This window comes from Anguilla anguilla, chromosome 14 (assembly GCF_013347855.1).
Source record: "Anguilla anguilla isolate fAngAng1 chromosome 14, fAngAng1.pri, whole genome shotgun sequence".
Lineage (NCBI taxonomy): Eukaryota > Metazoa > Chordata > Actinopteri > Anguilliformes > Anguillidae > Anguilla > Anguilla anguilla.
Window position 1 is genome coordinate 26,470,946 of NC_049214.1, and position 142,677 is coordinate 26,613,622.

General features: G+C 43.4%; 8 protein-coding genes across 11 annotated transcripts in view; 3 read left to right on the top strand and 5 right to left on the bottom strand.

The window, feature by feature from the left end:
- The window catches only part of LOC118213110 (heterogeneous nuclear ribonucleoprotein K-like), a 12,300-nt gene extending 7,806 nt beyond the window's left edge, over positions 1–4,494 (bottom strand). Inside the window, exons 1-4 of the mRNA XM_035391803.1 lie at positions 4,338–4,494; positions 2,530–2,641; positions 1,357–1,454; positions 717–773 (exon numbers count right to left, since the gene is read on the bottom strand). Of these exons, the coding sequence (XP_035247694.1) occupies positions 717–773; positions 1,357–1,454; positions 2,530–2,590 (216 nt within the window). The 5' untranslated portion in view covers positions 2,591–2,641; positions 4,338–4,494. The remainder of the gene's footprint in view (positions 1–716; positions 774–1,356; positions 1,455–2,529; positions 2,642–4,337) is intronic.
- A 3,236-nt stretch (positions 4,495–7,730) lies between these two features.
- Positions 7,731–36,402, top strand: LOC118212214 (BDNF/NT-3 growth factors receptor-like). The gene is made up of 17 exons (XM_035389899.1): positions 7,731–8,672; positions 12,138–12,212; positions 12,362–12,433; positions 12,852–12,920; positions 13,965–14,113; positions 15,432–15,568; positions 20,605–20,737; positions 21,769–22,062; positions 22,176–22,187; positions 25,091–25,137; positions 26,063–26,162; positions 27,360–27,548; positions 28,830–28,960; positions 31,262–31,434; positions 34,813–35,050; positions 35,340–35,498; positions 36,107–36,402. The coding sequence occupies exons 1-17, from the start codon at positions 8,482–8,484 to the stop codon at positions 36,290–36,292; spliced, it is 2,355 nt and encodes a 784-aa protein (XP_035245790.1). The 5' UTR covers positions 7,731–8,481; the 3' UTR covers positions 36,293–36,402.
- Positions 36,403–46,869: 10,467 nt separating this feature from the next.
- On the bottom strand, positions 46,870–61,053 carry kcmf1 (potassium channel modulatory factor 1). Of its 2 annotated transcripts, XM_035392112.1 has the most exons (7): positions 60,860–61,053; positions 55,809–55,976; positions 54,256–54,395; positions 52,682–52,783; positions 51,476–51,653; positions 49,067–49,346; positions 46,870–47,717 (listed from the first exon to the last, which is right to left on the bottom strand). In XM_035392112.1, exons 1-7 carry the CDS (start codon positions 60,873–60,875, stop codon positions 47,456–47,458), a joined length of 1,146 nt encoding a protein of 381 aa, XP_035248003.1. In that variant the 5' UTR covers positions 60,876–61,053; the 3' UTR covers positions 46,870–47,455. The 2 variants fall into 2 exon arrangements, with proteins under 2 accessions (XP_035248003.1, XP_035248005.1); XM_035392114.1 differs by lacking the exons at positions 55,809–55,976; positions 60,860–61,053 and adding an exon at positions 55,360–55,413.
- A 1,871-nt stretch (positions 61,054–62,924) lies between these two features.
- Positions 62,925–69,515, top strand: skp2 (S-phase kinase-associated protein 2, E3 ubiquitin protein ligase). The gene is made up of 10 exons (XM_035389938.1): positions 62,925–63,129; positions 64,177–64,421; positions 65,089–65,200; positions 65,736–65,879; positions 65,968–66,102; positions 66,266–66,364; positions 66,739–66,866; positions 66,962–67,013; positions 67,428–67,535; positions 67,982–69,515. Exons 2-10 carry the CDS (start codon positions 64,223–64,225, stop codon positions 68,181–68,183), a joined length of 1,179 nt encoding a protein of 392 aa, XP_035245829.1. The 5' UTR covers positions 62,925–63,129; positions 64,177–64,222; the 3' UTR covers positions 68,184–69,515.
- Positions 69,516–70,534: 1,019 nt separating this feature from the next.
- On the bottom strand, positions 70,535–79,177 carry nadk2 (NAD kinase 2, mitochondrial). Of its 3 annotated transcripts, none has more exons than XM_035392095.1 (13): positions 79,108–79,177; positions 78,015–78,213; positions 76,554–76,642; positions 76,350–76,438; positions 75,913–75,994; positions 75,319–75,402; positions 74,656–74,792; positions 73,920–74,013; positions 73,730–73,825; positions 73,525–73,580; positions 73,349–73,402; positions 72,567–72,690; positions 70,535–71,859 (listed from the first exon to the last, which is right to left on the bottom strand). In XM_035392095.1, exons 2-13 carry the CDS (start codon positions 78,156–78,158, stop codon positions 71,721–71,723), a joined length of 1,188 nt encoding a protein of 395 aa, XP_035247986.1. In that variant the 5' UTR covers positions 78,159–78,213; positions 79,108–79,177; the 3' UTR covers positions 70,535–71,720. The 3 variants fall into 3 exon arrangements, with proteins under 3 accessions (XP_035247986.1, XP_035247985.1, XP_035247984.1); XM_035392094.1 differs by having other exon boundaries at positions 79,092–79,140; XM_035392093.1 differs by having other exon boundaries at positions 78,015–79,155.
- A 4,374-nt stretch (positions 79,178–83,551) lies between these two features.
- snx24 (sorting nexin 24) lies at positions 83,552–92,469 on the bottom strand. The gene is made up of 7 exons (XM_035390525.1): positions 90,253–92,469; positions 89,259–89,342; positions 88,957–89,061; positions 88,456–88,550; positions 88,278–88,307; positions 87,295–87,359; positions 83,552–86,734 (listed from the first exon to the last, which is right to left on the bottom strand). The coding sequence occupies exons 1-7, from the start codon at positions 90,319–90,321 to the stop codon at positions 86,664–86,666; spliced, it is 519 nt and encodes a 172-aa protein (XP_035246416.1). The 5' UTR covers positions 90,322–92,469; the 3' UTR covers positions 83,552–86,663.
- Positions 92,470–92,926: 457 nt separating this feature from the next.
- sigmar1 (sigma non-opioid intracellular receptor 1) lies at positions 92,927–96,421 on the bottom strand. Its single transcript, XM_035390524.1, has 4 exons — positions 95,990–96,421; positions 94,245–94,445; positions 93,681–93,773; positions 92,927–93,320 (listed from the first exon to the last, which is right to left on the bottom strand). The coding sequence occupies exons 1-4, from the start codon at positions 96,132–96,134 to the stop codon at positions 93,091–93,093; spliced, it is 669 nt and encodes a 222-aa protein (XP_035246415.1). The 5' UTR covers positions 96,135–96,421; the 3' UTR covers positions 92,927–93,090.
- Positions 96,422–96,470: 49 nt separating this feature from the next.
- On the top strand, positions 96,471–114,818 carry galt (galactose-1-phosphate uridylyltransferase). Its single transcript, XM_035390523.1, has 11 exons — positions 96,471–96,663; positions 98,906–99,075; positions 100,269–100,344; positions 101,234–101,282; positions 101,907–102,036; positions 103,837–103,893; positions 104,350–104,472; positions 105,721–105,853; positions 106,585–106,668; positions 109,579–109,733; positions 112,150–114,818. Exons 1-11 carry the CDS (start codon positions 96,615–96,617, stop codon positions 112,252–112,254), a joined length of 1,131 nt encoding a protein of 376 aa, XP_035246414.1. The 5' UTR covers positions 96,471–96,614; the 3' UTR covers positions 112,255–114,818.
- Positions 114,819–142,677: the final 27,859 nt, after the last annotated feature.

Here is a 142,677-nt window from a genome sequence, read left to right on the forward strand (position 1 = left end):
GGGGGGGGTGGGGAGGAGGGGGGAAGAGGAATACATTTTAATACACGCTGCACTCCTCCCTGAATTCGCTGTGTGAGTACGACAGGCTGACACGACTTTGGGTAGTCGTAGATACGACTGACGTAGTGGGCGGCAGTGTAGTATAATGGGTAAGGAACTGGTCTTGTGACCTAAAGGTTGCAGGTTTGATTCCCCGGTAGGACACTTGAGCAAGGTACTTAACCTGCATTGCTTCAGTATATACCCAGCTGTATAACTGGATACAAAGTAAATGCTGTGTAAAAGTTGTGTGAGTTGCTCTGGATAAGAGCGTCTGCTAAATGCCTGTAGTGTAATGTTGTGGTTAAGGGAAGTGGGGGAGCTTAAGCTAACCATGCCCCACGTCTGTGAAGACAGATACAGCTCTCGGGAAATCGGGGGGAAAAAAAACACTGGACTACCGATTGTCCGCAGCTACAGAACTGTGATTGACAACTGAGAATACATAAGCATGCAAAACATTTGCACTCTCATACAGGAATGTGTGTTTGCCTATGTCATTGATCGCTGCCTGGACAATACGTTTGTTTTTCTCCTTTTTTAAACATTTAAATCTGGAAAGGGTTTATCTGAAGGGAGTAAATTGCAGTTACTCTCATTTAATTTTATTTTTTAATGTAGTGACCTTTCCGGTACCCCCCCCCAGGGCGCTCGCCCCCCCCAGCCAGAGTACTCACGTCGGTGCGGAGAGCTTTGATGTTTTTCCCCCCCTTTCCAATCACGGCTCCTGCGTTCTGCGGAGAGAAAGGGGAGCCGCAAGTTTACCGCCCGTTCGGCGCCGGAGCCGCAAACCGCGCGCGCGTCGCGATCCAGCGCTCGCACAGTTCCGGAGCGCGACTTCCGCTCCGACGTTCCGGCGAGCGCTCCGGCGCGCTTTCAGGAGAGCGGAGCGTCGGCTGCACAATTACAGTCGGCGGACGGGCTTCCGGTGTGTGTGTGTGTGTGTGTGTGTGTGTGTGTGTGTGTGTGTGTGTGCGTGTGTGCGTGTGTGTGTGCGTGTGCTCGAGCCTGCGTGTGCACTGCCAGTCGGAGAGAGGGAGTGAATGTACATGTGCGCGAATCGGTGTGTACGCATCTGTGTGTGTGTGTGTGTGTGCGCGTGTTCATGCACACAAGCAAGCACCTGCATGTGTGAGTGTGCGTACACAAGTTTGTGCGAGCATGCGTGACTGCGCGCGTGCAAGTGCGAACAAACGTGTGTGAGTGTGCGAGCGTGTTTGTGAGTGCGCACGTGCGAGTGTGCGTGTGAACGTGTGTGCGTGCGAGCGTGCACGTGCAGGAGAGCATAAGTGTGTGCGAGCGTGCGAGATGTCTCACTTTGCTCTGCAGTAGGATCCTGAGCTCCACCATCTCGTCTGTGTTGCGGGACCTCTTAAAGGCCTGCTCCTCCTCTGTGTCCTCAGCTGGACGTTTCCCTGCAAGGAGAACCTCCAGTGTTACCGTTCGCCTGAAACCTGTAGCTCTGCAGCTCATCTGAAACCAAGCCACCTCTTCAAATGGGACAGCCCTTGTGATCTAATCAGTCAGCCTATAGGATGGCTGGACAAGCCCGAGAGATAATAGGACCAGGTAAATCTTGATTGGATTCCATGAACCAATCAGACGTAGTACACGGTGTGGGGTACGGAAGTAAATATATAAGCAGAGCATGCAACAGAATCCACTTGCAGAAACTGTTATGCGAATTGCAAAGCCCAGTGCTCGGCAAGGGAATATTACTGCTAATTGCATCCATCCAAAATGAAGGAAAATTGTGAGCCAGTTTTAAAAATCAATCCTCCTGTTCTTGTGTACATGAGGGAGAAGACCCATTAGGACTGTGGCAACGAGTAACAAAAATGTAACAAATATCCCAAAAAACGAGGCCCTCTACAAACCCAACAGCCATTTTAGTGCAGGCAGCCCAATCTCTCATCATGCATAATCTAACATGTTAAGATTTACATCATACCATCTTAAACTGTAACACTTGGAACACAATGCTCAGCGTTTCAAATTACGATCAAAAACATTCTCTCCGGTCCTCTCAAGATGATTCCCCTGAAAACGCAGTTTATAAGGCTTGAATTCTGTACCCACTGCCCACTGAAAATATGCAAACTACCGCACTGGATATAATTGGTATGCTTTGTATCCTGCAGCACTCCCAAAGTGTGCTTATGTTATTGCCATAGTGACCGAAAACCCTCTTGTTCTGCCTCCATTCCCATTCAAGCATCAGACAAAAGCAGCAGCAACAACCGAGTCCAAGAGCCGGAGCAAAGACAATGTGCACCCTTCCGTTCTTCAGTTTAGGACGGAGGTAGTGCACAAGGTCATATACCTGACCGCAAATAAAGAAGGAACAAAGGCAGCTCGTATAAAAATACTAAGTCTAGCGAGAGAGCGAGTCGGTGCTATAAACCATATTCTAGTAGCTGAATGTTACCAACCGGCAAAAAATAAAGCCCCGGTTAGGTGTGGAACTGTGACATGTAGAGAGCGCGTTACCGTTGGTATCAGTGTTGCTGAAAGTAGTCTCCTCTTCCTGTTGTTCGAGTTCAGTCTCCATCGTCCTGTAAGAGCAGTGAAATGAAGCTGGCCACTTCTCTCCGTCAAACGCCTGGGGGGGAACGACCATAAGGTTTTTAAAGAAATGTTTTAGCTTCAACATTTAACGAGTATGACACCACAGCATAGGCAAAATGTAGCCTTTTCAAATGAGGGTCATGTTGTAGGACGGATGTTCATATGCGCGTTAAATGTACCAAGCTAGTTAGCTAACCCTTGTTATAACTGCGGCATTAAATGATATTTAACAACTAAATGCAACATTATTAACTTTAACTCAATTAAATTCTGCACTAGTAATGTTAGTATTGCAAGTAATATAGCTGGTCTGCCAGGTTATCACCTCCCAATTAATAAAAGGTTCGACGGGTATTAGTACAGAAAATGCTATGAGGTATCCTAATCTTTTTAACGTTATGTTATAGTTAGCTATCTTAGCCATAATTCTACTTTATTTTCATGATTAATATTGAAATATGTTGAAAAGTAAGTGAGCACTGATCTATTTGGTTCACACTAGCACAAACACAGGAACTACAGTTGGATTTAATTTAACGTTAAAGTATAATTACAAGTAGTTAGACTATTAAAAAGCCCTTGTTCATAGTAATCCCATTCCCACATAGCTAACGCGAGCTCTAACACTTGGACAGGTGTGCTCTGAATAAAACTGCAGTGGTGAAAGACGGGGAGGACAGTTGCCGACGATATTGCAGGTTGCTCGCATGTTTAGCGGCCAGCCCGTCGAGTTGTGTGACAAGTTACGGGGGGTTAATGTACGAACATGGAACCCGAAATACAGATCAACAAGCATGGACGTTGGCCTCACTTGTTATTGTTGCAGTAACATTAGCTAGCGGGATACTAATCACCCATGGCAGGTACGCAACTACGTAGATAGCTAACTATATGTTAGACGGCTATTTAGTCGGACACTTAACTGTATAATCCCAGACTGAAATCGTGGTTACATTTCACAAAAATACAACGGTGCTCTACCAAAATAACTGGGATGCACTAACGTGCACTTTTAAAATGGGCAGTCATTTTCTGGTCGTTAGGAATTAGAAAGACATTACACAGACAATGATTGCACATGAATGAGCTGCTAGCTGCTTAGCCAGCTAGCTCTTAGGCCTAACTGACGCCCCAAAACTGTGCGCATTTATCGATACCTGTCTGGCTAGTCGGTCTCGGAATTGCATACCAAATCTACTAATTTGCCAACTCGTTAGCTAACGTTACCGATATAGATATCCGATCTGGCATAATTTTGAGACATTCCCCAAAATTAGGGTTAACGAAGGTCTTGTAAGACCCACTTAACCAGAAGGCCAATCGTTAGCTAGCAGGAACAGCAAACTAGCGTTAGCTTCATTTTGAGTGAGACTAGCGTTAAATTGACGAATATTAAATAACCACAGACACAGTCATTTAGCTGGGGTGCACTGAATTTTATACCTGAAGCGATTGCTGTTGCTAGGAACATCGATTAGATATAATATTAATTAACATAGGCTACAGCCGAGACGAAAACCCATCACAACCACCATGAGCCATTGATTTGGCTAACGTTTGCTAGCTACGAAGCCTCAGACGGGACCATGTTAAATCAACGTTTAAGCAGCGCGCGAGTAACTTTAATCCATGCTGTTTACTCCCTACTGCAACACGTAAATTATACATATTCAATCTCATGTCGAATATGCCAATTTAGGTAGCTTGCTTATGTTCTTGTTCTTACAGACCTGCTTCGAGACTCCGTTCACCCTTTGCAGATTCCGTCTTCGACAAATAGTACAATCAACCTTGATGCCGTTCAACTTTCGTCCTGGTACGTGGTGTCCCCAACAGCCGACCCAGGATCATTTCATTCAGTACTCTACCCCTAGACTAGACGTTTTGCGTAAACCCTGGATACACTGATCCAGGATCAGCGTTTGTGAAACTTGGCTGAGTTAACGTTAGCACAGCCTAGCTTTGTGATTGGTGCAAACTGGACCCATGAGTACAATTATAGGGTACAAGTCCTGCCAATCAAAGTAATTCACCGTAGCGCTTCCGTAAGCGCTCTGTATTTTACGGGCATAGAAATATGCACACTAGATAAAATGCAGTCATTGCATTACGTGAAATGCTGTCGCCATCTTGTGGGAGTATAAACCAGATTTTTTTCACATGTATTCAATAATATAGTCGTATTATGAAAAACACTGATTTAAAACGCTCTATTCAAGAGACTAAGTCTAGCCATTTACTGAATGTATTTTTAGTACCATTACCGGAAAGGAATTGTAGACAATCGTCATACAGCCTTATTTTTGAACGTCAATACATATGATATGGTGCCTTTCACTGGAATATGACGAACTGCCATTATATTTCTATTTAAAAAAAACTTTTCCCATTCTATTATTTTATTTTTACATTAGGATTCGTTTTTGCTATTACAGAAAGAGCTGGCGAGCTTAAGGTCTGTTTCTTAAAAATTAGATAGTATTGTCTGCTGAAGTATTTCCATTAGCCTACCATTGAACTCAACTCCTTTAAAGAGAATCTGTTTCACTCAGTTTAGTTCTGTAGATCTTTATTGTCTCCAAAGAGCAATTTGCCTGCAGCATTAAAAATCTGCGTACATGTGACAACCATACAGAACATGTTTTAATGTAGAGTCAGTATGCATTACAGAACAGGGATGATCTTAACAGTTAGGTTATGTAAAGGAGTAAAATTAGTCCTTGTCCAAATAGTAACATTTAGGTAATAAGTACAACATGAGCTAGCATTCAAAAGGGGGGAATGAGGCAGGCAACTGTTCATTGAGTTTAACAGAACTATTATTCCCATTATGCAAAATCTCAACCAGATCAATCAAGAAACTGGCAAAATTGAAAAACATCTAGATGTCGATAATTAATTTATGACTCACTGTTTTAAAGGACTTATGGAAATATATAAAACAAAATCAGTAGATTATCATCAAGTAACAACCAGAAATCAAATAAGTTATTTGATAGTAATGATATTTTTTATATTATTTCAAATACAGTATGATGACCATTCCTGAAATTATATTATGACCCATGAACAATTATGCCCAATCCATTTTTCCAAACATTTAGCAAATGTAGCTGCAAGTACCTTATAATCATTGTTAAGGAGCGTCATTGGATGATGTTGTTCCTCAGTAACATGTCTTTCTGTGGTTGGGGAAGCAGTATTATAAGACCTTGCTTTAGTGAAGAGGTACATTTCTCCTTATGGAGAAATTGCGCTCCTGTGAAATTTTGGTGAGGGTGCACAGAAACTAAAAGTAGTTTGTTCTCTCTCTTTTTAACTGTACCTATCGGACACAGAATAGCCCACCATTAGTTGACCTGAGAACTAAATTTTTGCATTTGTACGTTCAGAAGCAGATGTGCTGTGGGACACTATTCTGTAAGTAACTCGCTTTTCAGACACAGACTCTCCAAGGACAACAAAACATTTCTGTCAAAAATGATTTAAATAATCAGATAGTCTGCATTTGTTTTTCATTATGTGCATCTTTAAAAATTCTGCTGTTTTTCTCTCCCTTCTCAAGCCACACCCCTCTAAAAAGCTCTGTTGTCACTTTCCATGTAAACTGTATCCAATTTATGCTGCAGCCATTGGATAGACAAGAAACAAAATCTGTCTTATTTTTTTATACATTTATTCTATTAAATATTAATAATTTTTCTTTCTGGACTCATTCCTATGCATAATTGCAGATTCTATTCATTTTCAATGAAGGAAAATCTTACAATACATATCATATTCATTATAATCCACAGCTGGTTTCCAGTTTTCTTCAATTAGGGATTAGATATTTGTTGCCACACATTCCTTTAACAATTCTATATTTTTAAATAACACACATTTCTCTGTTCATCAAATCAATGTTGACATTCAGTTGAAGCAAAATCACTTTTTGATGAGTTGGTAAACTGTAAACTTTTGATATCAACCATAAATAAACTAGACTGAAGGGAGCTAAACCATAGGATTTTTATACTCCCCATGCATACAAAACACTCATTCAGTTACCAAAACTTATTTATTTCTTTCCCAGATCATATGCTCTTGACAGATACTGACCAAGACAAGGGACATAAGCAAGGAATAAGATATTTGATGTCACCTTAGTGATAGAAAACATAGTCAAACTCCAATAATTAGAGAGGACAGGTAGCCATCAACAGCAATGCCAAGAGTGATTACTGGTTGCTAATTGCTGATAATATGAAAAAGGAAACATATAGGCGCCGTATCTAAAAAAAAGAAAACGGTTTTGTATTGGTGTCAATGCAATGTGAACTTCCAAGTTAATGCTGGTGGCATTTCAGTTTGACTGTGAGCTTTTGGTCTTTTGGTAGTTCTATAAACGAGGTATAAGTCTTCATTGTTATGGTGTTAACGCTTTTATTTTCATGGACACCAGAAGCGTCACACTCTGTTAGGTACAGTATGTTACATATCAGTGATTTCCATTTCAAATATTGTTAAAAGTAGCATCTTGAAATATTTTATAAGCATTTTGGACTGGTATATTTACTCCTTAGCACTATGCCACCCAGTTATGACCTGAAAAGTGTCAGACATACCTAAATGTTTTCTGTCTCTTTCTGGTGAACTGTTTTTTTTTAAATTAAACTAGTCAGTATGATTGTTTCATATTATGCTGTCTGATGGATTTGGGAATATTACAACGCTATAGTAGGCTACGACGATTGAGATTGACAGGGAGAGACCGCATCCCTCCAAAACAAAGTGCCTTTAAAATTAGTCTAGTTTTTTTATGTTTTGTTTAAACTAAATGTGGTTCAGTGAAAATAACAAAGCTTTACAGCCCTAAATGCTCTTTAATGTAACTGTTATAAACTTCCATCTTTGATTAATAATTTGTGTTACTTCTTAAAAAAGAGATTAAAATGGAAATGCTTACAAGTGGATGTGTTGATTCAAAAACAAACTGCAATTGTTTACATGTAAAATATAGTTGATAACAGTCTTTTATCTTGAACGACATTTAAAGAAAATGTACCGACATAGTTTGTTTTGTTTGTGATTTTTTTTATTCAGCTCCTCTCGTGCGTCAACCGCACGTCACACTCCGGTAATGGGGCAGAGAAGGCCGTAGTCATTGAATGCGTATACAGATCACTTCTGGCATCTAGACAGTCAGGTTATTGGTATATTAGGATATATAGATGAAACACAAAAAATAAATTCTACAGAGTAATGTGCACGGCCTATTTTTAGTCACAGGGTATTATTGCATTTGGTGTCTTCAGTCAATACGTAGCCTACTCCGTCGGTTCATCCTCATATTCCCGTTCGTCTTTTTAATCAGCTGTGGTGAATCAGATAAGCATTGTCCTTCTAAAAATATCTAATTAGTTGCATCGTTGAGTGGATAAGTACATGGAATTAATCTTTATTCGAGAACATCTCAAGATATTATCGTATAATTGAGATTAACCTGATGTTTGATAAAGATGCGTGCTGTTTTGATCACTAGGCGCTTGGTGGTACCCTGCCTCCTCGCACACGCGCTCAGCTCTGACTACAGCAGCACGCGCTCACAGACCCCTCCGTCTCAGTTTTCTCCTGCAGTTGGGCAGTAGCGTGTCCCTGCATTTCGTCTGCGACATTAACAGGACAGAATCCTTGGCACGCCGCTCATTGTCTCGCTATGTAATTTTATTCCGACTGTCTTGATTTCATCATTCCAGCACATCTTCCCACACCAAACGGCTCATCACATTTCCGTTCGGTTGCCCTCCCGACCGAAGCGCCAGCAGGATTTGCTAAGGAAAAGGAAAAAAAAATACAATTTTCGGTTTAACGCAAACTGGAAATCGAGGAATTATGTCCTCCAGGCACAGGCGGGGGATTGCCCGTTGGGGTTTCTGTTGGTTTCTTTGGGGGTTTTGGAGGATCGGCGCCGCGTGTCCAACATCTTGCACTTGCAGCGTCTCCAGGATCTCGTGCACTGATCGGGTCGCAGGGCTTTCGGCTTTCCCTGTCCTGCAGTCCGATTTCGAAAACATCGAAGAGATGTGAGTAGCCTATGATCTAACTGTGTTTTTTTAAAAGAACGATCCCCAAATACATCCGTACCATGCATAAACAAAATGAAATAAATAAAAAATAAAATATTCTGTGATAAACCTATGGATTGTACAAGTCGTCGTCCGTTTGACAGCATTCTTAACAGATAAAATGGAATTTCAAGACAATTCAAATATATCCGCCAGTCTAATTATACATTATTGCTGTGAACAATACGACATATAGCAATAATTAGCTTGCTTAGCAAAATAATAGTTCGACATCGTAAATATTGAATAAGATGAGCAATGTAATGGAATAAGATGATCTTGGTGTAAAAGCAGAGGAGTAGCTCTGTTGTAAGCACTGTCTGATAGGGAATTACTCAGTGATCAGTCATTGAGTGGTAAGAGACCAAAGGCTCGATTTTTACAGCTCTGTTTAAAAAGCATTTGGCATGAACCCTGACAGAGGCACCCTCCTGAGGAAAGTGGGCAGATATCAGCTTTTAACAATTTCAAGACGTCTGAGAAATTCGTATGTAATTCTGTGCATAGGGGGCTGCATTTCGTTTTCTTCCATCAACAGGCCACGTACAGTATAACGCACACCTTTTTTAGAACTAGTATGCCATTTTGCAGACCATTGTAGGTGTTCTGCACCATAGAATGAATCTGGAACGTGCAGAGAGATGTAAAAATGGTTAAGCAGAACTGATAAACGGTGTGTGTGTGTGTGTGCGTGCGTGCGTGTGTGCGTGCATTCATATTTGTGTTTGGGAGCTGTGTGTGTGTGTGCATGTGTATGCGTGTTCATGTTTGTGTGTGGGAGTAGTGTGTGTCAGCTGTGTGTGTGTGTGTGTGTGTGTGGGTGAGAGGTTATGGCTTACCTGGAAGATGCAGGGTACAATAGAAATATTTGATGATTTGAAAAAAAAACCCATATTCCCTGTTCCAGTAACATAAATCAAATGCAGATTAGACTGAAATTAGAGGACTAACAAGAGTAAAATTATTCTATACAGGCTTCACTAAGGACAAAGGGGTGTTAGAGAAGTAACCGCTGCTACATTTATGTTGTAAATAAACTGTAGTGTTAATTAATATTAGGTATGTTACATGTAATGGAAGATTTTTTTTCTTGAATTTACAACGTGTCCCCCCTATATTTCTGTCTTCAATTGGACCCTGACGTGAACACCGAACAATATCTAATTGGCACTTATGCAAGTATGTCATTCAGTTTCCAAGACAACCGATTCTGGGCACCAGCTCAGGCATAGGGTAAGCTTCAATGAATGCTGTTTATTTTCCACGGGAAAGGTTGAATTATTTTGCGCAAATCCCTTCCTTTTCTCTAAAAACCAACCGCTCTCGCACTGTTACGTACACACTGGCCATCCTGTTCCCCAAACTGACATCCTGTTCCCCAAACTGAACTACAGTCAAAAGAGCATCTGACATGAAAGATTCTGCTGCCAGTTAAATTGTCTTTGATTTAGCAAGGTTAGCTTCTCGCTGAGTGGCTTTAGCCCTCTGTTGTGTATGTTTAGGGGCAGGTTGAGACTATGTGCATGAGGAATGGTATATAGTGGTTGCTGGTTTGACTGGTACCTCAAAGCTAAGTCTTCAGTGAAAAAATGACCCTAACCTAACAGACAGATCTGTTTGTTGGGTGGTGATGTGAACACGTCTGTGGGGGTGTTCTTGTGCTCTTATAAAGCTGTTGTTTAGCATGATGAAGCCTCAGGTTAAGGAGAAAAGTGTACAGACCATTACTGGACAGAAGAAGATGTTTTAAGTGGGCTGGACGTGGGGGGGGGGGGGGGGCAGGGATTTATTTGGAATTTCACTGTGAGAACGACTCAGAGTCAGAGTGGGAGTGGGGGAGGAGCAGGTGTGGGGCAGTGAGTGGAAGTTTGGGGGGGAGGGGGGTGCGAATGGTTGGCTGGTGCCCCAAAAAGTTGAGGAGAATGGGGGTGCGGCATATGTTTCACTGCCATGTTTTGTGTGGGGGACAGGTATCGATTAAAAAAAGCAGGATTTTTAACATAAATGTCTTTCAACAGGGTTTTAAACCAATTTCAGACATTTAATACAACAAAATGTATGACATTGCACATCAGGGTTTAAGGTCGATGGCCATTCCAGTGATTTCTGACGCTCTGTTGCCAACACACAACTGTCAAACTCTGAAGTTAAATCAACAAGGATGTACAAAAGTCAAAGTGACGACTGACCCTGAGGTCAAGTCAGAGCATTTTGAGTCTACATTTGCGGCTCCCTGTGTTGTAAATGGACTGCATTTATATAGCGCTTTTATCCAAAGCGCTTTAAAATTGATGCCTCTCATTCACCCATTCATTCATTCATTCACACACACACACACACACACACACACACACACACACACACCAACGGTGAAAGGCTGCCATGCAAGGTACCAGTCAGCTGGTTGGGAGCAATTAGGGGTTGGGTGTCTTGCTCAGGGACACTTCCGCTTCCGCCAAATAAAATCCACACCTTCTCAGTGGCGTATTCTGTCAAGGCTGGAGGCCTTCTGCCTGGAGAACAAGCCACGGAATCCTAGCAAGGCTGGAGGCCTTCTGCCTGGAGAACAAGCCACGGAATCCTAGCAAGGCTGGAGGCCTTCTGCCTGGAGAACAAGCCACGGAATCCTAGCAAGGCTGGAGGCCTTCTGCCTGGAGAACAAGCCACGGAATCCTAGCGAGCCGAACACGATAAGACGCACAGGTTGCAAACAACGCTAGCTTCCTGAGCGAGTTTTTCCAAATGAAACAGAATATTCTGTTCAGCAATAGACTGTCCATTCCATACGCTGTCTCCCTTTCATTCTTTCTAAAAGCGCAAAGAGCGCATTCCACGTTTTCTGTCAAAGACTAAGAGATTGCGTTCGGTTGCTTCCGGTTGCTTCGCTGAATTCCAAAACGAAAGGGGTGTGTTGCTCTGAGCCGGTCACGGAGGCAAATGATCTGAAGGTGAACCCAGCAGCGAAGCCAAACTGGTGAATGTGTTCGGAGTTCACCCGGCCATGTTTCACTGTGCTCCTAATGGTCCCTACTGGAGCCCGTTACTGTAGAGGAAAAAGCACCGGTCTGCAATTACGTTGTTAGATTTGGAAAATCATTTGGTTTTTTTTGTCTAGCGAGCTAAAGGCTACTTTGCACAGGACTCATAAGCAGTTATATTCAGCTGTATGTGAGCTGTTATCATATGCAGTTACATTCTGAATTTGGGAAGAGGATGCATCCCATTTAAGGAAAGACCTATTGTGTCCAAATTGTTCCATCATTTCCAAATATTCATTCAGAGAGCTGTGAGAATATTGAGTTTACGTCGCCAGCTGTACACTTTTTAAACGATAACTGTCAATGGCCTTTTCTGAATGAGCATGACACGTAATATAAGCAGACCTGTTTTTGAAATTAAAACGTCTTTTTTCATTTTTGACAGATATATTGCGAATCAAGACAGATTCTATACCATCACCGACAACGAACTGAAGTTCTACTCGAATCTCAGGAACCTGTAAGTACTGCACAAGTTGATTAAGATTTTGCACAAATGTGATAACAGAGGGCATTCGCAGGTGAGGTTGCCGGGTGTTTAACATGGCAATGATAATGTCATAGTGTGAAATGTGTTTCATCTAAATATGGCTTTCTGTCCACTCACAGAACTGTCACAGACACTCAGCTGGCATCTATAGCTCCGAATGCCTTTGTCAATAATCCCAAACTCCACTATCTGTAAGTTATTATTATTATTATTATTATTATTATTATTATTAGTGTCGTTCATAGTAGCACTAGCAGTTGTCATAGTAGTTGCAGTAGCGTAATCCAGTTGGTTTCGTTTCTTGTGTCAACATAATCTATGCGGCATGAACATAATAATTTCAGAATGAATATGAAAAAATGTACAAGTATTACAATACTATGAAATATGGCCATGCAAGATATCATTTTATCCGTACAAGCTTAAGCCAAAGAGGCCCAGGTCTGTAGTTTTGCTGTTAGATTTGGGAGTTTTTAAAGAACAGGGTTAGTGGAACTCAGTTATTTTTACCTGCAGAACATCTAAAATTGAAAATTGTGTGATTAAAACTGATTTTGCCTTCGTCTTAAGAACTGTAGCATGTCATTAAAATGATTTTTTTATCTGCAGAAATCTAAAAGACAACCAATTGCCAGCCCTGTCTTGGAGAACCTTTCACAATTTAAATTTATCACATTTGTAAGTTCTGATTCCTTTTCTAGCATGTATGTTAGCATGCATTCATCCGCATATGTGCGTCTCGATACGTGTGTGAATATGTATGCAGATATGCTGTGTATTGTACTGTATTCTTCTGTACCTATGTTCGGGCTTGGGGATGTGCACATGTGTTTGTGTGTACGTACAATGTACAATTTGCTCTTATTCCAGAGCGACTTCCAAAGTAGCACAGGTCATGTACACGCACAGTGTTTGTGTTTGTATGTGCATGTACGTGCATGTGTGGATGCATGTGTACGCCGAGTCTACAAAACATTATGGACACCTGCGCTTTCCATGAGATACACCGACCTTGTGGATCTAGGTGAAAGAGATGAATTTGACTGGTTAATTCCTCTTCCGTGAGAGTAGATGAAGGGGAGGAGATGGCTGTTTTAACAGCTGGCTTACTGTTGGCTGGATCCTTTGGGTGGTGGACCGTTCTCGGTGCGCACTGTGGAACTGTTGAAAGTAAAAGGCCCACCTGCACTGTATCTGTGCACGCTCAAACTGGTGCCTCTGACACCTATGACTGTACCCCATTCAGAGGCACTTCAGTCTTACGGCTTGTCCTCACGCCCTCTGATTGGCACACACGCACAGTCTGTGTCTGCAGCCTCCAGGCTTAGAAATCCTTCTTCAGCCTGTGTGCTTCCCGTCGTCATTTGGGCTGCGTGGTGGCACAGCTACTAGCATTGTTGGAGGTTCCGGGTTCGAGTCCCCGGCTGAGTCTCTGAAAGGATCTGGTTCTCTGCGTGGAGTTTGTGTGTCCCCCCCCCCCACCCCCGTGTTCCCGTGGGTTTTCCTCCGCGTACTCCGGTTTCCTCCCGCAGTCCAAAGGAGAGTGAGACTACTAAACCGAAGTGGATTTGCGAAATCAAGGAGGGACCATAGCTTTGAGCTGGATTCACCTGGCAGCGCTCTCAGTGTATATGCATGCGAGTGTGTGTGTGTGTATGTATGTGTGCATGTACGTGCATGTTTGTATGTGTTCGAGTGCTCACGCTCTGCGTCCGTGTTCAGGATCCTGACGGGGAACCTTTTGCGGTGTTCATGTGAGAACATGTGGATCAGGCAGTGGCAGGGGCCAGAGTCTGACAACCAGGACCTGCGCTGCGTGGAGGAGGAGGGCGGGACCAAGCTCCTCTCCCAATCGACCCCTCCTGACTGCGGTAAGGTCCAGCCCCTTTTTATCCGCAACCGGCGCTCGGTGGCCAAAGTTTTTACTGGAAGCGGAACACTTCTGAAAGCACGCTTCCGCTGAGAATGAGCTCTTCCCATTGGCTTAGAGTGCAGACTTGACTCTCTCGCTCGCTCCAGCTGAAGGATTTGAGAATCTGATTCCTCCACAAGCCCTGGCAAGTCGTTCCATGCACTAATGCTCCTTCCCTCCTCCTCATTCTCAGTTTGAAGGGAATCCCCTAAGTGGCACAGATACACCACGGCTGCCTCCAGTAGGGTGGTTCCCTTCTAATTTCAGCTAATGGAGATAGGATCCACAGTCTCACAAGTCCCCAGTTGCATTCCTTTGATGGAGCCAAAAAAAAAAAAAAAAATGTAGGTGGTCATGTGAGTAGATGACACCTATATAAATAGAAAATGGGTGACAGAGCGGCAAGGCCATCTTCATTTATTCGAATGCGCGTAGCGTTTGGCAGGTTTAGTCCTCTGTTGAGATTACCCACAATGCACGATTGCCACTTCCTTTCATGGCAGAACAGTAAAGATCATGCAAATATCAAATAAATGCATTATAAAAAACGCTAATTAATGTAATTACTGTCAGTGTTTGTCAACTAGAAATATATGAATGCTATACATATGATTTTTTTTGGGGGAATGTCATATGTTTATTTCTTGTTTTGTAACTTAAAAAGCTTATTTTGAACATTGCATATTGATTAGAACATGTAAGCACAGGTGAAGCAATTTTGATAGCTAACATTTGGATAGGTAGCTAATTAAAATGTAATGCCTTTAGAGAAGTTCTCTTGAAAGCTTTAAAGTACATCAAATCCTGATGGGCATTAGCTCATGCTGTAATATTAGCAAACTAGTTAATCTTTTCATGCTTTGATTTTCATTGCTGACATTATATAACTTTCTGACCTATCCGGCTGGCTAGCTAACAAGCATTGTCTCAAAATGACGTTTCCTTCAAATTGTTTTCGGTGTGATTAGTTAATTCATTGAATTAATAATTATGAGACCAAAGGAGGCTGTGATTTCACATATTTTACAGTATTTGTGAAAAATGCTAGAACTCATAGTTTGACAGCTCTGCATTTCTTTGTCCAATGAAGAGACAGAGAAACGGGTCGAGTGAGCACACGCCTAATTCAGCCATCTTGTGCTTTGTGCTGTACAGTAGATCCTGCCCGAGTCAGGGGGCTGCCACACAGTGTACTGTCAGCAGAGGCAGAGAGGGAAACTGGTTCTCAGCTGCCTTCATTCGGGCTCTGTTTTTTTAATTTTTTTTTTTACTCACAGTTCCTCCAACAGTGACGATCAGCCCCTCTAACATCACACAGATGGCAGGAAGTGATGTCACAGTGACATGCAGGGCCAGCGGGGCTCCCGTCCCCAAGCTCATGTGGAACACCAGCATTTTGGTCACTGCCTCTGAGGTGAGCTCTGCCTAACCGAATCCTATCAAAGCCTTTCACTCAAACCCAAACCCTAGCCAAGGGTGTGAGTCCATCGCAAATCCTAATCAATATCCCTTATCTCTTATATTACCTCACTCCATTTTGCGCTGAGGAGACGCCCGTAACCGACCAAAAGTAAATCCGAAATTTGATATATTATCTATTTATACAGCTGCCCTGCTGGAGAATCCCATTATGGCAGCATTATGGTTCCACTTATCCAAGGCTCTACATCCCTTAAGAACGCTCGTGCAAAAAAAAAACAACAGCTGTCAGATCTGTTAAAGCAAGTCCTTCGGCTTTGGCGCGATCAGTATTTCCATCCGATGGATATTGTCGCTACTGCATACCGCTGCTGAGCTTTCTCACATTACCGCACTGACGTGGCAGTGTCCCGAGCGATTTCCTTTCACCGCGCGTATTTCCTCTTTAGGGTCCTTTTTGATGTTTGAGCTCCTCTTCGCCACCTTTCAGAAACCTGCTTTTATTTGAGTTCACATTTTTGCTGCGTTATTTTTACATACCATCACATTGTTGAATAATTGTAAGCTTTATATTTGGTAGCAAAATCAAAAAATCTGACTGTTTACAGGCAGAAGAAATGGACCTTAACTATAAACCTTGGGTCTGTTTCTTTTTTTTTCTTTTACTTGTAACAATGCTAATTTGCATTTAGCACACATAAATAAATAAAATAAATAAATAAATAAATAAAATGTATTTTTTTACAATAAATATTCTCTTTTGAAACACACTGTTAGTTGTCTGGAAAACACAGAACATGTTTGGATGCAGGGTTTGAGTTATGTGGGAGCCAGTGGGAGCTGAGCTCCCATAAGGAGGGGTCTGAGCTCCCATGAAAGCAGTAAAATCATACATCTTTGGGGGTCGCTAATACATTACCAACAACCGTTATTTTAATCACAAATAATGCATTTTTCAACGTAGTGAGTGTTATTTACGTTAACGAGACAAATAGGCTAAAAGAAACATGTTTTCCAAAAGAACTAAACGCACCATATTCTCTCATGAATGACAGTATGGCTGCACCTCACCACCAAGTCACCATGGTGCGCAGTAGAATATTGTTCCTGTTGAGAGCGCGCAAGCCGCAAACGTTCGAACCCATTTGGAAGGACAAGCCGCTACATGTATCAGCCAACATTATCATTATAATATATATATATAATAGAAAGTAGTAGTATAGACTAACTACCATGCCACTGGTAGCTCCCAGCATGCCCCGTGCACGGGACACTTTATCGGGTTCGTGCGGGACTGTGGCCCTGCAAATGTTATAAATAGCGTGATTATTGTCTTGCACAAACGTGTCTGTGTTGTATGATTTGTGTCTTGTTGTCTTTGGTTGTTTGTGTGGTGTGCCACCGTGGGCGAGACGAAAGAGGAGTTTGAGGGGCTTCTCCCCCGTTCGCCATTGTGAATCAAAGTGAGCGAATGTCTGATTTCCGTATTGAATGTTTCTCATTAAAGCTCGATTGAGTTTGAACTACCTTACGTGTCAGCTTTCATCATGGATCCTCGCCACGTTACACCTAACGAGACCCCCACAAAGATCAGATTATAACTCGAACCTTGTTTGGATGGAACAAATTATTACACACTAAAATGAATGTATGCAGTCGTGTACTGAGTGAACTCTTTTATACATAGAAGCATTGCTTCTGTTGTTACAAAGCTCACCTAAGTTTGTTCAGAATAGTCAAGAAATTCCTCATCGCCATCATAAATCCACCTGCGTTTGGTTGCAGTGGTGGTCAGCTTTTGCGTTTGACATTGTTCTGATGATATTCGGCTGTTGGACCATGACGTGGTTCTGCTGGCGGCCAGACACTTCCCAGTAACTTCTTTGCATTTTGGAAGCGAGGGCACCAAACTGCAATATTAAAATTCTTATAGTGTCTTATTGGGCGATTCACATTTTACATGTTAAAAAAAATAGCATGCCATTTGAAACTATGCCATGTGTGCATCGCTTTTGTATTTGACCACAGTCCATGTCGTTTAAAGACTGGCAATGAATACGTCAATATTGTTTGGATTTTCAAAAATGCGTTCTCTCCTGATGGTTGTTGTGTGGTATAGCACAGGAAGTCAAATAATGGGTCGGTAATCAGATATGACAACATAATCAGTCTTGATAATTAGTTTGTGTTTATATTGTCAGTTAGTACTGTAACAACATCAACAACAACAACAACAACAACAATAATAATAATAATAATAATAACAATAACAATAATAACAATAATAATAATTTGTGTGGGTGTGACTATGAAGGCATTCCGATGCATTTGTGTACATTAATGTAAATCAGCAACTATTAAAACCACACCCTGGATATGGAGAACCTTTTCAAAAAGGCAGTCTTTGGAGCCACAGAGCCAGCGATCCCATAGTGCAATTGCTCCACTGTGTTTGTAAACAAACATCATGTAAGAGAAAAAGAGTTAAATCATGTAAAGAAACTGAAGAACAAAACATAAATATGAGTAACTGACCTCATAACTGAAAGGTTGCAGGTTTGATTCCTAGGTAGAACACTGCTGTACCCTTGAGCAAGGTACTTAACCCGCATTGCTTCAGTATACTGATCTAGCTGTATAAATGGGTACACTACATTTCCAAAAGTATGTGGATACCTGAACATCACAGTGATGTGTACTTGTTGAACATCTCATTCCAAACCCATGGGCATTAATATGGAGTTGGACTCCCTTTTCTGCTGTGACAGCCTTCGGGGAAGGCTTTCCACTGAATTTTGGAACATGGCTGCGGGGATTCACTTCCATTCAGCCCCAAGAGGATTAGTGAGGTTGGGCACTGATGTTGGGCCTACAGCCTGGCTCACAGTCAGCATTCCAATTCATCTCAAAGGTGTTTGATTGGGTAGAGGTCAGGGCTCTGTGCAGGCATTACATTACATGACATTACATTTATTTGGCAGACGCTTTTATCCAAAGCGACATACAAAAAGTACGTTGGCAGGCCAGCCAAGTTCTTCCTCATCAGACTCCCATCTCTTTATGGACCTTTCTTTGTGCTCGGGGACAGTGTCATGCAGGAAAGGACCTTCCCCAAACTGTTGCCACAATATTGGAAGTGCACAATTCTCTAGAATGTCATTGTATGCTGTAGCAATAGGATTTCCGTTCACAGGAAGTAAGGGGCCCAGCCCAAACCATGAAAAACAGCCCAAGACAATTATTCCTCATCCACCAAACTTCACAGTTGGCACTTTTCATTCGAGCAGGTAACGTTCTCCTGGCATTCGCCAAACCCAGATTTGTCCGTCAGACTGCCAGATAGTGAAGCATGATTCATCACTCCAGAGAACCCGTTTCCACTGCTCCAGAGTCCAATGGCGGTGTGCTTTACAGATTTGTCCGACAGACTGCCAGACAGTGAAGCGTGATTCATCACTCCAGAGAACGCATTTCCGCTGCTCCAGAGTCCAATGGTGGTGTGCTTTACACCACTCCAGCCAAGGCTTGACATTGTACATGGTGATCTTTGGCTTGTGTACAGCTGCTCGGCCATGGAAACCCATTTCAAAGCTCTTGATGAACAGTTCTTGTGCTGACGTTGTTTCCAGTGGTAGTTTGGAACTCTGTAGTGAGTGTTGCAACCGAGGACAGATGATTTTTACATGCTACATGCTTCAGCACTCGGTGGTCCCTGTTCTGTGAGCTAGTGTAGCCTACCGCTTTGCGACTGAGCTGTTGTTGCTCCTATTCTCCTAGTTTTCACTTCACAATAACAGCACTTGTAGGCTGGGGCAACTCTAGCAGGGCAGAAATATGACAAAATAACTAGTTGGAAAGGTGGCATGGTATGACAGTGCCACGTTGAAAGTCACTTCAGTACAACCCATGCATGGCTGTATGCTTGATTTTATGCACCTGTTAGCAGTGGGTGTGGCCAAAATAGCCTAAACCACAAATAAGAAGGGGTGTCCACATACTTTTGGAAATGTAGTGTAAAAAAATGCTAAATCCCCTCTGGATAAGAGCAGCTGTTAAATGCCTGTAATGTAAATATGCCTGTTGAGATATTTAACTATTTTCCTCTTGGTTGGTGGGAAAATCTAATAAAACCCAATATGAGGGATGCGCACGTAACTACCTCCATCTTAGAGAGCAGTCGGAGACCTTCCATTTCCGCTGTCCACGGGGCAGGCGTTGGGGGGCGCGGAAAGCTAAAACACTGTAACAGGAGTAGCATGGCGCTAAGCAGATGGGGTTTTTTTGCACCACGGAGTGTTTTCTTCCCGGCTGCGCTGTCAGCATGTGAGCTGGTGCAGAGGTCATGTGTGTTACCGAGTCTGCCCCGGCGTGGTCCCGCGTCCAATAGCACCCGCCCGGGTTTGTTCCTTAAACAGCCGCTCGGCAGTAACCCGCCATCGCACTGTGTCCTCTGCTTCAGCGCAAACCCGCCATCGTACTACTGTCCAGACCTGGGCCAAATACGTATTTGTTCTGGATTCAGATACTTTTCTACGCTTTACTGGTCTGGTGTATTTGGAACCAATGAAATACGCTCAAAAAAGTGCAAACCCCGCCTTCTGGTCATATTGGCAGGCCCAATTACACCAGGCAAGATCAACAGAACACAGAAAGGTTTTTGAATCGAAAACAAATACGTATTTGACCCAGGTCTGGTACTGGATCTCTCCTGATGTCATACGGGAGCAGTGACATCACGCAAGATTAATGGCATACAGGAAAGAGGTCCTATTGGTCCTATATGTCCCAGGGATTAATTCATCATTCAAAGATATATTGGCCTTTCTTTTGTTTGTTGCAAATATGGGAATTCCCTGCAATTTAGTGATAGAATAGGTTCAGATAAGTACTGTTGAGTTTTTTTAAGACCACAATAATCTAAGAAAAAAAGTAAATAAAATTCTCTTTAAAAACCATGGACATTATTTGCAGATATGAAAGAAGGCTAAAGAGTGTAATAATAATATTTTATGTATTGATATCCTTCATCAGGAAGACATATCCGACTTGCAGTCCAGGCTCATCCTGTCCAACCTGTCTTACCTTGACAATGGGCACGAGCTCACCTGCAGTGCGGAGAACATAGCGGGTCTGAACGAGGCTTCTGTGGTCCTCAACATCCAGTGTGAGTGCACATATCCACACAACCATGCACATAGTGCATTCACATAATCCTGCACATATTACGTCCACACAACCATGCACATAGTGCATACACTTAATCCTGCACATATTATATCCACACAACCTTGCACATAATACATACATGTAATCCTGCACATATTATATCCACACAACCTTGCACATAATACATACATGTAATCCTGCACATATTATATCCACACAAGCATGCACATAGTACATACACGTAACCCTGCACATATTATATCCACACAACTATGCACATAGTACATGCACATAATCCTGCACATATTATATCCACACAACCATGCACATAGTACATACACATAATCCTGCACATATTATATCCACACAACCGTGCACATAGTACATACACATAATCCTGCACATATTATATCCACACAACCTTGCACATAATACATACATGTAATCTTGCACATATTATATCCACACAACCATGCACATAGTATGTACCCCTACACATATTATATTTGTACAAATATGCACATATTGCACACGTGTAACCCTACACATATTACACACGTAACCTGACACACATTACATACATGTAAACCTACACATATTACACACATGTAACCCTACAAATATTACATACATATACCCCAGCACGTATTACATCCGTGTAACCCCACACATATTACACACATGTAACCTGACACACATTACATACATGTAACCCCACACATATCACACGCATGTAAACCTGCACATATTACATACATATATGCCAACACACATTACATCCGTGTAACCCCACACATATAACACACATGTAACCTGACACACATTACAAACATGAAATCCTACACATATTACACACATAACCTGACACACATTACAAACATGAAATCCTACACATAATACACACATGTAACCCTACACATATTACATACATGTACGCCAGCACACAGTACATCCGTGTAACCCCACGCATATTACATACATGAAGAGAAATGAACACAGGTAACAGAGCTTGTTGCCCTTGTTCCCCAGTCGCTGCCATTATCCTGCAGCTGATGGACCCCACCTCGGACCATCACTGGTGCATCCCGTTCAGTGTGGCGGGGAACCCCAAACCGCAGCTGCAGTGGCTGCACGACGGAGAGCCCGTCCCCGACCACGACTACATCTGGACCCAGATACACGACTCCACCAACCACGAGTACCACGGGTGCCTCCACATGCAGACCCCCACGCACCTCAACAACGGCCAGTACACCCTGCTGGCCCGGAACGCCTACGGGGAGGACCAGAAGACTGTGTCAGCCGTCTTCATGGACCCCATCGGTCAGTAGGCCGTCAGAGCGTCGGTGTGCATGCTCTCGGTTCTCCGTGCGTCTTGTAAAAGGGGGTGCGCTATCACGCTAAATAACGTCTCTGTTTTTCTCTCTCTATTTCAGTGGACGAATTTGGTGAGTGTCTGAAACCCTTCGTTGCTCCGTGATTCGTCTGTTTCTCCAGCATACCGTAAAGTAATTCCGTTCTGCAGTTTCAACGGTAATCGAAATGCGCACCTGTGCTTTTTCAGAAATTAGCGCTTGTATCAGAACCATATGCGTGATAGCCAGCTCGCTAGCTAACATTTCATTGAGAATGTGTTTCCTGGTTTCATCATGTATCAGGTGTAACTAGCTCCCTTCTTTACAAACTATTAGCTGAATTTAACAATTTGAAAAAAATAAAATGTTAATTGTGGAATGCGTAAAAGTTGAAGCACCCTTCCAGTTGATCCATTAATATATATATTTTTTTCTTCCAAAAAAGGTTCTTGCAGCTTCACGTTAGCACGGTCAAGACAATTGCAGGGCTTAATATATACTCTGACCCTTCTATCCTCTAAGGGTGTTGTGCTCACTCTCAACAACCATTGTCCCCTCTAAGCAGGTGACTGAGGACTTGAAAATAAAGATGATTTACTCTTACAAAGCAGGGATCGGCTATAAGAAGATATCTAAATGCTTCCAGCTTGGAAATTCCACGGATAGAGACACCATTAAGAAATGAGTTAAACGTTAAAGTTTAAAGGAACTGTTAGAGTCAAGGCAAGATCTTTAAGACCGAGAAATATCTCTGATATTACTGCTCTTGGCTGGTCAGATATGCGAAGCATGACCCACATATCAGTGCAAAGGCCCTGAAGAAAATGTTGCTTACTCAGAAAGGATCTAGATGAATCAGTTGCCAGAAGGAAACCTTTCCTGCAGTCTCATCACAAAAGTAAATGTCTGAAGTATGCAACACAACACTTAGATAAGCCAGAGCCTTTACTGTGAGCTAGTGAATACAAAACGTGAACTCTTTGTTCACAGTCGCCAAAGATACATTTGGAAAAAAAAACATCAGAAGCTTTTTTTTTTTTGAAGAAAAGAACACCTTGCCAATCGTTAAGCACGGGGCTGGACCTGTTTTGCTTTGGGGTTATGTGGCACAGGAAACATGTCCCAGAGTCAGTGAAGAGATTGAAGCTGAAAAGAGTTTGGATAGTACAACAAGACATGAACATCATCAGTCAACTATGAGCTATATAAATGAACAAAAGTTTAATTGTTAAATAAGCAAAATTTTAATTGGAATGGCCTTTTGCGATCCCCAGACTTGAATATTATTGAGAATCTGTCTGTAGATCTGAAATATGCAGCGCATGCTCAAAGACCTAAGATTGTTTCTAAACTGGAAGTGTTCTGCAAGAAAGAGTGGGGAAAAAAGCAAGAATTGCTGGCTAGCTAGAAGACATGACTGGAAGCTGTGATTTCTGCCAAAGGAGAAGTGGCTAAGTACTGACTGACAGGGAGTCTCAACTTTTGCACATGCCACATTTACTGCCTTATTTTTTTCAATATGTTAGATTTGGCAAATAAATAATTAAAAAGAATAATAATTGTGCTTTAAAATTTACAGATATATGTCATGCTTTTAAGTTATATACAGTATGATCCAAAGAATAGCACCTCATCTTTGAAACACAGTTGAGGTATGGTGTTATGGCTTGGGCATGTATGGCTGCCACTGGAACTGGCTCACTTCTCTTTATTGATGATGTGACTGCTGACAGCAACAGCAGGATGAATTCTGAAGTGTACAGAAGCATCTTATCTGCTGAGATCCAATCAATTGCCTCAAAATTCTTCGGATGACACCTCACCTTGCAGCAGGAAAATGACCTCAAACACGCTGCTAAAGCAACCAAGGAGTTTTACCGGGCCAGAAAATGGGATGTTCTTGACTGGCCGGTCAGTCAGTCAGCCAGTCACCCAACCTGAATCAGATTGAACATGCGTTTCATTTGCTGAAGACCAGACTGAAGGCAAAAATCCCCCGAAAACAAACAGCAAATGAGGATGGCTCTAGTACAAGCCTGACAATGCATTACGGGGAAAGTTACCCTGCGTCTGTTGATGTCTGTGGGTCACAGACTTCAGGCAGTCATCCAATGCAAAGGTTTTGCTAACAAGTCCTAAATATGATGACTTCATTTAAGACTAGATTGTTTAAGACTGTCTTACTTTTGGTCTGCTAAAATGGGGGACTGTGTAATAAAGGGCTGTAGTTCCTACACGGATCATCCGAGATGGATGTAAATGATAACCTCATTCCTATTCATTGTTTCATTTTAAATCTAATGGACTGGAGTACATAGCCAAAATAACAAAAATTGTGTCACTGTCTAGGTTCGTATGGACTGCACTGTATATATACCATATATATCTATGTCTCAATCAATTTATTCAGATTTTTCTACCCCATGATGGCCTGCTTTGCTGGCATTGACACTTTTTCGGCCCTTATGTTGAGAGACAACAGCAATAGACTCCAAGTGCAAATTGGGCACGTTGAACCTCTCATTAGCTTTCTTGTTCATCATGAACTAATGCTGCAGCAACGCACAGCTGTCCAAGAACCAGCTGAGCAGCCGGTTGTCCAGTTACTTTTGGTCCCCCAAAATGGGGGGACTGTGTATGAAAAAGGGCTGCAATTCCTACGTGGTTCACCCAGTATGGATGTAAATAAATACCTGGAAAATAAAGCTGTCTGTACTTTAACATGAAATCCAGTGTGCATTATATATCGTGCATTTTCCTATTAATAATAAATGCCATCTTTCCTTACATGATCAATGTATACTCCATCTCTGTTGCTGCTTAACAAACCCGACAGAGAAAACTGTGTGACACCCGATAGATTAATGCGAGCTTTTAAAGTGACTCAGTACTCAGCTGGTAATAATTAGTAATGTGATTGCCAGACACACAGAGAGAAACTTATGATTTTTCTCTGGTTGAAGTTTATTTCTTTGTTTTCTCTTTTTCTTCTTTAGGGACAGTAACACCACCACCACCGTCAGAACATGAAGACAGTGTAGCTGTGAGTGCCAAATAAAAAATATAACTCATTCATGCAGTTTGCAGCTCGTTTGGATATTTAGTGCGTGATTAATTGTTGATTCATATGTACGGTCTGTAAAAGGATTAATACTCAAAGTGGGCCCTGATTTGACAGTCAGGACACGATTGTGAATCACTGGTATTAATTCAGGATGTTGGTGAATTAAGGCTTGCCCTACCCAATTTCTGTAAATTTGTGACAGGAGTTTGTAGCCCACGCAGAAAAAAGTCAAGTGTTCATTGAACTCTAACCGAGTGCATACTGTGTGAGTCCAGTGGGGACCATGCATGCTCTGTAACGGTTGATTTAGCATTGTACTGTGCACCTTCAAAACTGTTTCAAAAGAGGTTGGTTTTAGAAGAACAAATGAACTGTGGGAATGGTTGGGTTTTTGCTTCATCAAAGCTACTGTAAGCACATGGGCTGGTTTTCTCTCTTTAGCAATCTGGTCATAGACTTTTGAACATTTGATACACTCGTCCAGGAAGCATGGAGTCTAGATCTGCACAATTATGGAATGTAAAACGAGAAAATCATGGAAAATGACAAGAAGACATCCTGTCAATTAGGGCTCCATTAAAGTACACTGTAGTTAAAGTTTTAAATATTTAACATAACAAAAATGCCCATAAGAGGAACCTCTGAGTTCTAGCATACATACTCATGCCACTTTCGCCAGTGCCAAGCTCTCATGCCAAAAGTCAAGCATTAAAAGTGAATGACTCACACTCTCTGATTCAAACAAATTATGACGCTAATGTATCTAATACTGTTAGACAAACGGCCACGTCTTAGCAGTATCAAAGGACAAAATTTAGCAATGCCGCTAAAGTTCTCGGCAAAAGGGAGCCAAGTTTGTGGCGGATTCACACGGTGTTTGTTTCTCTGATTATTTTGTTTATAGGCGTATGTGGTCGTCGGGATAGCTGCTGTGGCCTTCACGGGATTCGTGCTGATGTTGATCATTCTCAAATTTGAGAAGATTTCCAAGTTCTGTCTGAAAGGTAAGACCGTCATTCCTTTGTCAGAACCATTATTCATTTACTGTAGCATGTACATGCATTTTTGTACAGTACTTGAAGTCCATTTCAGGTCTTTCTTTAGTGCTTGTTACTCCTGAAAAGCTCAACTGTGAAAAAGAATATGTTGATTATTGCATTTTATTGGATATTACTGTGGAGGATTGCACTTTAGGAGTGGGATAATGCTATATAATGCCACGGCTTTCACATCAACGTTTGGCTTATCCACATGGGGAGCAAACTTGTGTAATTCGAGGTTGGACCTTTCACACCCTGCGCTCAAATCCATTTACTATATCTAATCCACTGTGCCCTCTAATTCAATTTTGTAATATTTAATACTTGGAGCACTATATCCTCAATCTCCGTATCGCACCTACTATTGCACTTACTGCCGTGTTGTTGGTTAATGTAATGTAATCACTCCTGCTGCTATCGGTTGTTCACTGAGAAGTTAGTATAGCCTCTACTCTTAGCCAAACCTCGTTTTCAAAAGTGCTTGCTAAATGCTAAAATGTAATGTAAATGAACTGTTTGAAACAGTCTCCCAATTGTATTTAACTGTCCTTTGTGTGTAAAATAGGGAGATGTGTGTGGGGAGATGCGCCTGTGTTTCTGTGTGTTGGTGTCTGTGTGTATGAAGCTGGGTTTTGTGTTGTTGGATGTTATACAGTATCACAGTTGCGGCTCAGCGTGTGTGTGTTTCTGCGTGTTTCTGTGTGTCGGTGTCTGTGTGTATGAGGCTGGGTTTTGTGTAGTAGGATGTTATATCAGAGATGTATCTCAGCATGTGTGTGTGTGTGTGTGTGTGTGTGTTTCTGTGTGTCGGGGTCTGTGCATTATATCAGGGGCGCAGTTACCCACCTTTCTCTGCTGAGGAGGGAAATTGTATCCTTAATGCTTCCAGCAGCACATTATGGAGAGGATCGCATTTCAACCCGCCTCTGACCTCAACTGTCTTCATTCACATAAAACCACAGTTGATATTCACCGCAGAGGAAGACTGTAAAACAAAAAGAAGTATTGTAGCGTGCGTGTGTGTGTGTGTGTGTGTGTGCATGTGGTGTGCCTGTGGCCGTGTGTGCACGGTCAGGTGTATGGGTATGTGTGTGGGCAGTGTGGGTCTGCTTGCCTGTCGGTGTTTTCCGTGCGTTCAACACCCTAGTACTTTTGTTTTAGGGTGCTCCTCTGGCATGAGCAATGATGACGACTCCGCTAGTCCCCTTCATCATGTTTCCAACGGCAACAACACCCCGTCGTCCTCGGAGATGGGTGCCGACGCCGTCATGATCGGAATGACGAAGATCCCGGTGATCGAGAACCCTCAGTACTTCCGCAGCACTGGTGCCCTGCTAAAATCACAGACATGTGAGTGAGTGACCAAGCCCCCCCATCAGGGGCCCCACCTTACATCACAAACCCCTACAGCCCCCCATCAGGGGCCCCACCTTACAGCACAAACCCCTACAGCCCCCCATCAGGGGCCCCACCTTACATCACAAACCCCCTACAGCCCCCCATCAGGGGCCCCACCTTACAGCACAAACCCCTACAGCCCCCCATCAGGGGCCCCACCTTACAGCACAAACCCCTACAGCCCCCCATCAGGGGCCCCACCTTACATCACAAACCCCTACAGCCCCCCATCAGGGGCCCCACCTTACAGCACAAACCCCTACAGCCCCCCATCAGGGGCCCCACCTTACATCACAAACCCCCTACAGCCCCCCATCAGGGGCCCCACCTTACAGCACAAACCCCTACAGCCCCCCATCAGGGGCCCCACCTTACTGCACAAACCCCCTACAGCTCCCCATCAGGGGCCCCACCTTACTGCACAAACCCCCTAGAGCCCCCCATCAGGGGCCCCACCTTACTGCACAAACCCCCTACAGCCCCCCTATCAGGGGCCTCACCTTACAGCTCAAACCCCTACAGCCCCCCATCAGGGGCCCCACCTTACTGCACAAACCCCCTACAGCCCCCGATCAGGGGCCCCACCTTACAGCACAAACCCCTACAGCTCCCCATCAGGGGCCCCACCTTACAGCTCAAACCCCTACAGCCCCCCACCAGGGGCTACAGTCTATCAGTGAAAACACTGAGCTACACACTAAGCTACACACTGAGTTATGCACTGAATTAAACTCAGCTACACACTGTGTTACACACTGAATTAAACACAGCTACACACTGAGCTACACAGTGAGTCAAACACAGCTACACACTGTGTTACACACTGAATTAAACACAGCTACACACTGAGCTACAGACTGAGTCAAACACCGCCACACACTGAGCTACACACTGAATTAAACACAGCTACACACTGAGCTACACAGTGAGTCAAACACGGCTACACACTACGCTACTCACTGAGTTAAACACAGCTGCACACTGAGCTACACACTGTGTTACACACTGAATTAAAACAGCTACACACTGAGCTACACAGTGAGTCAAACACAGCTACACACTACGCTACTCACTGAGTTAAACACAGCTGCACACTGAGCTACACACTGTGTTACACACTGAATTAAACCCAGCTACACACTACACTACTCACTGAGCTGATCTCAACCATGCAGTGAACTACGCACTGAGACATGTCCCGAACCCCCCCCCCCCCCCCCTTCCCCCCCGCAGTCGTCCAGCACATCAAGAGGCACAACATCGTGCTGAAGCGCGAGCTGGGGGAGGGGGCCTTCGGGAAGGTCTTCCTGGCCGAGTGCTACAACCTGACCCCCGAACAGGAGAAGATCCTGGTGGCCGTCAAGGTACCGCCCCACTCCACCGCTCGCCCGCCCGCCCGCTCGCCCCGCTCCACCGCTCGCCCGCCCACCCGCTCGCTCGCTCCACCGCTCGCCCGCCCGCCCGCTCGCCCCGCTCCACCGCCCGCCCCGCTCCACCGCTCGCTCGCTCTGTGATGTCACACACCAGATGAGAGATTTTCTGTTCCGCGGTACGCGTAGCACAGCTGAGGATGATTTTGGCCTGACAGCGGGTGATTTTGGTGGGAGAGAGCCACGCTCTGACTCACAGGAGAAGAGGGATCCGTCGCCATGGAAACCTCTGAAACGCACGTCCTGAAGCAGGGCTGCCATTCTTTTAAGTCTCGTTCCCTCTTGTTTTATTTTTTACGCGTGGCAAATATTTTGAGCTTTGATGATTTGATGATTTACTCCAGACTTGCATATTGATATTAATGCTCGCCATTTTATATTGAAACTCCACGGTTTGCAACTGCGAGGGAATCCTGAGCTTTTTAACACCAGCAGCACTGGTTTACATTGTTTACAATGTTCACTTATTTCTGCACTTTCAATTTTGAAGTTTGACCGTGGCATTTTGGCCACTGGTTTGTGAAGTTATGTGGTGTTAATAGAGTTAATACAATTGATGTGTTAACTAAGAACAGTCACCCTATTGAGAAATGTAGCGTAGTTAAATGCAAATGGTTATGATTATGGTTAAATGCAAATTCATACATGTTTCCCACAGAGTTTCAACCATGGTTTGAATTCCACTCGTTCTGGGGGTGGGAGAGATTGTGATCTCTGTTATTGCTTTGGGGGTGGGGGTAGGGGTGGGGCTCAGGGGGGGTTGGGGGTTTCAGGTCCCTTCGGGAGGGAGCTCCGGTCTCTTCTAGGGAATCGGGGGGGGGGGGGGGGGGGGGGGGAGGGGTCCTCTTGCTCATGATAACTGAATGAAATCTGTCTGACTGCAGCAAAGGAGACCTCTGATATTTGGATTAGTTAAATGATCACTGCATGTGTGATGAAGTAATTCATACATCACAGGGGGCTGCTTCTTTCAATATTTGCCAAAAAATCATGGGAACCTAACTTGGCAGGCGAAAGGAAAACAGAAACAAAGGGGAAAAGCTCATGGCCACAGTATAACCTGTGCCAGCTAGCTAGATAATATTGATACCCCTGATATGTTTTCCTAGCTAGCGGGCTGGCTAACTAGCCAGTTAGCTAGTATCTTGTATTTTATGCACGTATGAAAAACTTTAATATTGTTCAGTTAGCTTAATGCTAACTCCTTTCACAGCAAGCTCTCTGAGACTGTAAATATGAAAGGACCTCTCATCATTTAATACTACAACCCTGGGACTAGAAAGTGCATAAATAGTGAGCTGGCATAGAGAACTGTGATAAATTTTGCTGGCTAGCTATTTGCATCATATATTCAATTCAACAACACTCGGGATGAACTGCAGTATTCAATTGGTGTGTAAAATGAATTCATAAGGCATTTAACGCAATTTTAGTTAAATTATGACTAAGGCTTCCTGTCTAGATACTTACAGTACATTCCCTCTTAACAATTAATGTGCTAATGTACTGAGTGAGTCAGCTGTTAAAATATGGTATGACCCTTCGTTGTGGTGTTCAGAGTTGTAGTACAGTTTTATTTCAGACAGGGCTGGGGAAACACATTTGAATATCTACTATTAGTTTATGGAAAGTTTTAGAAACCCCCCCCCCCAAACCTTTGTTTTCAGTTGGTCCAGTGGATAGCACTGCCGCCTCACAGCAAGAAGTTTCAAGAATCCCGGGCGGGGTTTTTCTGTGTGGATTTGCATGTTCTTTCTATGTCCACGCAGTCCAAAGTTTGCAGTAGGTGGCAGCTGGCTGATTTTTGTTCCTGGCCTATCCATAGACATGCAGGTTAGGCTAATGTGTGAGAGTGAATGGTGAGTGAATGGTGTGTGTGCCCTGCGATAGATTGGCGGCCTATCCAGGGTGTATTCCTGCTTCTCACCCAATGCATGCTGGGATAGGCTCCAGGCCCCCCTGCGACCCTGACCAGGAACAAGCAGGTTTGATAATGATCCCGCAGTCATGGCAGAGTGTACGTCACGCTGCAGAACAGTGCAAATATCACACATTAAATATAGGGGTGTATACGATGTCCGGCCCACAATCATAACTGTATATTTTGCCGTGAAAGTTTGCACTAGGTGGCAGTTGCCTGATTTCTGTGCCTAGAGAATAAATCGGTGTGTTTCCATAAACAGTGTTTCTGTGAGCTCATGTCTGTCTGTCTGTCTCTCTGTCTGCTCCCCCCAGACACTCAAGGAGGCCAGTGAGAATGGACGGACGGACTTCCAGAGAGAGGCGGAGCTCCTGACTAACCTGCAGCACGAGCACATCGTCACCTTCTATGGTGTGTGTGTGGAGGCCGACCCGCTCATCATGGTGTTCGAGTACATGAAGCACGGAGACCTCAACAAGTTCCTCAGGTGTGTGTGTGTCTGTTTGTTTGTGTGTGTGAGTGTGTGTGTATGAAGGTATGTGCACATGCGCTTGTGTCCATATGCAGGTGTGTCTGTGTTTGTGTATGTATGCGCACGTATGCTTGTATACATATGAGTGTGTGTGTGTGTGTGCATGTGTTTGTATGTGAGTATGCCCATGCATATGTGTGTGTGCTGGAGACAATGTCAGAATGGTGAACTCTGTTGTTTATTTTTTGTAATATTGTAATATATGTATTATTCATGATCAATTTATGTAAATTAGGGATTTCACTCATTTGTCTTCTAGTTGTCTTTTTCAATTTGTCTTTTCAAAGCAGTTCATGTCTCATGAAAATATGATTATGGTTTGGAAACATAAATGTTTTTGCCGGCAAAGCCACTTGAATATTATTTCAGTATTACAATGTTTGTCTGTGTGTGCTGTGCATGCATGTGTGTGTTTGTGTGTGTTTGTTTGTGTGTATGTAATCATAATGCAAGGTTTAGGCCTAGCCTAGGTCCTTTGCATTTTTTCTTTTACAAACAAACTGTGATTATCTTGTTGTAGCATTGTTACCGTTGCCGTGCCACTGAGTGATCATTTAGTGTCGTTTAGTAGCGAGGTCCGAGTAGCGTGTAGCCTGACGGAAGGTCGTTTATCACTCACCCATGTGACCATGATTATCTTTCTGGCAAGCAATAACAAGAGATGAATGATTTATTGATGTTCATGGAAGGAGTATGGAATTGTTCGACGGGAGCAGAAAACTTTATGCACACTTACCTGTGTATTCCAGTGTAAACCAGCGATACCTTGTCACAAATTGTAGCCCAGAATGTTTGTGAGTGCACACATTCTCGTAAAAAATGTATTTGGTTACCTACAGATAATTTTTTTTCATTTTGGGCAGATGGGAGATAGATTTGTTGCACTAACTGTAGATGCTTTAAGTCAGGCTCCTCTAAGATGCTTCAACACAGTCCGGCTCCACTGAGATGCTTTGACACAGTCCGGGTCCACTGAGATGCTTTGACACAGACCGGCTCCACTGAGATGCTTTAACACAGTCCGGCTCCACTGAAATGCTTTGACACAGTCCGGCTCCTCTAAGATGCTTTAACACAGTCCGGCTCCACTGAGATGCTTTAACACAGTCCAGCTCCACTGAGATGCTTTGACACAGTCCGAGTCCACTGAGATGCTTTGACACAGTCCGGCTCCTCTGAGATGCTTTGACACAGTCAGGCTCCGCACCTCCTGTGCTTTCCAAGGGCATATTCTAGGATTTTTCTAAGTAGACTTTATAGCCAGAAATCAATAAAAAAAATGTTAAGCCTTCAATGAGTGCATAAAGAGGATGACTCGGCTCAGGAATAGCAATAAGCACATGATTTGCAAATAACACAATCTTATAATGCTTTCTCGAAATGGCTGCCCCTCGGATATTTTCATTTTGTCTAATATAAATTGCTAGCGGTTTCTAAGGCTACCGCAAACAGCGATGAACTCAAAGGACGTCCTTGGGTTGTTTCACATGGCAGGCAGAACGGTGGTGAGCGGAGGCCATGGCTTTGTATTGAGGCTTGGGGCATCTTACAAAGAAGTCTAATCTGAAGTTTAATAGACTTCGGTCCAAATCCAAACCTGTTCCTCACATCAGATACATCGGCCCACTCTACCTTGTTGAAGGCCTTCTCAGAGTGTGTAGACACAAGAAGGCCAGGACTTTGTTGATTCTTGAGACAATCAATCAATCAAATGTTATTTATGTACCGTATTTCACAGCAATTGTCACAATACGGTTCGCAGACAAGCCTGGCCTAAACCCCCACGGGAGCAAGCCTAGCAACAGTGGCAAGGATAAACTCCCTGTGGCAGATGGGGATATTACACAATGTGTAATATTGAATAAATAACAGAACTATGATAGCAATTATGTCTTTTAATAAAGCCTGTTTGGGCCCCATCAATTATTGCTGTCCTAATGCCTTCAAGTCTTTGTGGCAGTATTTCAGACAGCAATTTACAGTCTACATTAGGAAGACTAATCAGCCTGAAGGAGGAACATTGCTGCAGGTCTTTTCCATTTTTGTGAATTAATGCCATGCTTCCCGAGTACATTGACTGGCAGTTTAGATTGCTCAAATGATTTATTCAGAACTCGTAAGAAGGGATTGGCAATCTTGTCTATCACCACCTCATAAAACGCAACAGGAAATCCATCTGGTTCCGCTGACTTCCCTATTTGCTAAAGAAAGTTTTCCGTCTCAATTTCAAGCCTTGAGATGAGGTGACTCCAGCACTCTTTTTGATTCATGGTAATATTTGGCATGGTTAGCCCTTTAAAAATCAATCCTTATAGACTTTCTCTTCATCTTCTTCTGATTTATAAAGTTCTTCATAAATCCTTCAGATCAGTTATTAATCTTTATTTTCTTTTATTTGCCATGCATTACAAACTTTAGTAACAGATATGAAAGTTCTCCCTCACCCAGTGCACACTGGGTTAGGCTTCAGCACCCCTGACCCTGCCCAGGATAAACGGGTATAGATAATTGATGGATGGATGCAAGTTCTCCTGGAGACATTTTTTGCTAATCGTGCGAGTAGGTGATTAGGTCTATTACCATGCCTGAAAGGTCTCTGGTGGGAAAAGAGTACGTCTTTCTCCGCCTTCTCGTTGATCAGGTCTCGTAAGAGCGATCTCTGCTTTATGCTCGCCCCAAAATGGCTTCAGACTTGGCGGTATAGAATTCTCCCTCTAATCTTTCTATCTGACACTTCATTCTTTTCTTTTTATTTGTACGATGCCTCTCACACACTCCTTGTAGGTATCCATTATAAGCGTAGAGTTGGATTTATCAGTGTGGTTATGTTCTGAGGCATTGCTAGAACCTGAAAAAAATACTGAGGTCAACAGACTCGATGGGGGGTGGGGTGGGAGGTTAGGCCTGGGTTGGCTCTTTTTTCCCCTTCAATCTGTTCATTTTTGAGGATGCGTTGTAGGGTGTAAATGCTGTACATGTGCCTAGGTTAGGTTTAAGTTTGAGACAATACTGAAGACTGTTCATTGCTCTCCTAAAGGGATTGCAACTGATGTTTTCACTCAAGAGTGAAATTAAATACAGCCCTTTGGAAATGGACATGGAACGAAAGTAGAGGACGTGGCCTGGGCGTCCTCAGCGGCCGTAACGCCCCTGGTTATGTTGCGTGTGTGTGTGTGTGTGCAGGGCCCACGGCCCGGACGCCGTGCTGTTGTGTGTGTGTGTGTGTGTGTATGTATATAATGTGTGTGTGTGTGTGTGTGCAGGGCCCCCGGCCCGGATGCCGTGCTGATGTGTGTGTGTGTGTGTGTATATAATGTGTGTGTGTGTACACAGGGCCCACGGTCCAGACGCCGTGCTGATGGACGGGCTGCACTGCATGCAGGTGGAGCTGACGCAGCCGCAGATGCTGCACATCGCGCAGCAGATCGCAGCCGGGATGGTCTACCTGGCCTCCCAGCACTTTGTGCACCGCGACCTGGCCACACGCAACTGCCTGGTGGGGGAGAACCTGCTGGTGAAGATCGGAGACTTCGGCATGTCCCGGGACGTCTACAGCACCGACTACTACAGGGTGAGTGTGTGTGTGTGTGAGTATGTGTGTGTGTTAGCATGTTTTGTGTGTGCGTGTGTGTGTGAGTGTGTGTGTATGTGTGTGTGTGTGTGTTAGCATGTTTTGTGTGTGCGGTTGTGCGTGTGTGTGCGAGTGTGTGTGTATGTGTGTGTGGATGTGTGTATGTGTGCCTGTGTGTGTGTGTGTGTGAGTCTGTGTGTGTGAGTATGTGTGCATGCATGTGTGTGTATGTGTGGGTGTGCGCGTCTGTGTATGTGTGTGTAAGTAAAGTGTCTCTGTGATCCTGCAGGTGGGCGGGCACACGATGCTGCCGATTCGCTGGATGCCTCCAGAGAGCATCATGTACAGGAAGTTCACCACAGAGAGTGACGTGTGGAGTCTGGGGGTCGTCCTGTGGGAGATCTTCACCTACGGCAAGCAGCCCTGGTATCAGCTCTCCAACAATGAGGTCAGAATCAGCTCGAACCGTAACCTTTAACCTTTAACCCTTAACCTTCAACCATAGCCCTCTCATTCTTACACAAATGAGAGACCTTGCGCATAGAACATGGCTGAGCTGTACTTTGTGATGTTGTGAGGGAACATTTATTTTTGGAATAGAATAAACTGTGTCGCTGTCCTTGCTCGACATGGCTGTGTCTATTGTAAGAACACTCTTAATGCCTGTCTGCTATGCAACACTTGGTTGCACATCTGCGTCAGGGTCTTTGAGATTTATGTTGCATTTTTGCCTAATGTAGTTAAAGCTAGCTAGCACCACATATCAATGGCAGATACAGCTAGTTATTTAACTCGCCTAAATGAATTATTTTTATTGCATCTTATCGGAAACAACTCATTGATAGATTTTTTTGATTGATTGATTCATTGAAAACAAGTATTTATTTCTAGCCGATAAGGCATCCTTTCGTTGTTTTTCTATTTAAACAATGCAGAATTTCAGATGGTTCGGATGGTCCTGGAATGGTCCAGTTTGTTACTGTGTAACCTGGACCATGCTTCAATAACGGGTCACGTGACTGAATATTAACCCTCGACCCCGCCTTCCTCCCTCAGGTGATTGAGTGCATCACGCAGGGGCGTGTCCTGCAGCGGGCCCGCCTCTGTCCGAAGGAGGTGTACGACCTGATGCTGGGCTGCTGGCAGAGGGAGCCGCACATGCGCCTGAACATCAAAGAGATCCACTCGCTCCTGCAGAACCTGGCCCGCGCTTCACCCGTGTACCTGGACATACTGGGCTAACTGTGTGTGTGTGTACGTGTGTGTGTGTGTGCGTGTGTGTGTACGTGTGTGTGTGAGCGTGTGTGTGTGTGTGTGTGTGTGTGTGTGTGCGTGTGTGTGTACGTGTGAGTGTGTGTGTGTGTGTGTGTGAGTGTGTGTGCGTGTGTATGTGTATGTGTGTGAGCGTGTGTGTGAGTGTGTGTGTGAGTGTGTGTGTGCGCGTGTGCGTGTGAGTGTGTGTGTGTGTGTGTGTGTGTGTGAGTGTGTGTGCGTGTGTATGTGTATGTGTGTGAGCGTGTGTGTGAGTGTGTGTGTGTGTGTGTGTGAGTGTGTGTGTGTGTGTGTGTGTGTGTACGTGTATGTGTGTGAGCGTGTGAGTGTGTGTGTGTGAGTGTGTGTGTGTGTGTGTGTGTGTGTGTGCGTGCTTGCAAGCGTGTTTTTGTGCATGCATGTGCGTGTGAGTGTGCGTGTACCTCTGCGTGGGGGGGTGAAAGACTGTCTGCAAGACTGTGGGAGATGATGTGTGTTCGTGGGTTGGAGTAAGAATTTAAAAATTTGTGTGAGATGGTGTGCATGTTAGAGTGAGAGAATTTAAGTTTGTGAACACACACAGTTGAGTGTGTGTGGCTGAAAATAGTTGATTTTGATTGCATCAGTGTGTGTTTGAGTCTGTGGTGTGAGTGTGAATGTAGCAGTGAGAGCGATTTGAAGTGTGAGTGAGAGTGAGGGGGGGGGACCCTCTCCCTGGCGAGAGGAAACGTGGATCTCCACGAACATTAATGAGAAATTCACACATTTTCAGCTGATGAAAACGCCCCTCTGCACAGCAGAGGCCAGCGCAGCTGCAAGCTGAAAGCGGAGTTTTGCCTACGGACCAGCTGTAAACTGCCCCAGCGCCGCTCGCTGCACAGGGTGAGAATTCGACGGCGCGGAGGACGCGGCTCGTAAAATGGAAGCCGCCGGCGACTCAATGAGCTGGAGGCGGGGGCGGGGTTTTCGACCTGGAGGGCTTGTTCCGTCCCGCTCCGGAGACGCGGACTGCGCTAACGTGCGGCTCTCTGACCGCTTAGCGCTAGCGCGCTGGGGTCGGCCGCCGCCGCGCGCGACGTTCGCCACGGTAACGGCCCCTCTGCGCTCGTCGCCGCGGAGAATGCAGAGACTCTCAGGGCCGTCACAGTGGCGAACGGCGAGGCTCTGCGCCGTTGCCATGGTTAGCGGGCTCCGGCTAATCGGCGAGATGAGTAGAGGCTCGGGCTTATCGCTGTGAGGAATACAGATTCTTTTCTCCTGAGTCACTGCTGTGGTGAATAGAGCCGGTCACTCTCTCTCGCTCACGACTGACTGGCCAATGTTGTGTTTGCACTTATTTCATTTTTTTTTTTTTTTTTGAGATTATGGGCTCATAAAATTCTGAGGGGCATTAATGACTTAAATACATAGGTTTCACATTCATGTAATGCAAATGTTTCTAAAATATATATATGATATATATAAACTAAAATATTTACCTGCAAATCGAACCTGAATGTGGATAAACGCTCCTTTACGAAGCGGTCCCGCTAACAGTAAAAACACAAATAGCCTCTGCATAGCAAGCGCAGTCTCGGCCTGAGTTTCTAAATCAACTTTCGAAGCATAACCTGCTTACCATTGACCTAAGGTTCATTAGCATCAATGCGGTGTTCCTTTCCCCTCTTCGCGACAGGGCGAATTAAAGAGCCGCGACCGTGGAAGGCCGTTCAGACGGAGCGTTCAGCTGAACGCCGCGGACCGAAACGCGTTCAGCGCGTGGAAAGAACGTGGGTCGCAGAAAAACGCAGGCTGCCTTTTTACCGGTCCCTGTTGTACCATTGTAATTTTTTTAAAAAGCAACACACACAGTAATTAGATGGCTAAAACCTTTATGCGTATTGTCGTAGGACAAATTAGGCCGATAACTTGCAACAAAATCGACTGGAAAATGTTTGGTAGAATACACCAATTAAAATAAAGACAACTAATGTTTGGTTTGCTTCATATAAGGGGTCGGAATCCTTGCCCTGTACTGTTCAGATGTGGGTCTGTGTGTGAGCATATCGAGACGGCGCGGCCCCATGCTGACGTTATGAAAATGATTTCCAGGGTCGGCGTTTGACGCGATTGCTCGTCAGAAGTGCAGCGTGACTGCTTTGCGGGAGGACGTATCGACATTTTGTGTTTTTTTTTTTTTCCGTATTGATATTCGATATGGACCTCTGCTTCTTCTGGTGTGCCGTTCCTTTTTGAAGAACTTTTGAGTCGAGAAGACGCCCCAACGTATTCTACGGCGCAAGAAAAATGGTGTTGCCGCCACCGAGGAGTGCCGATCGCCGTTGATTTGTGGGAAAAGGCGGGCTGTCCTTTATATTTCTCTTCACTCGTTGATTTGGTCTCGCAGGACTGATGAAGTAACATGCGTCGCCGTGACAATTTCCTGTAATGGAATGTTCTTATCGCATAATAGCTTATATGTCGTAGTTATGCCATTGTAAATGTATCATGTCACAGTCGTAGCGCTGTATATACATATATTATGGAAGAGTTATGTATCTATGTGTGTTGCTGCTCTCTGAAGGCACAAATCAGGAGATTCGTCTATACGTGCTCTCTGAATGTAAAACTGCGGTTTGAGGCCGAGGACAGCGACGCTGCCTTCGAATGTGACCTGGATGAGGACTTTGAGGTGCTCTAAAGGGACACTGACCAGAATGTATGATGGACCGCACGGTGAACCGGATCCTGGAACTCTGTTGTGAAATTACCTTGTAACGTGAGTCTGTAAATATGTGGTCAGGTTGCGAAAGTGCATTGTGTACATCTCTGAGAATCCAAAACTGAAGAGTACGTCCAATACCATTTACAGAGCGGTGCAATGTGGTACAATATTATAAAGCTATCAGAGTATGTACTGTGGTACTATTCTGTAAAGATTTGGAAGTGTACACTATGGTACAATTCCCTAAATATTTGGAAGTGTACACTGTGGTACAATTCTCTAAAGATTTTGAAGTGTACACTGTGGTACAATTCCCTAAAGATTTAGAAGTGTACACTATGGTACAATTCCCTAAAGATTTAGAAGTGTACACTATGGTACTATTCTCTAAAGATTTAGAAGTGTACACTATGGTAATATTCTCTAAAGATTTTGAAGTGTACACTATGGTAGTAATCTTGAAGGATTTAGAAGTGTACGTTATTGTTCTATTCCAGTGGTTCTCAAACTCGGTCCTGGGGGACCACTGTGTATGCTGGTTTTCATTCCAACCTCAACAGCAACTCTTATCCACATAGGGCCAGTGTGGGTGCACACACCTGGTTGTACTAATCAACCACTAGAGACTTGATTAGTAGAATCAGGTGTGTGTACCCCCTTTCTGGATAAGACTGGGGACCCCAGCTCTAAAACATGAAAAGCACCTAATTAAGAAAAATGAACAGCTTGTTAAAATTCTGGGATTGCATTTGAGGTTGGACTGAAAACCAGCATACACAGTGTTCCCCCCAAGACCAAGTTTGAGAACCACCATTCTATTCTCTAAATATACTGTATGACATGGTAATATGCTGTAAATATAGAGGTGTCTAGGCTACAATGACATACTCTTCTCTAAATATGAGTGCACACTGTGGTAATGTTTTCTAAATGCTATAAGGGTGTATGGTACGGCGTTACTCACTACTGATAACATACACTTCAGTACTTTCCCTACAAAACGATTGTGCACACCATCGGGCACCAGAAGGTAAAGCCTTAAGGTCTCAATTGTGTACCTATTCTGAATGGTCAGTCATGTGGTCTGTTCTGTAATATACATTTTTACTGTCCTTGGCAATGTCAAGTATGCGGTAGTAGCTAACAGTTCTATGGTTTGCAGCTAATGAATACACACACATATGTGTTTGTGTGTGTGTGTGTGTGTTCTGTGAGAAAAGTTCATTGTAAAATAACCGATGAATTGTATTTTCAGTCATCTCTTCATGTGTGATTTTAAGAGGGACATTTTGTCTTCTTTGATTCGGAAGCTGACAATACAGGACATCAAGGTTGGATGACCCGTGCTTCTATTTGTGTGTGTGTGCGTGTGCGTGTGTGTGTGTGTGTGTGTTTGCGTGTGTGTGTGCATGTGTGTGTGTGCATGCGTGCATGTGTGTGTTTGCATATGTGTGTGTGCGTGTGTGTGTGTGCGTGCGTGCGTGTGTGTGTGTGTGCCTGCGTGTGTGCCCGTGTGTGCGTATGTGTGTGCGTGCGTGTGTGCCTGTGTGTGCGTATGTGTGTGTGTGTGCGCGTGTGCCTGTGTGTGTGCGTGCGTGTGTGCCCATGTGTGCATATGTGTGTGCGTGCGTGTGTGCGCATGTGTGTGTATGTGCGTATGTGTGTGTGTATGTGCAAGTGAATCTGCAGAACTGAGAGGCAGAACATTATGCAGTATGCTCCGTTTGGGAAGTGGAAGTGCTGGAGATAATGAGCTCAGATTCCCTTCAGGAGGAGGATCCAGCTCTTAGCTGCTGAATGTGTCAGTCACCATGTCCCTTTCAGAAATTAAGTGCAAATGTGTTCTTCATTCAAGAGAGAAATGCTTTCTCGTGCAATTAATTTCCCAGCTGTGTATTTCAGCTGTGCATCTGCGTGTGCGCCTGTGCACGTGTATGTGTGTGTGTGTGTGTGTGTGCCTGTGCACGTGTATGTATGTGTGTTTGTGAGAATCCCATAGCAAAAATAACTATTTCCAATATACAAATGTGTATTTCTTAAAATAAACTGTATTTATATTTCGTTCAAAAATTTAGGAAGAAAATGTATTGCACAAATATATCTTTTAATATATATATAAACAAACATTGTAATATAACAAACCTATAATGCAGTATAATTACCTTACATTTTATATGCATTAACATATATTTTCCAGACACTTATTTCAAAGAATTTAAATCCGTCTTATGTTCTCTTAATATAAAATGTATTTATGTTATCAGATCTTTCAAATATATATGCCCTCTAGTGTTTATGAGCCTTACAAGAATGCATTTATTTTTTGGTACAGGATGTGTGCATGCGTGTGTGTGTGTGTGTGTGTGTGTGTGTGTGCGTGTGTGTGTGTATGACTGATAGCTGACCTAATTAACATCATGTAGACAGCTTGTGTAAATTAATTTGTCTTGCTCTCTTATAATTGAGTTCAATAAAATTGTTACATTGTTTTATGATAGCTACATTACGACTGCACATGCTAGTTAACACAGTCTGTTCTTAAAATATTTAGCAGTGTGGTACTTTAGTAACAATGCTTTTTGCACACAGGTGTGTGTGCGTGCATATATTCATGCATGTGTCCATCCATGCATGATGCTGTATGCGTATGTTAGTGTGAGTGAGTGCTTGTGTATGTTGCTTGTGTGTGTGTGGTCAAAGTGGCAGTGTGGAGCAGTGGTCAGTGTCGCAGCTTGGAGCAGGTACTAATGATTCACAATGTAAACAAAAGCACACACCATGAGATATTTTTGGCATCATTTATAATTATGATATCCATATATTTCTGTGGGACAATAAAATAAAACGTTGAACGAAGTTTAATTTGAGATCAGTCTGTATTAGCACAAGTGCCAAGACTGCAAGATGCTTGGTTTCTAACTGCTGTGGATCCGGTGCCACTAGTGTCGGCCTTGGCTCCGACATTAGCTGTCATGACAACACGTGATTGACAGGCAGAAACACTGACTGCAAACATTGTGACTCATACACTGCAGCGCAGACCGAAGGCTGTGGAGAGTGAAGTGGTGTGAAAGGATCCAGGCCGTTCGAGTCGAGAGATCGAGATACAAGCGAGGAATGGGCGTAGAAGAGACGGACGGGTGAGAGACGAGCGCAGGAGAGATAAACGGAGGGATGTTTGTCACTTTCGGCTGGAATGAGAATGAGCCACCCGAAGCGTATATTAGCGAGGCTCGGGCATTTCAGAGGGGGACAGTCTGTGTTTCGTAGGTTACACAGGAGCCCTTGCGTCCCGCAGCACTTGGCAACAGTGTAATATTATACGAATGCAGCAGTCTTATGACACACCAGTAACAGTATCAGAGCGTCGTAGTGTAGCGGGCAGGTCAATGCGGGGGGGGGATTCTGAAGGTCAGGTGGGTGTAGCTCTGACAATATGAATCATCCCTGAAATACAACCCACTGATTTGATGTAGGTGGTATGAAGTTCTCGCATAAATCCCCGCTGTTTTGGAGAATGTGAAACTACAGATAACCATCCGGTTTATGGGTTTTTTTTTGCATTTGCAGCGCCTTTGAATTAACTCACCGTCGCCCTCTGCTGGCTCTCGGCTTTCATCGCGGCTTAGAGGACAAAAACAGCACGGCTGACGTCTGTGCTGCATGCTTTCCATCTTGCCTTGCTGTAGCCTGCATTGTGAATACCTGAGGGATTTCTGAGGGTTAGGGCAGGCGTGCCTGTCAGAATCCTGTACAAGAATTCATTCAACTGAAGTCACTGCAATGTTGAAAATAACTGCACGTATCCAGATAAAAACCTCATCGTTCAGTCCTGAATTCAGTGGAGGCCTGTGAACATTACTCAATCCAAGCTTCAGCCAACTGCAATGGCGCCACCCCACACTCCCACAGGCCGCCCTCTTTCACCTCTTTGCAATATTCATCGAACCCTTGGCACTGGCAAAATAAATAAATAAAATATCCAAAGTAATGCTGCTCAGATATGGAATATTCTGGCCCTTGATCGTCCACAAAGACTCTCAGGCATAGACTTAGTTACCTACCCAAGCTCTCTGAATTTCCTATATAAACGCAGAAGCGCTCAGCTTATTGTTGCAAAGACTAGAAAGAAGGGGCAGCATTCCCATCTCTTCTGTGGGATGCATTGCAGGACAAAGCTTACCTCCCCAAATCAGCGGTCAGCTGGACATCCCATATCGAAGCTATGCGGTTCGCCAAGCTGGATAATGCGCTGAACAGACTCTATTGGCAAAATAAACCAGTCTGCATTAAACTTGGCGCTCTCCGTAAAACACAACAAAGTAGGTCTCTCCGCAGCGATTCTTCCTCTTTATTTATATCTTCCATAAACTACTCTTGTCTGTTGAAATGGGTCAATCAAGATCAATTAAATTAGTCGTGGACTGAGGCAAAACAACTGGCTTCCACAGCATTGCTCTTGAAAGACCTCCATTTTATGAGGAAATCTATCAAGCAGCCTAACTGCTTTAAAAGACCCCTGCGTTTCCTCAACGCTAGACGCTTCGCAGCGTCTAAAACATAAAACCTAAAGCAGAGTCTTATACCCTCTTTTTCAGCATCAATCCAGATATCACAAATAAGCCTTTAGCCTTTCTTGGTAATCTAAAGGTTTTAACACGCGTGTACATCCCATTCACATTAGACAAAATTTAAAAAAGACTCAAGTGTATTCCGCTCCAAGCAGTCTTAATATATTCAGTATATTCTATTGTGCCATGTAATTAAACCCAACATATCTACCACTCCAGATTAACAGGAAATGAAAAGTATCCTCAAGAATATACTGTTCTCTCACTTTAATAGACACAGCAGTACTGTACATCCCATAAAAGAAGTAGTCTTCTAATATTTCTAATACTTCAAGCACTCGAAACTGCCCTGAACTCCAAATGTAAATCAGCTTAAATTTCTTCCCTTTTTTGTCCACTGCAAAACTACTTAAGATCGTATTCAGACTAAGGTACTAAACAACCAGGTTCCTTGTTTTTTTTTTATATACAAAATTTTGAACATACCAACAATCTGCAGACAACCACATTCATGCCTTCAGGAAACAAATCCCTGTAAAATATTTCTGGATTCAAATCATATCCTGGCACCTTCTTCAGAGCAACTTGTTTAACCTGTGTACCAACCCATACATCAGCAAATTACTCTCCTTCTCCTATCCGTAGGAGTCAGAGCAGCGAAGCTGTGGGAACCCTATTGTTTTTGTTCACATTATTATTCCACCCTAAAAGTGTTTGCACAGCAATAACTGTACATTGTAGAGCAACCAAATTTGGCAGATAGGTTCCCATTCCCACCCGTTACTCAGGAAAGAAAACTTACCCAGATTGGCCTGATGGCCTTTCTATTTCCATCTCAGACAGCTAAAATGTCAAATTTGTTACCTATCACCAGAGTGATCTTGGCATGGACACGCTGTTTATTAAGTGTTGTAGTATTGGCTGGGTGTGCTTGGACCATATCCATTGCTGCTATATTTATTATTATTATTATTATTATTATTATTATTATTACAGAATAATGTCCTTTTTCATTTCTCTTCAATTCAATGTGGTTCATCGACTTGCTTTGTTTAATACTGAATCTATATTGTTAAATCTGAATCCATGTTAAAAAGAGAAGTTCATTTTGAATAATCTGTTTCATTGCTTCACTCTCTGGAGGCCCTGGAATATGGAATTATCAGATGCTGATAATAAGCAGTTTCTCTGAGGTTTAGCATCCTGGCCCATCCTGGAGCCGTTCTGGAACCATCTCTGCGATGCTTCAGGCACTCTCAACAAAGCTCGATGTAGAAATGCATGTCTGTGGTGTTCCTATTCATGTTGTTAAATATAAAGGAAATGTGCTTAAATATAGTAGGAACTCAACGTTAACAGTAAAGGAAAATGACTCAGCCATTCCACTGGTATGTAATACGATGGGAATTAGACAAAGGGATACGTTTTAGCACTACTGCTAAAACATATCATTGGTGAAAGTTGATGTAACGTGGGTGAGAACAGTGAAATCATATTTACATAAGAGTCCAGAGATCGTTATGGAAAGCAGATCAATCTTTTGTAAAGCAGACATGAGGAGGAAAAAAAAGCTTATGAGTGTTCTTTCGGGAAATCCTAATTGTTGTTAATTTAATTACTGGTTAATAAACAGCTCCAGAATAAAAGATGGCTGTTTAAAAAACAAGGCGATCATAATCACTGAGGTTCCTGAGTTGGAGGTTCTATAGTATAGGTGAAACATGATGTAGATTACATAAACATAATGTAGAATATAATTAAACATATATGGATATGCACTTTTGATAGAGGTAACTGTAATAGTCTTCAGGCTGGGGGAATATGTTCTCACATATACGGCAAAAAGCCAAGACTGCTGTTCCGATGCATCTGTGAGGAACAGCTACAGGGGACAGTGCTGTAGGGAGGAGACAGACGGACGTGTCCGCAGGGACAGACACACGGACGTGGCGCACACAGCCCGAGACAGCAGGACAGGGAGGGGGAACCTGTTTCGTTAAAGTTGTGCAGTTTTTATTGTTATATTCTAAATTTACAATTTAAAAAAAAAGAAAGTCATCCTCGTCCTATTAGCATCAAGAAAGCTAGCGCACCAACTGAATGTACATCTCATTGTATTTTACACAAAGGGGTATATAGGCATGGACTCGATCACAAAGCTTGAAAATACTTGAGACCAAAAACAGAATAAATAGAAGGTGCCTCTTTAGCATGAACAAATGAGATCATGCCTGTCAACAACGGAGCTCAGACTCCGCCTCCGACGTAGTAAGGGGTGTGGTTTTACGCAACAGAGGTGACAGGGGAGATGCCAGTGTGGAGAAGGGAGGGTACTGATGCAGGAGGGCCGATGGGTCTGAGAGAGGCGGGGCCCTGATGATGACACAGGACAGCTTGGAAAGGGGTGGAGCCTGATGAAACTGGAGCTTACAGAGGGGTGGGGCTTGTTGATGACATGAGAGATATGACAGCAAGAAGAGAGGTGGGGCTCATTGATGACACAGGAGATATAACAGCATAGAGAGAGGTGGGGCTTGTTGATGATAGGATATATGACAGCTTGGAGAGGGGTGGGGCTTGTTGATGACAGGATATATGACAGCTTGGAGAGGGGTGGGGCTTGTTGATGACAGGATATATGAAAGCTTGGAGAGGGGTGGGGCTTGTTGATGACAGGATATATGACAGCTTGAAGAGGGGTGAGGCTTGAGGATAGGTTGGGAAGGCACGTGGCCTAACATGGGCAAACTCACTGTGGCAGAACTTGACAGAATTGACTGACAGGTTGGAGTAGAGTGAAGTGTAATACAGGAAATATAACAGCATAGAAAGGGGTGGAGCCTGAAAATTGCAGGTTGGAAAGGGGTGGGATCTGACAGGAGGAATGGCAGGTCCGATGCCATCGCTTTAGGTGTCACACGGATAACAATGTACGTTACGTAATGCACTTGATAAAGCTAAACTCATAACGGTGAAATTTGACAGCGAGAACTTTACTGTGTCAACAGCAAGTTTTCCTCTGAGAGACTGTGGGCTGTGTACAGAGATTTCTTGTTGCGAGTTTTTGTTCATGTGACCATCCCACACTGCAAACATGGCAGCAGGTATAAGGCAAGGAGACAGGCGGTCACATGATTATGTGCAGACGGTGATGTCACACACTGTGATGTCACATCGGGGAGGAACACTTTGCCACTATTTTTTTTAAAGCTACTGCAAGTTCCGATAAAGATTAAACTGAGATTTAAAAAAAAAGACCTAAAGTGTCCCGTTTCAAATTAAAAGTTCATAAAAATTGTTAAAGCTTTATTTTTTTTTTTTACGTTTTAATGACAGAGTCATTAAAACTCATGCACACTGGGGGAAAAACCTCATGCAGTAGTTAAGGTAAACCATCCAAGCACTTTTTATTCGTTAATATTGATAAATACAGACAGCAGCTTCACTGGAGACGGAGAGTTTCCTCTTCTGAACGTGGAGTTTTTAAATCAGGAGCAACATCTGCAGCTGCATCTGCCACGGCTACCTAAGTTTACCCGCTAAAGTAGAAATTAATTATGTGGAATTGATTATCAATTTATATATATTTATTTATATATATGTATATATATATATATATTTTATTTGACGCACTCTCTCTCTCTCACTCTGGCTCTTTTATGAATGTACACAATGTATTTAAGGGTGACGGACCTGAAATTACAATCACCAACGAAGAAAAGAAAAAAGAAATTTGGGGGGAAAAAAAACAAAACAAAAGAAAAACGGAACGAAAAAAAAACAAAAAGAAAAAAAAACGAAACAAACCCAAACATAACTGTTGTCCACTCTCATTGGCAGTTACAGCACAGAGGACATTGTCTGCGAGGTGTGATGTCATCAAAGGGGAGGGGAAGGCGGGCCCTGCCCTCGATTGCTCTCTTTCAGGTTCAGGTTCTCTAGGGCCACGTCCAGGGGCATGATGTCTACGCAGCCCATGGCCCCGAAGTCGGCGAAGTCCCGGCGCTCGTCCTCGTCGGAGGAGGAGCTCTCCTCGCGCATGAGCGTGGACAGCAGCAGCTCCTGCACGAACAGGCTGCGGTCGGCCCGCTCGCTCTCCAGCGCCTGCCGCTCCGCCTCCGACATCTTGGGCTCGTTCAGCCTGCGGGGGGGAGGGGGGGGAGGGGGCGCGATGGATGTTCATTATTTACTCTTCAGATCGTATGAATTTAGTGACCGTTAAAATTATCATTAACTTTTCATTGATCGATAATCATCATGTACAATGAACTACTTGTTCAATGGACACCGAGAGTTTAAGCCGTCCTGAAGTTTTCTTTTTTCGTTTAGCTGGGTTCCTCCTGAAATTTTGTCACATTGGGGAATGTTTTTCTTCCCACTGGAGAGTTTACCTAAACTTTACCTAAGTACAGGTGAGTGGGCTTGGTAAGTACAGATGAGTAGGGGGCGGTAGGTACAGATGAGTAGGGTGCGGTAAGTACAGGTGAGTAGGGTGCGGTAAATACAGGTAAATGGGCTCGGTAAGTACGGGTGAGTGGGTGTGTGGTAAGTACAGGGGTGTGGGTGCTGTAAGTACAGGTGAATGGGCTCGGTAAGTACAGTTTATTGGGCTCAGTAAGTCCAGTTGAGTGGGCTTGGTAAGTACAGGGAAGTGGGCTTGGTAAGTAGGCTCGGTAAGTCCAGTTGATTGAGCTTGGTAAGTCCAGTTGATTGGACTCGGTAAGTACAGGTGAGTGGGCTCGGTAAATACAGGTGAGTGGGCTTGGTAAGTACAAATGAGTGGGCTTGGTAAGTAGGCTCAGTAAGTCTAGTTGAGTGGACTCGGTAAGTACAAGTAAGTAGGCTCAGTAAGTCCAGTTGAGTGGGCTCGGTAAGTACAGGTGAGTACAGGTGAGTGGGCTTGGTAAGTAGGCTTAGTAAGTCCAGTTGATTGGGCTTGGTAAGTACAGGTGAGTGGGCTTGGTAAGTCCAGTTGAGTGGGCTCGGTAAGTACAGGGGAGTGGGCTCGGTAAATCCAGTTAATTGGCCTCGGTAAGTACAGGTGAGTGGGCTTGGTAAGTAGGCTCAGTAAGTCTAGTTGAGTGGGCTTGGTAAGTACAGGTAAGTAGGCTTAGTAAGTCCAGTTGAGTGGGCTCGGTAAGTACAGGTGAGTACAGGTGAGTGGGCTTGGTAAGTAGGCTTAGTAAGTCCAGTTGATTGGGCTTGGTAAGTACAGGTGAGTGGGCTTGGTAAGTCCAGTTGAGTGGGCTCGGTAAGTACAGGGGTGGGCTCGGTAAATCCAGTTAATTGGGGTCGGTAAGTACAGGTGAGTGGGCTTGGTAAGTAGGCTCAGTAAGTCTAGTTGAGTGGGCTTGGTAAGTACAGGTAAGTAGGCTTAGTAAGTCCAGTTGATTGGGCTTGGTAAGTCCAGTTGAGTGGGCTCGGTAAGTAGGCTCAGTAAGTCCAGCTGAGTGACTTTGCCGAGGACAGGCAGCAGCAGCTGAGACTCACCTTGTGAGGAGGAACTGGGAGTTGTGAGAGGAGGGCGGGTTGCTGCTGTCAGAGGGGGCGGGGTTTGTGTTGCTGCTGGTCTGCGTGATGGTGGTGCTGATGTTGCCGGGGTTACTGCGGCGCGTGGCGTTGCGCGCCGTCTCCAGCTGCTGCCGCGCCGCCTGCGCCTGCTGACGCTCCAGCTGCAGCTGCATCTGCAACTGCTGCAGCTGCGACGCAGACGGCCCGGAGGAGTTGAGCTGCGCAGAGCGCCGCACGCCCGACAGCTGCGATAACAGCTCTGCAGAGAGAGAGAGAGGGAGAGGGAGAGAGGGAGAGAGAGGGGGGAGAGGGAGAGAGAGAGAGGGAGGGGGGAGAGACAGAGAGAGAGAGAGGGAGAGAGAAAGGGGGGGAGAGAGAGAGAGAGAGAGAGAGGGGGGAGAGGGAGAGAGACAGAGAGAGAGAGAGGGAGAGAGGGAGAGAGGGAGAGAGAAAGGGGGGGGAGAGAGAGAGAGAGAGCACTGAATCCACACAGGCAAGCCTACGCTTATAAACAGGTAAAAAATGAACAGATGTACATGAAAAGGTAAAGGACGTACTGGAGAATATGGACGGGTAAAAAACACACAGGTGCACACGGAGAACATAAACGCAAAAACAAACCTAGTACCTCACAATTTTGTCACAAGGCTCTCCAGTAGAGTATTTTTAAAGCGTATACCACTGCAGTAACAACATAACCTGTCAATATGGGCTGACTGAAACCAAATAAAATGGAAATAAAAGGGTCACCTCACGGTGTCCACCAGCCTGCAGGCTTTCACTAAAGCACAGATACAGCTCTACAGGATTAAAAGCACGGACATGTCAAATGAACACAGAGGGTCACACACAAAATGGAAGCTGAGGAAACGAAAAGAACACGGTGATCTGTGGAAGGCGTCTATGGTGGCAAACACCTCGGTGAGGAAAACAAGAGGCGGGGAAAGAGCCAGAGGACAATGTATCAGTTAAGCCGCGTTTCCACCGCAGGAACTATACCCCGGAACTAGGAACCTTTTGAGGAACTCAGTGCGTTTCCACCGCAGGAACTAGGGTCTAAATTTAGTTCTGGGGGCTTTGTTTTACCCCCCAAAACGTTCCTGCTCGGGGGGTAGTACTTTCCGAAAGTACAGGAACCTTTTGGGTGGAGCTTGCAGCGCTGAACATTTCTGATTGGTCGAGTACTCGTAGCGTTTGTGTTGTATTTATTTTCCGCCATTACCCGCCATGTTTGAAAATATGCAGCGGCAAACCAATTTATTTTCATAATAACTTCAAATCAAACTTGTATGTTATGCGGCGCAGTAGCCTACTTTTGGTTATAGCCTATCAACGTCTTGGAATTATAACGTGTGCTCTTCTGTTCTTTTCTTGCTTTAGTATTCGTTTTATAAAATGCTAAGCATTCGTGCTGGGACAGCATATTTACGTAGGCTACCAAAACATTCAAACGGATTAATTCGGTTGCTGAATATTTTCTTCCGGATTTTCTTTGTTAGCCCGTTGTAATTGACTCAAAACGTTTGATACAGTTATGTGAGGTATGCGGTAGTTCTGCATAATTAACATTGGTGATACAGTACAAGCAAACTGGAAATCACCTTCCGCACTTTTTATCCGGGTAAAATATCAGGTTAATTCTAGTAATCTTCCCTTTAGCTTTTTCAGACTGCCGTAATTTTACTCAATTTTACTGCCATTTTTCAATTCCACGAAAAGACCAGGAAGACTATGGACTAATTTATGGTGCATGGTTCGCATCTGGAGGGCACACTTCGCTGCTCGGCTAGCAGTAACTTCGAAGGAAAGCAAACGGTGGCTGTACCACTACTAATTTACATTTTCACGCAAGAAATCATACAGAAGAACAGAAGAAATCATATGACAGATGGACCGACGACAACGTCAGTGGGCTAATTTGCCTAATCTTCGCGGTACTTTAGACCCCGGTGGAAACGCAGACAACCATTGGCTGAAGGAACCTTTTAGTTCCTGGTAAAGTAGTTCCTGGGACTGAAAGTTCCGGGTAATTTTGGTGGAAACGCGGCTTTAGTGTTGAAGTCTCCTGGATCAGGTTGGGTTAGGTTAGGGTTACAGTCCTGTAGTTCAGGTTGGGTTAGGTTAGGGTTACAGTCCTGTGGATCAGGTTGGGTTAGGTTAGGGTTACAGTCCTGTAGTTCAGGTTGGGTTAGCGTTACAGTTCTCTGGATCAGGTTGCAGTAGGTCAGGGTTACAGTCCTGTTGATCAGGTTGGGTTAGGTTAGGGTTATAGCCCTTTGAATCAGATTGGGTTAGGTTAGGGTTATAGTCCTCTGGATCATGTTGGGTTAAGTTAGGGTTCTAGTGTGAAAACAGTCCCCCACAGTAGGCCTCCCCATGGAGACTAACCTGCGATGGGATCCATGGCTTCCCTATTGCTTGGAGAATATGAGGAGCTCTGGGAGGAGGAGAGCCCCCCGGTGGAGCTGCTAGTAAAGTGCATGTTGGACCGGCGCGCGCGGGGGCCCCCCAGGCCGCGGCCGGGGTGAAACATCCTGCGCACGTGCCGAACACCACTCGACTCATCCTGAGAAGCCAGGTTAAGGAACAGCACGTACACACAGCATAGAGTATAGCACATATACACACAGCACACAGTATAGCACATATACATAGCACAGAGTACAGCACATATACACAGCATAGAGTACAGCACGTATACATAGCACAGAGTATGACACGTATACACAGCATAGAGTATAGCACGTATACATAGCATAGAGTATAGCACATATACACAGCATAGAGTATAGCACGTATACACAGCGTAGAGTATAGCACATATACATAGCACAGAGTATAGCACATATACACAGCATAGAGTACAGCACGTATACATAGCACAGAGTATGACACGTATACACAGCATAGAGCAGTGGTTCTCAACTCGGGCCAGAAAGGGCCGGTGTGGGTGCAGGCTTTTGTTCCAACCAAGCAGTTGCACACCTGATTCTACTAATAAACCTTTGGAGTCTTTACTAAGGACCTTGATTAGTAGAATCAGGTGTGCAACTGCTTGGTTGGAACAAAAGCCTGCACCCACACCGGCCCTTTCTGGCCCAAGTTGAGAACCACTGGCATACAGTATAGCACGTATACACAGCACAGAGTATAGCACATACACACAGCACACGGTCACTGTGTAATACTAGCAATCCTGAGGATCAATATAAGGCCAGAAAACTGCCAAATGCTCCATGAAGACTTGGACCCTGTATCACGAAGCAGGATTACCAAATTAGCGGGATAACTGCGCAGAGTAAAACTTTGAATCCTCTCAAATCTGGAACATGGACAGAAGTAAAAAGTGCTGGTTTTACTCAGCCCAGTTGTCCAGCTAACTCTCCTGCCTCGTGAAATCCACCCCCCCCGGAGCAAGGTGGATCGTTTCAGATAACAGCACTTCAGCTGGTGTGCCCAAAGCCTCTGCTCAAGAGAAATCATAACCTACCTTGCGCTTCTGTGCTTTTAATTTGAACATTTTTACCAAATGCGACCTCTGACCTGCCGGGAGAGAGGGTCAGAGGGCAGCAGGAGGAAGGGTAAAAAGGATATTAAATCTCGAGGCGCTCGGTGCTCGAGCGTGAGATGCGCTGCGAAGTCATCGGTCACGTGATTGGGGTCGCCGCCGGGCAGCGCCGCGCATATAGGGCAGATCTGGAGAAACACAGGAGCACACTCTCATCTCTGCCCCGACCAGCGAGCGAGAAAAACTCAAACCGCTGCGCTACGGGCAACAAAACGCACCCGCGCGACACTCAGCTCCACACTCCGTACACATTTAAACCCAGTGCTGAGATTAAAATCAGACTGAGATATCACACGCCACCACCCCAGGAAACTTCAGACGGAGGATCTCGAAGCTCCGCCCCAGGACGCAGCAACGATGTCGGAGCCAGACAAACTGACCCGCTGCACTGACTGCGCAAGGTTACAAACAGGCGTAGCAGTATGCTACGTACATCAGTAAAAACGTGGATAAATGATGCTTCCATAGAGCAGGACCAAAGAAACTGAATCCTCCAGGCTTCTTACTCGGAATGGATGCAATGGCTTAATCGCGGCTACTTGTTTTCCTGTCAACCGCTGAACGAGTGGAAGGGAGATGCGAAAGGAATATTAAAGGAACATTAGATTATCCATATCCTGATAATTCCTCCTTACATTATGATCAATCAGCCTAGCCCGATTGCGCAACGTCAGGCTAATGAATGAAATTAAGCATCGTTAACGGAGAGCCGGAGTTTTTAAGTAACCACGGCATCGGCTGCCTCCATCAAGCGATCGGCCGCAGCGAATGAGCTTGCTTTGTAAAACGTTCAGTGGCGCGGGTCGCTGGAACATCGTTTTCAACTGGAAAGTTGTAGCGAAATTCTAGGGGTGGAGGCTTGGGAGAACTCAAGACATTTAATACCCACAAAGCAAACTTGCAAGGCGTTTGCCTTGAGCCGTTATCGGAGCGTTTGCGGCACGGCGCGCTTGAAGAGTTTACGTTTCCAGCCGCGGCGTGATCTCAGAGAGCGCAGGCCAAACGCGCAGCCCAAAGCCTTCTGGGTAGCGAGCGCGGCTGAACCGGGGCTAAGACCGTATCTCGCGCATCGGGCCGTAGCCGGTTTGGAAGAAGAGGGAACACGGGGCCCATTGCTGGCCCCAAAAACAACAAAAAAAAAAAAACGGGCCCCTAGATGACTTGCGGGACACTTGAGAGTGGACGATTGGTCATCTGGATGCCTGGAGCTAATATTACTTTCCCCTGAACTCTTAGCCGCGATGCTTCAAAGCAGAGTTGATTGTCCAGGATTAGCTTGAAATCTGATCGTATGAGATTATTAGTCAGTTCTGTAGGGAGAATTAGTAAGTGGGGGGTCCTGACGGCTAAACCCACTGATCAGTATTTTGATGGGACAGCGGAACCTGAATTTTCACATGTACAGCTGTCTAAATTCACAGAAAAGAAATTCAGTTTGCAACCTAAATATATCAGCCTACATATAACCTATAACCAATATACATCACTTACATCTGGACTACCACACAATGAACTGGGCTGCTAGACTCAGACGCTTGGTAGGCCAGAGGCCTCAGACGGCTTAACAAACTGGCCCCTGATTGGCCCGGGAGGTACTCACCACCTCCGTGGAGGTCTCGGCGTGCTCCGAGGTGACGTGTTCCTGTAGAGACGTTTCCGTGTAGCCCATCTTCCCGCAGTACGGACACGTGAAGGACTGCGGCTGCTCGACTGAGAATGCCTCGCCGCCGTAGTACAGGTCTGGGGGGGGGGGGGGGGGGGGGAGGGAGAGAGAGCGGAGCACCACTTCACTCCCCGGGCAAGGGTTTTAAACACACACTGAAATACAGACACTTCCGCCCACGACGGAAAAACCAGGTACTTTCTCAGCCATTTCAGTGTTTCGCTTGCCTAAATCTCTGGCAAGACGTCGTAAAGTCACCGTCTATTAGATATTGGTGAAACAATAACAATCCCATGCAATCAACCTGGTAATTTCCTATTGTTACGACACAATATTTACATGATCAATCCCTAGTAAAATGAACCTAGTTGCTAGACGATTACAATTAGGCCTATTACTTTGAACCGAAATGGTAGTTCCACTACTTGCATGGTCTGTGGAGTCTATATCACTGCAACAAATTCATTTTTGTAAATAACAGATAAGAGGTTACAGTGCAATTAACCTGTAGTTACTTTTTCGTAACACATACCCGGTATTTTCTCACTGTTACCAAACATTTACATGGTAAATACCTAGTAGTTAGGAGACCATTAACTAGTGTTATCACATCCGCTTTTATTTTGACTGAAAAACAAAGGAACAAAGAAACAAAAAAAAGAAAAACAGTTAAACCGCGCTGAGGCACCAGCAACTCAACCCTTTAGCCTTTCTAGTCTCCTAGCAACGCACCATGGTGCAGCCCCTCCCATCTGCTTTCTCCTCCAATTTCCACCCTACCGTACACCGGCAGGTGCACAAAACAGCCCAGCTCCTGAGTTAACCCAGTGCTGGCGGTCTGAATATTAGGATCACAAATGGGACTTAAACATTCTAATGCATTTACGTCACTACTACAAATGATTCTTAACCTTGTACACAGTCAATCAGCCCCGATAAACAGCCTTCAAATAATGCTAACCTTGAATGGGAAATCCAGTAGAAGCACTTAAAATATGCAGGTGGGAGCGACATCAACCACAATGCATGGGGGAAACTTACCGAAATCTACCCTGGTTAATATACACTGCATGGGGGGGGTACTTACCGAAATCTACCCTGGTTAATATACACTGCATGGGGGGGTACTTACCAAAATCTACCCTGGTTAATATACACTGCATGGGGGTACTTACCGAAATCTACCCTGGTTAATATACACTGCATGGGGGGGTACTTACCGAAATCTACCCGGGTTAATATACACTGCATGGGGGGGTACTTACCGAAATCTACCCTGGTTAATATACACTGCATGGGGGGGTACTTACCGAAATCTACCCTGGTTAATATACACTGCATGGGGGGGTACTTACCGAAATCTACCCTGGTTAATATACACTGCATGGGGGGGTACTTACCAAAATCTATCCTGGTTAATATACACTGCATGGGGGGGTACTTACCGAAATCTACCCTGGTTAATATACACTGCATGGGGGGGTACTTACCGAAATCTACCCTGGTTAATATACACTGCATGGGGTGCTCTGTCGTGTGTCTGGTGGTGGTGGCTCCGCTCTCGTAGCACGAAGCGCACAGGTCGTAGTCGTAGCAGATTAAACACTTGTATCGGCGCCCTCTGAAGTTTCCTTTCAAACACGCGTCACAGCTGACACCTAGCGGGGAAGCAGAGGGGAAGACCCGTTAGCGCAGAGCAGGTCCACGCCCTGGCCGCAATCCCGGGTGCGCGGGAGCTTTTAAACAGACCTCGCTTCGCGTTAGCGTAGCTTTATAGGAAACAGCCTGCATACAGCAGCACCTCGGACATGAGGAAGGTTAGGGATTTGGGCTCCACAATGTTCGTACGTTTGAAAATGACGTCCAAATTAAACTGCACGCGTACCTCTTTCTAATGACAACTGATCGAGCAAGCGGGAAGGCTTTCCGAAGGACACGCCCCCTTTTGCGGTGACCCGCCTTGTCTTCTGCAAACGGACCTTGCTCTGGCCCTTCCTTACACCAAACGCTGTCGATTTTCCTACACTGTATTCTTTAGCAGTAGGTCCGAGAGGTTCTTCGTTTCGCCCGTTTTGATAGCGTTCCCGGTATTTAATCAGAGGAAAGCGGGACTCATTTCCATTTAATGCTACCCCTTTTGCATGAGCGATAAAAACGAGGAGAATATTTGATATTCACGGTTTTACACCGATTCGGCTCACCGGACCGTTCATAACTGAGGCATACATGTTCACAGGACATCGGCAGACGGCATCAAAAGAGATTTTTTTATTGAAAGTTAGTCCAAGTTTATACTGTAGAGAACTACAGGACATCGGAAGTGCCACATGGGCTTAAACATTCAGCTAAAAAGCTAACAGAAAGCTAATAAAGACTGTATTTTTCCTCAAAGTTACTTAATAGAATGAGAACAAAAGCTGGAGAATAGATTCCACCAGAACAGGTTTTTTGTTCCTGTTTGGGGAATTTCCCAGACTTCGAGAGTAGTGGAATATTTGACTGTGCAAAAATTTTACATGGTTTTCGAGCAGGATGGAAACCCTGTCAGAATAAGCCTTTTTAGAGTGCAAACTGGTTGGGTAACTTCATAGCACTGTAAGACCATTTGAGGTAAAAATGTTTGTTTTTTTAACCGTAATTACACATTTAAACAACCTTTAATTCTCCATTTTCTTTTTCTTCCAAAATTTAGAATGGCCGATCGGAAATGCAAGCCAGTCTCATCCTTGCGATGTCCTCCATCAATTCTGGAAGTCACACGCTAAGCGGGCACACTGTCACAAACGCGTCCAGCCAGCTGTTGATTCTTGTCAGGATCCTGCAGGACAACTGTGCAACTGGAGCATGGAGATAGCAGACTTCAGACTGGAAACCCATTGGCCAGGAGGCTGACTGTCATGGGATAAGGGAGAGAGGGAGGATCTTGCAGAACGACAGTCACCCAAGCCTGGGAAACACAGTGGCCAATTACATTTCAATCTACAGGATAGCCAATCAACACTGCCAGAGGCTGAACGAGAATATCACAGTTCTGGAGGGAGAGAACTGTACGTTTGGGCCACTCCCCTTTTCACACCGATGTGACGCGCTGGATTGGTGTTACCAAGGTGGTTATTTTGCACTTCCATCTCAACTGTACAGAAACTTTCACACAAAAAAAAACTCTTTTGATGCTGTCTGCCAATGCCCTGTGAACATCCAGCTCTGGGCACCTAATGACCACAGGTTTTCTGCCGTTGTGAAATTTGATCCGGTAAACACAGCCCTCTTTGTTCCTAATGCAAAACATTTGAATAAGTTCCACCTATAAACAAAGGATGTTACACAAAACAGAGGAATACAAGATGAACAGATCCTGGACTGAGAAGTCTGATAATGTTGGATTTTAGTTTGTAATTTCAGTAGTAGCAGTAGTAGTAGCAGCAGTAGCAGCGGTAGTAGTAGTTGTCGTCACAGTAATAGTAGTAGCAGTAGTAGTAGCAGCGGTAGTAGTAGTAGTAGTACCAGTGGTAGTAGTAGTAGTATGGGGCGACATAGCTCAGGAGGTAAGACCGATTGTCTGGCAGTCGGAGGGTTGCCGGTTCAAACCCCGCCCTGGGCGTGTCGAAGTGTCCTTGAGCAAGGCACCTAACCCCCAACTGCTCTGGCGAATGAGAGGCATCAATTGTAAAGCACTTTGGATAAAAGCGCTATATAAATGCAGTCCATTTACCATTTAGTAGTAGTAGTAGCAGCAGCAGCGGTGGTAGTAGTAGTAGTAGTAGTAGCAGTGGTAGTAGTAGCAGTAGTAGCAGTAGTAGTAATAATAATCTATATGCAAATCAGATCCACTGGAAATTCAATTTTGTCTCACTGGCTAGCATCTCTTTATTCACATCCAATGATCCCTCCAATTTAGTAAAAGTAGTTAAACCATCAGAAACAAGACGGCTGCTTTCCCTTGAAGAGTTAAGCCGTCCCATTAACAACCAAAACTTTGAACAACAAGGGCAATAATGGCTTTGGGAAAACTCAATTCACATTAAGCTTAACGGGTGCTTTTTCATTAGCAGTCACAATATGCTGTCTCAGTGTTGCGCACATTATCTTACAATGCCCACAACAAGCCCTTATTTCGAGCCCGGAGAATGAAGACATTTGAGAGATCAAACAGCAGGTGTCAGTACAGCAATGTTTGTGCTTTACCGGGTCTGGAGCACGCTCACTTCAGGTGCGTACCGCCTCACCAACTGCCATTTCAGTGCACGTTCCGGCTTGGCTTCACTTTTGGGCATACAGTGTGTACATTACCTAACTGCAGCTGAGGCACTGCCAGAACAGATGAGCCTTAAAGACACAGCGTTATCTCAGTTTGGGAAACCAAGCACAGGATATTTCCAACAACAACTGTCCACCAATTAATTGTGTTAATGAACTATGATTTTGCGCATCACTTTTCCATGGGGGATAAAATAGTTAAATGAAGCCTCGTCTCGTCAGCGTAGTGAAACACCCCATAACCTAAGCAAATCCATCCTTTCTTTCCACAGACTCCAGGATGCAAAGTTGATAAGGTGACTGACTTGTAATAATAATTATACAATGCAATAGGATATAGTAATTGTCATTCTAATCCACAGGTCCAAAACACTGCTCACTACTACACACACTAACCCAACTACCACCACAAGTTGTCCAGTGCAACTGCAACTAGTGAAGTGTTCAATTTGACTGACGTGCAGAAAAACAGAATGAGCATTCCTTTACATTACATTACATTTATTTGGCAGGCGCTTTTATCCAATGAGCACAACGAAAGCCATTTCCCCCTACATATTCCTCAAGCCCTTTTGACCCAATGGGGTAACCCTCAGATCCAGAATCCAGCACTCTGACCACTACTCCACACACTAATCCATAACCCTTGGGTCCAGAGTCCAGTACTTCTGACCACATCCACACAGTCCCAAATTACTCCCAAATTATGTGTATACGTTCATTTCTGAAACTTGTATAATCTACAAAAAGTATAATACAGTACTGTTATCGACCTGAGCACTCCTGTCACGAGTGTCTATCAATGTGTGGAATGAATGTGTTTATTTTCTCCTAGGCAACACGCCTGTGTACTGTGGGAAACCCCTTCTCTCTGACAAATGCCGTTGAGTTGACAAGGCTAGATAGACTGAAAGGCATGCTCTAAACACGAATTCTTGTGGTTGGTAAAATAAAATGTGTGTTATAGAATACGTTGTATTTCTTTGTACAAAAATCTTGCACGCTGAATTTAAAAGAGTAGGATTTCACAAAATCGGTTAAAAAAGCATTTTTTCTTGTTTAAATGGAACAAGTTTAGCTTCAGGTTGCAGAACTGTACAACCATTCACTAGACGAACAATAATGTGTCGATAACATTAGTACACACTTGCTTGATCACTCCCCGTCTGTCAGCTGGCCGTATATGTACTACCACCAAATGCAGCTAGCCAACGTTACTCCTATGAATGACTAAACGAGCGAGCAAAATAGGTAACGAACCAACTGGCTACGCAATACACAAATACTAGCTAACTTACCTAAATAACGCATAAACTGTTAGACTACTTTCAAACGCGACATGAAGGCATATTCCCGGAGAAGAACATCTGTTTGATCATGAAACAACAAGATAGCAACAACTAGCAATGGCTATCTATATTATACGAGCTAATGTTTGCCAAGTTAGGTAAATTTTCAAGCGTCTAACGTTAACGTTAGGCTACGAAAAAACAACCTAGCCAGCTATCTAGGAATCTTCGCAGGGAAGTTATGGTTGGTTTCTTGTAAATTAGATATCCATTTTGAGAATAACACATAAAGCCAAGTTAAACATACAAGGCTTACTAGTCGCTGAGATAGCTAGCTAGCTAACTAACGTTAGCAACATACTTCCTTTTTAGTTAGCTAGCTAGTTACCTACTGGTACAGCCAGTATTGGGGCATGTTAGCTGGGTTGCCAATGGCTGTTTTGAAAGTAGGCCTCTAAGGCCTCATCCTTGTCACGGCCACTTTGATGACAGTGCATTCACCCCAATGGCCGTATCTTGAGGGAGCTCGGAACATCGACAAATAAATACAAACAACAACTCGAAAGCGGGAGCTTTCTTCTTCCGAAAGACAGAAGTTCTGGGGCGCCTGTCCAATGTCCCTGTCCTACCAGCTAGCCAACTGGCTTGCTAGTTAGCTAGCTATCTATGGTAGCCGAATAGAGCTATGCCGTCCGAGGCCATTCCCGAAGGTTAACGTAATTGAATTAGGGCTTGCACCAATTTGACAGCCGGGGTTCAGCGAAATAGGGGGTTAGTTAGCCTAGTAGTTCATACGCAACATTAGGTATATACCTCCTTTCAGCCAGCAAAGAAGGGCTGGGAAAAGGTGGCAAATTTCATGGCCGCCGCCATCATGAGCCTCATCCAATGTATTTCGATATAAAACATGGCAACGCTCGGGTACAGAGCTGGCCAGCTACCGACTTAGCACCCTTTCTGGTCACAGATATCAGTTAATCTTCGCGTAACCTTACCTTCATGTCGGGACATCCTACAAGCGCTGATACAGCCCACTCCTCGGGCTCCCGATCACGGAACACACAAAACGATGCCGCTTTTAGGTAAACCCGGGGCTCACTCTCCCGTCTACTTTCTCATGAAGATGAACCCGGAGCTTGCACTTCTCTGCTTCCCCTCGCCGTCTTTGACTGGCGAAGTGCTGGTGGAAAACACTAGAGGGGGTAACTCAAAACGTCGTTCGTCTGTGAGTGAAGGCCACAGATTCATTGTTTCGTTACGTTTCGTTCAGACGAAGTTATAAATACAAAGTTTTTTTTTACATTTATTATTATTTTTTTTTTTTAGATCTATTTCATTTTCTGCCACATGCCATGGTTAAAATGTGATTTCAATGCATACACATTTTGTTCCAATTATATACATTTCTTTCATATCTCTGTGGTGACTATGAAATACTAAAACGTAAAACCCTGGCTAAGTGGCTATGAATATTATTGATTTCTCAGACGTATACACTGCGTGTGTTTACCTCTACAGTAACACAAACTGTACAATTACTCTTTAAATAACAAATATATAAAACTGGATAAATAATTTGAGGTATATTTCAGACCCAAACAACGTTATCTGATCAAATACTTATATACTACACATATTTATCTCTGACACTTCATTTCACCAGCTGTCTTTAAGGAAACTATCTGCAGGTGCATTAGAACAACATTGCACATGCCTGTAGCCTACTGATTGCTGTCCTCTGGGATACAGTCTCATGCAATAGGTTTCATGTGCCCTTCAAAACCCATTGCATTGCAGTTGACACGCCAATCATAACGTTCAGGGGTCAGAAACATCTCTTGCCTGCCCTAGCAGATCTCACTGTTCTAATTCTTGCTGGTAGCTCAAATTCTATTTTCATTATTTCTTACCATCTGTTTGAGTGGCTCTTGATTTGGCAACCTGCTGGATGATGTAGCCCTACATCTGTGACTAAAGAGGACTCATCTTATCGACTGTTTTTCTGATTAAATTGTAAGTGAAATGAGCGAGTTATTAATTTTCCCCCAAAATTTTAAGAATAAAATCCTGCCTCAGTTTAAATAGGCTAATTGTTTCTTCTATTCGTTATAGTGAAACATTCATACAATACATAAGAGTCGGATGCACTTTTATTTTACTGCAGAATTCATGGTGATAAGAACAGAATTTTATTTAAATTACATAATTTCCTGATGTGAGTTATTCATGAAATAACACAAATTCTGAATAATACTAGTTAATAATGATTAACAATAATGTCACGTCTCTATTTCTGCCACTTGAAACGCCATTATATAATCTAAAACCTAATCTCAACCAGCATGGTTCTTGAATATTTATGTAAATATTCATATAAAGACTTCAAATTATCCCCTGAATTCGCAAACGGACAACAATAAGACCGCAACTTCATTTTCATCAACTTGCATTATAACACATTAATCTTGTGATTTCCACCACCATCTTTGATGAAGTTTGCAACAGCTTGCGTCCTGGTAGATAGTTTTCGGTACAAACTTCCGGTAAAATTCTATCAAAATAATAAGCGCGAGAAAGAGTCTAAAAGTTCTTTGAAACTAGCAGCCTCGCTCTATTACATTCTGATATATATTATTCTGATACTTATTAATTTCTCAGTTTAACGAAGGTTAGGAAAATTAATTTATGAAACAAACTCCTATATAATCATTTGTGATTTGTAACACTGCTGGACGTGTTTTCCCTCATTGATTAACTACATGCATAAATTGTACTTTTTAGTGTAACATGTACGTTACTTGTATTTATAATGTTCTACATTGTAAAATAATGAGTAAAGTCAATTTCCGACATTTATTTAACCTTTTCAATTGTTCAAAATTGTGGAAAAAATGCAGAAATCGTACAAATAAAATTTTTTTAAATTTAAAATGTATTACAAAAATCATGTTTCTTTGAAGGATGGAGAATTGCCAAAAACATGCACAGAAAATTGCACGAGCTGCGCTTACATTAACTTTTAATTTGGAAAAGCTCAAACCGGAAGTTTCCTTTTATTACTCGTGCTCATGAGTTTTCTGGTCATGCTGTTCGTCGCTTAAACAAAAACGCGCCCTCTACTCCAGCTAGCCTATAGAAAAAATCCAATAAAACCGGCTTCAAGAGGAAAGGCGGGCGACCAGGATTTGGATTTTGTGCATTAGCTAAATACAAACTTGTTTAAGCGTTTTAAATTTAGAAAATATCTGGGATTGCCCGGTGAGAGGTAGGTATCTAGTTTGCGTTGGTTGTAACACATATTGCTTGGCATGAACACTGGTAGAACTAAATGTTGCTAAAATTCGCTATCTAACGTTAGCTAACTGTAGTTCAGAAATAACTGAAAACAATCTGAGTTTGGTGGCTTGTTATTTAATGGCAAAGCGCAATCGTCAACTGGTTTTGGAAAAACATTCAACTGAATTATTTATCTCAAAAATACTCAAGTTAGATAATTAGTTTACTTTATAATATGTAATGATAGCCAACAGGCTTGCTCATGAGCATGTTAACAACAGGACAGTAACGATAGCTAACGTTTGCTAACTTATTCAAGGCGGTAAATTAGTTCCCTCGCTAGTTGATCATCACCATCAATTACCAACAATGGTCAAACCCAGTGTCTAGCTAGCTTTACACATCAGAACATCAGAAACTGTCTTGTGTGCATTCTGCAAGTTAGTACCGGACTAGAAAGTTTCAGGTACTGAAATGCTGGTTAGATTGCGCCACCAGATTAATCGGAGCCACAACAAGGGGTGATTATACTGTGCCCTTACGTCTCACAAAATTTGGTCAGTCAGCTTTCTCTGTAAAGGAAAAGCAGCTGGAATTCTCTCCCTACAGAAATCAAGAGCTGTAACAGTTGGTACTCTAAGTGTTTAATGTTTAATTTTGCTCCTAAACTGAATTTTACGCCAATTTGTAATATAAGTTTGAAAAACGTATTGCGTGTTGTTGATATTGTTGTTTTGTATGTCCATCTGCATTTGTACTGTCGTGTCGTGTCGATTGTAACGTGCCCAGGGACTGCTGATGAAAATTAGCCTTGGTTCATGCTGGTATAATATTTATCACGCAGTAACATTTAGGTTAAGCATTCTATATGGTCCCTGACAAATACACGAATACCCTCTTTTCCTGTTCAGTACAATTTGAGAAGTTTTGAGACAGACATATTTGTATATTGTTTTCATATTAAATGAAATTTTGAATTGCGTGAGAGAGAGTGAGAATTAGGCTCTTGACTTTATGTGTTTATTGTTTGAAATAGGCCCCTTCAGAAGCTGACCCATCTGTCTGAAAATCAGGAAGACTCCATGTTGACCCTGTCGCAAAAAAGAAACTTGAAGAAGAGGGCCTCCTTTCAGGAGAGCGTCGACAATGAGAACACCCCTCAGGGTCTGATCCAGCACTGCTCCCCCCTTCACAAACACCCCTGCGTCACCGCCAAGGGCAAGGAGAATGAGGTGCAGTTTGTCCTGGCCAAGAGGCCACGGAGACGGAGGGAGTCTACAGGTGAGTGGGGGCTGTGTGTGCGTGCGTGTGTGTGTGTAGCTGTGTGTGTGTGTAGTTTTGTGTGAGTATCTGTACGTGTAGTCTGTGTGTGTCTGCGTACGTGTGTAGTTGTACATGTGTATAGCTGTGCGTATGTGTGTAGTCATGTGTTGTGTGCACGTGTGTTTAGTTGTGCGTGTGTGTAATTTTGTGTGTGTGAAATTGGGGTTGTGGGAGGTAAAGTGGGTCCCATGTTGGGTGTAATTTTAACCTTCTGTTCCATCTAAACATATCAGCCTAACTTTAGGTTATGGCACATGGATATTTTAAACATGTTATTGGATAGGAATATTAAATGCATCAGTAGTCCTTTTGTGTTGTTTTAATAAGCAATCATTTTTCTTTTACTTTATGATAATGGTACAATTTACAGTTTCTTGGTAAAAGTAGTGGTGGGGGGACTTCATATTCTAATGATAAGTTCTTGTACAGGGCAGTGCACCCTGTATTCATAATGGTGTAGAGTACCAGAAAGGCGCTATTGCCCCAATAGCTGTAATTAGCTATCTAACTTTTAACTGTAACTTGGTGGGTTGGTAAGTAGCGTTCTACTAAGATACTTGTGCTAAATTCAAAGTGTGTGACCATTGTTTAGTGTAACTGACCATGTCCTCTGTCCTCCTCACAGGACTGTCCTGGGACAGTCTCCCTGATGAGCTTCTGCTGGGGATCCTGGCATGCCTCCCGCTCCAGGACCTCTTGGCGACATCTCGAGTCTGCAAGCGGTGGCACCGTTTGGCGTGAGCTTGCCTTAATGAACGTATTTAATCCCCAGGCGTCCCGTGACAGGATGGCCATTCCCGGAGTTCATTTGGATCTCCCAATCTCCTATTCTTACCATTATTAAAAATCACATACCTGCACACACATTAGTCATGAACAAGCTGGGGCCTGTATCAGGAAGCAGGATTACTGAGTTAGCAGGATAGCTCAGCAAGTAAAACCCGGAACCCCTCTTTTTTTGCCTCAGTCCGTGTTCCAGATTTTGGGAGGATTCCGGGTTTCGCTCGGCGCAGTTATCCAGCTAACTAAGTAATCCTGCTTCCTGATACAGGCACATGGTTTCAGTTGGCACAAGCGCAACCGTATTAATCTTAAAGAGGTATTATGAAACAGAATAAGACCCAGGGGTATTATCATTTGGGGCTGGAACTAGGCCTGACTTTGCTGGTCCAGCTTTGTGAAGCACCCCGCTGGGTCTGTGCGGTCGATGAACGCCGAACGGGTTCGCCGTACGTGGCGCCGCGGTAACGGCTGTGCCGGCTTGTCTCCCAGGTTCGACGAGTCGCTGTGGCACAGCGTGGACCTGGCGGGGAAGGCCCAGGTGGACGCGGCGCTGCGGCAGGTGCTCCCGGCCGGCGCGGTGGGGCTCCGCTGCCCCCGGGCCTGCATCGGGGAGCCCGCCTTGGCGAACGCGCGGTGAGTGGTGTCGCTGTGTGGTCGTAGCGCGTCCGCGCGTTTGTCTGTGTGCTGGTTTGTGACGGGGGCACCTCCTCGCTCTGCGCAGGCGCCTGCGCGTCCAGCACATGGACCTGTCGAGCTGCATCGTCAGCACCCCGGTTTTAGAAGACATCCTGTCCCGTTGCCAGCAGCTACGGGACCTCAGCCTGGAGGGGCTGGTGCTGTCAGACAGTATCATGCAGTAAGTGACTATTTAAGCTTTTTAAATAAAAAAATAAAAAAAAACTAAATGAGATATGTCCTGCCTAGCTCATGCAATTGTCGTGCGGAGAACTGAATATCAGCGGTCTAACCTGTCCGTCACCCCCCGGCGCATCTGTCTCATCGCGGGGTCGCTCTTGCAGATCACTGTCCCAGAATGCCGAGCTGGCGAGGCTCAATCTGTGCGGCTGCTCAGGAGTATCGCCCCAGTCCGTCCGGGACATGCTCCAGTGCTGCAGGAGGTGAGCTCGGGGCCTGGTTTTTTTAAAGAAGTTTTTGGGATTTTGGAATTAATTTGGATTTGATGTAGTCATTTAGGTTTTTCAAAACCAAGAATACGGATCATGCTGATAGGAGAGCATTATGATTTTGGGATTTATGATGATAACTTGACATTGATTTAACTCCATTCACATATGTTGTAAAGATATCGGTTTTGAAACCAATAGAAACTATTGGTTTTAAAACTGGTTTGAAGGTGGACATTGAACTTCTGTAATCTGCAAATGGCTATGGGTAATATTATGGATATTATGGCGATGTATTAGGCTCAATAAATATGATATAGATTTGTTTTTTTGTGGAACATTGTTGATTTTTTTTCTCCTTTGTGTAGGCTGGAGGAGCTCAACGTGTCTTGGTGTGACTTCGACAGCAGTCACGTGAAGGCCGTTGTTGAAAATATTCCCTCCAGTGTTACCCAGCTGAACATCAGCGGCTACAGACAGAATTTCACAATGGAAGGCGAGTGTGAACGCGAATATCTTTCAGAGGTCTCACAGTTCGTCATTTGTCGTCGTACTGAAGTGTAAAATGGCTGTTCTCTCCTCTTCCATCAGACCTGAAAGCACTGGTGGCACGATGTCCGGACCTCACACATCTAGATTTAAGGTGAGGAATCGCGCAATACAAGTCTCGAGGAGGCCTCTGTGGGCAGGGATGTGCAGTACCTGTTTCAGTTTATGCAACAAAACTACCTGCATTTGGATAGAAAGACGAAAACTCCAGTAGCTGGATGTTCTATAAACAACAGAAAAATGCCTAATTCTGGCCTAAACAAACACCGCACTAGTAAACAACCGGTATTTTCTCACGTTCATACAACTTCCTGCGTATGCTCCACCCACTTCCTGGTTCCTGCCCAAACGCAGGTAATTTTAAACAACCGGCATTTTCTCATGTTTATACAACTTCCTGCGTATGCTCCGCCCACTTACTGGTTTCTGCCCAAACGCAGGTAATTTTATTGTCCGAATAGATACTCTAGAGTGAACGCGCCTGGTTTTGATACTCCTGTCCCCGCAGCGACAGCGTTCAGGTGACGGCAGACAGCTTCCCCGTCCTGCGGCGGCTCTCCTCCCTGAAGGACCTGGCCCTGAGCCGCTGCTACCAGATCCAGCCGGCCGCGCTGACGTGAGTTAAACCGCCCTTTCTCCCCGTGCTCCTCCCCCACTCGCGGGCGCGTCCGCACGTAAAGCCTGAACGTTAATATCGAACGGCGCTACGTGTTTGCTGAATTAGCACATGGCTATATTTCTTCTATGCAAGGACATGTTATTTCCTAGACCTCACGTCAAATGGTTGAAGGGGGCTTTCATGTGCCAAATGAGATGCAGGTTTATATGGATATTAAAGTCGCTATCTTGACTATTTGTCTGTTTGAGTTATCATGAGTTAGATTTTTTATTTGTTATATATATATATGTAGTTTTATTTATTACAGTAAGCTTTGGAAAAATCTGTAATATAATTTATGCTCTGAGTCTGACAGTTTTTTTCTGTCTGTATTCATTATTTTAATTTATGCATTTTGTGTTCTGTTCGAGAGCTGAATGTGGTTTTCTCTTCCTCTGGCCAAGGTGTCTGGAGAAGCTTCCGGAGCTGAAGACCCTGGAGGTGTTCGGCCTGGTGCCAGGCAGCTACATGCCCGTCCTGAGCGAGGGCCTGCCGCACGTGCAGATCAACACCCGCTGCTTCTCCAGCGTGGCCCGGCCCACCCCCGCCGGCCAGAGGGACCGCACCATGTGGGGGACGCCCTGCCGGCTGGTCTACAGGCCCTAGCCTTCGAGGGGCTGGCGGGGGGGCGAGGAACAGTCCGTCAAACGGCCGGGTCGGCGGAAACTCGTTTCAAAGTGTTATATTTTTTTCAGTTCCGTTCACTTTGTTTTCGTTCGTGTCAGTCTGATGTGTTTTAAATGTTAGCATTGGCCACGAGCCACGAAGTTTTAACATTGTTGTGCCATTTCTTCCCTAGAACAGAATGCTGTTTGGCCTGTTTATCGAGGCTCTGACGACCACTTTTAGGTTCATTAGCATTACTTTTAGGTTCATTAGCATTACTTTTGGGTTCATTAGCATTACTTTTGGGTTCATTAGCATTACTTTTGGGTTCATTAGCATTACTTTTGGGTTCATTAGCATCTTGCTAATACAACATTCCAAAGACAGATTTGTTTTCATGCAAATTTTATATACAGGGTATACTTGAAGTTGTACTGCAACTTTTTTATATTGGCATGTTACCCAACGACATAAACATCCTGTTTTTGTTCCTTCAGATGTGATTGTGACAAAATTTTCAGGTTTTTCTCAGCCAAAAACAGACATTCAGGCCCGGACAATCAGGTGAATTGGACATAGCCCAGCATGGATCCTGAGGTCACTTAACAATAAAACATCTTCCCTATCATAATCAGGTAACAGGATGAGTAAAGTTGGCTCACTGAGCTAGCTAACTAGCTAGTTTGCACTCCAAGTCATGCTTGGTAAGGGCATCTGCTAAAGTATGCGATAATGAAAGTTTTCCTTCCTTCTGGAGCCCTTAATTGGCGTGGGTGCAGTGTGTTGTTTTGTATGTTGACTCGCCGCCCAGTACGTCCAATCGGAAATTGGTATTCAAGTCCGTGAATCACTGGCACACCAATGGCTGTGGTTTTAGCCAACAGTTAAAAAGACTGGATGATACTGTGGTCTGTTTTCTGATCAAAGTTTAGCCTTATGATTGCCTTGAATTATAAAAGGCATCACATGTTCCTTTTAAAAAAAACTCACTATTAAATTGGGCTGTTTTACTAGTATTTTAACCGTTTTTTTGGCAGGTTTAAGTGGCATTTTAAAATGATAAAATTAGCTAAAAGGGAATTGTTCTCTCAAATCAAGTAATGTATCTACATAATAGGCTAATAAAGGCATTGAAAAACAATTTTTTATTCAGCTGGTTAAGTTTACTTTCCAAACCTAATGAAGTCTGAATAAGTTGCAATTTTTAACGTGAAAACAAGTTTGTATCATTTTGTAAATCCATCTTGGAAATAATGCTGTGAATAGTAGGTTTGAAAGTGTAAAAATGTTGAAATTGCTATGTGACAGCAATAAATGTTCTTTTTTTAAGCATTTCTTGTGTTGCATTGGAATAACTGGGGTCTGGTTATTGATCAGAGATGTTGAGTGAATTTGAACAAATGAGAAAAGAATTGTTGTCAGATCCTTAAGGTGAGCACACTAGTATGCAAACTTTATTTTCTTGTTTTGTTACTACAGCTAACCCTTTGAAGAGTAGCCAGTATTGACTTTTACATCAGCATTAGAATGTTCAGTTAAGAACATTCTAATCACGTGATCTTACACCTTATTGGCTTTAATGTACCAAATGTACTAATGTGCACTAGTCTCACCTACCCAACTTAATCCTCCCCAGTATATGCCTGCGGAAAGCAGTGTATTTAAGACCAACCTGCTTTTCAGGGAGTATCTGATATTTTCTAACCAATCGCATCAACTCAGAGAAGGTGGGACAAAGGTGGAGGCGGAGCTTGAAGTATGAGAGACAGTGAGCAAGTGGTTGAATTATGAGAAGCATGTCAATGCCTCATTTCTGCCCTGAGAATTGGACGAGCATCCCTTGCTTGCCTATTGCTGTTAGAGTAAGTGCTCCTCCCAGGTGAGTGTCTCAAGATATGTCCCTACTGTACAGCTTGGAAGTGAGTTTAGAAAACATCTGATCAGTTTCCTTAACGTTGGTGCAGTATTTACTCTTGAAATATAAAATGATCACGTGTGTAACAAAGTACATCTTATCATAAGGGCCTACAAATATCTTGTGACGTCTGCCATGACATTGTGAGTGTGGTCAACGGCAAAATTGTCAGTTACTATTTATTCAGCTCAACAAAGGACGTGTCCATTCTTAAGTTTCCCCATTCACAATTTAAGTGTCAATATTCAGATCTTTATCGGACGATGATTACTTTGTGGAGTTTAATTTGACCTGCATATCCAAATTTAGTGGCTACAGAAAACTGGTGGACAGTCTATAGAATGCATCTTAAGAAACAAGGTTGAGGAAAACAACATGACCTTGGTCATAATTACTACACAATAGCTTGCCAGGTACAGGACAGAGGCCAGAAATGTGTGGTATCTGTGGTAGCTTTTTAATTCAATATCCAAACACTGTATACAAAGGCTTTCAGCATTAAAACACTGCTACATGATCTGCCGTAACATGAAAGGCGCAGTTTGGCTGCATTGTTTCCCCTTGCTACAAAGCAAATAAAAGAAGGTAACAGTGAATTGCGTTTGAATAGGCTTGCCTTATGCACTCTGCGTCAATAAGCATCACCCAAAAGCTTTGGCGGGGCTTGCCCAAGTCACGAAGAAATCAACTCTCGTTTCTTCCAAACCCCTGCCACCCTGTCCCCGCCCTCCCCCAGAATCAGTCTGTATATCCATAACCTGTGGTACCTCATTTAGACTTTCCCAGGTCACACGTCTGATTCTTGCTGATTCCAAAGCTTCTGCCTTTAGCTGCAAGTCAGATTAATACCTGAAACCAGGCCTCAGTATTTATAATAGAAATACTGATGACAAGCACTTTATATTGCAAGTTGCTCTGTACAAAAAGTGTCTGCCAAATGAATGTAATCTATGCATGTAACTTACAGTTCTGCAAATTACATGCCATAAAGATATTTCCCAGTCCCCACAATATGCTGATTAGGTTCAGTGCTGGCTGGATTTTTTCTCAGGTTTCAGGGGGTGAATGACCAGATTAATCCATCTCCCTGAGGATGCGGAAGTACAGGAGTTTTGGTACAATCCAGTATATGACAACCACCAGCGCTAATGCAAGCAGCGTGGCGGCATCTGTAACAAATGTACCGACAGACTCATCTCCACTCCATCTGCATAATCGGCTGTGCCAAAATGGCCGCTATAAAAACAAACTCAAGCATGGTGCATAAAGCTATACGCGTTTGCTTCAAATGGAAGTGCAATTGATTGAGCCCACCGAAAGCAAGAAAATCTAAATCGCCTACAGTCTAAAGATCAATCCCTTTTGTTTACAGCTAATAAAAATGAATTGCAGCACAGAAACATAAGGTCATCACTTCTCTGGCCAAACGAGGAGGAGGAGGAGGTGGAGCAGGAGACCCTGGTCACGGTCTTTCTTTATCTTCCCAAATTGACCTCCAGGTCCTGTTTCTCTTGTCCTAGCCGGCGTCCCCCAGCGCTCTCCTCTCCCATCCCGTAGTGCTGGCCAGACATGGTCCGGTGGCAGGGTTGGCTGGAACTGTTTGAGGGGTCAGGGGTCAGGGGTCAGTCTGTGAGGATCACGGTGCGGAGCTGGTCCTCCTCGCTCATGGTGATGGTCGCTATGGCGCCGTCGTTGAATTCGAAGGACGTCCCCCCGTCCACCACCATGCAGGCGTCCCAGCACCTCGAGCGTATGCACACTCTGACGAGAACGCGCACAAAACACCACACACAAAGGACACATTCGTTAACACGCATGTCCATGCTTAGATACGTTGACTCCCAGTACTTCTGCATAGGTTCTCAACCTTTTTGCCCTCGGTATTTTTTTGCCCCTAGGTCCACAACCTTTTGCCCCAAAGGCCCCCGTTGTCCATGGAAGTATTCCCTCTCCCGCCCCACCCACAGGAGACATGATAATCTGTCTTCCTGCCATCATCACAACTCCAGTTGTACACATCCAATGCGGTTAGCTTATTCCATTTAACCCCATAAAAGGGACTATTGTTTATTAGCCTTTGTAGTAATCCTCAAATATTCACAAACCAAAAATCCTATTTCCTTTTACCCATTCATAGCAAACATATGAGAGTGAGACATCTACAGAAAGTAAAAAGGCTATTATTTTATATACTACAAATCGCTTGTTTTGTGTTATTTATTTAGCTGAATCATTACTTATGTCTTGATGTTTTGTGAAGGTTTCACTAATTACCCATCATCTCAAATCCTCCCTCCCCCGGCTGCTCCCAGAGGCCCCTCTGTGGAGAGCCGGCGTCTCTGTTCGCCCTCCCAGAGCGGCTCTGAAGCTAATTACGCCGCGCCGCGGGGCTCGTCAAACCCGTCCTACGGCGGCAGGGCCGCTGATTTAATTCCGGGCCGTGAGCCAAAATGGCCGACCCCACTCACTTGCTGGCGAACCCTCGCTGGAGGCTGCAGGAGTAAACTCTGTTGGTGATGGGCTCTCGGATGCTGAAGAACATTCTGCAGTCCTCCGGGTCAAAGATCAGCGACTGGTTGTACTCCTTGGTCACTAAAAAAATTTAAAATTTCCAGAACAAATGTCACCACACTTAAATATTAAAATTTACAATCATGAATGAAAGCAATCGTAGGGATTACACAGGCACTGTACAGTATGAAATATCAGTTTTTAATCCGTTTCCTAGATTTGCATCTGACAAAACATTCAGTCAAATTCATACCAGACTGACTGGAATCAATCAGAAAAAATCTGGATTATTTTGCCATCCATTTGATGTCATGGTATTTTGTTCATGCAAGACGATCTTTGATCATGAGCAACAGCTACACCTTTATCATAATGTAGAATGGTGCTTCAGAAAGGTGGCTGTTTCTAAGTATCTTGATTTTGGTCGCAGCATCACGCTCTCGATCACAGGCTACATTGCAAAGCGAAGGAGAAGTTTGACAGTGCTCTGATGACTATCGCTTTGAGAAGACGTGTTAATATTCACGCGTTGTCCTAATGCGTGACACGATTGGTCACTCGAGTCCTCTGCTTCTCACGTATATGTGCGTGATGCATTCCGGGAAGCTTAGCACAAACAATGAATATGAATTGCATGTATCCACCAATCGTATGTTTGGATAGCAAAATTCCACCAATAAAATGCTACCGTTAGATACTAAATACTAATGTAAAGAAAGGAGAGCAATAGAATACTCACACTTTTCAACAAGATCCTTATCCAGTGGAACAGATAGGCCATTTTGTGCTTTACCTATGGAGAAGATATAAATGTTTATATAATGTACTAATGTATCAGTGAGATGTACAGATGAGTCATAATATCCTTCATCCTCCTCAGTCTGGGGTAATACAGACAAGTTACTCCAAGCGTACCTATCTTCAGGATGTCCTCCACAGCCTGGTCGACCAGCTTGTTAATATTGTAAGACCTGCGCAAAACAACAAAAACAAAACGCGAGCGGTGAGCGAATGCGCGGACGTCTCCCACGCTACCCGCGGCTCTTCCATTCGCCACCTTAATGGCCGCCGGCCATTTTTCGGTTTTACGAACGCCCGCGCCCGCGGCGCCTCAAAGTACCAGGCTTTGGATCCGGTTCCGGTGCAGACGTTCAGCCCGGAGCTCTTCTGCTTCTCCCACGGTCCGTCGTCCACGGAGATCTCGTAGTACGACGCCCTGCGAAGCGAGCAGGGTGAGACGGGTGAGCCCGCCACTAAAACGCGGAAACGAAGAAACGATTCGCGGGGACGTCAGGCGCTCATAAACGCACCTGGAGGACAGAGACTCCCCAATGAAGATCTCATTCAGCCCTCGAACCGGGAGCAGGAGGGGGCCGGAGACGCTGTAGTTTTCAGCACCTGGCCCTTGGAAACAAGCATAGTAAACAACACACTCGTCAAAAAATATTAAGTAGACCAGTATGCAAATTGTGAATCCCAATCACATCTTTACAGCAATATAACTATATGGCTCCAATTCATTAAGTGTAGAGCCAATTGGGAATTGTCTACATCAATACTTCATCAACTTTGCTGAGCAGTGTCAGTAACTGGTCACTAATAAACCGGTTGAATTACAAAATAATTAGTCTCTTTCAGACCTGTCGGCAGCACTTCAAAAGTAAATCAGTTTTCCTGTGAGGCCTACCATCCAAGTACCAAGCCTGGCTAACCGCACAGCACCAAGCTAACCAAGCTTGGCCCGTCTTTACTAAAGCCGCCCAGTTCTAGCAGGTCTTCAGGAAGTGGTTTGCAGTCAGGGGAAAGAAAACAATTATGAGACAAGGGTCTTAAAACCCGCTTACCAAAGACCAAAGGATAACATTCCGGTCAGAATATTTAATAAACGGCCTCATCCAACAGGCCGCTGAACATTTTAATGACCCCGCAGCGGAGGGGTTATTAAAGTGTTCGGCGGCCTGTTACGAGACAGACGGAAAGAGGGCGGGGTTTCGCGGCGCAGGCCTGTGAGGTGGTGAGGGGGTGGGGAAGGGGCGGGATTAGTACTTCGCTGGTCGCCGGCGATGATGCGGTGGAACGTGTTGTGCTGCTCCAGGCTCAGCTGCTGCTCGTGCAGGTCCGCCGGGGAGGGGTTGATCCCCGTCCCCTCCAAGTGCACGCGGATGCGCTGCCGCCACTGCCACCTGGAGGCAGGGTAGCATAACGGGTAAGGAGCTGGGCTCAGGCTCTATTCCTGGGTAGGTAGGACACTGCGGTTGTACCCCTGAGCAAGGTACTTAACCTGCATTGCTTCAGAAGTCTATATATCCAGCTGTATAAATGGATGCAATGTAAATGCTATGTAAAAAGTTGTGTAAGTCGCTCTGGAAAAGAGCGTCTGCAAAATGCCTGTAATGTAATGCCCACTGATGCAGCAAGAAATCTTTAAGAGACTTGGGAAAAAAGACATGAAAAGCTACAGTGTAAAAATCCCTTTATGCTTGAAATGAAGTAGTAAATTAGCAGTAAAAATAATGGCATTTTGTCACAAAAAAAATTAACCAGTAATTATCTAGGGTAAACTATTGCCGTTTGCAACCTGTGACTCGTGATGCCGTTATGCTTTCCAGCTCTGACCAATCGTCTCTCTGTTTTGGCTGTGTTCTCACTCCACCATGGACCAATGGTTAAAATCGGGATCCCATCAATCAGTGTAAGAGCGTGACCCACCTGAAATCTCCCATCCTGAATTTCTGCAGTGCTTCGGGGAAGGAATGTGTGTAGCGGACAGGTAGGCACAGGTGTCCTTCTGACCTTCACACATAATGGAGGGCAGAGGAAACATCATCACACTAAAACACTACAACAGAGCCCAAGTAAAAAGATATAAAAATAAAAAACAAGCAACGAAAGCCAAACTTTTGATTTTATGTCAATATGTGATCTTATGCAATATAAGCCAAGCCACCCAATTCCAGGAGTCACAGAATTAGAAATAGCATAAAACTGATCCACAAAACCATATTTCTACCTGACAGATTGCACAGAAATCCACAAAATCCAGGTGGGACAGATTTCTTTCTTATTCTCAAAAGCGTTCTACGTGCTCCCAAAATTAACATAAAAAATTAAATGTGAACATTGAAATTTTTTATTTACATGCTGAGTAGACACCCAAGATACGCAAAAACATGTACAATATTTACATGAAACGAATGACCCATATAGTCTCATAGGTTTCTCACTCGACAAATGTGTTGGTAAAGTCAACGAGGTGCAGAAGTCCCCACAAATCTAGATCTGAACTGTGAAAGAGCTTCTTACCTCTCAGGATCCGTGTTGACTCCCACAACAGGTTTGTCTTTATCAAACACTTTACTGGCCACAAGCAGCATAGTGCCATCACCTGCCAAAGCAGACGGTGCGTTAATATTAAACATTCACTTCCCACTCCCAAATCTGTCCCCGTTTCACAGATGAATATGCCTGTAAAACCCCTTTCAGATCACAGGAAGAGGCACATTGGTGCTAAGCATGTCCATCCCCATCATCTTTGCGACAGTGTCTCTATAAAAAGAGCTATGCAAATAAAACTGAACTGAATTGAACTGAAAGCAGATGAGGCGAGTTAGCTGTAATAAAACACTTTAACCGATAAATCAAACGTAGTCTAACAACAAAAACCAGAGAACCCTAGTAGAACCCCTGCACTAGATGCTTCCTCTCTAGTGTCTGGAAAGGAAAGGAAGTGGAGCCGTTACCTCCTGCAGAGATGATGGCGTCCGCCCACCGAACCGTCTCCTCGTTGTACTCCCCTCTCCGCATCACGCGCACTTCCACACCTTCTTTCCTGAGGACAGCAGACGGACGAAGACGTTCACATGCTTACCAAGTACCTCGCCTGCACGGTAAGCATCGCATCGCATATTTAAAATGAGCGCGTCCGTTACGAACGGCTAACTTACTTCAGGCTGTCCACGATGTGTTCCACGCTGCGCGTGTGGATGTTGTGTCGCTCGAGCAGTCCGCTGTAACTGGAGCCTTTCATGGCAAGCTATGGCAGCAGACACGGGAAGGACGGAGGTAAATGGAGAGATACAAAGAGGGAAACGGGAGGCGGTAAAATAAAAATGAGAGATGGAATTGTTTATTTCCGTTATTACTGACTATGGAATTTCAGATTATCGCACGCTTCAAATAAACTCAATGCCAAATCAGTTTCCACACATTTCTGGATGATTTGACAAATGACAGAACAATTTCCGGCCAAGAAGCCTGTTAAATGAGAAGTTTCATGTTCTTCTGGCCAATGCAGAGATTGCCACTTAACGCCTCCAGGCATATATGACAAAAGTTTGAAAGCATATTGAATAAAATTTATTCAAAATTAGTCTACACTTTCACTGAATTTCCAACAAACAAGACCCAGAATATATGCATAACAAATGTGACAATGTTTTACTGTAACATTTTGCAGACATGCCTTTCATTTCAGTATAGCTATATGAGCATATATAACATCCCTATCTTTAAGATTCCATTACACATGAAATTTCCATGACTAGTCCCCGCTTTCATATAATTTGTGATGAGTAAGGCCCAAAATACATGCATACCAAATATGAAGCCCATTTGCTGTACCAATTTCATAGAAACAGCTGTTTTCGTGATGAGTCCCCCCATTGAAAAAATAGCTGATTGTATATTTGTCTCATTAATATTTTGATTTCAAATCAAAAGGCTTTAAGCATATCGCGAAAATAAATCACTCCTGGTACCATACTTTTGGAGGGCACTGCAAGCCTGCCTATTTACAGTTATAATGACGTTCAATATTCCTACCACCAAAATGGTACAGAAAAACATTTTATGTAGTATCCATAGTCTGGACCTTTGTCAATGCAAATCTAGAGAAAGCGTGGACTAATTATGTGTAAATCTTAACGTCACACAATTTGATTAATTGGTAATTTCTTCAATCGCTGCGTTAAAACATGTTCATTTTTAGTGTTCGAGCCTGGTAGTACAAATTTATGTATGTGTGGGCTACTTAATGTGATACAGTATAACAAATGTAATCATTTTTTAATTAATTAATTAGTTAGTTAGTTATATATATATATATAAACTATGTCAAATGGTTTCATTCTTGCTACGTCAAAAGGATGGAACCGTAAATTTTATCAGGCGTCTGGGCGAGAAATCGCTCTTCCCCAACCAAGTGCTAAGACCACAAACAGTTCTGTAGATAAGACTATCTATCGGACTACCAATATCCACAGTGTAGACGCGTACACGAATTTGAGCGGATAGCTTGACCGCAGTGTTCACTGACAGAATACAATTGAACTAATGACATCCTTATAATTTTTTTGCATCCTGTGATATTCATAATAATCGATTTTACAACGGATTACCACGCTTACCAGGTGCTTCAGATCTTCTTCGGAGAGCTCCGCGAAGCGATATCTTTGCTGTTCAAATTCATACCTCGTAGTTTTGGTGACCACGGCAACTTTAGCGGGCATAAACCCAGCTCCAGAATGCGACACGATGTTACGGATTCCCATCTGAATTTTAGAACGACAGCTAACAGGTCGTCCTGTAATAAATGTGACAGTTGTACTGCCAAAGCACACGCAATTCAGTAACCTTCCCATGACTGAAAAAGCAACCATTGCTATTAGAACAACAGTGACCCCAACAAGCTAGGCTAACTGTTGAGTTGACCTAAAAGTAAATTAGCTAATAATCTGGTGGTTTATGTAGGATACGTCAAATTAGGTAATGCGCCTTTACAAAATTGACCTGTCTAAATCTGGGGGTACTATTAGCTAGCAGCTAATATGAAACGCGCATGGTGGAAAATAAATAACCAACTCCTCAACAGTTATTTAACTAGCTAGCTGTACTGATTTATAAATAGTCGTGTTTTCAAAATAGTAGTTCCGAGTTCTCTAACGATCTCGTTAACTAGCCAACTACATAACAGTACGCTAATAAATGAACAGGCTGCTAGCAAACAGCTACAAGTCAAATTCAGTCAAAGCAGCTAACTAGCCTGGCAGGGAACCGACTTGTTCAGCGAGAACTATATTGGTTTGTTCCAAGGAGAAATTCACAATGACTGAACTTGGATGACCTGTCGTTAGCCAGATGAGCCGAACGTACAACTGAATTTTTCCTAATTCGCTAGGTTCTCAGACTTCAAAGTCAGACAGACCCACGTCCTCCGCATGTGTCAGCTAAGGTTAGTTTACTTGTCAAAACTGTAGTTAGCCAGCACCAAAGTGCATTATCTAAATAAACAACTAGCTAGCTAACGTTAGCTGGCTAACGTTAACTAGCTAGATAAGCTCAACATTTATCGACTTGTTTCCCCATGCAATGTGATGGAGATATATTTTGCGGTTCTTTAATCAGCGAGCTTGCTTCACTTTTAAGAACGTGATTCTCTTTACGAAGCTAAATTAGTTGGAAAACACAAGTTCCAGTACACACACATCATAGATCACGTACACGCATCCGCCATCTTTAAATCACGTAGCCTCTTCATCTTCTTTGGTGTTTTATGGCGATTGGGATAATCATATTAATGGTCCGTTGCCGCCACCTACAGTACTGGAGTGTAGTTCAGAGACAGGTAAGAACTAAATCCTGTTCATTAAGAAAACAAAAATCTGAAACTTCATCTGTTCATTTCCCCTTTTCCATTTTCTCAGTTTTTCAACTTTTCTTTTATTCTCATATTGCCCAAACTCTATCAACTGTTTCAATTTTCGGCCAATAATCACTAATTCATGTTGGATGTTTCCCTATCAAATAAAATTTATTCAATCGACTGTCCTAATCTTAGTCTGGTAAAGATGGCTTCTTCTTTTCTTCCTCAACCAGCTGTAATCCCCTCTCCTACTTATTTGGAATAGATGTCAGCCCTGGGTTTCTCTTTCTCACTGCTCCTAACATCCTTCCTATACATTTAACCATATATGGCTTTTAGCCTCTGCCATGCTCATGGGAACTTCCACATCCACCTTCTCATTACTAAGTGTCTGCTTCGTCCACTGCTTTGTTTCCCTCCACCCCCATATGAGGTGGAACACAAGTAAATCTTACTTGACTCCCTATCTTTCTAACCCATCTGTTGATGAGCAGAACCTTATACAGTCAAACTTGTCTGCAAAATGAACTTAAAGATTCTAAACTCATTAGCACTGCACTAGAGTCAGAACATATCACTACACAGGTTGACTGAACTTCCTCCGCCCGCTGCAATGCTAAAATGACAGCTATTAGCCCTGTTGTAACACAGCTAGGTAAACTGTAGCATGCATTTTCACTCTGACCCCATTCTCTGGTATCACAAATGCTAACACAGACTGACTTCTTGGGTCTTCTCAACCATGTGTGCATTTCCATACAGTCCCAGTTGTTTTGACTGGTTAACACGTCCGAAAAAGTTCTTCTGTTCTCTCGCCCATGTTCCCAGATTGGCTGTAATGCTCCTTTAGTAGGTGAGATGCCCCATGTCCGTGAAGATTAGCCCAAAAATTCATAGCCAACTGAATTATTCTGATCGGCAAAGGCATCTCTCCCATCTCTACTTGCAGCACTGACACAGGTGAAGTTCAAAAAGCCCCACTGCATATTCGTAGACCTTGAACCTGAATGACATCCAGCCTTTCCAGTGTTGTCCCGGCTGTTGATCTATACAGCACACTACCATAATTCAGTACTGAATGAATCAGTGCTTTATACATGGTCCTCAGTGAGGTACAACTAGCTCCCTACTCCATCCCTATCAGACATCGCATCACATTCAGTTCCTTCTTACACTTCCCCACCACTTTGTCAATGTGCTTAGCCAATGACAGCCTAGTATCAAAGCATAGCCCAAGGTGTTTGAAGGCCCCCACTCGCTTTAAGTATGGGTTCTACCTCATCTCCCACCTTCCTCCTTGTAAAAGTCATGATTTTTGAGTCTTCTCTATAGAGAACCTGAAACCCCACTTTATTGACCACTGCTCCACCTCATTGATTGCTTCCTGCACCTTCCTGACTGTGGAGGTTATATTTCTTCCTCTCTTCCACAGTGCCTGCAAACAGGGACCTTCTGGCGGAACCCAATAGTAGATATCATTATTCATTATGGAAAATAAGAAAGGACTGCTCCCTTGAGGTGTACCATTATACACCATGAATGATTCCCCCACACTCATCTTCCTAAAAGGAAATTATTTACCCAGTTATAGGTTCTACCTTACCCTCATGAGGTTAAGCTCAATCAGAAACCCCTCCTTTCACATCATGTCCTATTCCTTCTCCACTACAGCCACAGCAGTCTCTTTCTCCACCTGGGCCTTCCAAACATCTGCTTCCAAGCATAATACTGGTACTTTCCTAATCACACTCTAATAACCCCCTACTTTCCTGGAAGTAAATCTCTCTGTAATCATTGTGTCCATAATCCTACATAAAACAGAAGTTGATGCTATTAGCCTATAACCTGTTGGTCTCCATGGTGATCCTTTCCTGGCGTTTGAATGGATACCACCTGTCATTTTCCAGCTGCCCAGGTGCCTCCCCTCCTCCTGCACTCTGTCGTACAGTCCCAGGAACTTCTGCAGTGCCTCACCACTAATATTGGCTAACTTAGCCTAGCATCTTTTCCAGGTGACGTAAACCCACCCTTGCTTATTGCCTTCTTAAACTCTGCCATGGTAAACTGCACATTCAAAGCATTATTAGCTTCTCTCCAGTAAAACACCCCAGGACGCTCTTCTTTCATGACCTCTCTCCTTCTCCGCCATCCTCTGATAAATTATTGGAACTTTGTACTAGGGTAAATACTTTGGCTATCATCTCTACCTCATCCAATAATAATAATAATAATAATAATAATAATAATTATTATTATTTTATATAGCGCTTTTCACAGTCTCAAAGACGCTTAACCACCACATCCACCCCATTCAACACTGGCTAATTCCACTCCCTTCCCTCCCTCATCCTCTCAATCATACCCCATACTTATCAGATCCAACAGTATTACAGAAACACCGCCAACATGGTCCTTTTGCCTGATGGATAGAGTCTGAATCAAGTGTTGAAAGTAACCGGTCCTTTTCAGCACTGTGAATCCTCTGCTCCTTTTCCTCACAGCACCTCCGCAGTCCTCCGTCCACCAAGGGTCTGCTTTCCACCTCCTCCCTGAGGTTTTAGCTCAGTGGCTGCCCCCACTAATGCTGTACTTATCCAGTTATTCACACTAATCACATCCTCTCCATTGCTCTTTCTGTTCATCATCCGCTCACTCAACTCCTGGAACTTAATCCCTCCCTACTGCTTCCACCGACACCTACTCCTTCTTCCAACCTATTGTACGCACTAGGGTAATGGGCCCTTCCCACTGTCGACTTCACATACTACCCATTTGGAAACAAATAAAATTACTGTAGATACCAGAGAGGGCCAATGTAGAATCATTCCCTGTGGCTAAATATATCGTTGTCTTTCTTCCATCATTCAGGCTAACTAGCTCTTTAACCTCCATTACATTTTACATCACTTGTCCACTTCCATCTGACTGCCCCCCCCCCCTATCCAAGGGAGTCATAGGAATTAAAATCTCCAGATTACCACTAGCACCCCTCCTCTCAACCCACACTTCCACCGCCACATATTCCTGTTCTGTACCTTTGCCTAGCATTCTGCAAATCCTATGAAGGTAGCACACCCTCCCCCTCACTTCATCCCTGGACTTTCTAACCATTACATTTCTCTGTATGATATAATACATAGATGGTTTCAACCAAGTCTCTGGATTTGTCTGGCACATTCACAATTAATCGCTTGAACTCCTGCCCATTAGCCAACAGGCTTTGTGCATTCCATTGCAGTATTACAACCATTAACTAAGCACCAGTAATACACTGCTCCTGCATGGACTTGAAGCGTTCATTTTCCTCTTCCTATGAAAGCCCTTTCATGTCCAGGCACCTTTCTGCCACAAGCAACATTAGCTTGCTTTTTCCTGTTTTGGACTACTTGCCATAACAACCATTGATCCCCCTCTTGTCTACAAGTATCATGTCACCTCCTACCTGTCCTGCAGCCTTCTGCTAAGGTGCTTCTTCCCTTCTCTCCCTGACACCTGTGTTTCCCTGAGTCTGAACCACCTTTACTACCTCAGCACGATATCTCTCTCTACCGGAACTTTTTACTTCTACTCGTTTTTAAATTGTCTTTAGCCCACCATAGGCTACACCTGTGAGCACCTCCACAGCTGTAGTACAGCACTTTGGTTGAACTTTCTTACTGCATTCCTCATACCCATGCCACCTTCCACACCTGGGACATCTCATTCTCGTCCTGCAAGCTGCAGCCATCATGTCCAAACCCCTGACAGTTACAACACCTTAATGGCTTTCGTATGAAAGTCCTCACATTGTAACTCATATATCCCAAGGTCGCCTTAGTAGGTAGTACGTTACCCTCAAAGTGCAACAAAACAGACTGGCTGTCTAGGAAGCACAAACATCATCTCCATTCGCTAAATGAAATAATTCCTTTTATTTGTCCAGAAAGGGTGTCTCTGGTATGTCAAAGCCCACTGCCCTCCCCAACTCGTCAGCTCGTTCTCTCGAGTCTTGTGTGCTGATTGGACGCTGTTGTCCTGTTTGCACAGGTTTCAGTGCTGCAGGCGCTGCATACACTTGCCCATAGTTTGATGCCGCCACTGGTTGCCAAAGTTATAGGCCCCGTCCGTGTCAAAGATGGTGGATGAACAAAAAAGATACACACTGCATGTTATAGTAGATTATGGGGAACTTAATAGACAGTGGAGACTGACCAATCCTAAGGAGGAGGAGGAGAAGGAGGGTGTGGCTATAACAGGAATCACAATCAGGTCTACAGAATGCATTTCTATATGTATTGAATAAATCAAACATTGTCAACCAGCTTCCACATTATTGTAGTCATACTTTAATTAGATCGAGTTACAGTGCTTATGAAAACATGCATCCACACATTTATTTTCAAATAATTCAAAAAAAAAAAAAAAATATCAGCAGCGTGAAGTAAAATGTCCGTTATTAACTTAAACAGTTTACAATTCAATATTGTTCAATGGTTTTAGGAACACACGTATTACAGATAATAAAATATAATTAGCTGCACAAGTGGCCAATTCTAACATATTTTTAGTGCATTATTCATACTTCGATGACTGCAAAAACATTGCATCTTTATTAGGCTACCAAATTGCTGTGATTAAGGTCCGTCATCCAACCCCAAGAGGCCAATACACATATTGTAGTTTTAACCACTCCTCAGTCCCTCAATGCCCAAGTCCAGGATCAACAGCCTGGTGATGTCATGGCACATGATCAAAATGAAAGCTCTCGCCAAGGGACTGATGGCTGGAGGGGTAAATTCTCAACATAGCCCAAACAGTCTCTCTCGTATCCTACATTCATGTAGGCTACTTCTCCCCATATTATTTGAATTTGTGCTGTAAATAATGGGCTTGGCAGAAGGAACTTGAACAACTGTGTTGAGAAATGACCATTATGTGCAGGGGGAAAAAAAAAAACATGACAGCAAATTTTAGCAACGCATCCAATCACAAATGAAACAAAATTCACAAATTTACAATGAAAACGGAATTACATGATTTCCAATTTGAAAACCAGCCTACACAAGGCTACTCTATTTGGAGGTGTGAAACACAGCCCAGTCAAAAATAAATGTGGCCAGTTTACCATTAACAGCTTTTACACAGAGATCTATTTGAGTAATTCAAATTTACACAACATTATTTCTTTAAATGGTTCCTTCAAAGCCAATCCAAAGCTCCCTACCAAGGTGTCAGTGGAAGGTTTATTAGATTGCCTGCTCCCATTAGTAATATAGTGTAGTTAGCTTTTTCCCTCCAGCTGTGGCTACTCCTGTGCAGCATCACGTTTGTATCATGGCTGCTTGTCAGTGCAGATTTTCCCGTTTGACCTGCTGCTGTCTGTTCCTGCTGAGCGCAGACGGCCCTGCTGCAGAATCGGCACAAAACCACAGGCACGCTTCCTGAAACGTGCGCGTCCGTTGTCTAGACCTTTCCATCTAGTTCACAAAAATTCAGATGCAGAAGCACAGTTCATAAATTCAAAATTGTAAGTTGCTATTAGCAGGGCTTTTCCCATCTGAAGTCATGGACAAAACACACAAAAAAAATAAAAAGTTCAAACAGTTTATAAACTAGCCTTAAGTTTTCATTCTCCTGGCTGATTAATTGAATATTTCTATTTTCTTGTTAGGGAACCTCTTTTGTGGTGCAGAGTACACCCACAGGGAACAAGCAGGAAAGACAAACGAGAACTGAAACAGAAGAGTGAAACGCGTACACCACATTAAACACGTTCAGTCTGACAGCGTGCTCACGGCCCACCCTGATCGGTACGGACACAAAACGAGGGATTCGTTTTGTCATTAATGAAACAGAAGTTGTGTCCCGAGAAAAACGGACCGCGATCCGGGGACGAGCCATTATTTTGTCAATATCAATAAACATGCATTGAGCTTCTTATCTATTTACACAGTAAATGAACTGGTATATAACGGCGGCATCAACTTTAAAAAATATGCGACATTGCTCCAGTTCACAAGAAACTGCAAAAGAAAACTTTTCATGGCGTTAACGGATCAAGATAACAGTGAAAAGGCAAAGTTTTAAATAGTATGCCTTCATAATCATATCAAAAGCCCAGTAAGTAATATTTCAAAAGCTAAAATACCAACTTCACAAGGTTCTGATTGACAGGCACAGCAGGGACTCTGGTTCACTATGATGTAACACATCGATTCACAATTAATTACAATTTTTTACAAAAAAAAAAAAAGAAGAAATGTGGGGGGAGGGGACAGTAAAACAAGTGCATTTAAGGGTAAAACTGGTAGGAAAACTCAGCCAAATTCAACAAACTCTTCTGAGAGCTAATCAGGTCAATCAGCGCACAGAAACAGATAAGGTTTTTAAAGATTGCACTCATTGTCAGCTCACTCTTGAGTGTCAAACCACACCTCAGTCCAGTTCCATCACTTCAATGTTCTCCACCAACTGGAATTCTATCAGTGAACTTATATTGAGAAAGTATGTAATTTGAATAGTATCGTGTATGTATACATGAAACACGAACATACTTAGGGGTGGTTATTCAGTTTTTTTGTTAGGTCAGTGTTTTTGGATTTCAGAAGCTGCTTACTGTAGAATACTCCTAGTTAATGGACAGATTATTGGACTCTTATCAGCTACTTATCAGCTACATAGCAAACTAGTTAGCGTAGTCTATATTTCAATTTTGTTCACTCGCATATAAATTGCGAGCCACTAGAAGGGCTTTGCAGCGTCAGCATTCGCATTTAGCGTAGCTTAAAAAAATGAAAAATGAAAAAAGAAAGCGCTTAAAATGTTAGCCAGCAGAATTCAATAACAACAACAATAACTGAATGCCTACATAATCCTACAGTTCTGGTTAAATTAAACTGACATAGCTAATCTGACATCTTGGCTAGCCGCTAAAGGTTGGAAATAAGACAGGTGCTGTAGTTATATTCTCCCCCTCCAATGAGAAGCTCTTGCGATTCTGGGCCAATCAGAGTAGGTATAATAGGAAGGGTGTGTCAAACGGCATTACGGTTTTAGAGAAACAAACTTACCACAAACGTCCCTTTGACTAAAATGGATCTGCTTAGTGTCATTTCAACATGTGCCCTGTCAGCGGTCCCTTTCTTTTCCTACTGTTAACAACCAAAATGTCCTTTGTACGTGCAGCCCAGTGTAGAGGTCAGCACACATATTAGAGTCAGCTGGTCTTTGTAGTTCGTTATGAAGTTTGGTCTCAGATTAAACCTCTATTTTCACATTATTCATACAAACATGCACTTTTTTTCCCTATTCCTATATACATACATACAGTATATATGAATAGGAAAAAGATTTACACATACATTTTTTGCAGAGAAGAGTGTTCTTGCATTCAGAAGTCTGAGGCGGTCTCCACAGCTGACATCTTGGTTGAGGTCTATCTTGGTTGAAGGTCTGGGCAAAATATTCCATGAATCACACCTTCTATGACCACGTTTGGACATGCATCTAGAGAGAAAAACAATGCTATTAATTCAAGATTATTTAGAAAGATATGAGTTTGTGACCTACCATTCATCTATTTTCCAAGCAAATAGGTAGGAAAAACATAGCTGTCCACACAGCTGTCAAAGTGCCTCAAGCTCCTTCCACACAAACAGTGTATGAAGCTGGAGGCAAGTCTCTGAATGTATTTAGTGGACCTTTTCCATTCTCCATCTGGACATCCCCAGTTATCTTTCTCAGGTTCAACCCTCGACATCTGTGAATACGTGCCTTGTGTCTGCCTGCCCCATCATATTAAGTGAAGATCAGTTCATACAGAGAGTAGTCGAGCATCTCTCAGTTCAGTAATTTAATAAGTTTAATAGTCAGCAAAAGACAAATGGCTCCGGCATGCCCACAAATAATATTAAATATTCAAGAAATGTTTCAGATAAAAGTGAACTATGAACGAGCACCATGAGGTGACCATAGAAGAAACTCCGGTCTTGAATGTGAAACTCTGTAGACCCGTAAGCAGGGTATGACCTTTTATAGAGGGTCATCAGGAGACAAGACTTGATTACCGTCAGTGGCCGGGAGCACGTATGGGTCCCTCAGATACAGCAGCACAGGCTGATGGGACAGTTTACTGGAAATGTCAAAAGCAGGTAAATTAGACAAATAACAACTTAATTTGTTAATTATTACAGAATCCCAGTTATCTTTATGGTAAATGGTAAATGGACTGCATTTATATAGCGCTTTTATCCAAAGCGCTTTACAACTGATGCCTCTCATTCACCAGAGCAGTTAGGGGTTAGGTGTCTCGCTCAGAGACACTTCGACATGCCCAGGGCGGGGATCGAACCGGCAACCCTCTGACTGCCAGACAACCGCTCTTACCTCCTGAGCTTGTTTATCTACACATTCATTGCCTTATCAGTGTTTGCGGTAATGCATTTGTGGTCTCCTACGTGCTTGTGAAACACTACAGTATGTACCACGTAAAGACAATACAAGTGCACCAAATGTACTGCACATTGTACATTTACCAGACACCACAAGTCTCGAGCTTCAAGTGTCAGCATTACCTCATGCACAAATTACATATGTGAAAATTTCCGTTTTGGTTTCAAGTGATGATACATGCAAGTTTTTCAGATATTCTGCCTCAGCCCCTTCAACAGTTCATCTCCAAATCCACCTGCCCATGCTCTCAAAATGCTGAATATCAAGTGCTGTACCATTCTGCCCCTGATTTCCCTAGTTTACAGATATACTTATATAACCTAATACTTATATATAATTATATAATCTAATTACTAAACTAAATCAACCAAATGATTAAACGTAGTGCAACACCACATAGTGTTACACTAATTTTCAGTTGTGCTTGCATAGAAACACCTGTATTTTATTGAGCTGTGACATGCACAGACAGAATCATAACAAATTTTGTTAGAGTATGTTTCAGCCTGTCCTGGTTGTAAGGCACTATCACGGCATATTCATTATTAGGCACAGATAAAACTGTTCAAATCATGAATAATAAAAAGAAATGACATACCTTGATTCCTCGGATTCTGTTTCAAATGATCTTTAAAGAGGAAGAAGAGTGACATACAATCAAACTACAAAGTGTAAAATATGTAATGCACTTTGCCACTAACTGAAATTATGCCAGAAACTGATATTATCCTTTGGAACAATATACTTTTGAGTATGAGACTATTGTGTTGACTTACCCACAACTTTCAGTTTTTGGCAAGGACGGAAAGTGGCGAATGTTAAGAAAATCCAAAAACACCTTCGGCAGAACTTCATTCTCCATGATTATGGTCTGTAAAATGAAACGGAAGGCATCTTTGATTTTGAAAGGGCACGCTGCATATCAGTGAGTTTAGGAGGAAGAACGTAGTTAATTTGCATATCTAGCTGTTTAATTTTCTAGAAAATTAACACAAACTAAATGTAATGCTTTAGACATATTGCATTTTACAATGTGTACAACGTCAATGTAACTTTCGAATATTCCAATAATGATAAACCAGGAACCCTGGCCAACGCATTACGTGAGCATTCCTAGACAACCATCTGCAAGTTCATCCAAGTCTGTAATTGACTTTGGCAGCTGATTTGGCGACCAACATTGTTCATGATCACTCCTTCATACCACATTCTCTCCTATGTCTGAATAAAACAATATGAATTCTTGCCTGGCCTGTTCAAGTTCAAAGTAAATGTACCTGCAGATACAGTTCCAGCCCCTGCCTCCTCTGCTCCAGGACCCTGGGAACCCAGTTGCGGACATGTTTGGACGGAATTTCAGGTGGCTTGATGATCTTCTTCAGCTGAAAGACAAAATAAAAATGACCTCGAAAATGACTATTTAAATTACGTTAACCAAAATATTATATTTATGAGCATATCAGCAAAGAGGAAAAAGTGCAAAGACATTAGACGTTTATCCCAATACTTGTTTCTTTGCAAATAATACATGCAAAATAAATGCAAAAGAAACAAATAAATAAATAAATCTAAAAAATACCATCTTGTGCAGTGTGTGAAATTGGCTGTAGCGCTTCTCCACCGTGTGCTGTCGGCCACTCATCAAAACATCAATCTTAAACACCTGGTGAAGACAAGAAATGAAAAAAATAAAATAATAATAACATAACTGACACCAAACTTCTGAAATTCTGAAACTGAAAGTCTGAAATTATGATAGAAAGAGGCATGGGAGTCACTCTTCTCTATCTGATAACAGAACTGGGAATAAAAGATAAATAAAAAAAATGAAACATAGTAATTTGTTCATAGTGTAAAAGCTAAGTAATTTATCAACAAAAGCTCATTACAAATGCTCACTAAAGTGTGAATATCTACATTCAAAGCATGCTAAGGCCTAAAAAACAGGTGAGTATTATACAAGTAGCATATTTAGTAACTTTTCACTCAAGAGCAGCCTCCATCTACGTTCCTTGATTACATATCTTTCATTACACGGAAAGCTTGACTGTTCCAAAATATTTTGCATATATTCCTGTTTTGTTATAATGAAACCAGTCAGTTTTAATTAACATGCTATACCCATATTAATCTGATTGCTTATAGCCTAACTGCTGTTAAGATCACTGTTATAGTGACATTTTTGCGAACAATCAGCCTATATGAAAGTCTTTGATTTCTTGTCATTGGCCTAAGGTGATCGGAGAAGATCGCATCTGATCCTGTGCACTGAAGTCTCACCTGAAATAATTAGTCGCGCAAAACACACTTTCGAATGTACTGCTGCTGTACCGATGCACCGTTTTAATAATGGAGAACTCTCGTATATAGAAATCGATCGCATCAAGGAAAATGTTGTGATAAACACAAACTTGAATTCATACTGCCCTAGAAATATTTATTGTAGGCTACATGTTCTATGTACAAAGACGCTTTGCAACATGGTCCAAAATAGGACAGAAGAACTTTCATCTAGTTAGTCGTGAATAAACTGTGAAAGCATGTTATACCCAGATTTCAGCATTTCCTCTTACCGTGTATCCCTTCTCCATCGTACTGTCCTCAGATCGGAAAGAGGGAATACACACCATGACAGGATGCATTTTGTGAACACTAACTCGGAACAAGAGAATATCAAAACGTGCTACTTTCAGTTGTGACTAACTATAAAGCAGGCTAACTAGTTGCATATTTTTCACATCTCATGCTCGAGAGACAAAAATCAGCTAATAACAGAACGAGTTGTTTGGCCACATTCGTCACGTGACAGCTTCTCAGAACATGTACATTCTCGTCAACCCTCGCAACGCAGAAAGGTCTGACGTCTAGAGCAGGCGCTGCGCAGAGTCACTCATTTTTTTCAGAACGTGGGGGCCACGATGTATAGTCTGTGTGAATAAATATTCGAATTCACATGACGTACATATTACATAGGCTATGCACATAACTGGAGGCTTGAGGGGGAATTCAAGAACGTCCCACAAAAAAAAAAAAAAAAAACAGTTCGTGGAAACCACTTCTGGGAACCGCCTGGGCTGAAAATGTCAAAGTAAGAGCCTGCATGCATTTCATTCCAATCAAAATGCATACTACGCAGGATTTTTACATTGAAAATATTATAAAATAACCATGCTAAGGCATATGTATTATGCACTGGCAGTCTCCGTCGTTAATCACGTCTGCCGAATTTGTGCACCTTTACCTGTATTTGTTATTCTAAAAGTGTTGGGGACATTTTCTGTGTGGAGAGGGGTGGGTGTGGCTAGAGTTAGGGTTAGAGCCAGTGGTCTGGGATCAGATACAGCGAAGCAACAAAAACTAGCCACCAGGCTTGATTCCAGAACTAGATTTAACCACTGAATTGCTTTTCCTGGCATCAGCCAAGTTCGCCAAAGGGGATGAAAGGCAAAGTGGAATTACCTTGTTTTCTGTTGGACCTGCAAGTAATGTTGCCTGCAGTGTGAAGCTAGTGACAATAAGGACTTTTGGGACTGAAATTTTCTAAATAAAAGTCCCAATGATAAAAACAGTATTATGTTCAACACAATAGAATTAACTTAATTTAACTATACAACATAATAGAATTAATGAAGAAATAATCAAAACAGCCTTCTTATTGTAGCTCACGGTTGCTCATTTCACAGTACTAACATTACCTCTAGCAATCTGGCTAGCTACCATAGGTGGGGTACTTGGGGTGAGTGGATGGGGTTGAAGCCAGAGGAGGATACTTCTTTGATTGCAAACACAGGATCACAGCAAACCTCAAATATCCTGCATTATATGCCTTTAGGGATATGTAAAAGCACAACCAAAACATGTTAACAATTGAATGATTTTGCAAGCTTTTACAATCACAAAAGCCTGCAGACACTATAGCCTTCCAGGACCTGAGTTTGACACTGTAAGACCTTCTATTGCAGTCAAGTCAGACATTAAAATCCCATCTTGTGCAGGGGTCTGCAACCCTGCTCATGGAGAGATACAGGCCCTGCTGGTTTTCACTGTTACACTGCAATTAATTCATCAATTACAGCAGTTGGTGACACAGTTAGCTAACTTGGTTATTGTGGTCTGAATTGGGTGCTGATTTTAAGGTGAAAACAAAGACTAGCAGAGCTTGTGGCTCTATGTTAAAGCCAACAGAAAGACCACAAATGCTCAAACAACAGCTGTTTACAACACTCCTATGCAGATGGGCATTTCTGAACACATAACCTGTCAAACCTTGAAGTGGATGGGCCACAGCAGCAGACCATGACAGGCTCCACTCCTGTCAGCTAAAAACAGGAAGTTAAGGCTACAGTGGGCATGTCCTCACCGAAACGGGACGAATGAAGAAAAATTTGAAAAATTATGCCTGGTCTAATGAATCTAGGTAGCTGCTGTGACATTCAGATGGTGGTCATAATTTGGCGTAAACGGCAAGCATCCACGGATTGGTCCCGCCTTGCGTCAACAGTGCAGGCCGGTGGTGGTGTTGTAATGATGTGGGAAATGTTTTCTTGGCACAAATTAGGGCTCTTAAAACCCAACCGTGCATTATTTGAATGTCACAGCATAACTAAGCATTGTTGCTGACCATGTGCATCCCTTTATAGCCAGCCTATCCTTTTTCAAATGGATACTTCCAGCAGGGTAATGCACCATGTTGCAAAGTACGCATCATCTTAAGCTGGTTCCATGAACAGGTCAGTGAGCTCCAATGGCCTGCACAATCCCGAGATCTCAATCCAATAGAGCACTTTTGGGATGGGATGGACCAGGGGGTTAGCAACATGACTGTCTGGCTGAAAAATCTAGTCCGTACAGGCAAAATCCCTAAGGAATGTTTCCAGCATCTTGTTGAATCCATGCTGCAAAGAATTCAGGCTGTTCCGGAGGAAAAAAGTGGGTCCCACCCGGTACTAGACAGTGGCCACTTTATTCAGTAACCTGGGTGTATATTATATTTCACACAAGATGAAAGACAATCGAGTATTTTCTTTTCTCGCTGCCTCACGTTCTCTGACTACTATATGTGGCTTTTGCATTGTTGTGGGCAGAAGAAATGCACTACGGGAGATGAGTTTCACCACAAAGTTGCGCAGGAAGTTGCAGTTAATAATGCATTTAGTTCATTTAAGTTTTGGAAAAATTTGCATAGGTGTTAAAAATAAAAAAACTACTTTGAGTAATGGAAAAAGGAGATCAATACAGCAAAAGACACTTCATAAATCTGGTCAGTTTTAGTTCCTCTGTAAACAAACCGGAAACAAGTTTTTTTTTTATTAGCTTGTCGGTCAACCAACCACACGATCAATTCACAAACACACAGAAGAAAGAAAAAAAAAAGAAAACGGGGACGGGCTGCAGACGAATCCGGGCCGGACTCAAAGGACCCCGGCTTCGGCGAGGAGGGAGTAGGCCTCGAGCGCCATGCCCTTCAGGTAGACGCGCACCGTGTAGAAGAGCGTGAGGAAGTCCTGCGTGCTGAAGACGGTGTCCGCGAGGGCGAAGCCCAGCGTCGACGGGATGAAGCCCCGCCCGTACTCCACCATCCACGTCCCCGCGCTCCACTGCACCGACGTGGCCTCGCCTGCGCCGTGCACTATCGTGTCGCCTGTGTGGACGAAAATGCGGAACAGGACACCTTACCCACCCGGGTAACTTCGACACACCACTCTTCGTTCTCACCGAAACACATACTGCTTGTAGAAGCACTTAAAATACAGAAAATTTGATTCTTTGGAGAAAAACGGTTGACTAGCAGAATGGTATATTTTAGGGAAGGCATTAATTGGACATCACAGTCATTCGATGGAGGTCAGTTTGAAAACCTGACCAAACTGTAAGGAAGTTAAGAGGCGGAACCACAGAAGCCTGGAGATTTTCTGGACCAATGGGAAAACACCATAGGGAGCGCTGATACAGAAATGCCTCTGCGCTTTTATCACGGGACTCGAGAGGTGTAGAATCCAACCTGGGTAAAATATTTCACTTTTCGTCGTGCCCTCTTTCCACTGCCGAAACGTCCCAGAGATTATGGTGTCTGATATTTCAGCCCAATACCGACCTGGTGAAGAAGAATGAATGGTCATTCAAAATGCAAACATACAGCTACAATAAAGCATATTCTCACTGGCTAGTGTCACCAGAGGAAATGTATCTAAAGTTGCCAAGAATGTGGTCCATCTCAACATCAGTTGCAAATTCACTAATGCCACATGTCTTATTATGTTTTGTTTTCACCTTTTCTCTAAATGATGAAGAGATGCATGGCTGTATGGATTATATACGATCATATTAATCTTGGCAAATGCTGACACCATAAATGCCATTTTGTTTTTTCACAGTGCTGGCTACAGAAGAAGGATAGTTTTCTTTAAAAAAAAAACAAAAAAAAAACAATTTAACTTTCTTGTTTTGTCACCATCTTGAAAAAAATGCGCATCACTTTGAACCTGAAATTACTTTAAAATTCATGCTCTTCTACATTTTTAAATTTCTGTAAAAAAATCAGTTTGCAATCGAAGAGAGGTCCCACCGGAGTGTCCGCCGGTGTCCACGGCCGTGCCGAAGAGCAGGACGTACTCCGTCAGCGAGGCGTGCAGCAGGCACATGGAGCCCATCCACCCCCCGGCGTTGACGAACACCCACTGCAGGTCCTCGTCGGGCAGGATGTGCCCAGGGTACGTCTTACGCAGCTCCACTACCACCTTGGCAAAGGCCAGATCATGATCCTGGCCTTGCGTGGCGAAAACAGGACACAGAGCACAGAACAACTGTTACGGCAGGAATGCACTCCCCGTGGCCTTGCAATGCAACCTGGAATGCCAGTAAGAGGAGCCGGGAAGACAGTAAGGCCTCTATTAGGCTGCAACACACTGTTGTCTCTATTAAGCCAAGTTTTGAAGACAAACCTCAAGTGCCCAAAATAAATCACCAATCTAGCCCAGTATTTGTCAATCCGTGAAAATGTTTGTGTTAAATGTAAAATATAGTTTTTGCAACAGCAATATTAAAGAAAAATATATAAACTTGATTCAGATGAAAGTGTCATGATATTCTTGACTGATGACATACATTTAAAATGACTAGATTGTTGCAAAGCTGCAACAAACACACCCAACATTCTATTTAACCTGCAACATCCACAAAAAAAAGACACATTATATCCAAAAGTAAAAGTAACAGAAAAAAACATCCTTGTTACATTCACAAAGCTAATATCCTCCCTCTGTTGATTAAAATGTCCAAAATACCACCCATTAAGCTTAGGAAACTAAATAAATCAATAGAAAAACAAGCAGTGATTTAAGTGGACTGATGTGGTATTATTTTCATTTCAAGCCTCTAATGTTGGAACAAATAAGAACTTACTGCACAAATTACAATGTATAACTGTAACAACAGGACACATCTGCTTGTCCCATTTGAACTGGCCCTGGATATGCTCTACACCTGTGGAAACAAACCCTGTTCCTGGAGATTTACCATCATGTAGGTTTTCATTTCAACCCTGATTTGGCACACCAGACCCTAAGAATTACCAGCTCAACGAGATCTCTAGCTGTTCAATGAGGTGAGCTTTGTTAGGGTTGTAATGAAAACCTACAGGACTGTAGATATCCAGGAACAGGGTTGGTTACCACGGCTGTATACAGTTACTATGCATTGTAGATCTTAACGTATTTTATCGTTTTTTAAATCACTGTTATATATTACCTACCAATTATCATTTTAACTAAATTAAAACTCACATTTAGTCGTTACAGCCAACAATACGACCGAAACTTCTAACAATCACAGAGCTATATCACCACATGTTTCCTACATTCTAGAATGGAATTTTGTCCTGCGTTTTCTAGATATTCGGCATTATGCGGTCTGTGCCAAATCTGCAATATGAAGTCCAAAAATGGTTACAACGAACGTAACTCGCAACAGAAACGTTGTGAAATAACTTAGGTGGACTTTCCCCCAATTAGACAGCAAGTTCAAATGCAGTATATGGCTTGTCTACCACAGTCTAATCTCAACTCGCGTCATTGTATGGATAGCCAACTGCATAAACTTGTTAGATCGGCATAATTGTTAACGTTATATAGGCTAGGAAGTATCGATACATATTTGGCAACAACGGCAAAATGCAAGTAGTTTGTTGGCCATTTATCTGGATATTGAGCCTGGTTAGCTTTACTAATCGGTTAGCCACATTGTGAACATTGTTTCCCTTAGCACGTTTCCATAAATAACGACACCGTGGAAACAAAGCAGTAGGCTACTTGCCTGCATATTGTTTAGCGATCTTGGCGACACCTTCCTTGCTAAAAACATACTGCTTATTTGACATCCAGTACTGCAAGTACTGCACTAGTAATACGACGACTCCCGCGGCAACCACGAGTTTCAAAATTGTCTTCGTAAAAGACATTACTGCTAAATCACATACGGCAGCCAAACCTGAAAAATCCACATGGGGCAAAAACACCCCTTCTTACGTATTGAATATGAGTCAAATCTTCTGGGCTTTCGTTAAACACAGAAGCGCATTTCATTGAATTTGACCTATGACTGAATGACTCCCCAGCCTGCCCAAGTTCAATAACGTAAATAGGACCCTTGAGAATGAATGCGTTTTGGGCTCAAGGCAAGCAGAGCTGTGCAACGCCTGCGCAGCGCTAAGGAAAAGATTGCCCGACGCGTAGCACTGCGCAGTGGCAAAGGTTTGCTCGACATCGAGGCTGCATTCAGGTCAAGCAGATTTCAGGAAGTATACGCGAGGTCTGTGCAGATTCTCCAATATTCTCCAAGCTGGACCGGTGATTGGTTGTACACAGATTCGGATCTCCATTAACCCTCAACGCAAGTGACGTGAACGTGACACAGTAGTCAGGAATTGCTTAGCGTGTAGATGGCAACTGCATCGGATAATCAAAACCAAAACATTTTTGATCCAGGAGGTTTGTTTGGTCACTGTCATGTGTTCTATCTCTGTTTAGTTAAGCCAGCAAACTAGAGAACCGTGTTTATAGCTTGCTTCTGCTCTTAAGATTTTCTAACGTTAACGTAACGTTGGTCCAGTAGAGCATGCAATAAAAATAGTAGATACATTAACTCGAGATCAAGTATAGCGATCAGACCAACTACTAAATGCAATTCTCAATCTGTTAGCCATGTAATCGTGTTTAGGTCGTGTTTGCAGTTAAGTAACTGTTGCACCACATACAACCTTTGGCAAGTCAGTTTGCAGGCTTGTATAAGTTGGAAATGTTTGCTCTGACGAATTATGTTCATTCACATGATTACAGCTATTCAATGAAAGTAGTGAATTCAGTAGTAGTATCGTTTTGAAACGTGAATTTTCTGCTTTTCTAAAAGGGAAATTGACTAGACTCTGTCAGTGTTGATAATACTAGTGATGTCTGGTTCGTAGAGATTACAAATAACATTCAAACAAACTCCCCGAGTTCGTGTAATTCTCGTGACTAAACACACCACAAGGAAGGGGAGGAGATTAGATGAGGAAACGAGAATCCTAATTCACTGGAGTAAAAGTCCACTGCCCTCCATGACGTTTTGGGAGACATACAACATATTTTTCTTGATTTGGCTCCGTACTCCACACTTTTAGATTTGGAATCAAAACATATATGTGTTGTTAAATAGAAGATTCTCACCTTTTAGTAAATGTTTTTGAATGTACATTTTAGAAATAGAAATTACAGCTTCTTCCACCCCCCCCCCCCCCCCCCCCCCCCCCCTTTCAGGGCACCATAATGTTTGGGACAAATGGCTTCACCGGAGATTCTGATTAGTCAGGTGTTCAGTTACTTCCTTAGTTCTGGAAGTTCTGGAAAAAGGTCTTGTGGAAAGATGAGGATGAGGTTCACTTGTATTAGAGTGATGGCAAGAGCAAAGTGTGTAGGCCAAAAGGAAATTCTCAAGATCCAAAGCACCCCTCATCCGTGAAACATGGTGGTGGGGGTGTTATGGCTTGGGCGTGTATGGCTGCCACTGATGTTGTTGTCCCAAACATTATGAAGCACACTCTATCTTTAAAGGCTACATGTGCTGTAACTCAATTTTTCTGTGATGAACTCATACTGATTTTAATGTATACTGGTTGGGATGGTATAAAATATGGGCATATGTCTTGGGGGTTGACAGGTAGGCTTACACTTAAATTATATGTAGTTTAATTACAAATGACACGTGTGATCATTTCATTACATAAACATTATGTTAAGGGTTTTAAAAAGAGTCAGTATAAAAAGTTACCATCTAAATATTACTAAAGTTACTATCTATGTTCATATAGGATCAGTGCTGTATTTGCACATAGTAAGGTTATTAGAAACAGCAGACAAAATAGCCTCATCCAGTAATAAAGGCATTAGTATTATTATCACTACATATTACAAAAGGAAAATACACATTTCAGTTACAGTTATAAGAGTAACCCAGTTGAAGGTTGCTGAATACATAAACACATTTTGTATGCAATAATTTGTCCTCTTTTTACACCAAACGTGGCTGAAACTTTTATCCCAGTCACTGCTCCTATTTTTCTACACATACTAGTGTTATTTGGGACAGATTGGACCTGGATTTTTTGTATATTGTATTAATGGTGATCATGTGCAATGAATGATTTGTCCTTCGAACCTGGGAACTGTTAAATTTTTCAAACTTGTAGCATATGAATTGTGTTTTCATATTTGTTTAACTCAGTATTAGATAAACAGTTTGCTTTAGGACTCGAGTTGTAAGATTTTTTTATGTGAAGAGTTACACATGGATTGCAACGGTTTTAAGTTACAATGACTAAAAAAGGAATATAATATACAATTAATAATTTAATAGAAATAATCAATATTGTTTCCAATACCTTCGCTGTTGAGATGTGCCTCAACGTTTCCTGATTATGAATAAATGCGATAATGTTACTTTTTCAAACTGAGGACTCATCAATACATTTAGAGCAATTGAAAAATGGAAATCAAATCCATTGATTTCAAAACTTGCAAAAAAAACATTTGTTTATTAATCATGTTATCAGGATTATTTTGTTTCATACTCACACTAGCTCACAATATTGCGATATGCGTTGTATATCCCAAAACTTCAGGAAAAATGATGATGTAATAATTATTTTTTATGGCCTTATCGCTCACCGCTAATGAGTTTGTGTCCTTCATTCAGAGCACCAGCATTTGCGCTACAACCCGCTGCGCGGCTCCTGGGTCCTCGTGTCCGCCCATCGCATGAAGAGGCCCTGGAAAGGGCAAGTGGAGAAACAATCCGAGGACGATGTGCCGCGACACGACCCCACCAATCCGCTCTGCCCCGGTAACCGGAGGGCCAACGGGGAGGTGAGGCTTCCGCTTTTGCATGCGTCGTTTCATTCTTTAATTTTGTACGAGAAATAAGACGAGTCTTCCGGAATCCTAGTTAATCATCGGGAACTCAAGAAAACACCCTTAATGGGGGAAAAAGTACCCAGTTATTTTTATATGCCTCATGTGATGTATGAGGGCAGAGAAGATTAGTATTCTCCTCGAGAGAACTGTGATTGCTGCCAATTAGCAATGTGATTCAGGCACATTAAAATCAAGTGAATTTTACTGACGGATATCAAAGCAACTGAGAAATCTAGCCGACCGTGAAAAATCGTCTTAATCGGATGGCTCGGTTGTAGGGTCAGAATGCAGGTGGGAATGAATAATGCAGAATATTGAAATCAGCGATTCATTAAAGATGCAGTTCAGCTGTCGCCTACTTCTTGTTAAATTACCCAGATATGTCTCTCTAGACCCTCAGCTTGAGTAGTACTCTGAGGTTGACACTGGGTTTCAAACATTTACTCAGCTGACAAAGAAAAAAAAACTTTCCTTCTCAGACTGAATTATGGCTGCACTTGCCCAATTTTACACATTTTTTCCGTAGTGAATAAAATTATGTGAGTTGCTAATTTTGTGGCAGAATCTAGAGTTGAACAGTGATTAGATGTGCTTAATGAATTCTGCCCTATGTTCAGTGATGTGAATTTTTAAATAATATGGTATTCTGAAGAATTGCAATAGTATGACTATAAACAGACAAACTCAGTTATTTCTTTATGGACTGCAATACTAAGAACGGACATTAAGTAGGAATATAATATCTAAAATATATATTTTTGTGCTTAACTTAGACTAATTCTTTATGTTGTTTGCCACTGTAGAGTTTGTCCTCACCTAAAAAAATTGTACCTGAAAATTTCAACAGAAATGATGCGCTTCTGTTAGTACCACACAAATAATTTTCTGAAAACAAGACTCTTTCTTAAATGGTATATCCTGCTGGCACTAGTAAAAAAATGAAGCATTGCCAAATAAAATGACTCACTAATCCTATAACTTGATATAGCTCTGTTAAGTCAAGTACGTTTGGCATGTTTAATTGTTTCTGACATTGGGCCTTTCTGTTTTCATGTCACACCCTCTCAACCCCTCCATCTGCATGTTCATCTCTTGGGTATCACGTTCATCTCCTGTTTTTCACGTTCATATCTGTTTTGTCACAGGTGAACCCTGACTATGACAGCACCTTCCTGTTTGATAATGACTTCCCCGCTCTCCAGCCAGATGCCCCAGATCCTGGTGAGTCTTGGGTCAGAAGCCATCTTCCCTGAGGGAAAAAGCTGAAAATGTTAAAAGAATGGGAGTGTTACAGAAATTCTTCTTATTTTATGTAAATATGAATGAGTCAGGACCTCTGTTTGACACGCTATTGTTTGATGCAGCATTTGCCTCCCTCACAGAAAAAAAAAACACTGAAAGTTTCTGCTCAAACTTTTGCCAAACTTTTAGATTAGTGCAAAACTTTGGTGCTAGCGTATCAGGCATCTAAATGGCAGCTCCATTATATCTTCAAAATATCGTTGGGACATAGGCTGTGTCTAAATCAGCCTCCTAACAACTGTGTCCTCAAAGTATGCGCTGTCTACTGCATACTGCGTACTAAACCTGTTCTTTCTTTCTTTCTTTCTTTCTTTCTTTGTATTTTCTTTTGGATAATGTTAAAGGTAAAGCTGTGTAAAGTTAGGTTGTCTGTCTTGTGGTGCTTTATTTTGTTGCAAGGTAAATTCTTGCTTGTTTGGCTAACGTGACGCTTAATGATTATGAATGGGCCCCTGGGTGATACCACATTTCTGTGTTCCTGCGGCTAGCCGTGATGTTCTCTACTGCTGTACTGTACATCTCTCTGGATTAAGGGAGCGTCTGCCAAGGGATTGTACCGTAATATAATGTAACGTAACGGAATAAGGCACACGAGTGAAGATTAGCGTGTTCATGCTTGTTGCCTATGAATGTAATTGGGCATACAAGAAATGAGAATGATGTGCCAAGCTCCCCTAGGGCCCCTGTCGTCAGCGTGATAAACGAATCTCCTCTGATTTCCCTAATGATGGATTTGAAGGCCAAGTCTCGACATGTTTGCTCCAAGCTGTGTCGCTTCAGTCATCCAACGACATTCTCTGTTTTTAAGGTGTCCAGGATCACCCTCTTTTTCAGACAAAAGCTGCCAGAGGCGTTTGGTAAGTGCAAACCGTTTAAATTTTACGCCAGGCTTGTCGCCCAGAATGCAGACGGCGATTAGATTTCTCAGCAGAGCTGGGAAGTGATTTGGGAATGATTCTAAAGAGGCAATATTGTGGTTGCATTAGACTGTGCTTTTTTCATGCTTTACAAATAAGGAGGAAAGTGGACATGTGGGTTATACATTTAATCCCCGTTCGTCACAACAATCGCTTATTTTAGTCGTCCGGCTGAATGGGACTAAAATTATAAGTGCTATAGGCATTGGTACACCTAGATATTTTCGGGGGTCCATCTGTGGTCAACCTGGCATCACACTGTAGAAGGCATCAGATGAGGTTTCAAAAAGTGAAACCTTGGAAGTTCTGAAGAATATATTATGAAAATAGATTGCCCCTTTTAGAGGCTGTGTTTTGCAGCAGTGAACTCTTGGAAGTTGGGCCCATACTTTATCCTCAATAAGAAGGATACAACAAATCCAATACGTAGTAAGTTTTGGATTCTTTACAAGGGAGCGCCGATATGTTTGTCCTCTCTGTTCTTATTCGGGTTTTACAATCAAACCTTCACCTGGTTCACTTACGGTTCTGACCGTGTGTCACGTTCCCCCGATTGTGTTTCAGCAAGGTGATGTGTTTCCATCCCTGGTCTGACATCACCCTCCCCTTGATGGAGCTCTGCGATATCAGAAAAGTGATTGACAAGTGGGCGGAGCTCATTGAGGAGCTGGGTGCTGACTACCCGTGGGTGCAGGTAATCACAGAGAAAGCCACAGAAAGGCACATTTTTCTCATGAACAAATGAGAAGATACTTCACTTCTGAGTGCACAGCTTCTTCAGAAGTAACAGGTATCTTGTAACAGGTGGTACGGGTTTTTAACAGCGATCCAAAGATGCATTCTGTTGATTGTCCAGTAGATGTCTCTCTCTTTCCATTGCATTTGGATGAATAGGTACAACAAATGAAGCTTTCCCCGCCAAAGAAACACTTTTTAAGATGGGTTTATTTATACCTGTGATTTAATTGTTGAGCACGCCCTCAAGATAATGACAGATAATGAATAGTTTGGCTGGACAGCGAGATTTTGGAAGAAATTTTTCATGATATTGGCCTTTATCACACAAAGCTGAAACTGGAAGAACAAATTTGGATGGCGAGTATATCATCTGCCATGGGTTGGCAGAGAATACCTCATTCCTACACCGCAGCATTATTGCATAATTTATTAGACACAGTTTTGTTCACCACCAGTGGCCCTCAACTTTAGTATTTCAACTCATCTCGTTGTGAAACACGTCCTAGTAACTGAACCCAACTTGATGTGCAGTTTAAATTAAACTTTTGATTTGAACACATAAATTAAATAGCACATTTCTTCAAGTGTTTTAATACTTTAAAACTACCTCCACAGATTGATATTTAAGTACCATATAAATCTTGCATTGGTATGCATTGCCATGTATCTTAAAAAAGGATGGAAAAAGTGAGAACAGAAGTCAAAGTCGGTATCGGGAGTATTGGAGAATCTCAGCATTTTCTTGAGGTTCACTTGTCAGGTGCATGAAATTAAATGAGTTCACTTCCATTCTGAATGCATGTATGGATCTCTTAGAGGGACTCCTTTGATTGATCTATCAGTCTGGATTATGTTCTTCATCATTCTGGTGACCAGCCTCTTGCATTAGTCTGTCAAGTCAGGTCTTCAGTTTTCTTCCTCTTTCAGAATGGATTGTCTTTAATCAAAAAGTGTTTTTATGTAAGAAGACACTGAAAAACCTCAGTCTTCTCGTTCGACAAAAAAATGCCATCTGGGCTTTCCAGAATCCTAATGATATCCTTAAACTTGATTATTACCAGAATTTTATTTGAGTACACAATATTTACTCTTGTATAGGATTTTTACTAGGATATTAGGAGACCATAATTTCAGAAAAATACTGCATTTATAATGTTCTGTAACACAGTGCTTTACGTTGCCCTATATTATATTTAGGCATTCAGCAGATGCTCTTGTCTCGATGGACTTACACAGATTATTATTTTTAAAACGTGTAATAAGTTTATACAGCTGTATATTTTTCAGAAGCGATTCAGGTTGAGTAGCTTAGTCAAGGGTACAGTGGCGGCACCCCACTGCAGAAATGAACCTATGGCCTTTGAGAAACAAGCCAAGTTCTCTGAACATTGTGCTACACTGCAGTCCTATTAAAGTGGGGTGTAAGAGCTGAAAGCTGGCTATAAACAAATAAGCAAACAAACAAATAAACAAATAAATAAATGAAGGGGAAAAAGTAGGGTAATTCAAGAAAGACTGCCGTTATATGTGGGTTCAATTATCTGTAAGATGTCCTGTTTATCTTGAAATTACTTTTTATGTAAGAAAAAAAATTTTTATGTTCATTTTGGCACTGAAATCTGCACCCACTCAGATATGGGAGCCACACAGTTGCTTTCCAAAGGAAGACGTGCTCGCGCACAGGCAGCCCCGTAGGCACAGTTAATATGCCCTGTCCTGCATTAGAAATGACGCTGGGTTCTCATCTGCCTTTTAGATATTTGAGAATAAAGGAGCCATGATGGGATGTTCGAACCCTCACCCGCACTGTCAGGTACGGCACCAGCCGCCCCCCCCCCCCCCCCCCGCCCCCGGGCCCTGCTCTTTCTGGAAAGCTCTGGCTGCATTTTACATCGTAATCGGTTTGTAAAACGAATGCCGTTCAGCTTGTTGGAGGTGGGCTGTATAATTAATGCAGTTCAGAACCAGCCTGGGACTACCTGGACTGCACCTCTGTCTGAGATCAACAAAATTCTATACTTTCACAAGTAATAATCCACAAGAAATAGTTTTTTCCTATTTAGTCGATAATGATGCTTTGCAAAATCAGTGTTAAATCAACACTGATACAGTAGATTTATTTTATTCACATTTGTGACGAGCCATAATATTTTGCTTCCATTGTACGGTGGTCCGTCCTGGCCTAAAAACCCAGAGAAATGTCTGAATCTACTGGCTCCAGTGCAAACGCAGTAATGCGCTTCTCGGTCCCGTTCTGCTGCTCTCGCAGGTTTGGGCCAGCAGCTTCCTCCCAAACGAGCCGAGCCTCGCGGACCGCTTCCAGAGGGAGCACCTCAAGGAGCACGGGGAGGTCATGCTGGTGCAGTACGCCAAGATGGAGGCCGAGAGACGGGTACGGTGACAGACTGCGCTCCTCTGTGTGACTTCAAATTTATCCGTGTGATTCAACCTACTGAATGTGAGTGAATTTATATTCCGCATTGATTCATTCGAGCTCATGGCCTTCTTTTGAGTTAGGTGTCTGAGTTTCCTACGTTTGTCCTCATTACTAATGTAGCAGGTCATATATGCACTGTGTAGGTGGTGCTCATCTCATTCATACCTGCACAGGCTTTTTTCAAAATGGAATCTATGCGGTCTGATTTAAGTAGTCTGGCAGACCATTTCCTCAGAAAATGACCATGATTTTTGATTTATTGAGTTTAATATAGTTTATAAAGTACAGCACAAGTGTCTCGCTCACCCATGGACAGACACTTGCGTTGAACTTAAAAGACTAGTCTTTAATACAGAGTTACCGCAAAACCAAGGAAACGCATTGACACGGGACTTGCGACAGACCAGACGTCTAACCCATTTACAGAAAGCTGAGAGGAAGTGCTGATGGAAGCAGGTGTTTATGGGGGCATAAATTGCACTCCGCACTATCAGATTTATCTTTTTATTAGCACCTTGATCAGATTACCGAATGGACTGGCACTGTCCAGTGAAGACCGTAGGAGCTGGCGTCATAGAACGGTGTGTGCTCTACCGTACCCGATCTCGTGGCACAACGGGGGGCGGGGGGGTCTGGGCCGCATCACGTGATCCCCCTCCATCTCTTCTGAGCCCGGGGTGACTAGCGCCTGTCAGCTAAATGCGTTTCTTCATCCGTCATTCGCCAGGTTAGCGGCCATTACCCAGCTCCTCTGCGCAGTGTCGTCCTTGGAATTCTATTAGGGCTCCGGTCTTGTCTCGTTTGAGTACGTCTGGTCGGCAGTTAATGCACGGTGGGGTTAAATGCTCAAAATCCCCTGACCTTCTTAAACACAAATTTCTTCTTTACATTGGAAAACCACTGCAGAGCACTTGAAACTGCTGCATTCTGAATGCAGGGCTAAAACCATTTTAAACAAGCAAGTCCTAATACTGGGCTTAATACTGGAGTGACATTTAAGACGTTACACCCAAATCTTCGCTATCTTTCTTTTCTACGGCTGAATTTAGAAACTTATTCTGGCGGACGTTGTTGCAGACAAGAGGCGGGTTTTTATTTTTTATTTGACTGACGTCCGTCGCAGCGAAACAGCTGGGGTCTTAGCTCAGGAACGAGTCGTTCTTCCGTGTGAAGCCTCAGGACGTTTCGGTTGTCTTCCCCCAGGAGCGCGTGGTGGTGGAGAACGACGACTGGATAGCCGTGGTCCCGTACTGGGCCACCTGGCCTTTCCAGACCCTGCTGCTTCCCCGGAGGCACGTGCTTCGCCTGACGGACCTCACCGCGAGTGAAAGAGAGGGTAAGGGCGCGTTTGAAGCCGGGCAGGCCGGCGAAGATCCACCGTCCGCCAGAGTCCCTCTCTACGAACAGCTAAACCCTCGAAACACTCGCCCTGCTGATGCTTATGCACGTTGATTATAGAGCGTCCTGATAACGGAATGCAGCCTGGAACCAGCTGTTATAACACTGTGTTTGCAGGGCTGTTTGAAGTTATTTCCCCCTCTCTGACCTTTTAATGTCGGGTGTCCTGCGTCGATTCCTGTCATTGAGTCACCCCATCAATCCCCAGGCCCCCGTCCCACACTCTCACAGAAATTGCCCCCTCCAAAAAAAAAAAAAAAACACGGATGAAAAGACCAACCTCGGCACCTATGATTGTCTGCTCCCCCGAAATGTAATCTTTGCAATTCCAGACTGCTTTTGTATCTGTGCCAGTCTTTTCCTTCATCCAACGTGACCCACAGAAATCTCTGTGAATTTGGATTGCTGTACTGTTGGTGAGGAAATCACAAACAGAACAGCACGTGTCTGTCTGTTTAATGATTAAATGATGAATTCATTCAATTTGTCAGTTCTCTAGGTTCAGTACTATATAGCAAGATAAAATATTTATTCTCTTTTATTGGGGTAAAACAGGCAGTGGAGTTTCTTGAATGATAATGTATCTTTGAAAGACAGACAGGCTGCATGCAGTAGTTCAACATTCAATTCAGTTGTGCTTGGTTTGGATGCTTTTTCTGTCTTTTATAGGACTGGCATCCATAATGAAAAGGCTCCTGACCAAATATGACAACCTCTTTGAGATATCCTTTTCCTACTCCATGGGCTGGCATGGTAAGAGAAGCGCGGGTTTTGGGCTGAGGGGTTTGCTGGGGGGACTGTTTGCTTGGGCCACACTGTGTAAAAAAAAGAGTTGTGTTACCAGCCTGAATGGACAGAATTGCATGTAAGGCAATGCCAAAGTGATACTTGGGTGAATAAAGTCTTCATGGACGCTGTTCAAAAATCACATTTTGGTGAATGGCTTTGTGACATTGAAGCATGCAGGAGTTTTTAAAAGCTTTTAAAGGCAGTAAGAGTTTCTGCATGTTGCCAATTTGTCAAAACGCTATTTAAAATGTCCCAGTTTCCACAGTTTGGCCATAGAGAGCCATCTGATTCAGGAATACAGGTTTTGGCCACATGGACACTCGTAATGTCGACAGAACATAACCAAATTTTCAACATGGTTGTAGGCACTTGGTTTTTTCTATTTAGTATCTACTGTGCATTCCAATTTTCCCTCACACTTTAACTGAATTTGAGTGCATTAGCATAGCTAGCATATTGAGTGTGGATATTTAAATGATGAATCTGTTCTGCTTCATCAAGATGCAGTATCCTTCATCTTACTAGTGGCACAGGCTTCTTTGAAGTTTGAGAAGTCTGAGGCGGATAGAGAGGCAATGCCCTCTTTATAATAGGTGTCATTTACAGTCTCCCTCTTAGGAATAAATGTTCATATGCAGTGTTACACTAGGCTGTTATGAGATATTTCCACATTTTGTCTTATTTCCCTGGCTTACCATGCGGTTTGTGTTGGCACCTGTCTGTTGCCATGAAAACCAGTTTTAGCATATTGTATTTTTGCACATAACTTGCTGTCTAGATATTTGAAATGCTTAATCTCAGCATATTTGGTCATTAATATTCTCAATTCATTTGAATTAACATTTTGTTTCATCTCTAACATTTCATGATCTGTGGACATCCTTGGCCAGAAAATTGAAAGGATTAAGACAACATATTTGCAAAGAAATTCACCTTGGGATTCCCGGGAGTGCTAGAAATGGAGATTTCATTAGTGTAATTATTAGTCCATCCCTAACTGATATATTATATGACAGTATAGTCATTTGAATGGCTGAGCTCATGTGATAAGAAAATCACCATTCGCAGCGTTTGCAAAATGTGCCGGGTGGTTTTGTAGGAAGCGGCAAACAGGAACACAGTTCCAAACAGCGCGGCCAGCTGATGCTCTTACACAAGCTTACGCGTCAAATGCATTTCCAAAGTTTGTACAGAATTGCCCCGTGTACCCACTTCAATGGAAATGAACAAGCTCGTTAGTTTGAGCGTGAATGTTGCTGAGGTCAAACATTTGCACGGACGCATTTCTGAGGGTCTGGGTTAGCAGGGCCTCTCTGTGTTTGTGCAGTCTCCCTAAGTGGACAGGACCTGGCTGCTGTGGAACAATTACAAAGAGTTTTTTTGCCGAACCTGATGGATTTTTTTTCTCTGCTGGTACTTCCTGTATGGCACTCCTGCTGATTGAGCCCTCCGTTTCTGCTTCGTTTCTCATGTGAGGAATGTTGATTTGTAGCATCGATGTTCGCGTTCGGCGGCTTCGAGTGTCCTTTTAGTTGATGCTTTCGTTCTCCGTCTCCGGACACGTGTAGCTTTTCAATTATATGCGATGCTGGTAATGGGCCTTCGGAAACACGCTCTGCAAATCCATCAAAACTCATTTCCAGAGAAAATTGATTTCGATGTTCGGGAGCATACGCGTCTCTTGCTCGATTTTTTTTTTTAATGTGTTGCTGCTGCATTTTTATGTTGAAACACAGGAGACAGTCAGTAGCATTGGCAATGAGATAAAGGAAAAAACTGGTAAATGGAGATTTATCTGGAGCTATAAACAAATTGGGAATAATACAAATTATATTTCCCCGCAGTCTTCAGAGGAATTGCAAACTAACCGAACCATTGGCGGAATATGGACCTGCGCTGCCCCTGCTCAAAGCAGACGCGGCAAACAACCGCGGCTCGACCGCAACCGTGAGGCCTACCGAAACGTGAACGTTACTGCAGCCCACAGTCTGTGAAACAGATCCATGAACTTTATCCTTGCAAACTACGGTTAGGCTTGCACTGCACTTTAGTTCACTTACACGTCATAGATACGATTCAAATCCAGACAAGGCTATGATGACAATAGCGAATGTGCGATGTTCCCTTCTCCGCTGTGGTTTCTGATGTAGCCTTGCAGGGAAACAGGGTCCATTTGGATTCGGTATGTGACTGACCGGTGATTACCGTGACTGGTATCAGTGGCCAGGTGTCCAGTGAGGTGAACCGCGACAGATCGTAGCGTCCCCGTGTAGGTTGGTAGGGTAATACCATGCTTAGGGAATTGGGCTTGTAATCTAACGGTCACAAGTTAGGTTCCCTGCCTAGGACACTGCTGTTGTGCCTTTGGGTATGGGAGCTAATCTGCATTTCTTCAGTCAAGCTGTATAAATGCATACTTTGTAAAAAATTTTTAAAAACAAACAAAAAAAAAAGTGTAGGTCACTTTGGATTACAGCATCTGCTAAATGCCTGTAAGGTAGGTAATGTAGCCTTCCCAGTGACAGAAGTTCAGAATTTCTCATGTTCATGAGCAGTAACTTTGGTCGGTGTGCACCTTTCCTGGCACTGAGGAAAGCATTCAGATACATTCAAATCCTCTCTGAACCAGTAACCTGCAGACTGTGACTGGGCATCCTGAGGCTAATGGGTAAGCTGAGTCATACTGCTGACCGGTGTGGGCCAATCAGCAGGGTGTATATTGGAAGGTCTCAGTAGACTGAAAAGAGGGAGTGACTTGTGGCAGTGTGCTTTAAAGTAAACTAGCGCTAGCATGCTAGGAGAAAAAGGATACAGCAAGGATGAATATGGCATGGATGTGGGCATGCTCAGCAGTCTGTGCTGTTCTTTCTACAGGGGCGCCCACTGGAGCCTTCCTGAAGGAGGACATGGGGCACTGGCAGCTCCACGCGCACTACTACCCCCCGCTGCTGCGCTCGGCCACCGTGCGCAAGTTCATGGTGGGGTACGAGATGCTGGCGCTGGAGCAGAGGGACCTCACGCCAGAGCAGGTAAATTCGGACTCTGACAGGAAGCGAGACGCGTATTCAGAGATTTTAAACACTGCTCTCTTCCGGTTTTACCTCCCTGTGTCGAAATTCAAAAGAAGCGAACGTCGAGTGAGCGTCTTCTGCGCATGACCGTCATCGAGAAGTTCAATTTCAGATGAAAATTGGCTACTCGCGACAAAACATACCATCATACAAACGAAGGAATGCCCTCGATGCAGTGAACACAATTGTTCAGTTCGATAGCGGTTGATTAAATGGGTGGTTTTCTATGCCAGAACGGTTTCTATGGTGCGTCTTAAAGATACAGTGCATAAAACTGCCTACTCTGACCTTGGAGTATATGCATCGTTCAGTTTCCCCAGCACTATATACAAACTGTTATGGTCAGTGTCAGAAAAGTATACTGTGAGACAGAATAAAACATTCTTCGTTTAGGAAGCAGCTAAGGAATATATTCTGTGCTTTTAAAGCTTATATTGCAGTGCTAACTCTTGTGTGAAATGATAGGCGACATGCTGGCGAAATTCAGCTTTTCTGATGCGGAAAGTGAGCGAAAAAAGCATAAAAATATTGAGCGCATATCGACGTCTCATTCTTTAAATATGCAAATATTATCCCAGCATCACGGTCCCAGGGTCATGTGTAAAAATGTTGGACAGATCTGAAAGCCTGTAATTATGGCATGCGTTAAGAACCAGGTCCATTTTTTGTTCTTGGTGCGGTTTCTTTCACGCTGCCGATTTTAACGCGTGCCAGGATTCCTTAACATTTCCACGCGACGAGAGACCCCCCTCTTCTGATCCCCCAAACCAGTGAACGAGCAGGTGACCCCCGCTATGCGGTCGCATTTACGAGTTACATTTACGGTCGAGGCAAGCGGTCGAGACGAACGCGGAGAATCCCCGGGACGTTGTAGAGATTTCCTTACTGCTGCGTTTGATTTGGAGCCCCTGCCGAACGGAATTTGAAGAGACTGAAGAACTCGAGTGACTCTGCCCCTGTTAACGCTCTGCTTCCGGACGGGGCACGTTGCAGACGAACGGTTCGCGCCAGATGGTTTTCGGGGGGGGGGGGGGAAGGCGGGCTTTAACGCCGCACGCGCTCCGTCGCGCGCTCGCGGGTCGGAATTTCACGGGCATCTGTTAGGTCGTCAGAGGGGCGGCGTGATATGATGTTCAGCGCTGCACTATTAAAATCACCACTAGATACGGGTGGCTGCGGCAGTCTAATAAAAACCAAAGTTAAGAGAGCCAGGCCAGTCGTACGAGAGCACTTACATATTTCATATAGCTCGCACTTATTAAGCGATTGTCATTATTAATTAAATAGGGAAATGTCCTTTGATAGATTTAATCAACTTAAGCGTGGCTGTCCTCTGTAGTTAAGCCCTTAAGTTCTTGCTGCTGCTTAACAGCATGCTAATTTCACATTCTGCGTTTTTTTTTTCCCCGTTTTGTTTTGCTTTCAATGTTGTTTTTCCAGCAGGCATTTCACCCTCTTGACCCTTTTGATTCCAGCTCATTTTCATTCTTGCTGCGTGAGCGCAGGGTAGCCATTTCGTGTAGCATTTCTGTGTCACTGCGTTGTCTTTCAGGTGTAATTTAACTTGTGCTTGTTTCCCCTCCTATTAAAGTAAGGTTGAGGGGAATCCGAGCCACAGTTCATTTGCCATTACCTGCCTGCTTTTTAAAGTGTAAAATCTGAAAACTGTTTTTTTCCACCAGAGGACTCAAAACTGAGGGTTACCCTAAATGGACTTGAGTTTGGAAAATCTCTATCAAAGCATTCAGGGGTCAAAGCACCCGTGATCCAGATCCCATCAAATCCCCCACAGAGTGCCAGATTTAATCAGTTTTCAATAAATTATTTTACAGGATTTTACAGCCATCTTCCCGAAGATAGGACAGAAGTTAGGAAGGAAATAGGTACATGCTCAAAGTACAGCGACTCCAAAGTTTCATTAATTTAAGCTAATGCAAAAATAACTTGTGCGAGAGAGTTTTGCAATTTACACCATGCGCTGTAGGCAATGTGGTTCACACTACGCTTGAACACGACAATAATGAACCGGTGGCCTAATTTTTTTTTTTTCTCGGGATATTCGCATTACCTGAAGTGAACTTTCCCTCCGTTTGTGTGGCCAGGAAACTCGGCTGTTTGACTGCCTGTCAGTTCCGCCGGGCCGCGTAGATTGCACACGCGCGCTCCTTCGACCCGCACCCGGAGGTTCTCGACGCGAAAGCCTCGCTCCGAATCCCAAATTTTTTTTTTTAGCGTTTGATTAATCCGCCCCGCCGCGCGTCGCGCGTTTCGAGCGATTTCACGGCGGGGGCGGCCGCCCTCTCGTCCGCGTAATGGCGGGCGGGAGCCGCGTTCCGTCGCGTTTACACAAAGTCCTCGCTCTGCTGCTTCACAGGCGGCGGGGAGATTAAGGAGCTTGCCGGAGGACCACTACAAGGCCGGGGAGAGAAGAGGAGGAGGAGGAGGAGGAGGAGGGACGGCCGGAGGAAAGGGGGAGTGAGCCGGGATTACCCGATGGACGGCGGAGATAAGACGCGAGCTTCCCTCAGGGGGTCCTTCAGGGGGTCGCTCCGGTATGATAACAGCCGACGATTATCCCACGGACGGTAAAGATAAAGACTTAACGAAGAACGTCGTGCGTTCTCCCATTCGCCTATCGATTTGTTGTGAGCGATGGGCTTTACACGGACATACATCTGAAAGGCAAAGTTCTTCTGTGGTACCGGGGTACCTTCCTGGGTGAGGCCCATTTGACATCCATGTAAATGAAGTGTGTAATTACTAAGTTTCCCCCCGGGGAGACATATCCAGGGCATTTTCACTGCCGCTGGGGGGAGAAGATGTTGCAAGTGGGGTCGAGAGGGAAAATAAATTTGTGAAATGTGTCACGGGTCACTGCGCGAGACTCATTTTGGAAGGACAAAATGCTGTGAGCCGGCATGCCTCGATCATCAGCAAAAGAAACAAAATGGCCGAACCTTCGAATTTATGCAGTATTTTCGCACAGGCAAAATCAAAATGACAATGCTGTTGCACCCCATTTAAATATTAGTACAATAAAATCGACAATGCTAAACAAAGGAACTGTTTCTCTCTCTGTAGCCTAATGACTGCCTGGGCAGTTACATGCTTGGCGTCCCTCTCCTTATGCTTTCCATTGGAACCAGTCTTTGCTTACCGACACTGTGTGTTGGAAATTTAAAATTTGTCATTTGTACTTGGCTGTCAAGCTACACTGTCTCGACACTTGAATAATCACATTTCTGCTCCTCACCATAGGGACGCTGTTTAACGCTAACAGATCGGCCTAGTACTTTCATTCAGTGGTTTATCTGTCATGTGAACAAACAAAGCTTCTTGGTCTTAGGTTTGGCACCGATGCGTGGATATGTCGCAGTCTGTTTAAGCCCTAATTTATTAATCTGGTCTCAAGGTGTTGACGAGACAGGGAAGGAAGAATGCATTGTTCTTCTCCCAATTTGGAAAGCTCGGTCGTATTCAAAAGGCTCGGTCTTTGAATTCAACGTCTGCAAGCAGTTCGGGGGAGTGCTGCTAAGTACAGGCTGTCCTCCAAGATGTGTGATGTCAGCTGCCAGTTCTTTTCTCATCGCAGTCCCAAGAATAGACGCGGGATGGAGAGAGACACTTCATGTGCAGCTTGACCAAGTAAAATGTTGGCCCTCGTTTGACCAGCAGGGGACGCTGTTCAGCAGTGGCTGAATCCCATCCACACACTGGAAGAGTGTCTTAACAGGATGAACTATCCTGCAACTCTTGAAGGAAAGAAATTAAACACATTCAAATCCTCAATGAGCCAGTAACCTACAGATTGTGGGTGGGCATCCTGAGGCTAAAGGGTGAGAACTGGCCATACTGTTGACTAGTGTGGGCCAATCAGCAGGGTGTATATTGGAAGGTCTCAGTAGACTGAAAAGTGGGAGTGACTTGTGGCAGTGTGCTTTGAAGGAAACATGTGGTAGTATGCTAGAAGAAAAAGCAGGAATTGATAATCGTTATTGCTATGTTCAAATGAAAAATATTGACTGTTCAGCTGTCTCTGCAAAGCAGGATCTATTGATTTATTATTGAATAGCACCATCTCTTGGCGGTAGGTTTTCACTCTAATAATGCATGGACAATCAATTACTATTACTATTGGAGGTCTAATGAAGATATTGTCTTTATTATAGGTAGATATGGAGTTTCCAATGTAGGGGTGGTGTCACTTTCGATTTGATTTGGTCAATTTTTTCAATGCTAAATGCGGGTTGTATTTTATGAAATTGTGTTGCCTGATTGGGTATTGTTACCAGACCGCTCTGGGCTCAGCCCGACATTATGGAATTGTCAGTGCGTTCTCTAATAACAGGAACACACAGCATCTGTGTGATCTTAGGCCCGATGCTGTGCGTCTCATACACGCTACGTTGACATAGTGAAAGTATGTACTTATGTCTTATCGTGTCTCAGTACTGTATTTACTGTTTGATGAATTCTGAGGTTATTACGTGAAGTATGAATCAACACCAGTGCATTTAAATTTGCTTTATGTACAGGAAGTATACAGAAGTCGTGCGAAAGATTGCACTTAGACTTATTGATTTGTCTCTTTGATATTACACAAAATTTAAAGAAATCAAGAGAGGTATAATATGAAAAAAAGAGGTATCAAAAGAGATATAATATAGCTTTCCTGTATCAATTTGGCGCTGCTTTAAGACTTCAGTCAAATGACTTATTTGTGCACAGTGTATAAGGCCTTTATTTAATTACCATGTGTGTTAAAACAAGTCTTTTGACTTAAAAATGTTAAATGAAAATGGATAATTGAATTTGTTGAAATAGATGAGAACAGACTAGATATCTTGTTGCAGTTAAATGCATCACCAGAATGTAGATTATTTAAAGCCCATGCAATACATCCTTGGCTGACAGCATTCTGTAATAGTGTGTTATCTGTCTGTGCTTTTTAAGTATGAATATGTAACATATCATGCCTTTCACATGTATAATTGGAGCATTGTTCCTTTTATTCAAGAATCTAATTTTACTATTTTGTTTTTATTCAGTCCTCATGTGGATTTTACTTTTCTACTTCAGAGTTACCATGCTCCTATAAACAAACAAACCCAATGCATGCATTTTCACCAGTTCCTGTAAACAAACAAACCCAATGCATGCATGTTCACCAGTTCCTGTAAACAAACAAACCCAATGCATGCATGTTCACCTGTTCCTGTAAACAAACAAACCCAGTGCATGCACATTCACCTGTTCCTGTAAACAAACAAACCCAGTGCATGCATGTTCACCTGCTCCTGTAAACAAACAAACCCAATGCATGCATGTTCACCAGTTCCTGTAAACAAACAAACACAATGCATGCATGTTCACGTGCTCCTATAAACAAAAAAACCCAGTGCATGCCTGTTCATCTGCTCCTATAAACAAACAAACCCAATGCATGCATGTTCACCAGTTCCTGTAAACAAACAAACCCAATGCATGCATGTTCACCTGCTCCTATAAACAAAAAAACCCAGTGCATGCCTGTTCATCTGCTCCTATAAACAAACAAACCCAATGCATGCATGTTCACCTGTTCCTGTAAGCAAACAAACCGAATGCATGCATGTTCACCTGTTCCTGTAAGCAAACAAACCCAATGCATGCATGTTCACCTGTTCCTGTAAACAAACAAACCCCATGCATGCATGTTCACCTGCTCCTGTAAACAAACAAACCCCATGCATGCATGTTACCCTGCTCCTGCAAATAAACAAACCCAATGCATGCATTTTACCCTGCTCCTGTAAACAAACAAACCCCATGCATGCATGTTCACCTGCTCCTGTAAACAAACCCAATGCATGCATGTTCACCTGCTCCTATAAACAAACCCAATGCATGCATGTTCACTTGCTCCTATAAACAAACCCAGTGCATGCATGTTCATCTGCTCGTATAAACAAACAAACCCAATGCGTGCATGTTCACCTGCTTCTGTAACCAAACAAACTCAAAGCATGCATGTTACCCTGCTCCTATAAACAAATAAACGTAATGCATGCCTAATTGCATTCATTTAATACACGGGGAAGCATCAAACACGATATGGCTGACGCAGAAGGAGAATGCTTGTTCGGAAGATGCGTTAAGTAAAGTGTTATTTTTGGAAACATAGCAACTGCATCCCATATCACTTAAGTGTAAAACCGTTACTCTCGTATTTTGAGTAATTTGTTATCATTTTCACATGCCATTAGCTGCTCAACTGACCTCCTAAGCGAGTTTGACAAGTAGGAATGATGCCGACGTGAGCGGTCAGATTTATTTATCAAATGGTTTTTCACTCCTGCTCCCTCCAGTTATTGCTAAATGTGTATTAACGGTTTGCCTTGTTCCTGTGTTTTGTTCCAAACAAAGTCTGTTTACTTTTTCTTGTTGATTGATTTGGAATGAAATGTGCCACATTCATTTAAAAAAAAAAAACAAAAAAAAAAAAAAAACCCTGAGGCAGTAACGCATTGTTACGCTTAGCAGAGGTTTGCTTAGGATGTGCTATAACTGTACAGTGAGTCCTCAAAAGTTCCTTTAATCGTTGAACTGTTGGGCAGCAGCCTTGCGATAGATTGGCGGCCTGTCCAGGGTGTATTCCTGCCTCTCGCCCAATGCACGCTGGGATAGGCTCCAGCACCCCCCACGACCCTGCTCAGGATAAGCAGGTGTAGATAATGGATGGATGGATGGACGGATGGATGGATGTTGGGCAGCGTTACAACACAACTTTACAAAAATCTACATGGCTGAGCTCTTTGCACTCACTTTCATGTAACCGATGTTCCAGAAGTGGCACATGGCTCATTCTCCTACCTCTGATATCTCATCCTACGAGGAAGCACACTACGCGCTCAGGACCCTTAACGACACTGCTAAAGGGACAATTACCACAAGCGCCTCGTAATTCATTTTCTACTACCCAGAGAACAGCATTGCTGGTTGAACTTTTGGAGTTAATAGAGCGCATTTGGTTGATAATAATAAAGGCATAATTACACTGCTGCTTGCGGTCCTTTGATACATGTGTTTATTTTACCTAAGAGCAGGAGGGCTTAATCTTTCAGGAGCATTCCCTGTCGCCCGAGCGGGTTTAGTGCAGACAGAGAAGCAATTACAAACTCTATACTTCACCACCTCCTTTTCACCGAGGTATTTGCATTGCCTTTTGTGCTTGGAATATTTATTTATTAAAAAAAAAAATAGTCCCAATTGCAGCATTTTGTGCATCAGATTGTCTTCAGTTGCATCATTGCAGAAAAGGTATTTTTCCGCAATGGCGTATATATTGTAAATCTAAAAAAATATAAATATGGCCAGGTCTTGTCATTTTCGGCGCATGGATGAATGGGACGGATGAGAGAAAGAGATGTCACGTTGCATCCTGCAGTGCATTACAGCTGAATTACAAATAAACAGTTTGCTTTTATGCGAGTAAATTAGGAAACGGAGCTCTTTGATGTATTGACGCGCAGAGGCCTAGACAGCTTGGTCGTAGCACAAGGAGGACCGCGCGCACACCTTCAGCTTGATGCAATTACGGCACCGCTAATTAAGACTCCCCTGCGTTACCAGGAAGGAACTTCGCTGTCAGATGTCGCGGTCTGACATTTTGGCGCATCTGTGGCTGTGGAGTAAATAGACACATTCGGTTTGCGGTCTTCCAAGCTTCCTTGCGCCGCGCGACCGTACCCACGAGTAACATTCTGTGACCTGAAATTTCCCCGATGAACTATTATTAATAATAGAACGGAGTGAATATGCGGGTCTGTGGCATTCACGGCACCGTTATGATGTCACATTTTACATTAGTCCGCAGAAAAATGACTCATTCGCTATTTTACAGTGTCTTGCGTTCCGCTGCACAGTTCACATAATTTGCTGCCTCAGAGACTGCAGTCGTAACCCTTCGAGACATAAATTAATATTTCTGCAAACGCTGCCCTACATGGTCAAAAAAAGAAATTGAATAAAAAAAAGGGAGATCGTGTAAGTATTCGGTTCCATTGCTATGGCTGTCTTAAATAGTTAAGGAGCAGATCATTTCTTTTTGTCAGGTCACAAAATTCGCTGAATGGCCTCTATGAGTAGTAATTGGCTCACATAATTTTGGGATAAATACATACTCGGTAAATTCCCCATTCAGGTAGTGAGCTTCCAACAAAGATTCCACCATGAAGACCAGGGAGCTTTCAAATCAACTTGGGGCAAAATGACAAAAGACAACTTTGTGCTAAAAAATTTGTCCATTTTAATATATCTATGGATATGCCTAAGAAATAAAGGATTTTAAGCATCTATTGCTCCTTCCTCTACCAAGAGTATCTTGAAGCTTTAGAAAATTGGTACAATATTTACATCTTAATTTCCACTACTTTTTCTTTCTTCGTCTAACTCACGGATAAAGTTTTACAAAGGCACAGATCCAAAGGATTTGAAAACATTGGGCTTTGAATATTGAACAAAGGTTGATTAGAAAGTGGAAGATGTATTGTGCCGCTTTGACACCATTTAGATCAGGCTGTCACTCCGCGCTGAACTGTAATTCCCAAAGCTGTCAATTGCAAACGTTTTAATCTTTTTTCAGTTAATTTGGAGAAAAGAGTTCTTTTTGGTGCTCTGGGAAAGAAGCTGCTCTAGTTTTTTTCCACTTTTTCATCTTAATCCCACCATTTTGAGATATAATTTTTAAAATACATGGGCTGTACAAATTATACATATTTCATCATAATAAATAATACAAACATTTGTAAACTAAATTCTAAATGATATAAAAATATAAATGGTTAGTGGATGTATATTTAGAATGGTGCAGAGAGACAGCAAGGCAGGGTGTGTATGTAATATTTGGCTAAATGGGTGGAGCTAGTGGTAAGGTGGAGGCGTTTGGTGATGCTGTAGGTAAAGGTCATTGGTGGTGGTCCCACTCAGGAAATACTCTTTGTCTTAGTTTGTGCAGACGAGGTAGTTCCATATGTGGCACCACACCCATTCTGTTGTTGGTGTTTATTGCCTGTGACTGGTCAGAAGTCTGCCTGTCGTGCCTTCACGGACGTTCCCCAGCTGCCAGCAGGGGGCGCAGTCCTGAACGGAGGTGCTGGTTGTTGGACCAGGTGCAGGTGCTGTTAGTTCTCAAATGGCCTAAAGAATTACCAGGTGCAATACCATGCATCTGGAAGGCCTCTGTGAAGTAGGGGGCTTTTCCACATTTTCACTGGGAATACCTGGGGGGGGGTGCCCCATAGATGCTGCGTGTGAATAGAGGAATCGCCATGCTGCCTCCTAGCTTAGCGTGAGACATTTTTAATGGAGAAAATCTCACTTCCAGTGGTAGGAAGGTACAGGATTAGTGTAAATGGTGACTGTCATGATGCGAGTGTGACAGTGGCAAAAAGGAAAAAATTGTGTCATTACAGTGGATCTCAACTCAGTTCCTAGAGATTTACCGTCTTGTAGGTTTTCATTTCAACCCTAATTAGGCACACTTGACTCTACTGATTAGCAGCTTAAGGAGATTTCTAGCTGTTGAATGAGGTGTGCTTTGTTAGGGCTGGACTAAAAACCTGCAGGATGGTAGTTCTCCAGGAACAGGGTTGGGAACCACTGTGTTGTAGTCTTCAGGGTGGTATAACTGTGTATTCCCATGTAATCAAAATGCCATCTGGCTTCTCTTGTGCAGAAGCCTTTACAAGTTCCGTTCTGCCTCAGTGCAGGTTGTCCGGCTTCATCAACAGCAACCTCTTCCTAATTTCAAGCATCCAGCACTTCTGAAATGCCTTCTTTTGCCCTTAATACTTCTCGGGAATGCCTCAATTGCTTATACTTGCCTTTCATCTTGTACTTCCAGACAAAAAATGTATTACGACAACTGAATAAATTATAGGCATCACCAAAATATGCAAGTATATCTGTGCAATTTTGAGTGGTATTTTTTATGTTTTGGTCAGGGATCTGAATCACAATGACTTGCAAAAAAAAATAAATGATTGACGAGCTGGACCAAGTATAACGTAGCAAAATAGCTGAGTAGTTTATGTCTCCACTGAGCCCTTGCTTGTTCTGTATTTTAATTTGATTTCAGAGCCAAATGACACAAAATGATAGCTGGGCTCATAGCTGTCAAGGTTAAAATGGGAAATCAATGGTAAGCTGGCAAGCTCTTGAGTCTTTAATTTTTTGATGTGCTGTAAGAAAATAAGTCAGACTTTATGTTATGTCTCTGTAAACAATTCTAGGGAGGAATACAAAATGTGTGTGTGTGACCCCGAAGATAAGGTCGCATACTTCCCTTTTCATGTTTATAAACAGAAGAGTAATAAAATTTCATTTTGATAATTAGGGGTTTTGTGTGTATACATGAGAGCTGGAGGCCTGAGATGGCATGCCTGTTCTGTAGTGGTTTTCAGTTCTCTTTCAATTCTGATCAGCAGCCTGTAAAATAAACACACTGCTGCTTGGTTAAAATGTTAAAATGTAACGCTGATATAAGCAACCATCTTCTAAAAAAATTAAAAATAAGTTCTCCTGTAGTGGTAGTATAAGGACTACTTGCTTTCAGAATAAAAAAAAAAAAAAAAAAAAAAAAAAAAAAATCTGAACTAAATAAAATAGATTATTATCAAGATAAGCATTATAGGCTAAATATTGTAGCAATTGTTCTCTATTTATCGGGTTCTGGTTCTCTATATAATTAGTGAAATGACTGCACAGTGTATACTATGAAAAGCTAAGGCACCATATTCATAGCTTCTGTATCTTAAAAATATGTCTGTATACAGTATTGGAATATTCCACATGCACTGAAATAATATTCATGTCCTGTATGTAAATTCATGTTCAGATGGAATTGATTTATTTATCTGTTGGTTTATTCGAGCAAAATGGAGGTAATCACATTTAATACTCTCGTCTCTGGCATGTATCAGTGTACAGACGTGGCTGCACAGCTTGTTACCGAAACCTTTAGGCCATATGATGAAATTTACGGTGATTACTGAGACAAAATAAACATTTTTGAAAACCTAATAATGCAAAAATAAAACACGTTAAAATAAAACCGCATTTCGGAGACGTAACTTTATATAAAACGAATCCGAAAGCCTCTCGTTTTCACACAGAAGTCTGTGTTATCAAAATATTGACATTCATTAGTCAAGTGTAGCTCAAAGGGAAGCCAAGATTATATTCATATGGCGCAAACCCACGGGTGGAAATCCTATCCGCTAATGCAATGTGCGACAGCCGCAGGGCTCTCCCGCTAGTCCTCTGTTTAAGTTACAATCTGTTTTATCTTTAACCAAGACTTAAACATTTTCAGACACGGGTTTTTTTTTTCTTTCTCTCGACACTTTCTCCCCCCCACACCAGGCTCAATGAACGGAGTGTGTGAACCGCTAAACTGTGGTTTTTCCTCTTCCCCGATGTGTTTCATTTGAACGCGCCTTTGATGTTTCCCCCGGAGTTCATGCGCGGAATGCCTTTTCAATTTAAGTGCGGAGCGCAACAAAAAAAAAAGTTCGGCCCGGGTTTCATAAGGGGATGCATCATGTCGTCTTCCCTCCAAAACCATTTATTTGCAACGTCGATGTGGGGAACGTCAATATCAGCCAGTGAAGCCCCAACGAAAAGGAACCCTTAGTATTGCGGATCTGTGCCGTAGGCCTAGCATGAATCAGTACAAAGGGTGCGTTTATGCTGCTATAACGCAGCGTTTTTGCATTGACGTCCTCCTCACCAGATGTAGCACTTTGCAGGAATAAGTGTGTAAACCTTTAGGTAGTGACAGAAAAGTGGAAACACCTGGCTAGTTGTACATTTTTGAAATCACAAATCGCATTCATTTCAGTGTGGCGCACTATTGGGGTCATTTTGGCACATTCGGTCTTTCTCCATGTATATGGAAAGGCCGCGCTGCCATGTTGTCATTATTTTTACTTAATCTCCTTATTAGAGGGGAAAATGACATTAATGCGAGAACTAAGATTCCATTTTGTGAAATAACTGGTTATCTTGCCACAATGAGAAAAGGTTACATTATTATGAAATATTTTATTAACTCATCGTCGTGAAATTTAATCACTTCCAAAGGCATACCTTTTTTTTTTCGAGTTCATTATTTTCCACAGAATAAAACAGTCTGCTTTCCAATGACCTTCTTCCCTCTTGTACTGTGAGTGAGGGGTGGGCCGCAGTGACTGTAATAGTCACCACTCCCGTCTCCTCAGAGTGGTCTTACGTATCTCAAGTGAACTACCTGTGAACCAAAACGTTCCCCTGAATGGAAACCAATGCATCATGCTACGTTGTCTAGGCAGTAGTGAAGTTTTTTTTTTTTTTTTTTTGTCAGTTGTCTTGACTTTTTCTCAGCTTGCTCGATTCCTTATGTTGCTCGTAGACAGAACAGAGTTCACCCTGACCGGCAAGCTGAAATGAATTCAGATGCTCGGTCCCCTGTCAGTAATTTCTGGTTAGGCTTCAAACCGTCGCAATAATAGATCATTGCGTAGTATTCAGCAAGCGACAAGCAAACAAAACAAAAAAAAGTGCTTTCATCAATGGACCATGACAGTTCCAAACTAGAAATGAATGTATTTTTCGTGTTCTTCCATTTTTTTCCCCAACCGAACTTTGACTATACATTCAGCAGCTATAATGATACAAATAACGGATACAGCTATTATGATTATGATGAGTTGAGCAAGCCCCTATTAATGGGGGATAACTAATAAAATCAGAGCCGTGACTGCCACACAGGTGTGGCTCAGCTATAATTAAGCAAATAACGTCCCAGCATGCACGAGGTCCTGTGTAAAAAAAAAATTAAAAAAAAAAATTAAAAAAATGCTGGCCCAGACCTGGCAGCCTGTAATTACGGCTGATTCGGGTGCGAGGGAACACCTGAGGGAGCCTTAACCAGGGGTCATCTGCGTGGGGGGGGGGGGGGGCTTGGCAGGGGCTTCAGTGACACCTCAGCTGTTTCGGAAGCACTGGAGGCTAAACTGAGGTCAGCGTGGAACTCCGAGTGAAAGGCATCATCAGCAAAAAAAAAGCTGGACGGGCTGCACGCGCCCTGGGTTTGTGATCTCTGTGAAGTTGCTGGGCGAATGAAATGAGCGGCCTCACATCAGCTGACTGCAGATTTCAACCTGGGGGTGGAGCAGTTTTGTCCGAACAGTGGTGGCCCAACAACTCATTAATGTGACTAACAGTTCTTTTCAAATTTTTATGTTGTTCACAAACTGCATATCCTCCTGAGTCCCAGCATAATACTTAGATGACAAAAACATAATGCAATATTTTCAAAAATATTGTCCATTTTATTTTTATTGAATGTCCATTGTAGTGTAGTTTCCAGCACAGAGGAACATAAGGTTCCTCAGCTTAGGACCAGAGACTCATGTCCCCTCCAGGGGACAGGAATGAATTGGCAGGTCTCAGGAGGACATGACAATGTTGAAATGTCCCGGGTTCGACTCTGGGCTAAAATTAGCTCGTAGATTAATATCAAGGTCTTCCATGCCAGTGAGAGATTTCAGTCTGTGGGTATTTTCACACAAGACTTCCAGAATATTCCATTTGCCAATCTAGTGCAATGCAGAGGTGGAGAAGCCTTAAAATTCTGCTCCTCACTTTGGCAGAAAAGTACTTCAGACCACACTTTTAAAGGTGAAAAGTTACATCCGAGATCTAATGAATTCGTGGCAGAAAAGATGTAACGACAAGACACCTTCCCCAATTCCGATGAATTGTTAAAATTCATCTTCCAGTTTCCAGTATTTAGCACTGCTCTCTGAGGGTTGAGGTGTGACCTCACAGGACTGCGGTGACATCTGTGCTCTAAGATAAAAATGTGATCTGGTTACAATTCAGGAGTTTTTCATTTTTATTTTTTTTTAGTTCATCTGGTCCTATTTTTCCACAGAATCAGCCTTATAATTCAATAAGCACGCTTGCCCATAAGACCGGTGCAGTTGTGAGTGTGGCGTGCTGATGTTGGGGAACATGTTAAATACGGAAATGACAGTGCACAAACACAATACAGAAACGTTCGGCGCCCTGTTAGCTTTCCACCTCTGAAAGTAGTGCACTGTGGCGAAGCACACTGCTGAACTTCCTGCAGGGTTTTTGCAGTCCTCTGTTGAATGCCACAAAAAAAAAAGAAAAAGACATTTGGGCATCGGATATAACCGCAAGGATACAAGATAAGCAGATATTTTTCATTTTCCTGACCACAAAGTCGGCGGAGCTATTGATTGCAGCCGCCTCTGTGCTAGGAAACCACCGCGGTGTTCGGGCGGTCGGAATACTGCGGCTCCCCGGGCGCCAAGTCTAACCCGCGGCCACTGCTTTCCGATGCAGGCGCTGCGTCCGAGAGGCAGGCTCCGTCTCCGTGGAGCCAGCTCTCCGTTCCGTGCTCCACCTGATGCCTCATTAGGAGGCATCCCCTCCCATGCGCCGCGCCGCTGAGAAGAATTGTTTCGGGGGCGATCCTGGCTGAACCGAGGCGGCGAGGAGGCGTCCTTAGTCATCATTAGTGTATAATACCAGCGCTTAGAAAAATAAATTTAAAAAACGCGGATCGCGCTTCTGCAACTGACAGTCAAGAGAATTATGCCTGTTTTCCTTTATCCGGACCGCACTGGCCCGCAACCCAGGATTGGCAGCTGCAACACTGAGAGCAACAGGGGAGGCCAGACGTGGTCAGGAGATCTAGCCTGGTGTGAATGTAAAGTAGAAAGTGTATTATTTATGTGGTTGGTTGCTTTTATCATCATAATCCACCGCTAGGCCTCCCGTGAGCAGTAGGTCCTGACCCTCGGTTTGGAGATTAAACTGGGTCAGAGCAGAGAGGGATGAAAAGTGAGAAAGCTTTCTGGAGTGATTGCTAATTAGCCACCGGGCTAACTGGACTTAACATCAGATGTTACTGAAGGCAAAGTACATGATACTGCCTACTTGCTCGTTAATCAGCAACTGCTGCCAACCTTTTGTAATTATTTTGCTTGATATATTATATGTGCTTCTTGGAATTCCCTAAGACTTCGGTATGGGTCGTAAGCAAAAATGAAAACACCGATGTGAAGTAATGCAGTTTTATAGGATGTTGGGCACACCATGTGCAACAGAACAAAAACATCTCTTTCAAAAGCCTCCTCTTAGGCCTGTCCTAGCCATAATTATATGCAGCTATGACTCTCTAACGTTTTTATACATGGCCGTATACCAGTTTCAGCCGTAGCGTAGGACAGAGGTAAGGGAACTAGGCTTGTAACTTGGCTCCCAGACGAAGCACTGCCATTGTACCCTTGAGCGAGGCGCTAAACCTGAATTAAATGGATTGGATGTAAAAGTCTGTGTGCTCCAAGTCGCTCTGGGCAAGAGCATCTGCTAAATGTCTGCGAATGCAAATGCGTTCGGGAAGTCTTAATTAATGGATGAGCTGCAGGTGAGGAAGTATATTCAGCGCTCATTAGCATGTAATGCCAGCACTTTGCAGAGTTCGTCACTCTTCTGAAACCGGCAGCCAAACCAGTGATGCCCGTTTTCCTCGGCCATGATCTCGTCGGCTTACCGCCTCCGTCCTTCAAATCGTACCCTTCAGGAGTTCCGCAGCCCTCTGCGGCGTTTTCGTTTTTCTTTTCTTTATCTGACGTTCTCATCGGGGCTTCCCATCCCGTACTCCAGGGGTTCCCGCCGCCGCTGAGGACATCAGACGCTCCCCATCGGCACGTCGTCTGGAGTTTCTTCGCCCCCTCGCCACGCGTCCCGACCGCGACGCACGCGGCTTTTTGTCGCGACGCTCCGGAGCCGCGTCACCTACAAAAAATAAACCAATTGAATCCTCTGGAAATGTTCAATCATATCTGTGGATGTCCAGACAAAATGTATTGTTATTGTTATTGTTACAGTTTAATGCCAACTTTAAACATGAACTGAGACCATTGGCACTACCTGCAAAAAAAAAAAACGATCTGTGTCTTCCCGGCAGCACCGGTTTCTGTCTCCATCAGATGATTTTATTGAAAAAAATATCAGTTTATGTGCAAAAATGTGAGACCGAGTAGGCGCTGTGCGCTCAATATGGTATGCAGCCATGTGTTTTGACTAATCTGCTCTTTTTCAGGCATCTACATCTCTGCTTGAAGAAGACCAGATGTGCCTTGAATTTTTGCCAGGTTTTGCCATATTAACTGCACCCCCTCTCTCGCTCCCCCCCACCCAGCCTAAGAAAAAACCCAGGACACACCACCTCAGCGCTGCATGTTACTCAGAATTGTACTTCCCCATTTACTGTCTGTTGTTCTCGGGGCTTCCCCAGGGTTTTTAAATTAAAGGACACGGTAATTTCTCATTTAGCCGGACCCAATTAAATAGATGATTTATTACTGTCCTTTTATTTTTTTATAATCCAAAAAAAAAAAAATCCATAATCAGACTAATGAGTCAGAACAGTCACAGGTAACTAAATACTAGTTTTACAGCTTAAATTACTGGGGCCAATAAGAGAACTCGGCTTTCTGATTGAAAGACACTCTACCGTAGCGAATCTGACAGACGGCATCATAAAAATCAATGAGGTAATGTGCTTTTTTTAATGACCTGGAGTGCAGCTCTAAAAAAAAAAACGAAGAAGAGAATTGTGCTCGCCTTCAGGAAGATGGTCGGTGAGCAGAATTGGGTGCGAGGTGAACCTGAATTCCTTTCTGAAAGAGAATCGCGGCCCCGCCCGTATTCCGTTTCATATTCCCAGCAGGCTTAGCGACAGCTCTGTTCATTAGCGTCCCCCCGAGCTGTTGCCCCTCCCACTCTCCACTCCTCCCACTGCTATTGTGATTTGCTTGTCAGTTAAGCAAATAGTCTTTGCAATATTACTGTACGAAAGGTCATTAAATGAAAATCCGTCTGCCTTCCAATTTTTATAAAAAATAATTGAATTAAATTATTTATATTAAAAAAGGTTGATCTGTATGCCACATGGAAACTTAACAAGGGCTATAGAGCACTAATAACCCATAGTTCCTTCATGCATTCCCAAGTGAATTGGCCTTGTGCGGTATTCATCTTGCCATTCATTTCAAGATAATTTGGTCTTTCAAAGATTGCATTTCAGATCAAACAGAGTGAACCATTTTTTATGACTTTGTTTTTGCCACTTGTATATGTAACTTCTCTTTTATGTATTTACAATATTGTTACAGAGATATCACATCTTTTGGCAGTGCTGGGGTTCACTGCAGTGAACTGAATCCAGAGTTATTAACCGCTCAGTCTGTCACTGTTCGAGGACTGCTTTATGTCCTTCCCGCTGATGTGTCTACCAGCGGTCAAGATGGCTGTTCAGACACTTGTGGAGATTTGAGTTTGAGCCACCGCTGCCCGCTGTTCTTCCGCTTTGCTCTCCCCCGCTTCGCTGTCCCCGAACCCGTCCGCACGCCGTCACCGCTCGCCATCCGTCTTCCGCGCGTCTCCGTTCGTGGCGCGCGGCCAGCCGTACGCCGCCGCGGTTCGAAGGCGCTTCCCGGAGCCTCAGGGAGCCGCTCGGCTAACGAGCCGGACGCCGTGTTTTTAAGACAGATGGTCAGCCGCCGAGCGCCCGCCGCTCGCGCTGCTCTTCCCGCCAACATTCGGGACTCGTCCGGCGCTGAAATACCTAACGTCAGTCAGAGAGATCTCTCCAGGCGCTGCCTGCCACTGCCCGAGTCACCTCTCTCTGAACGAGCGCAATAAAAAGACACAGACAGAAAAAGGCACTCAGACACCGGATCGGCTGCCTTTGTCGTCTCTCTCTCTGTCTCTCTCTCTCTCTCTCTCTCTTGCTCTCCCCCTGTCTGTCTGCCGCCTCTCCTTCTGATGTGCAGGTAATTTCTCAAGACACCGGTTCAGGCGTTCCTTCCCACAATGCACCTCACTCACCGAGCTTCTCCGCCTGACACTCCTGAGTAACAGCCAAATCTCAAATGTGAGAAAATATTTCATCGACATTAACATTTTAATTTTGCTCTCTAACCTTAACTGCCTTTCCTCAAATGTCACCTGGATGGAACATTACCTTTTCAAAAGATTTCTAGGGGGAGGTGTCATGAGCCCCCAGCCCCTTTCCCCCAAACCCCGAACCCCTAAACCCCTGACCCTCCTCTTCCCCCATATGCCTTCATTAAAATTTTACAACACCATCATTTACTACCATAATATACTGCTATAGTCTTCAAAGAAATGAACCAATGATGTCGTAGCAGACATCAAACATGCTGCAGGACCCAATTATGGAAAGTTATTCTTTTAGCGATTGATTGTAATCAGGTTGATAATACGCGTCATATTTGCTTTTCGTAGATTTAAACGTGCTTCCGTCTGCGATCTGGCTGTGTGCTGCAGGCGTGACCTCCCGGTTTTAATATCTGCTCCCCAGTGGTACTAAAAAGGCTTCGCTGACAGCCGGTGTAAATAACGATCTTTCGCCTGCTTAATGACTGATCGAGTTTCGGCTCGCGTTGAAACTGAGCCGTGAAGCAGGGTTTCAAGCGCCCGGGACCCGGTCCGATCGCTGCGCTCGCGGTCCTGGTCGCGCCCCCGGGGCCCGGTCCGATCGCTGCGCTCGCGGTCCTGGTCGCGCACGCCGACGGCCGAATCCCCGTTTATTTACCCGCGAAACTACGCCACTCGTGCACTTGTAAAAATTACCGACAGCGCAGTTCATCACGGTCTGAGCTTCACCGCGACGAGCTGTTAATGTGAATTAATTGGACGCTTTCAAAGTCTATTTAAAGTGTATCAGTTGGAGAGTGCATGTTCACGTCCCCAAACTTTTCATCAGGCAGATTGGTTGTTAGCCACCTACTGCGTTCGTTTCCTGTTATGTGCCATATGGCAAATGATCCAGAAATAAGTTACATTTTTAATTCATTAAATCATAGACTGACAGTCGAAATCAGCGGGGATCCGGAATTCTACGCCGTGGACACCTGGACACCGAAAACTAAATCATTTGTTGGAAACGAGGGAGTTCAAAGACAAAGCGAGTGGCGAGGAGCCAAACCTGCGTTGTGTTAAAACAAGTCTAATGAAAAAATGATAAAAGAAAACACATGTTTTCAGCAACCTAAGAGATTGGCTCTAACAAAAACCAGGGTGCCAGTAGCCCCCGGGACAGAGTTTAGGAACCCCCTCCCCCCCGCACCATCTCTCTAGCTTAGCCTCTACATCGTGACCACTTCTCAAGGGGTCTTTGAGGGAGGGGCCATCGTGGCGGCTGCCTGTCCGCCATTGGTCCCCGGTCAGGAAGGAATGAGAAGAGTGGGAGTGCGATGTAGACCACAAACACCTCAGAGCTGAAGCCAACGAGGATGTGTACACACCGCCTGGAACGTGCGCTTTTTTGGCTACGTTGAGCCACCGTAGCAGTACCCGGTAGTGTGTTGTTGTTCCGCGTGAAATGTGACAGTAAACATGTCTCTTGCCTAAAGCTGTATTCAATCTCCTCATCTTTAGACACAACACTGCACTGCATTAAGAAGCCAGGCAAATGTTTCCTCGCTCTTTCCGTAGACTTTTGGGCTCTCTATTGCCACCTACTGTCTGGGCACCACAGCCCTGCAGTGGAGTCCATTTTGAAAGTCCTGCGGATAGAAGGCAAATGGGAAAAGAACATTATTTTACAACACAGGGTTTTCATTAGGGTGATTTACACAGCAGGTTTTCACAGACAATGTTAAACTCACCGTCTCTGCTGGATGAAAGATACACATTCCATATCAGTCTGTAAATAGGCACACAAATCTGCTTAGTGCAGTTCAACAGTGTTACATTATTGAGCTATTGCATAGGATGATATCATGTCTGAATAAAATTACCTACGTTTGTTAACCAGCTTGTCTGTTTTGATTCACGGCTATTGTTTTAAGTAACTTAGATTAAAGGGACGTGCTCGATTTAAATCAAACCTGGCTACCTCTTCATAGATCTCTCCAAAATGAAGAGTAACTCTAATGGTTAGGACTGCCTCGGCCATAACAACTGTGGGTTTTTTTCCACACGTCATTCTCAGAAGTGACCGCAGCTGTGGGATCTGGAAGGGTGAGACTGAATATCTACGTATGTACCAGCCAGGAACAGCCCAGGTTTGGCAGCTGCAACGCTGAGACAAACAGGAGAAACAAGACATGGTTTGAAGATGGGCAGGTCTATCCTGGTGTGAATATAAATAAGAAAGTGTGTTATATATGTATTATTTAATATATTATTATTATTTTATTATCACGATCCACCGCTAGGCCTCCTGTGACCAGTAGGGTCCTGACCCATGGTTCGGAAATTAGACTGGGTCGGCGTAGAGAAGGATGAAACGATTTGCGAAGTGAGAAAGCTTTCAGGCGTGATTGCTAATTAGCCACCGGGCTCAATGGACATGACATCAGATGTTACTGAGGGCAAACTACAAGATACTGCCTACTTGCTAGTTAATCAGCAACTGCTGCCAACTTTTTTGTAATTAGTTAGCTTGATTTATTATACACGCTACTAGGAATTTCAAAAGACTTTGATTGTTAAAAATTCAGTTAACAAAAATGGAGACTCCTTGTAGGTGGTACAAGGGAAGCGGCCTTGTATCTTGGTTCCCAGACGAAGCACTGCCATTGTACCCTTGAGCGAGGCACTAAACCTGAATTAAATGGATTGGATGTAAAAGTCTGTGTGCTCTGCACGTTGCTCTGGGTAAGGGCATGTGTAAATGCATCCTGGATGTTATTTGCTTCATTACTGGTTAAGCCTCACATGTGCCATAGGTTCTGCTTTGCATATCCTCAAAAATACGTTGCAGTCCATAAGTATTTTGACAGTGGCACAATTTTTGTTGTTTTGTTGCTCTGTACTCCATCAGATTGGATTTGGAAGGAAGCAGTGGCTATGAGGTTTAAGTGCAGACTGTCAGCTTTAATTTAATGGTATTTATTAATTGCACATCCAGTGATCCATGTAGAAATTACAGCCCTTTTATGCATAGCCCCCCTTTTAAGGGGACCAACAGTAATTAGACAAATTTACATAGTCTTAAATAAAGCTGTCATATTTACTACTTGGTTGAAAATCTTTTTCAGCTGATGGCTGCCTGAAGTCTGTGACACAGAGATATCACCAGATGGTGGGTATCTTCCCTGGTGATGCTCTGCCAGGCCTGTACTGCAGCCATCTTCAGTTCCTGTTTGTTTTTGTGGATTTTTGCCCTCACACTTGTCTTCAGCCAGTGAACTGCATGTTAATTTGGATTCAGGTCAGGTGATTGTCTTGGCCAGTCAGGGACATTCCACTTTTTTGGCCCTGAAAAAATACGTTTGCTGCATTTGCTTTAGCAGTGTGTTTTGGGTCGTCGACCTGCTGCAAGATAAAGGGTCGTTAAAATTCATTTTTTGAGGCATTTGATCTGAGCCAATGAGGTGTTTGTGTAGTTTAGAATCCATCCTGACGCCCCTGTCAGCAGTCCTACATCCTCAATAAAGATAAGTGAGCCAGTTCCAGTGGCGGCCATAGCACTGCCTCTACCATGTTTCACAGATGAGATGATATGCGTCTGGATCCTGAGCAGTTTCTTTATTTCTCCCAACACTGCTCTTTCCGTCACTTCGGTACAGCTTAATATCTGTCTCATCTGTCCATAAGAGTTTGTTCCATATCTGTAACAGTACAGTATAACGGCGTCTTGTGGCTAACCCTCTGGGGTTATGCTGGTGTAGTCTTCCCTTTTTTTGGCCTGTTTGTATCCTTCGGCCATCCACTACAGCGGCCCTGCCAGGTGTATTCTTGCTACTCAGCAATGTAAAGAGATTTTGATTTTGACACACCCAATGTTTTGGCTATGTCACTGGGCGATTTATTCTCATTTTTGAATTTTCAGGGCTCTCCCACCAATTTATTTGGTCACAGATTAGTTGCACTCTGTATCGTGGGTCCCCCTCGGGTCTGGTTCTGGCACATTGGGTCTCAGTTACCCAAGTTACCCTCAGTTGGCCAAGACGCTAATAATTGCCCAAATACATTTGCTCGCCTAAAATGGGGGATCTATGTATAACATTTGCTGCAATTCCTATATGGTTGACCTGATATGGATGTAAATGCTCTCAGACTAAAGCTGACAGCCTGCAATTTAACTTCATATTCCCTGTTTCACATCAAATCCAACCTACAGAGGCAAATGAACAAAAATTGTGTTGCTGTCCAAATACTTACGGACTGCACTGTAAATACTTTTAAATAGATGATTACTTATTAGTAATCACCAATAGGGTAAATGAATACAATAGAGGATAAAGAATCACACCAGAAGTGATCAAATAAAATACAAAAAAATACAAAAAACCCTTAGGCACAGGTTTAAATATACAATGCAGCTGTTAAAACTAAATTCACTGCAAAAGACATAGTAAAATCCTATAGCCTTTTAATTTAAAGCTGGTGACATTTCAATTCCAGAATCCCAATAAATGACTAAATAAATAAATAAATAAACAAATAAATGGGAAATTAGTCAAACAGGACAAAATATATATTGTATTTTGCTCTTTAAGATACCATTTTTATTGGCAGTGTCTATAAGTGTTTATAATTTTTATCATCCTGTTTAAATGTGTAAGTAGTTAAAAATGGCTCTTCCCAACGAGTGAAATGGAGATTTACCCAAATAACCATCATGTAGCCCAAATATAATTCCTTGTTAATCAGCGAGTCGGTGTCCAGTGAACCAGGAAAAATGTTCCATTTCCACCGATGCTATTGTCTGTTGATGAGTGGAATGTTTCGGAAAATAATACTATAGTCATTACTATTTCATTCAGTATGTCTATGGGAGGGATGCAAGCATAATGTTTACATATTTCCTTTATTTCACCACATTATTTTATTTATTCATTTTTTTGCCGTACTGTGAAATTGTATTCATATTGGATTAATATTTTATGTAGTCTCCTTGTAACAATGAAAAAAAGGCAATTACATTAAAATACCAGGGGAAAAACTATAAGCTGTCAGAAATGAATCTTTAACACCCGGCACCGTGCAATTATGCCTAAAATGTCCGTGTGCTCTCTTACGGCTCTGTGCAAAAAAGAAAAAAAAAACTCCGAAAAAACATGAAAACGAATATGCTGACCTTTGCAGAATAAATTCAATATATGAAATGACTAAATCGCTCATACCCATCTGTCACACATCCCCCAGTGTGTGTGTGAAATGTGTGTGTGTGTGTGTGTGTGTGGGTTCAGTACCCTAAACAGTGGCTAGGGGGTGCACTGTGGACACGCTGAGCTGCTAACGCGCTCCTGAATCTCCTCTGACGGCTGGGGCTGGTCACATGGCGTGCTCGTGCGAGTTTAAAAGTGCTTTAGTTCCCCCTCAGCCAGTGCAGAGCCAGCCGCTGGTGGAGCAGGCGCAGCTAGCGTTAGTCGGCCACCGCACGTGCAACTTTTCTTGGCTGGAACCTTTTTTTTCCCCCCCTTTCGCGCACGCAGACACACACGCGCGCGTACAAAAAAAAATAGCCACCGCGAGGAGGACGCTAGCGAGAGAGAGGAGCGGGCCAAAGCTTTTTAAGTGAGTACCCGGGGGGTCTAACCCTGTTTTTATTTTTGTCTTTCTTGCTGGGATTGTCTTATGTAGGAGGAAAGTGACGGGAGGTTTATCATAGGAAGGATGAGCTGAATCTTTTTGTGTGTGTGTGTGTGTGTCTGTGTGTGTGTGTGTGTGTGTGTGTGTGTGTGTGTGTCTGTGTCTGTGTCTGTGTCTGTGTGTGTGTGTGTGTGTGGTGCTGGGAGATGTGCAGCGAGAGTGACTTGCTGTTGTCTTCTTTAATTTGCCTTTTGTTTTTTCTTTGTTTTTTTTCCTCCTGTTGGACGCCGCATCTGTAACGGCGTATCCATCCTTTCAGAGTAATCGCTCTCTCTCTCTCTCTCTCTCTCTCTCTCTCTGCCGGGAATGGGCAACGCCGTAGCGGCGGGCTAATGCTCATCCGGTATGAATGCGCTCGGACGGTGGAGGGATGCACTCTGCCCAAGTGCCTCGAAAATGCAATTCATGCCTCTGCCGACACAAAGTGGCCACTCGCAAAAGAAAAGAGAGGAGTAGAGAAGTGGGGAACGGAGAGGGAGAGGAGACAGAGAGAGAGAGAGAGAGAGAGAGAGAGAGAGAGAGACAGGAGTGGGAACGGAGAGGGAGAGGAGACAGAGAGAGAGAGAGAGACAGAGAGAGAGAGAGAGAGAGAGAGAGAGAAAGAGAGACAGAGAGAGAGAGAGAGAGGAGTGGGAACGGAGGAATGCTTTGAAAGAGCTGACACTGGCCAGACAATTACCTTTAAAGATTCTGTTATCTGTTGTCTTTCCCGAAAGAGCGCTGCTGCGAAGCCGGGGGTCAGAGGAGGGGTGACCCCGTGTCAGCGCTCCAGCGCCGAGCCTATTATCAGCTCCCGATTAATTAGTTTTAGCGGAAACCCCCTTCCACCCCCCTCTCCTCCTCCTCCGGGGTCCTCTTTTTCTGCGTCTCTGCCCTGTCTTTTTTTCCTTTCTTATCGCATCGATGTTGCCCATCTCCATCTCTCTCTCCCTCCATCTCTCCCCCAGAGCTGCTCTCGGCTCCCTGTTTGTCTTCCGCTCGGAGGGCGAGGGGGGGGGGGGGGGGGGGGGGGGGGTTGGTTGGGGGGGGGGGGGGGGGGGACGCCGTGCCCGTCTCCCGAGCCGCTTCGGGCTCCTCATCCCTCCCTTCGGAGCTGGAGAGGGAGCCTCACTTATCTCACAGTGTAAACACGGACATCAAACGGCGGGTAGGCCGTTGCCTCTGAGCGATTGGCGGTCCGTGCGACGCGGCAGAAAAGACCGGGGTCCGGAAAGGTGTGGGACAGCTCCTTTTGTGAATGACAGCTTTCCTTTGTTCGGTCGCGTTCGCGTTTCCACATGGTACCACTTTGGGCACGCGACCCCCCCCCCCCTTTGCAGTTGTCCTGTCAGTCGTTTTACGGTCTTTGTCCAACAGCGAAAACGAGCCAGTAGAATCACAGGTTTCATTACCTGTCGAACGATATGAACATTCATCTATGATCTGGACTCTTGTTAAGTATGTGGTGAACTGTGGTGACATGATGTTCGTCCTGTGTGCGCACGGATCTTACACTGTCAGATTAGTGCGATGGCATACGAGTTCAGAAGCAAGTTGTTCTCAGTGAGCGCTGTGGAAGATTTCACTAACATTTCTCTTTGTGTCTGAATGAGGAATAGGGCTTTTATTTCAGAGGTGCGACTAACTCCTGTACCCTAAGGACCGTGCCCGGTCCTTTCACCTTGCACATTCCTCCGCAATGTTTTTCATTTAAACAGGAGAAAGGTAAAATAAAGCTAGCATAATATTTCCCTTAACATACTTACCTCTTGGATAAACAGCCTTAAACAGATGTCAGAATTTAGGCTGATCACAGAGAAACGATTGGACTGATGTTCCCCGCCCTTACATACACAAATTCTACAAATTGAAAGCTGGTGTCTGAGTATCGAGATCGTCTTTCGTCTCTTGAAAACTACCGAACTGAACAAGCAAGCAATGGATCACAATCCATAAACATCCCACAGATTTGCTTTGTAGGGTTTATTTAGCTATTTTCAATGGAACATGTGCGCCTTTACACTGATTCTGTCAGCATTCCCCTTGAGAAAACGAATTAAAACTGTTTGGTATGTTGGGGGAATATGCACTTACTTTTACGCATGCAAACCATTTATGCGTACACATAATTTTTAAAATAAAAATTATTACATTGTATGCACGCAATGTCAGTAAAATGAAATAATAAAATAAATGAAATAAAAATGAAATAAATAAAAATACATTTTTAGGGTAGGGGCCTGTTTAAAATGGTGCTGTGGCATCATTATTAAATGATAATTAAATATGATCTAATAAAGCAATATACGTATCTCCCTATAGAATCTTTTTTTACACCCTTTATACAACCATATGATAGCTATGTTTAAAAAATGAATGTTTATTTGAAAAGGACCATGACTGAACTGATAACATACAGCAAACAACTGGATCACAAGATCGTACGTTTCATTTCTGTACATCCCCAGGGATTTTCCGTTTTGTTAATGTACTGTAAACACATTATTTCTCGAAACAACCTCTCAGGTTTAATGAATCGTTTGTAAATTATTAAAATGTCATTTTTTCTGTTTTCATTTTCATTTTCGTAGTCAAAACGAGACAGTGCGTGCTTTCGGTCGAGAGGACGATGCGCATTAGTGACGAAACTGTGCTTACTTGCCCAGTTCTGAAATGTGTGATCATTTAAAAAAAACTTTTAACATTCTTATCCTCATTATTTCCTCCTAATTTGGGATTATGAGATTAATTTGGGATTATGAGATTAAATAGGGATTAGGATGTGCAGGCTGCCAGGCACTGTATTTTTTTTAATTTCTTTTCATTTTACACTACGCCTGCTGAACTGCGCAGTTGGGGAGTACGCTGCATGCGCAGCTGGGGCAGTCAGACTGCAGGCTCTCAATCGACCTGAAGGGGGCCGCCGTTTTGGCGGAAACCCCGCTGAGTGAAGCCCCACCCCCACCCCCTCCTGGGGCTGCTGGCCACGGTCGGCACTGGCATGGTCACAAATCAATGCCGCGCTACAGGGTTAGTCGATACTCTCCGCCTCTCCTGGATGAGTCACATGACAGCCCCTAAAACGTGATGTCATGAATGGCATGACTGTAGTAGGGTGCAGGTCTGAGTCTTATGATCGTAGTGGACCTTTTCACAATATTTGATTCAAGCTTTTTAATTTGTCGTTATCTCTGGGACGTTGGGCATCAAACCCCATTGAATATGAACAGAACATAAAAGGAGTTTTATCTTTAGTTGAGCTCAGAATGTAGTTCTCCCAGGTACTGCTGAATATTTAGTACTAGTAGTAATATTTAGTACTTAGTAATGCAGCTTGCTAGTATTCTGCTTGAACCAAAGGAAATTATATTTCTAACTGGTTGATCAAAGTGTTTTTTTTGAATAAGCAGCCTTTCTCTGAAGAACCTTTGAAGGTTTGGTTTTCCCTCAGAACTACAATTCCCAGGCTGTATGAGATCTATGAATGTGCCTTTTAACCCCTCAGTGAAACCTGCATTAGAGAGTGCAGACAGGTGGCTATTAGGAGACATGGGTTCACAGAGGGGGAATCAAACGCAATAAACATGGATTATTAATGATATCAAACCAAGTATGAATGCATTGTCAGCGGGCACCGTACTGCTTGTGGCCTACATCGCATGCTTGTTTCCTTGTTTGCTAATTTTTTTGTCCTCCTCCAAGTGATTTAATAATGATGGATTAAAACGCAGGAACAAAGACCCCAACAAATGCGAAAGAACGTGTGTGACAACAGCCATCGTCACACTCGTGAAAGATCTGACAACGGCAGGTCTTTTTCATTCAGCTGCAGTCACGCCGTCCGGAGATGTCCTCGGGGAATTCCGTGACAAATATAATCACAGGAATAATAATCGCAAGAAACGTTGATACGGAGAAGCTATATATTTTCCCTGCTTCCGCGGCCTTTTAATGTATTAACTGCTGATCCTTAAACAGTAATCAATGTGGGCTTTTATATTTCCATTAAAAGGGAAAAAGGAAATGAATAAATAAATCAAGTGGGGCTGAACGGACAGGGCCGCTCGGAAGAGGGCTTTCTGCTCCTTTCGCCCGAGCTCCGCGAATCGCGCTAACAAACCAAAGCGCCGCGTTTCGTTTTATTTAATCTACACGGGGGTTCGGATTATTGGCAGTGCCTGCGTTGATAGCGTGTGCTCTAACACATCAGCGAGTGGGAAAGAGGTGATCCTCGACTGAGATAGGGGCCTCACGCTCCTCTTAAACCAGAACCCTAAATACATTCGTGTTTTTCTCCCCCCAGTTTCCCTTAACTAGAGCTGAATTGCCTGCTGGGAATTTGGCGAGAGCCTTCTCAGTTGGGCTCTCCACCGGAGCGTGTTGAAAGCAAGTTCTGCAAGGCCTTTTTCATTGACGGCCTAAATACGGTTATGAACAAACTTAATATGCTCTTAATAAGGTTTGTAAACACAGTGCATGCACCGTTCTGTTGGAAAGGACAGCAACAGGCTGACATATATAGGCTTGTTTGGAGCAAATGCTGGCTGTAGTTCAACTCATTTCTGTTTGTTAGGCACACTGACTGTGTCCTGGCGTATGAAAACTAAATTATAATAATTGTACTGGGTGCTCAGTGGGGCTCCTGTACCAGCGATGTTATTGACTTAAATTGGCTGTGGCTGCGGTTATCAACCCCTTGATTCGATCAAACACACTTAGCCGCATTTAGGGCAAACACAATTCAATCAAACAAGGACTTTAGTTTCTTCCGATTCAGTCAAACCAGTACTCATAAGGGCCAGCATTGCACTCGTAAGGACTGCAAATACAGGAAGCTGGATAAAAATGGAGCCTGAAAATCACGCTGCTGGAGGTCAGAGCTGTTTAAAAGGGCGAGCAAGCTTCTGTCCAAACAATCTGTTTGCCTGATTCCATCTGTCCAATACCTATTGTTTTAATACCATTAATACAATCTAGCACAGATAAGCATGGTTTCCATATGCTGTGCATTGGTAGGTGCACCAGGTCTGCCTTTGAATGATATCTTGTTTGCGAATGTAAATTAATCCACTTAAATAAACTTCGGAAGTAATTAAGTCAATACCGATGAAGTCAGATGTAAATATTTGTGTCTTTAAGCCACGGCAGATTTAAACATTTGAATATAATTATCACAAATAGAAACAGAATTCACCTTTTTAATGCTTTATGTAAAGTTATAAAATGGTTTCATGGACATGGAATGGCATTGCATTACATTACATTACAGGCATTTAGCAGACACTCTAATGCACAGCGATTTACACAACTTTTTACATAGCATTTACTTTGCATCCTTTTATACAGCTGGATGTATACTGAAACAATGCAGGTTAAGTACCTTGTAAGTACCTTACAACGGCAGTGTGCTACCCAGGAATCGAACCTGTAACCTTTAGGTTTCAAGACCAGCTCCTTACCCATTATACTACACTGCCGCCCTATGACCATTATACTTGTGTCTTTTTCAAAATCTCATGTGTTGCAATAAGCAGAACAATGAGCAGAACAGATTCAGGAAGACTATTGTTCTCACCAAACACAATGGACACACAGTGATCAAAGTATAACCTATAATTATCATCATTGTCTATGATATCAATTTACTGGTATATATTTAAATTCCTTTTTGTATTTCAGCAGCTTTAGTTTTTTTCAAAATAATGTTTACTGCTTCCAGTAATAGTAACAACTTCATTAATTATTGAATAATTTTAATATTTCACTGAGACGCTTGTAATCGGACTGCGCTGGACTCGATTGGCTTCCACTTATTTTCAGTTTTCATATTTTTATATTTGCTGCATTTGCTGAATTTTTAGCGGGTAAATTAACTGTAAACATTTATTTAATTTCCTGTTTTTTATTTTTCATGCAAATGTGGTGGTTGGTTTACATAAACAAAGGAGTCCCATTTGCTAACTAAACATAGTGAATGAAGATTTAAAAAAAAAAAACCTCTGACAAAAAAAAAATAAAAAAATAAATTGGATTTCAGATCTCCCCAATGAGTTTGGCAATTATTCATGGAGATGGTGAAAAAGACCGTCAGACAGATGTTTTGATTTTGTAAATGTCATTCTATCATTCTAGCCCATTTGTGAAAATGTAATTTTGAGTTTCAGGAGTAAATCGAACTCTGATTATGTTACAAGTTATATAAATATATATATTTTTTAAATACATTCAAAATGTTTTTTCTCCCTCTGGGTGGCCTGTAGTAGTATAATTGTTTAACTGATGTAGTTAACCTGCTTGATTAATGTTGTATTTGGTTAATTACACAAACAGTAGCAGATCGCCCATGAATGGATGATAACAGTATTTCTAAATTACAACTATATATAAAATATTCCCAAATTTTTCAGTGATTGGCCACCCCCCTCCTGCCCTCCCACCTCTGAGACCTCTAAATTATTGCCACTGATCGCTTGATCGGGATTGGAAGTAACGTTTCACTGTCTGTGTGGCACGGTCTCTATTCCTGTCTGGAAAGATTAGCCTGACGTTAACTGACCAATCCGAGACACTGTAAGCTGGAGAATACGGGGCTGCGGCAGGCTGTGTAGCGGACTGCGTATGAGAGACGCTCTGCTTCTGGGTGTAGGGCCGGCCGTCACCCGGGAAACGCTCGACGTGTAACCAGCAGTGCGGGCGAACGCAGCGGAGATTCCGCTGACGAGGCCCGAACGAGGCCTTTTCCGAACAGCCGCGCGAGCTTTCGACCGAATTTCGCTCGTTTCTATCTCCGAAGGGTCCGATAGCTACAAATAGCGCGGTTCGATAAGGCCTTGGTCGACACCTCCGTTCCCATCTGTACGCGGGCGAACGGACGGGATCGCTGGCTGTCGTCGATCTGCAGGCCACGGCTTAGCGAACGTAATCGACTGAAGTGGGAATTTCCCGCGCGCAACATAGCTCAGGTTCAAAACGAGGTTTGGCGTTGAGCTAATGTATTTTAATTCGCCTGTTTCATTATAGGTCTCAAACTCGCCATTTTTTTTTTTTTTTTAGAAAAGGTCTAGAGATCGGCGAATTTTTGCTGGCTATGTAATTGAAATGTCCAGCTGTCGGCCTAGCGCTCTGGGGCTCGGTGGATGTCTCCAGACGCGAACCCCCGCCCCCCGCCCCCCCCCCCACCAGGCCTGACCTTGCAGTGTTTTCTCCATCACGGCGTAGGTCTACTCAGGAAACTGCGGTTCCTGGACATTTTGCTCACTTTAGCATACCGCCGAGGGACCCCTGAATTTCTTTAGACCGGCATGATTAATAACTCTACACTGGCTGCGTTATGACCGCACTGCATCATCTATCTATTTTCGCTGATGTTTTCCCCGCATGGGACTTACTCCACTACGGCCGGAGTTTATATAATTCTTCGTCTTTAAAAAAAAAAAAAAAAAAAATGATACGGCACGCAAAGTCAACCGTAGCCGTGCTGTTCTTTCAGGATATCGGATTTACGTATTTTTCTTTTGATATTTTTTTCGTCGGTTCGCCCAGGTTGGCTACAGGCCGTATCCCGGATGACCAGCAGGACTTTAATGCATGTGCTGACACCCAGCGCAGGTCTGTTAACTCCGACTGGGAGCTTGAGTCGTTCCGCCAGCAAGATCCGCACGAGGAAAATGTCTGAAATAGATGTTGGGCTTTCGCACACTTGACAGCGTTAGCACGGAACCCCATCGCTTACAAAGAGAATAAGGAAAAACTCAAATTGTGAAAGGGGTTTATATGCTGAAGGAATCCATTAGATCTTTTTTTTCTAAAGAATTATTCATGGCAACTAAATGGAGCTCTTTCACTGGCTAACGTTTCCGGTGAAACGCGGAGAAATTTACTCTGTTAAACCGGGGCGTCAGACTAACCGACGCGAAGCGGCCGCAGATCGCTTGTTCTTTGCACACAAACACCGAGACGCTTTAACACAAGAAACAACGGGGACTAAGAAGCGAAAGCACAAATACCCCTATCGGGGCAAAACTGTTTTTTTTCAACCTCATGATTCGTCAAACGATGCCAGTGGAAGACCTTAAGTCTGCCACGCATTGTTCTGCTCCTGGTCCCGTTCCACAATTAGTGAGAAGAGAACAAGCCCGCGTTTATAGCAGGATATTGCTCAGTCCTAATGTGGAAGAGGGTGACATGTGGAGGGCATTTGAGGAATCACCAGGCCAGCGCCAGGAGGTGGTAATAGATATCCATTTCACATTATGGGGGGGTGAGGGGGGGGGGGCTTGGGAGGGGCAGGACACAGTTTGCTCAAAACCTTCATTAACTGCCAGCTGATGCAGTGAAACAGGAGATAAACGGTAAACTGTTTTTTTTTGTGCTAAAATAGGGATTTGAAAAATTCAGTATGAAAGCAGAAGAGGAGCTGACAGGAACTAGATTTATAGCCGTTCTCCAAAGTCTACCGTCATCTCGTTTTACACCTCGCAAAATAATGTCAGGACACCGCATTTTCTTACTTGCTTTAACTCTCTCTCGGTCCCCCGTCGATTCGAATGTGTAAACGGCACGTCAAGTGCACATCCGAATCAGGATTGAGCGAATATGCAAATCTATAGTGTATTTTGATACGATAGGCAGTAGGATGGAGCTGCGTTCATTCAGAGTTATGCAGCACCGGTTTCTCCAGGAGAGAAATGGATTGCGTATTTACACATACAGCAGTTAAGCATTACCTGGGCTTCAGGTAGACGTGGTGAGAGTGTGTCGTGAGTGCTGTCCCCGTCGGCAAATAATGGGAATTGAAGCCGGCTGACTTATTTAAATGATTTCTTCCTTACACTCAGGCGGCACTGCTCTCTCTCCCAGGGCCATAAATACTGAGGTTCATTTGGGTGACAGAGCGAGCATAAAACATTTGGAGTTAATATGAATTAGGGGCCTGCTTTAAATTCCCCAATCATGCAAAGTGATTTCCCTCCGGCTAAATAAAAAACAGGTGTAAAGCAACGCGCTTTGAAATACACGCACGTTAATTTAATTGGAGGGACCCCTAAGTATACAAAACATTGAAGAGTATATAAAATTATGATGACAGCGATGCAGTGAAATGCTGCACAGCGATAAAAAAGCTACTGTATGATTTGAGAGAGAGAGCGAGGGAGGGAGGAAGAGAGAGAGAAAGAGGGAGAGAAAAAGGGAGAGGGGGAGGGAGGGAGAGAGAGAGAGAGGAAGAGAGATA

What these genes read in the sequence shown, in the direction of transcription:
- kcmf1 (XM_035392112.1), bottom strand. An exon ending in ATTAACCAGGGTAGATTTCG is followed by an intron (nt 54,396 to 55,808) that starts GTAAGTACCCCC and finishes CCCCCCCCCCAG; the next exon opens with ACCTGTACTACGGCGGCGAG. An exon ending in AGCCATGGATCCCATCGCAG is followed by an intron (nt 49,347 to 51,475) that starts GTTAGTCTCCAT and finishes CTCTCTCTGCAG; the next exon opens with AGCTGTTATCGCAGCTGTCG.
- skp2 (XM_035389938.1), top strand. Translation starts at nt 64,223, where the DNA reads ATGTTGACCCTGTCGCAAAAAAGAAACTTGAAGAAGAGGGCCTCCTTT. An exon ending in CTGTCAGACAGTATCATGCA is followed by an intron (nt 66,103 to 66,265) that starts GTAAGTGACTAT and finishes TCGCTCTTGCAG; the next exon opens with ATCACTGTCCCAGAATGCCG. An exon ending in ATGCTCCAGTGCTGCAGGAG is followed by an intron (nt 66,365 to 66,738) that starts GTGAGCTCGGGG and finishes TCCTTTGTGTAG; the next exon opens with GCTGGAGGAGCTCAACGTGT.
- sigmar1 (XM_035390524.1), bottom strand. Translation starts at nt 96,134, where the DNA reads ATGTCTTTTACGAAGACAATTTTGAAACTCGTGGTTGCCGCGGGAGTC. An exon ending in GATCGCTAAACAATATGCAG is followed by an intron (nt 94,446 to 95,989) that starts GCAAGTAGCCTA and finishes TCGCCACGCAAG; the next exon opens with GCCAGGATCATGATCTGGCC. An exon ending in GGACACCGGCGGACACTCCG is followed by an intron (nt 93,774 to 94,244) that starts GTGGGACCTCTC and finishes CTTCTTCACCAG; the next exon opens with GTCGGTATTGGGCTGAAATA.
- nadk2 (XM_035392093.1), bottom strand. Translation starts at nt 78,266, where the DNA reads ATGGTTGCTTTTTCAGTCATGGGAAGGTTACTGAATTGCGTGTGCTTT. An exon ending in AAGAAGATCTGAAGCACCTG is followed by an intron (nt 76,643 to 78,014) that starts GTAAGCGTGGTA and finishes CTGCTGCCATAG; the next exon opens with CTTGCCATGAAAGGCTCCAG. An exon ending in GGGGAGTCTCTGTCCTCCAG is followed by an intron (nt 73,826 to 73,919) that starts GTGCGTTTATGA and finishes CTCGCTTCGCAG; the next exon opens with GGCGTCGTACTACGAGATCT.
- LOC118212214 (XM_035389899.1), top strand. Translation starts at nt 8,482, where the DNA reads ATGTCCTCCAGGCACAGGCGGGGGATTGCCCGTTGGGGTTTCTGTTGG. An exon ending in TTTTGGTCACTGCCTCTGAG is followed by an intron (nt 15,569 to 20,604) that starts GTGAGCTCTGCC and finishes ATCCTTCATCAG; the next exon opens with GAAGACATATCCGACTTGCA. An exon ending in TTCCAAGTTCTGTCTGAAAG is followed by an intron (nt 26,163 to 27,359) that starts GTAAGACCGTCA and finishes CTTTTGTTTTAG; the next exon opens with GGTGCTCCTCTGGCATGAGC.
- snx24 (XM_035390525.1), bottom strand. Translation starts at nt 90,321, where the DNA reads ATGCATCCTGTCATGGTGTGTATTCCCTCTTTCCGATCTGAGGACAGT. An exon ending in CCAAAAACTGAAAGTTGTGG is followed by an intron (nt 88,308 to 88,455) that starts GTAAGTCAACAC and finishes TCCTCTTTAAAG; the next exon opens with ATCATTTGAAACAGAATCCG. An exon ending in ACAGAATCCGAGGAATCAAG is followed by an intron (nt 87,360 to 88,277) that starts GTATGTCATTTC and finishes TGACATTTCCAG; the next exon opens with TAAACTGTCCCATCAGCCTG.
- galt (XM_035390523.1), top strand. Translation starts at nt 96,615, where the DNA reads ATGGCAACTGCATCGGATAATCAAAACCAAAACATTTTTGATCCAGGA. An exon ending in AAACATTTTTGATCCAGGAG is followed by an intron (nt 96,664 to 98,905) that starts GTTTGTTTGGTC and finishes TCCTTCATTCAG; the next exon opens with AGCACCAGCATTTGCGCTAC. An exon ending in ACCCTCACCCGCACTGTCAG is followed by an intron (nt 103,894 to 104,349) that starts GTACGGCACCAG and finishes CTGCTCTCGCAG; the next exon opens with GTTTGGGCCAGCAGCTTCCT.